Raw genomic sequence first — 126,910 nt, 5'->3', positions numbered from 1 at the left:
CGTTTCAGTCATTGAAAAACAAGTCGCACCATTAAAATGAAATTTTGAACTAAATATTTTATATTCTACAATGGAAATCCCTACTTATCAAATATATCAAATTAGCATATTAAAATAATTTATAAAATATATATATAAAACGTTTCAGTCATTGAAAAACAAGTCGCACCATTAAAATGAAATTTTGAACTAAATATTTTATATTCTACAATGGAAATACCTACTTATCAAATATAAGTTTAGCATATTAATATAATTTATAAAATAGACATAACTAAGTTGCTGAAAAAACTTTCTAAAAAGGTACGTATGACGATTCTATCTATGTTGCAAAATCTACCTTGCTAAAAATATTGACTATAGTTTTCATGGGGTTTATCTATGTATGTACATTAAAATAATAATTAAACTTATAATGGACTGCTTATGTGAGATGTTACTTCTAAAACAAACATTGCTTGATGATCATTGACCAAAGAAAAAGAAGGTTAGGTCACTAGTCAACTACCAGTTTTATCAAAGAAAATACCCGTCCAAGCGAAGTTTGTTTCCAATATTAGAAAACCACTTTCAACAACACACCTAGTTATGCAGAATATGCAGTCCTATGTAAGCATAAACATATTAAATTTTAAATTTGACTCATGAATCTCACGATTCGATAGCTCTAATAAAACACAGGAAAAGTGTCAAACTCGTAATGTGGCCCTGAAATTGAGTACATAGGTAGTATTACTGGCATCAGCTAAGTAACGGCTGAGAGGAAAAAAAAAACAACTAATGGTGGGTTTTACAAACGACTTGATGAGAGTTTTAATGATCCAAAAAGGAGTTTTTAAAAACTCCTCCTTTTTAGATAATTAAAAACTCCTTTTTGGATTATTGAAAACTTCTTTTTGGATGATTAAAAATTCTCCCATTAGTGAAATCTCTCATTAAGTTGGTGAAACCCACCATAAGTATTTTCCTTTTTGACCGCAAAAGGACTTTTATTGGAATTGAGTGAGTAGTTGTTTGTTAGCTTTGGCCATGTTATACGCGCAGGAGCGCACCCGCTCCGCACTACCTTCTAGTTGCGCACATTCTGCCTGCAGGCGCACTGTGGAGGTGTTGAGAGATCTCAGCGCATGCCGGATGAGATCGTTGTTTGTATTCTGCAAATTAAAGAAAATACGCACTTGTTTAAGTATAGAATACTTGATAATGAAAGCAATTAACATCTAACCTAGTAACTTGGAGGGTAGCGCGCCTGCCTTGTAAGCGCTAGATCGCAGGTTCGATTTCCGCCCGGGGCAAGCTTTATCCTAAACAGATAAGGTTCGCTCTCGGAAAGGTTGACTTTCTCTTTAGTCTAATAGGTAGAGGATTTTAACAATGCATTACCTTGCATTAATTAGAACAAGCTATTTTTTTTCATAGGATCGTTAGGTAAGGTGGGGGGAGTGTCATACTAAAATCGAGACCTCGAGAGTTGAGGGGAGAACTTTTGGTGACAGAAAAACCGCCAAAAAACCAATTTTCGGCCATATTTCGGCGGTTTTTTGGCGAAATAAACTAATACGTCAGGATTACCAGCCTGGTATCTTTTATCAAAACCACTTTCAACAACACACCTAGCATCGGAAATAATGATTTGATTTTATCAATATAATGTATTTACCTGAGGAAAGATAGCGCTAAGTTCGGACACAGCTATCCTGATCCGTTCTGCATGAGGTACAAACGAGTGACATTTATCCGAGGATCTCATGTGGGCAGCCAGCTCTTGTATTCGCTTCGTGACTTGGTCCGTACGACGCACCACCTCTTCGGACTGCGGCATCCGCGTAGTTGTACTCTGAAAACATTCCATGTAATTATTTTGATTAGGTATTCCCATTAAAAATAAACGTACTTGTTCAAAGTCACGTCAATTGAAAATCGCTACAAAAAGGAGCTGTCACAAATGAGCAGTGACCAGCTGACTAGTGTTATTATAGGGTTAGGTTAAAAGCAAAAAAAAGAGCTTTCTTTTTCATTGTCGTGGCTTCTGAAAATCCTTGATGTACATCAGGTCCGCCTGTCAGGTCTACCGGATAACTGTTGAGCACACTATCACAGGTAGATTTGACAGGCGGACCTGATCAGGTTTACCTTTATAGTGAGTGGCTGTATCTGTTGTAAACAATGTTATATTTGTTATGTTCAATAAATCAAAAAAAGCCCCACCGGGAATCGAACCCAGTGGTGTTCCAATCAGTCTATCATGGTGTTACCTGAGCATTAACGGTGACGTTATACATGGAGGCAGGTCGCTGAGGGGAGCACCAGGAAGAATCAGACACAGGTTCAGTCTCGGGGGGCTGATGATGGGTCGCTGAATTTCTCGCATTGAGAGCAGCCTTCAGCGTCTCATTCTCGCCTATTACTTGTTGTACCTGTCGGGAATCAATTAATTAAATTCAATTCTTACAGGCATCCACTCGTAAAATTTTGTAGCCAAAACCAAATGACAAACCTAAAAAATAAAAATAAAATCTTCGTGGTATTCTCGTAGAAGTATTGTGTGTCTCTCCTCGCCCATCTTATAAGAGACATACTACGGGATGGGTATGCTAAGACCGCGACACTGACCCCGAGTCGAATATAGCAGTTGAGGCTTAAATCCACACACAAAAAGCTCAATCCGAGACTTGGGTGTAGCAGCAAACAGCCCCAAAAGATTGGTCAAGCTTCTACGAATCTAGCAGTTATATACTTAAGTACCTAGCTTTTAAATTTTACTCACAAGAACAATGACATAATAGTCAATCTAAAGCATTAGATAACAACAAACTTTACTCACGAAAATTACACGTCTAATTCTTTAACTAACTAATCAATACCTGAGTTTTAAGTTTGGCAATCTCGTTATTGAGATGAGTGATATGAGCCTCCGATATCATTTTTTTTTTTTTTTTAATCCTTTTTCTTTAATTTAACTGAGTTCATTGAATTAAAAGAGTTAAAAAATCAATTTCAAAGTAATTTCTCAATGTTTTCTCACCCCCTTTCATTCCATCACTCACCACTCTCCGACACCAAGCTGTCTTTGCTTTTCAAAACTTTTTCAATCCATTCAATAGGTACTACTATTACTTTCTACTTATCACTTGGACCATTACTTAGACCTGATCCAGTTCAATATGGGTGAAAATTGTGAAAAATCGAAAAAATCAGTTCCAAATGTCAGGTAAGTGTAAATAATTATTTATAAGTACATCTGGGTTACTTGTATCTCCACCTTTGTACATGGTAGAATCTTTGTTGGTTTTTGTGGCCCTAATTCTAGATTAATTTGGAAGAGTTATTTTTAGCTAAATCCCTTTTTGGGATGAGCTCTTCATTCCTATTGAAAGTCACAACTTTAGGTTGGGGTTGTGTTCGGGTTATTAGGAAGCTATTTGCTATGAAAACTTTTTTTTTTCAGTGGCTAATTACCTGATAGAAATAGTTGGGATCTGCACCTTGTGATAGAAGCCTCAAGCTTGTATCCAAATTGCTCGTGCGGACACTCGAGTGCAGTTGTTGATTTAATTCTTCCTGAGTGTCATTAGAGCGGATCATAAAAGACAACTGCTCATATTTGGCTTTGATAAACTCTGCTTTTGTAGGACTGAAAAAGGAGATTGAGGGAAAAACAACATTAGGACAAATTAAATAAAGTTACCCATATAAACTTGGATGTTTAACTCTCAGTATCAGTGGGGATAAATGAAGAAAAAAATTGAAGATTAAAAAATAAGAAAGGGAAAAAAAATCCTTTTTATTAGCCATTAAAAAATTAAAATACAAATTCTGGCTTGATTAGTTGAGAGTACATTCCTACATGATGATTAATAAATTAAGATCCTTTGAAAACAATAGAACTTACTGCAAAGGGTCAGATGGAACTGGTTTCTTCTTTGTCTTGGACTCACACAGAGAATGTTCCCAAAGACTCGGAGCACCTCCATTTGTTAAGGTCATTAACATCTGGGAAAAGAAAAGAAAATTTTGATAAATAGTTAGTTAAAGATCAACAGTATTTATACCACTTGAATAGGACCATAGTGTGTTTCACCCCAGCAGCTGGCAAACAAAATGTGAGAAGTAGGTACTTTGGAATCTATCTTGCGGCCCTCGGGTGCCCTAAGGTTGGACAACCCTGTTCTAGGTCTTACCCTATCAAAAAAAAAGAGACCTCGTTTAGACTGCTGGGGGTAAAAGGAAATTCTCGTCTTAATTTTTCAGGCAGGATGAACAAGGTATATTCTATTCTACTTTACTTACTTTCTACATTCCATTCTACTAGAAAAAAAATAGGTATAGGTATCCTTAAAGCCTTAAACACATCTCTATGTAAGAAGTTGTCGGGATAGCATTATGCAAGTACTTGAAGCTTGCTGGTCCATTTTTTTCTTTCAGTGCACCCAGTATGATTCTAGCTGCAGATAGCAGATAGTTACCATGGAGTAAATACACCCCGGGGAGTACTTAGTTTCTCATATGCTTAATGTACAGGGTGAAACCAGCAGCGTCGAAAGCACATCGACTCTATTCGACAGGGTCTGTGCAAAGCACGTAGAATTTATTCGCATCTTTCACGTCCGACCAAGAACATGAAATGAAATTTGCTTAAAGTTGAAGGCAAGGGAGTAAAAGAGGGGAGGAGTTGCGAGGAAAGCGGATTGGACAGGAGGGGGTAGAGAAAGCAGGAGGAGGAGGAGGAGGAATAGAGAGCAAAGGGGAGAGAACAAAAGGTGGGAAGAGAGGAAAACGAAGAGGGTTGAAGAGGGGGAGGGGGTAGAAAGCAATGTGAAGACGTATCCCACTGGTGGCTGACAAACGGATTGCCATATGGATTCGACCTCCCGACGATCTAACTCATCGTACACATCCATGACCAGATCTTCCAGGAGACTGTTGGAGAGCTGGAATGAATTGAACGACCCAAGTGAGATTTCAGAGGGAACTATAGCCGATAAGGTCTTATTGTCCCAAAGCCGAAGACAGAAAGAAGACAGGATAGGGTTTGATAGAGGGAACTGTAATCACCAAGGTCTCATCGTCCCAAAATCGAAAAGAGAAGGAAGACAGGATAGGAGAAAGCCAGCCGTTCCGAGAACGAACATTATCCGTTCAGGATAAAATCCGCCCCGGGCGGGAATCGAAACCGCGGCCTAGCGCTTACAAGGCATACGCGCTGTCAACCAATCTAGCTAGGCTGACATGTACACGGCTTCATTCAGTTGCCATTGGAACACGTATCCCACTGGTGGCTGACAAACGGATTGCCATATGGATTCGACCTCCCGACGATCTAACTCATCGTACACATCCATGACCAGATCCTCCAGGAGACTGTTTGAGAGCTGGAATGAATTGAACGACCCAAGTGAGATTTAAATTTTCATCCTATATAAAACAAGAGGTTTGATACAGGGAATTGTGAACTGCTAAGGTCTTATCGTCCCAAAATCCAAGACAGAAGGAAGACAGCATAGGGTTTGATAGAGGAAATTGGAACTGTCAAGGTCTTATCAAGGTCAAGGTCAAATGAAGAGAGAAGGAAGACAGGAGAGGAGAAAGCTAGCCATTCCGAGAACGAACGTTACAAGTTCAGAATAAAATCCGCCCCAGGCGGTAATCGAACCCGCGGCCTAGCGCTTACAAGGCAGACGCACTACCAACCAATCTAGCTAGGCTGACATGTACACGGCTTCATTCAGTTGCCATTGGAACAGAGATCAATTTTTTAATAGTCAGTTTCCCGAAAGGAAAACACACCTATGCTAGCTTTTTTCCTTACCTTCATGAGTTTATGTCGAGCGTCGGTTTTATTGCACTGAGTGTGGGGCAGAATATAATGCCGATTATTAGCATGGTCTGGAGTGATACCGGTCAGGTAATGTATAAACCTGTCTGTAGCTTCGTACATACAGTGGACTAGACGGTCCCTGATAGCATCCGTGGTACATAGGCTGGGAACAATAGAATATGAGGAATTAATATGTAAATGTAAAAGCAGTTTCTTTGTGTTATTATGTCACAACTTTGGTGCTCACTGCAGCATTGTAGGATTTTCCCAATATCTCAATAATCCTAAAATCCAATGTTTACCTACCATGCTGCTGGCACCGGTCGCTATGCGCATTTATTTCTATGTCATAGCTACTCATTTTCCTCACGAGGCTGAGTGGGCCCGCAACAGCCAGTCACGGAATCAATCATTTGCATGATACAAATTTCTTGACCCCGCCGGGAATCGAACCCGGGTCTCCCGCGTGCAAGGCGAGCGCAGTGACCACACGCCATGGGAGCTGACATGAGGAATTAATATGTTTCGTTTGGATTTATTTTCTATGATATACCTACGAGTACGTGTCAAAAGGTGTGTCCACACATAGTCGACCGGCCGTCGATCGATGTCGAGTACTCGTATGTCGACTGAACAGTCCACACTGCCTTGACAACATAGATTCACCTCATCGGCCAATGGACTATGGTTGGACACACCTTAAAGATGTGTAAAGAGTAAGTTATAAAGAATTACTCTTTTCAGTTGACTAGGTACGCATACTCTCAATGAGTCAGATCCTAATTTCCTGTATGGCCGATGGACTATGGTTGGACACACCTTAAAGATGTGTAAAGAGTAAGTTATAAAGAATTACTCTTTTCAGTTGACTAGGTACGCATGCTCTCAATGAGTCAGATCCTAATTTCCTGTACCCACAAGGAGTTGAAGAGTGAGTTATTAGTTACAACTGCTAAGGTCTTTAGTGACGGGAGCTTTACTTTTACGCCTCCTCATAATATTAACCTTACCCAGTCTGCGTGGGCCGGGAAAAAGTGCATTCAAGGTGCTGTCGCCACTGGCTATTTATAGGTATGTACTTCAAATTTTAAAGTAACTTACTTGAGTACAGTATTGCCTCTACTGTCCAGCAGATGAGCATCAGCACCATATATCATGAGGAGTTCTAATTGGAGTAACTGTCCTGCGCTGGCAGCAACATGGAGCGGGCGATTGCCTTTGTCCTGAAATATGAAGAAAATAACAGGCATGTAAATATGTAGTTACCAATCAGATTACCTTAGCTTACCGCCAGGTTCCAACAGGCCGCGTGGGCCTAGGACCCCCAGAAAACAGCTTTTCAGATTGCTTGCTAATAATAATAGACTCTTGAGTGGAAGGTAACACTCTGTTTACGAGGCGGGAGTTCTAATTGGAGTAACTGTCCTGCGCTGGCAGCAACATGGAGCGGGCGATTGCCTTTGTCCTGAAATATGAAGAAAATAACAGGTGATTAGGTTTAGGCATGAAAATATGTAGCTACCAATCAGATTACCTTACCTTACCGCCAGGTTCCAACAGGCCGCGTGGGCCTAGGACCCCCCCAGAAAACAGCTTTTCAGATAGATTGCTTGCTAATAATAATAATAATAATAAACTCTTGAGTGGAAGGTAACCAATAGGCGAGATTAACACCAGAGGCGTTCTCTACCACTACCAAATGACCCTTAGAAGTCCATTATTTCGTTGTCAAATTCTCGAATAGATGAAGATAAAATTCCATGCCTCGCCTGGGACCGAGCCCACGCCCTTCTGTTTACGAGGCAAGCGTCTTGACCACTGCGCCACCGAGGGAGGTTACTGCCTTATCCAAGGATCAAGTAAATTTACTAGTACGGTATGTCACAAAATGGATGAACCAAAAGTTTACCACTACCATACGCCACTGGTGCGAACAAGGAAAAATTGGTTCTAAAAATTGATTGTGTGGGAAAGTAAAATTTGAAAGTTTCTCAGGCACCCTTGTTAGGTACCTGCTGATTTTGGCTCAAAGGCGTCTACACACGGCATCGGTTGTGAACTTGATAAATTTGAAATTTCGGCAGGTTGTATTTTTTTCTCCTCTTTATTAGTTTTGGTATTTCTCCTTATAAGTTTTGCTATTTTGTACCCAAATGAATTTTGGTAATTTAATCAGAGGCCCTGATTCAAATTGGTTTTTTTTTTTTTTTTTGTAATTTGGAAAGTGATCAGTCGGTTAATGGAAATTGCTTTTCAAAAGTCACCCCTTTTTAAGGTATAGTTGCTAAAATCTTTGGTGATGGGGGTTTTACTCTCTATTCACATTAGCTCAGATTGAGTGGGGGCGATTGCCCAGATGGTCACCCATCCGAGTACCAACCACGCACAACGTTACTTAACTTCAGTGAACCATTTAACAATGCATTTCAAGTGCTATCGCCGCTGGCTAAAGACACCGAAGAACCATCGCACTTGACTGCTCGCGTGTGAAGCCGACCTAGATCACGCCATTTGGTGACAGCCAATCAAAATGGAGGAAAATTTCTACGCAGCAAACTTTTGCTATCTACGCACTTGGAATCAACTCGGAAGTTCCTTTCTCGGTAAGCAGTCGGTAAGGTCAGTCGAATGTTAACCATTTTATTTTATTATTATTTTTTTTTTTTTTTAATCCTTTATTTTTCTTTAATTTAACTGAGTTATTGAATCAAAAGAGTTTAAAAATCAATTTCAAAGTAATTTCTCAATGTTTTCTCACCCCCTTTCATTCCATCACTCACCACTCTCTGACACCAAGCTATCTTTACTTTTCAAAACTTTTTCAATCCATTCAATAGGTACTACTATGTATTACTTTCCACTCATCACTAGCCACTGCCACTGAGCAGTCTATCAGTCAGATGATCATGAAACAGAAGACGACAGTCAATATCGTCTCTGCATGAGCCTAAATACCTAATCCTAAGGCCGAACACTAACCTCAGTGGTGTAGTGGTTAGCGCAGTGGACTTCCGATCTTGAGGTTGGTGGTTCAAGTCCAAGTCAAGTCATAAAATTTAGCGTAGTGCATTAAGCAGGGACCGACATTTGTGACAAGCATTTATGCTTAACGCAATTAAAATTCCCAAGGCCGAATACTCACTTTAAGTTTTGCCTTCAGACACAACTGTTCATGCGAAACTTCGAGTGGCCGACCTAAGTGCGCCGCTACAACGGCGAACATGGACCATTGACCCTCGCCGAGATTATCGACCGACCATCGCAGAAATAATACTCTGATCAATTTCTTGATTTTCTTTCAAGGGTCGGTATACTAAGGTCATTGGTGAAAGCTCCGTTAAGGACGCTTGACGCTTCTGTTCATTAGCATAGTTTGTTTTTCTCTTGGGTCGGGACTAGGCTAGGGTCGAGGGTGGGGACTCCGTTGTGGACGCCTATACCACTGAAGGTTGCGTCTACAGTACAGTCGATCGATATCGAACGATCGGATCGAACCCATAGGTAAATGTTCAACTAGGCAGGTGGAGAGTAAACCGAGAGTACATTTACCAGGAATACCAGGAAGGGGGAGAGCAAGTCGAGAGTAGGTACATTTATTGGGACGGTACGCGAAATTTGCTCAAATTGCAGGTCTAAACGAGTGAAATTTGTAGTTTAAGGGCTGTTGTGGAGTCAACGCTATAGCTCTCAGGTCACGGTTGGTCCGGTTGGCATACAGAAGGTCTGGTTCGATCCCAACCATCGACAGAAAAATTGCACACCTACTTTGATGGACGTTAGCCAATTTCCCCGATATCATTTCACCGATTATTTCCTCTTGTATAGCCCTAAATAGATCCCCTAAATTGAAAACAATAGAACTTACTGCAAAGGGTCAGATGGAACTGGTTTCTTCTTTGTCTTGGACTCACACAGAGAATGTTCCCAAAGACTTGGAGCACCTCCATTTGTTAAGGTCATTAACATCTGGGAAAAGAAAAGAAAATAGTTAGATAGATAGTTACTTAAAGATCAACAGTATTTATACCACTTGAATAGGACCATAGTGTGTTTCACCCCAGCAGCTGGCAAATAAAATGTGAGAAGTAGGTACTTTGGACTCTATTGACACTTGGGTATAGGTAATAGAAAATAATAAATTGAGGCCACTTTTTTTTTTTTTTTTTTTTTTTTTTTTTTTTTTTTTTTCCTCAAGTTGCACTATTCATTAGGATAGTGCTTTCCCCAAGTGAAGAGGTGCAATTCCCAAAAGGAAGATGAATTTTACAATGAGGCTAACTATATTTTTTTTTCTCTTTCACTCACAGAAAGTAATGATGGAGGCCAAGTGGATGGTTCAAGGTATTTGACCTGAGAAATATGTCTGCCGAGGCTCCGATGGATGCTACAGCAAGCATCACATACCAGTACTCCTTTGTTCAGAATGCCCCATTTAGGATCTGGAAATAAAGAAGAGCACAAATTAAAACATAGGTAAGTAAGTTAATAAATGGTGTTTTGTACCCAAGCAACTGTATGATTGTTAAACAAATTTGATCTTTAACTCTAGTAAACGTACTTAAAAGCATGCCACAAGTAATTATAGTGCCAATACAATTTGATAAATTTCCTGACTACTTGGACTTAAACCACCAACCTTCAGATCCAAAATCTAACATGTATAAACAATCAACATAATTATCTACTCGTTTCAATTAGTGATGTGAGCACAGAAATATTTTGTTAGTCATTGTTGTCTGATATAGGCTATCTACATCTTCACTACCTATCATGACTCATCCATAATAATTTTATTTATTTGCAAGTAGTTGCATCTGGTTGTGATTGATTACCTACCTACTAGGTTCAGTTTGATAATATTTATACCTTGTATGGGTAATGGGTACCTGGCTAATACCTGAATTAGGCATTTATAAAGCCAATGCTCTCCTGGACTGAGTTCCTCAGTAATTGTTTTGCTTGTCAAGCAAAGCTCCACATATTTCACACTTTAACTGCAATTCTCCCTCTAGTTCATTTTCCCTTGTACCTTGTAAACATCTACAGAACTTTACCTTTCTGTAAAGGGTCCCTGATCTAACAGACATTTCCAATGAGGAAGTGTTTCATTTATAATTACCTGTTGCTGAGCAGTCTGCACAGATCTTGGTTTTGGAACACATGACTTTCTACCAAACAGCCTGGGAGTGGAGATTATTTATTTTACGTTCACTTTTCATGTGTAGGTCTCTGCCAGACAAATTTGACACACAATGATTGCTCAATATCTCATTTTGGGTAATCAGACTTCAAGCTAGAAGACAGAGTTCCCAAAATAGACTGAAACAAAATGAGAATGTAGAGGATCTTTGGAAATCAAATAGGTAATTTAGAAATCAAGTTATCAAGCAATACTTAGGTATCCACTTGGATTTTATACTAAAACACACACTAAAATTTCGTATGCTACACTTGATAATCCAATAGAATAAATAGAAAATCAGTGAATCACTAGTGTTTTAATTAAATTACAAATTTAAATTAATTAAAAAATATTTTTTCATTCAAAAAATAAATAAAGAAAAATATGAATGAAATAGTTGCTGTGCCTGCCGCATCATGTTTCAGCGCTAGTGAAGTCCACTCTTGAGGCCGTGGTTATGAACAGGGCTGAGTTAGGCCATTCTGAGATGTTCTTGGCAAGTGGAAAATGATGTGGTAACTTAACACAGAGCCTTCATGAGCTTGTAAACTTGTAAAGTTGGCGGGAAATTCGAAATCTTGATTTTTTTTTCCGCAACGCGTACAATCTGAATTCATTTTTTACTTTTTATCTCTAGTTTGCACGTTTATATTATACTTTTCATTTAAATTAGATATTACAAACAAGCGAATTACAAAGCAAACAAAAATAAATATAAAATAAATTTTAAAAATTGCCGCCGGGACAGAGGGTCAGAAAAAAAGCCCAACAATCCCACGTTATCCTTGGTAAGAAAAAAAAAAAAAAAAAAAAAAAAAAAAAAAAAAAAAAAAAAAAAAAAAAAAAAAAATGGAACGTCCCTAATCTATAAGATATCGAGATGAAAAATAGAACACACCAAGTCAAAAAACATACAGGGTGAACAAATTCACTGGTGTGGTAGGTATAATATATAGTAGGGTTAGGTAAAAATCAGAAAGGTATCGTCTTCGATCGTACAATCGTACCCATAGAAGTTTGAAAGAGGGAACTGTAAAAACCATTGTTAAATCTTTTGATAAATATAATTACTTTACTACCTATTCTATTCTATTCTGTAACAATGGAGGTCTTACCGTCGTGAAAGCGGATAGAGAAGGACAGGATAGGAGAAAGCCAGCCGTTCCGAGAACGAACTTCATCAGTTTAGGATAAAATCCATCCCTGATGGGAATCGAATCCCTGACCTGGAGCTTACAAGGCAGGCGTACCTTTCAAGCTAACGAAGGCTGGCGGAAACGTTTCTCACTAGTATACATATAGCTACGTAAGAAAAACCGCAACAAATTGGAACCTAGTGAGATAGAAACGGAATGAGAGAGAGGGGGGGAGAGAGAGAGAACCCGGATTGTTCACAAGCCGGGTTTCATCAGGGCCCCTCTAAGGAACGGACTTTTTTTTTGCCACAAAAGGACAATAAAATACCAACACTTAGTTCCTTTTCTAGAGGGTACCTACCTAGTACCTATTATGTGGACTCTTCTATGTAAAAGGAAAATTGTTGCCAGGAAGGGCCCATTTTTAGAGCCCCGGAGCCCCCGTTGTAAGCGGCCCTTAAAGGTGAACAAATGTAATTTAAAATTCTCCTACTATTTCGGTCGAGTTGAAGGTTGTGGTTACTCGAGATCCTTCAGGAAAACGAAGGCAATTAAAAAGAAAGGTAAGAGAAGTCACTATTGAAGACAAATTGACTCAAGAAGGGTTGAAAAATTGACACGAGAAGAGACTCACCCCTGTTAGAACTTTTTTTTTAAAGTTGTTTGAGAGAGGAGCACAGGGAACTGTAGAGAAGAAAGACAGGATAGGAGAAAGCCAGGCTTTCCGAGAACGAACTTTACATATCTGTTTAGGATGAAATCCGCCCGCAATTGAACCCGCGACCTAGCGCTTACAAGGCAGACGTGCTACCGTCCGAGCTAAGCAAGGCCTTTTAGAATGAATTGTACCCTCAATCATATATTCTAGGATTTCTAGGTCAGGCCTGTCCAACCCGCGGCCCGCGAGCTCATTTTTGCGGCCCGCGAAGGCCAGCCTAAAAAAATTGAACGAAAATGGGAAATAACAGTAAATATACTAAATAAAATAATTAATGCATGAAAATTTTCAAAATTATAAAAATTATTCCTCCTTTTTCTTCTTCTTTTCCTCCTCCTTCTTCTTCATCTCCTCCTCCTCCTCCTTCTTCTTCATCTCCTCCTTCTTCTTCTTCTTCTTTTCCTCCTCCTTCTTCTTTTCCTCCTCCTCCTTCTTCTTCATCTCCTCCTTCTTCTTCTTCTCCTTCTCTTCCTCCTTTTTCTTCTTCTTTTCCTCCTCTTCCTCCTCCTAACCATAGTCTACTTATTTTTCTCTTTTCTTTCTTATTTCCTGTATTTCACCCTTTATTCGTTTTAATGGGATTCGAAAACGTTCTTCATAAATGCTGAGTAGGTATAAGTTCTTCTCTCTTTGCATCGGAGTTATGTGTATCTGAAATATTCATTTCATTTGATCTGATGCGGACAGGGCTGGGTGTACGAGGTATTTTCATAAATTTCGTACATTTTAGGGGCACTGAAAATGTACGAACAAATTACAAATCTCGTATATTTTCAGTGGATCTGGGAATAGAAATCTCGTACATTTTTAGGGCCCTTATTACAAATCTCGTATATTTTCAGTGGATCTGGGAATAGAAATCTCGTACATTTTTAGGGCCCTTGTCCCATAAAACTCGTATATTTTTTGTACTCTTTGAGCCTCTAAATCTAATACATTTTTAGGGGTCTTTAAGCCAATAATTTTCGTACATTTTTAGCGCCCCTGGGCTTATAATTCTTGAACATTTTCAGCGCCCTTGGGCCTGTAAATCTAGTACATTCTCAGTGCCTAGATTAGAATACTTCTGGCTTGTAAATTAAATTGCCTGTATTACAAGTCTTGTAATACAATAGTTTGATGAAACGAGGCCCTGGGCTTATAATTCTTGAACATTTTCAGCGCCCTTGGGCCTGTAAATCTAGTACATTCTCAGTGCCCCTGGACCTATAATTCTCGTACATTTTAAATTTTAACGCCCTTGGGTATTACAAGGGGCCCTTTGGCCTTTGGAGACCATTTTTCGGGCCTTTGGATTCGAGCGCTCCCTAGACCAGGGTCTAGTGGGCCTGAACCTAAATCCGTCCCTGGAAATCTTTCATCTATGCCTTGAGACTTTTGTTCACACGTCATTGCCTTTTTATGTGATTTTCACCAAGGACGTCTTCGCTCATTTTTTGATAGTTCTCTCAGTCTGTTTTTTTTTTTTTCAAGGGGTTTCATAGAGGGAACTATACTATAACAATGGAAGTCTTGATATAATTCCCTCTATAAAAAAAAGATAGAGGAACAGTATTAAAGTTCTGAAATCGAAGAGGGAAGGACAGAATAGGAGGTAGCCAGCCGTTCAGAGAACGAACCTTATCTCTTCATGATAGAGGGAAACACAAGACACTTTGTCCGTGTGGACGTGAAGAGAGAGAGAGAGAGAGAGAGAGAGAGAGAGAGAAGAGAAGAGAAGAGAAGAGAAGAGAAGAGAAGAGAAGAGAAGAGAAGAAAAGGGATAAAGAAATAATAGGTTGAGAAATTTAATGTACTGGTAGACAGAAAAAAAAGAAAGAGAGAGGGGAGGAGAAAGAGAGAGAGAGAAAGAGAGAGAGAGAGAGAGAGAGAGAGAGAGAGAGAAAGAGAGAGAGAGAGAGAGAGAGAGCAAGAAAGAGGCAGAAAGAGATTTTAAGCGTATCGTAGTCACAAATCATTTTAATCGATTGCCATTTGTCTAGAAATACACGTTCTACTCCCTATACGAACTTCATTTTCTATCTCCCTCCCCTTCTGCCTCTCTCTCTCTCATTCTTTCACCCTACCTTTCCCCTCTCTCCCCTTTTTTATCCCTCCCCTTCCCCCTTATTTCCCTTTTCTCCTTCCCTCAGGCCCCTTCTCTCTCTCTCCCTCAATTTCTCTCTTTCTTCTCTCTCCCTCCCATTCTGCCTGCATTTATTTATTAATATTTATTCTCTTTCTTTTTTCCCCCCTCCTCCTTCTCTCTTTCTCTTCTTCTCTCTCCCTTTCTCTCTCTTCCTTTATCTCTCTCCCTCTTCTAGGTATATCTTTTTTTTTTCTCTCTCTCCCTATTTTTCTTCTGAGATATCGAAAAAGTTATGGGAGTAGATCTTCCTAAAGCCATACCTAAAACCTTTAAACCTCACACACGTCCTTTTTTATCAACATCGGAACAACCAACGCAACGTTTAGCGGTATTCTGGCCTCATTTTGGGGAGTTGGCCCTATTTCGACCGCTTTTGAATGAGCTCTCCAAGTTTTCAGTTCACTCGGAACAACCAACGCAACGTTTAGCGGTATTCTGGCTTCATCTTGGGGAGTTGGCCCCATTTCGACCGCTTTTGAATGAGCTCTCCAAGTTCACTGAAAAAGTAGTCACCCACTACTCGAGAGACCAATAAAAGGATAGAGTAATCAGGGTTGTAAAAGGTCGAAGATATAGAGCTGTTTAGTTTTTTTTTTTTGTTCAAATGTCTGGGGCGGTGGCGTAGGGTGAGTTTTTCAAAAGGATTTTTTTATTTATCTATTTTTTTTTTTTTTAATAGAGGTTTGATAGAGGGATCTGTAACTGTTAAGGTCTTATCTTCCCTGAAATCGAATAGAGAAGACAGGATAGGAGAAAGCCAGCCGTTCCGAGAACGAACATTATCCGTTCAGTGTAAACTCCGCTTCGGGCGGGAATCGAACCCGCCACTGGTCGGGAACATTTCGCAAGGGTGGAAAAGATAACGCGAAATGAGGTCAACAGTTTTTTTTTTTTTTTTTTTTTTTTTTTTTTTTTTTACTACGTTTTTTTCCCATCTCATTTTCAACTTGCCGCCCCTCTCCCCAGGTTCTTTATGTAAAAGAGGGAGGGGAGAGAGGGGAAGAGAAAAGAAGAGAGAGAGAGAGAGAGAGAGATAGAGAGATGGTGGGAGAGGGAGGGAGAAAAAAAGAGTGCGTTTGAAAGTTTTTAAATGAATTAAACGATTTTTCGGAAAAATAAAGAGACGGAGAAGGAGGAAATGAAAACGAAGGAGAGAGAGAGCGAGAGAGAGAGAGAGAGGGAGGGAGAAACTTTTTTCATTAATTTAGATAAACTTGAAGTAGAGGGGGGGCAGAAAGGGGGTAATTTGTTTGAGGAACAAACGGTACAAAATATTTTGAAGTTGAGAAAAATCCCCTCCCCTCCTTCCCCCCTCCTCATATCTAGGTAGGTACCTACCTAGATATGATAATTATCAAGAAAAGGTCATAATTACTCTTAGGCCATCAAAAGCACAGACATGCCCTTTTTAAAATAACAAAGGACGGACTAAAAAGAAAAGCATGGAGATAAGTGGGAAGTATTACGGTCTCGTCCATCTGATGAGGGGCACAGGGGCAAACTACGAGATGGGCATGCTACGACACAGACCACACAAGTCTAATGTAGCACACTCATCTTAAAAAAAAAAGAAATTAAAAAAAAAATCTACTCGTAAGGGGAGGTAAATATTTTAAACATTATTTCTGACTGGCTTTTCCTCCTTCTCACTCCCTCTATAGTTTCTAACCATCTCTCTCTCTCTCTCTCTCTCTCACACACACACATATGTACATTCTCACTTCAATCTATTTCATTCATCCTCTCTCTCCCTTTCTATCTATCTCTCTCATCCTCTCATAGTATTCAGCAAGCAAATGAAATTTCCACGTTTCATCCCTCCCCCTCCTCCCATCACTATTTTGTACTTTCTTCTCCTGTTTCTCTGTCTCCTTATTTTTCTTCTCCTCCTCCTTCTTGTTTTCTTCTCCTCCTCCTCCTCCTCCTCCTTTTTTCTTCCCTTACTCTTCCTTCTTCTTCTTCTTCTTCTTCTACTTTTCTTCCTATCCCTCCTCCTGCTCTTTTTTTTCCTTTTGCATCTTTCTTCTTCTCCTCCACATCCTCCTCCTTCTTCTTCTCCTCCTCCTCCACATCCTCCTCCTTGGTACCTACCTAGATATGATAATTATCAAGAAAAGGTCATAATTACTCTTAGGCCATCAAAAGCACAGACATGCCCTTTTTAAAATAATAAAGGACGGACTAAAAAGAAAAGCATGGAGATAAGAGGGAATTATTACGGTCTCATCCATCTGATGAGGGGCACAGGGGCATGCTACGAGATGGGCATGCTACGACACAGACCACACAAGTCTAATATAGCACACTCATCTTTTTTTTTCAATAATAAGGAATTAAAAAAAAATCTACTCGTAAGGGGAGGTATCGTAACTAGATTTCCGAGGGTAAATTCTATACCTCCGTCAGGGTTGAACCCACACTCTCCTGATTACTAGACGAAATATGACAAAAAAAGCAAGGAATCCCTATACTCTCCATTCTATTAAAGAGGAATCTTCCCCTTTAATGCAAAGCTTATGAAAAACACTCGAAACACACAAAGACTTGGACCAAGTCAGTGACGTGTCGTGATAGTAAGTTTTTCAAATGTGATTTCTTTTTCAAGAGTTTTTGTTAGAGTTCCCAGTAACTTAACAACGGAGGTCTTAAGCTGTGTCCACACATAGTCGACGACCATCGATCGATGTCGAGCGACGTCAATGCGATAACATCGTCGATCGACAGCCGTCGACATTGTGTGGACACAGCTTTGTCGTCCCTAAATCTAATAAAGTATGCCAATCTGTTAATGGTCTTAGAATGCAGGTTGAATGACTCACTATTTTCAGTAAGTTAAAAAGTGAAGAAAAAATAACAATAATAATAAAAAATAACAATTTAATAAAAAATAAAAAAAAAAAATAAAAAAAATACCTTAGAGAGGAAGGGTAGGAGTAATTCTTCCATAAAGGGGGAGCCCAAGAATGCAAATTCTTGGAGCCCACCCCACAGTAAAAGGAACAAAACAAGAGCCCCCTAAATACGGCCGTGAGGATACGCCACTGAAATTGGCTGAGAAAATATTAAAGCTTACGTTGTTGTTTTTCATTTTTCTAAACAGCAAGCTTTTTTTTCAAAGCGAATAGGGTAAGTGTACCATCTAAAAAACGTACCATTTATTGGGCCACCTGTGGGTCTACGCCACATAAGTCTCCACCTGTGGGTCTACGCCACATAAGTCTGAACTGGACGAACTTTTTCAAGATCCAATTTCATCAAAAGAAAGGGCTTAAAGAATGCTATCGAACCAGTGGTAATTCCAAAATTGTAGTCATAAAAACAAAAATTAGAAAAATAAATGTTGGCAGGTGGGCCAATAAATGGTACGTTTTTTAGGTGGGCGAATAAATGGTACACTTACCCTACTTCTATCCGCGTAGGTATTGTAATATCTTCCGTGTACCTTCATAAATAAATTCTTCCTTTCCTCCTTAAATGAAATGAATAAAGTAGGTATGCATAATTATGTTCCTTCCTTCCTTCCTTCCTCTTTCTTGTTCTGCTTTCCCTTCTTCTTCTCCTCCTGCATCGAACTCTCTGTTCGCTTGCTCCTCTTTCTTTCTGCTATCTTTTACCTTCCTTCTCTTCCTTCCCTTATTCTTGCTCTCTTATTTCTCGTCCTTTCTTCTCCACTTCCATCGAAATTTCTCTCCTTCTTCTCCTCCCCCTCTTTCTCATATCTCTTATAAAGGGTGTCCCAATAAGAACACAAGATTTGAAAAGGTCATAACTTTATTATGCGTTGTTTTATCTTGCCCAATCTTTGAGAGATAGATTTTAAACATAATTATCAAAATCAGTCACCATGGAGTCTAAAACTGTTCAACAACGCGTTAGAATAATGAAATCGACACATTATCACTTTTGCGCTAGCATTTTCCCCAGTCGTAGGTAATCGTGTCTTTTCCGTTTTTCTGCCGAGAAATGGCCTCCTTCTCCTCTTCCTCCTTCGTCTTCTTCTTCTCCTCCTCCTTTTTCTTCTTCTTTTCCTCCTCCTTCTTCTTCATCTCCTCCTCCTCCTTCTTCTTCATATCCTCCTTCTTCTTCTTCTTTTCCTCCTCCTTCTTCTTTTCCTCCTCCTCCTTCTTCTTCATCATCTCCTCCACCTTCTTCTTCATCTCCTCCTTCTTCTCCTTCTCCTCCTCCTTTTTCTTCTTCTTTTCCTCCTCTTTCTCCTTCTTCTTTTCCTCCTCCTTCGTCTTCTTCTTCTTCTCCTTCTCCTCTTCCTCCTCCTAACCATAGTCTACTTATTTTTCTCTTTTCTTTCTTATTTCCTGTACTTCACCCTTTATTCGTTTTAATGGGATTCGAAAACGTTCTTCATAAATGCTGAGTAGGTATAAGTTCTTCTCTCTTTGCATCGGAGTTATGTGTATCTGAAATATTCATTTCATTTGATCTGATGCGGACAGGGCTGGTTGCACGAGGTATTTTCATAAATTTCGTACATTTTAGGGGCACTGAAAATGTACGAACAAATCACAAATCTCGTACATTTTCAGTGTCACTTGTCCCATTTTTCTCGTATAAATTCAGTGGATCTGGGAATAGAAATCTCGTACATTTTTAGGGCCCTTGTCCCATAAAACTCGTATCAATAAACCCACAAGATTTGAAGCATTGAAAGGTGAAATTGAAAGTTGCATCAATGAGATACAGCCTGATTTCCTCGAATATTTATAAATGTTTACCCATTTGCAACTGCTCCATTTCTTCTTTTCCTCCCCTGTTTACTTTCCTTATTCTGTTTTCTCTTCCCATAAAATGAATTTTAAAAATTGCCGCCGGGACAGCTATCTCACGTCGTCCGAGCTCATCTCAGCCCTGTTCATAAACACACCCTGAGGTTAGTGTTCGGCCTTAGGATTGGGTATTTAGGCTCATGCAGAGACGATATTGACTGTCGTCTTCTGTTTCATGATCATCTGACTGATAGACTGCTCAGTGGCAGTGGCTAATCATTGATAATTGAGCACCGAGGTTAAGATTAATAACTTGTCATTTAACATTTCATGGCGGCTCATTTAACGAATGAAAATGGCTGCTTGGTTCTGTGGCGTATAATATCTCTAGTATCGCTGTCAAAATTTCTTGACTTAGCAGGGGCGGAGAGCTACCGCGCTCCTTAATATTTTTCATGTGAAGTTTAAATTTTATGACTTGACTTGAACTCGAATCACCAACCTCCAGATATAAAGTCCAACGCGTTAACCACTGCACCACTGAGGTTGGTAATGGCTGCTTGGTTCTGTGGCGTATAATATCTCTAGTATCGCTGTCAAAATTTCTTGACTTAGCAGGGGCGGAGAGCTACCGCGCTCTCCTTAATATTTTTCATGTGAAGTTTAAATTTTATGACTTGACTTGAACTCGAATCACCAACCTCCAGATCCAAAGTCCAACGCGTTAACCACTGCACCACTGAGGTTGGTGTCTAAATTTAGGGTACATGTGCATAAGTCACGTCCGTGGAATATTGCTACCAAAGGAACTGGCACAAACGATCAGTGACAAGTACATATAATGTAAAAGCAGTTTCTTTGTGTTATTATGTCACAACTTTGGTGCTCACTGCAGCATTGTAGGATTTTCCCAATATCCCAATAATCTTAAAATCCAATGTTTACCTACCATGCTGGCACCGGTCGCTATGTGCATTCATATCTTATATGTCATAGCTACTCATTTTCCTCACGAGGCTGAGTGGGCCCGCAACAGCCAGTCACGGAATCAATCATTTGCAAGATACAAATTTCTTGACCCCGCCGGGAATCGAAACCGGGTCTCCCGCGTGCAAGGCGAGCGCAGTGACCACTACGCCATGAGAGCTGACATGAGGAATTAATATGTTTCGTTTGGATTTATTTTATATGATATACCTACGAGTACGTGTCTAAAGGTGTGTCCACACATAGTCGACCGGCCGTCGATCGATGTCGAGTATGTCGACTGAACAGTCCGATGGACTGTGGTTGGACACACCTCGGCCGATGGACTATGGTTGGACACACCTCGGCCGTACCACTCCAATGCAAAACTGTAGAAACAATATCCTATCTCACCTCGACCGAGCTCATCTCAGCCCTGTTCATAAACACAGCCTGAAGTCTGGGCCCGGGCTTACCAATCTGCAATCTACCTTGGCCCGGCCCAAGTGATCGTTTCAAGTTTTTACAGACTAACAGACAGTGTCTGACAAATAGTCGGAATTTGGATTTGTCGAGACCATGTAATTTAAAATTTAAATAAGCAATGTAATTTCAATGAGGGTTGAGAGTGCTCCCACTATACGAGTACATGACAAGAACACTGGAGGCTCTGGAGGTAGGTGGGAAAAGTGAGAATGTAGGTTACTTATTTGATGAGTAGGTACCAACCTATACCAGCATACCTATACCTCCAACACCTCTACTTCAGCAGACTTCTGTAAACGAGAAAAATCTAGTAGATAAGTAGAGTAGGTATTCGAGATAGTTCTACTGACCCATTACCTACTCACCTAGATACCTAGTACCCTAGTAGGCAGAGATAATATTCTTCTGACCTAGTGTCAACTGATGGCGACCTTGATTTCAAATTCGTTCAAGAGTCAAATCACCAGATCCATTTTAGGACGAACCGCCCTTGAATTTGAATAGATAAATGCTTACCTTCCTAACCTATCCTATCTTGTCTTTTGCTACTGAGGGGAGGCGTGTGTTTTTCGCACTAAATTTGGTAATTATGCAGAAGTTACGTCCGTGGAAAAGAAAAGCTCCTTTTTTAGTCCGAAAAATATTAAGGAGCGCGGTAGCTCTCCGCCCCTGCTAAGTCAAGAAATTTTGACAGCGATACTAGAGATATTATACGCCACAGAACCAAGCAGCCATTTTCATTCGTTAAATGAGCCGCCATGAAATGTTAAATGACAAGTTATTAATCTTAACCTCGGTGCTCAATTATCAATGATTAGCCACTGCCACTGAGCAGTCTATCAGTCAGATGATCATGAAACAGAAGACGACAGTCAATATCGTCTCTGCATGAACCTAAATACCCAGTCCTAAGGCCGAACACTCTGAGTTTTGCCTTACAGACATAGGTACCTAACTGTTATGCAAAACTTGAAGTGAGTGCTCGGCCTAAGTGTGCGGCTACAAGAGACCATTCATAGACCATGGACCCTCCCGAGACCATCGACTAACTCAGATAAATACTCACACTCAGCTCAATTTCTTCATTTTCAGCGAGGGTCCGAGCTATAGTCAAGGCTCCGTTGAAGCAACTTCTATTCATTAGCATGGAGAAAGAACACAGGATAGGAGAAAGCCAGCCGTTCCGAGAACGAACCTAAGGTGTGTATTGTAGATTTCTCTTGGGTGGGGACTATTGTAGATTTGTAGAGTTTCGGGACTCCGTAGTGGACGTCTACTACTAAACAGTCGATCGATACTACACTACACTCGATCGATATCGGATCGACTGGAACCCATAGGTAAATGTTCGACCAGGCAGGTGGAGCAAGCTGAAAGTACGTTTTACATTTATTGCGACTTTTTGCTCCTCCATAAACGAATGTAACTTTCATCACTGCATTGCTTTACTCGTCGGAATCACGTACGCTAAAGGTAATTGCGACTTTTTGCTCCTCCATAAACGAATGTAACTTTCATCACTGCATTGCTTTACTCGTCGGAATCACGTACGCTAAAGGTATACCTACATAATTATTTGTATGACATCGACATAGGCATAGAAGTATAAAAAACAGATTACTGTACAAGTAGCACTAGATTATTGACAATAGCTTTGGTTTGTACAGGGTCCGACTAAAGATGAAGACCAAGTGAGATTTTGGAGATCTTTCGACGGAATTATAGGTATCTTGTATCTAGCTATCTATACGTACCCTTTTATAAATTATTATTACCCGTCTTATTATTTCATTACGTATTGGGTCAGAACAGCCTGTTTGTACTCGTAAATTAGATAGGTAGATTATTGACAATAGCTTTGGTTTGTATAGGGTCCGACTAAAGATGAAGACCAAGTGAGATTCTGGAGATCTTTCGACGGAATTATAGGTATCTAGGTATCTATACGTACCCTCTTATAAATTATTATTACCTGTCTCCTTATTTCATTACGCATTGGGTCAGAACAGCCTGTTTGTACTCGTAAATTGGATAGGCAGATTATTGACAATAGCTTTGGTTTGTATAGGGTCCGACTAAAGATGAAGACCAAGTGAGATTCTGGAGATCTTTCGACGGAATTATATAGGTATCTATACGTACCCACTTATAAATTATTATTATATGTCTCCTTATTTCATTACGTATTGGGTCAGAACAGCCTGTTTGTACTCGTAAATTGGATAGGCAAGTTTCACAAAACTCAACCTTTGGCGTTGATCATTCTAAAGTTCCAGTCAACACCCTGTTGGAACGATAAAAGTCGACATGACTAAACTTGGACAATACGATATTATTGTAAAGGAGTTGTAAAAGGAATAAGGAGTGCCCTCTCTATGGCGTGATCATGAGTGGTGTAGGGTGTTTGTGGGCCCTGGGATCCTGGGAATAAGGTCTCTCGGACATTGGAAGCTTAGTAGCGTGTAGTGCCCCGAAAAACCAAACCTACGAAAATGATGGACTACGCGTTTCTTAAAGTCGTTCCACTACGATTCTAACGTGCGATGGGTCTTGGTTTTTTTGGTCGTGTGAAGTCGCTCACACCTCACACTAAGGTCACGCAACTAGATCGTCTCCAATGAGTCTAATGTGAAAGGTATGTACCAACCAATTTATATGGTTTGGATTTTCACGCATCTCAACGTCACGCTACACGCTACTCCGCGTGACTACGCTTCTAACCTGCAACATCGAGATTTCAAGAGATACCTTTTTTCATTTTTCATTAACCTCTTTTGGGTTTTCTATTTTTTTGCCGGTATTTCGTAGATTCGCCGAAGCTTAACCCATCTTTTGTGGCTGTATGCCCCTACACCTAAGCCTCAGATTGGGCTTTTTGTGTATGGAGTTAAGCACTTTTTTCAAGAGATACCTTTTTTTCACTTTCCATTGCCCTCTTGGGCTTTCTATTTTGTTGCAGGTATACCTACTCATTGCTCACCAATAATATCCAGTAGGCTTGAAAATGCAAAAGTTCCGTCGCCTTCCAAATAAAGTTCTCCCTCCAGTAGTTCCCAATGCATCCGCCACTATTGGACCAATCTGAATGGTCAGTAATTATAGCAATAATAGATACTAGAAACCTATCTATCTATTTACCTAGTAGTTATGGGCACTAGTTTTTTTTTTTTTTTTCCAATAGTAAGAACTTGATCTGGTTTTGAGTTTGGACTTTTATACTGTCCTGATTGTGACTAGATTTTTCTCGTTTTTCCTTTTTGATTTGAATAGAACGCCAATCTGTAGCTCTTGAATCAATTTTACGAAGTGAAACGTGAAACACGTTTGGCAAACTTTTTGAAAATGAAATTCTCGTGAACACAAGTTTTTTGCTCACGAAAGTGTGTGTCTAGGTCCCCAAAGAAGTGACATTTTCCAGTGAATCATTACATTTTTATCAGAATAATATCCAGTAGGCTTGAAAATGCAAAAGTTCCGTCGCCTTCCAAATAAAGTTCTCCCTCCAGTAGTTCCCAATGCATCCGCCACTATTGGACCAATCTGAATGGTCAGTAATTATAGCAATAATAGATACTAGAAACCTATCTATCTATTTACCTAGTAGTTATGGGCACTAGTTTTTTTTTTTTTTTTCCAATAGTAAGAACTTGATCTGGTTTTGAGTTTGGACTTTTATACTGTCCTGATTGTGACTAGATTTTTCTCGTTTTTCCTTTTTGATTTGAATAGAACGCCAATCTGTAGCTCTTGAATCAATTTTACGAAGTGAAACGTGAAACACATTTGGCAAACTTTTTGAAAATGAAATTCTCGTGAACACAAGTTTTTTTGCTCACGAAAGTGTGTGTCTAGGTCCCCAAAGAAGTGAAATTTTCCAGTGAATCAATACATTTTTATCAGATATACTCGTATATTTTCAAAGGTCTTTTTCGGACTTGCATGATGATGTGCGGACTGTGTATAATGAATAACGACCTAAACGTTTCAGTTTTTTACTCTTCCTAAGACTCAGTACATATCTACCTACTAGTAAAGGATACTCCTAGGTTATCCATCGTCCAATCTCTTTGGTCTCTTTCCTCCAGAATGTCAGGAGATCGTGGCTCCGTGGCGGGAATCGAACTCTTGACTCGGTCCAGTCTGAACTCACTCAAGGACACAAATGACATCGATGCCAGCTCTTTCCTGTGGGAGGCGCAGCCCATGGACGATCGAAATTGGTCTTGCTCCTATCTGAGGGTAAGTGGAAAGAACCATTCATTTTCGTACAGATCGTTTTGTTTTTATTACAAGTTTGTCATCTTCAATAGAACGTAGTATGTAAAAATGCATAGGAGGTAGTCTAGGATCGACTTAATTAGTTTTTATGGTTTTTATTTCAGCCCAAAAATGGATCTACATTAGACTGTAAACCTAGGGGTTAAAACTTTTACCTCATTTTTATGAACAGGATCATCGAAAATTTCCTCTGTTTTACAGCTCCAATTCAAAATTTCATTCGTTTTTTACCTGCCTCGGTGGTGTAGTGGTCAAGGCGCTCGCCTGGTAAACAGGAGGGCGTGGGTTTGATCCCAGCCGAGGCATGGAATTTTATCCTCATTTATTTGATAATTTGACCACATAATAATGGAGCTCTAAGGGTTAGGTGGTAGAGTAGCCCCGGAAGTGATTACGTTCCACTGAAGAGTCTACGAGTATTATTAATAGAGATGGTGGAATTTTCTTTTACATATGTACATTCATTCGTTCATATCAAGGTTGCACCCTATTTCTTATTTTTCTTCGCCTTTTCCCGTGTTCAGACGGGGTCGGCGTTTTTATTCAGCCTCTCAATCAGCCCTAACTAGCATGATAGGTTGCACCCTACTTCTTTTTCGTCAGCCTCTCAATCAGCCTTAACTAGCGTGATTGCTTTGGGGCTAACATTTGGTTTTGGCTACACTGGTCGCTAGCAAGCCTATCAGGGCTGCACCCTACTACTGACAGAAAATGATGTCGTATAAAGTGCTTATTATTCGGTGACTTGGGGTCAAATTCACTAATCAAGCCTCAGTTGTGAATTTGGGATTCGAACCCAGGCCATTGTCCAGTATCTGACTTTGGCAGCCTAAAATAGCCTAGTCTGGGAGCTTATTATCCGGTGACTTGGGGTCAAATTCACTAATCAAGCCTCAGTTGTGAATTTGGGATTCGAACCCAGGCCATTGTCCAGTATGTGACTTTGGCAGCCTAAAATAGCCTAGTCTGGGAAAAATAACTAAACTATAGCTAAGTATAGATTCCTATCCTACTTTTTCAGGACGTGCGGAAAACCCGAGGCCTAGACATTGACATGAGGATAGGCGTTCATTCGGGCTCGGTCCAGTCTGAACTCACTCAAGGACACAAATGACATCGATGCCAGCTCTTTCCTGTGGGAGGCGCAGCCCATGGACGATCGAAACTGGTCTTGCTCCTATCTGAGGGTAAGTGGAAAGAACCATTCATTTTCGTACAGATTGTTTTGCTTCATTCGGGCAAAATATTCAGTGGCATCCTAGGTGTGTGTAAGTGGCAGTACGACATTTGGTCTCAGGATGTGGTCATTGCCAATCACATGGAGCAGACGGGACGACCTGGGTAAGTGAAACCCTCTGGACAGTGAAACCCCTGGATAGTGAAACCCCTGGATAGTGAAACCTCTGGATAGTGAAACCCCTGGTTAGTGAAACCCTGGGTAAATGAAACCTCTGGTTGGTGAAACCCCTGATTAATTAAACCCCTAGTTAGTGAAATCCCTGCATAGAGTGAGTTATAAAAAAAAATTAGGTACTCTTTTCAGAGGACTACTCTTCAGTGTACGACAGACTACGACCCCCCCTCCAAATCCTGGATACGGCCCTGGAAGAGACGGGTAGCTTATCGCCGAATGGAGGGAAAAGCCCCTCAGCCCCCGTCACTACACACTGCACCCCTATTAAAATTAAAACTGATACATTTTCGATGTTTCAGAATGGTACATGTGACTCAGCAAACGTTGAAACTACTGGGCAATGACTACGATTGGGAGCCAAACTGTGGCAACAAGAGTCCCCTCCTGGATAAACTAAACATTAAGACCTTCCTGATCAAGCCAAGAAAACAGGTGACACCATTTTACTTTTTTTATATAAACATTCTTTATTGGAATAATTACAAACAAATTACCTAGGTGGATACAAACAAACAAACAAAGCAAGAAAATGGAAATAAGAAATTACAACCTCTATAATACCTACATACTTATGTATGAAATATTCCAACTAAGGAGCGGTCTTGACGCCTAAAGCATTCTCTTCCATCCAACCCCTGTAAATACCCAGGCATATTGTTGTAACTAGTAGGAAGCTTCTGTAGATAGGACTAAATTTCCATCTATTTTATTGTCTTTCTTCATTTCGTTTACTATCTATGTACATACCTACCAGTTTTCATTTTTATAGCCATTTCTTTTCCAGGCATTTACCAGGGCAGACTGAATGAGGAAGACTTCAATACGCTGGTCACGGATATTATTTATATTGCCGTGCAGAGAGGTAGTCATGGTGAGTTAGACCTTGGTTTACCAATTTTGGACTTAAAAACAATAGACAGTCAAAAGTCCAAAATTGGACTATTGGACTGTAAAAACACCCTGTTTTGCAGATTAATTTTGACCCCGATGTCAGTCCAATTTTAGGGTTTGAACTTTCTATTGCTTGGTTTACAAACGAACAGACAGTAACCTCTTGAATTACAAGTCTTTTTATTAACTGTGACAATCAAACTAGGCATCTCGAAGTGAACGACATGCATAAAAACATCGTTGAAGGTCCTATTAGGGGGCGCGGAGGGAACTAGGTATCTTCAACGTGACAAAGTGCGTTTTGCTGTACCAGTTATGCCCCCATTTTATTAATGTATTATTATTTATTGTTTTCAGATAAACTTCAAAGGAAACTACTGGATGATGAACCTCTCTATGATAGTGTAGCGTCTGATGAAGAACAACAGGTATGGGATTTACTTTGTACGTAGCATAAATGCATAAATTTTGTGATTTTACTTGGACTCGAACCACTAACCTCTGCCTCCATGTCTAACATACTAACCAATACTCTACTGAGGTTGGATGAGTAATTGAGTAAACATTGCACATAAAATAATAATAATAATAAAATAAAAAAAATGGGAGTCGAACCCCTCTGCATATTATATCTCATGCATTGTTTTGTTTCAGGTTACTCCTACTACAAATCTAATCACCACCAAACAGTCCCAGCTAGAGTCTCAGCTTATGATATCGGAGGCTCATATCACTCATCTCAATAACGAGATTGCCAAACTTAAAACTCAGGTATTGATGTTACTTAAAGAATTAGACGTGTAATTTTCGTGAGTAAAATTTGTTGTTATCTAATGCTTTAGATTGACTATTATGTCATTTTTCTTGTGAGTAAAATTTAAAAGCTAGGTAGAAGCTTGACCAATCCTTTGGGGCTGTTTGCTGCTACACCTAAGTCTCGTATTGAGCTGTTTGTGTGTGGATTTAAGCCTCAACTGCTAAATTCCACTCGTGGTCAGTGTCGCGGTCGTAGTATACCCATCCCGTAGTATTTTACGAGTGGATGCCTGTAAGAATTGAATTTAATTTATTGATTCCCGACAGGTACAACAAGTGATAGGAGAGAATGAGACGCTGAAGGCCGCTCTCAATGCGAGAAATTCAGCGACCCACCATCAGCCACCCGAGACTGAACCTGTATCTGATTCCTCTTGGTGCTCCCCTCAGCGACCTGCCTCCATGTATAACGTCACCGTTAATGCTCAGGTAACACCATGATAGAACACCACTGGGTTCGATTCCCGGTGGGGCTTTTTTTTATTTGTTGAACATAACAAATATTTCATTGTTTACAACAGATACAGCCACTCACTATCAGGTAAACCTGATCAGGTCCGCCTGTCAACAGTTATCCGGTAGACCTGACAGGCGGACCTGATGTATATCAAGGATTTTCAGAAGCCACGACAATGAAAAAGAAAGCTCTTTTTTTTGCTTTTAACCTAACCCTATAATAACACTAGTCAGCTGGTCACTGCTCATTTGTGACAGCTCCTTTTTGTAGCGATTTTCAATTGACGTGACTTTGAACAAGTACGTTTATTTTTAATGGGAATACCTAATCAAAATAATTACATGGAATGTTTTCAGAGTACAACTACGCGGATGCCGCAGTCCGAAGAGGTGGTGCGTCGTACGGACCAAGTCACGAAGCGAATACAAGAGCTGGCTGCCCACATGAGATCCTCGGATAAATGTCACTCGTTTGTACCTCATGCAGAACGGATCAGGATAGCTGTGTCCGAACTTAGCGCTATCTTTCCTCAGGTAAATACATTATATTGATAAAATCAAATCATTATTTCCGATGCTAGGTGTGTTGTTGAAAGTGGTTTTGATAAAAGATACCAGGCTGGTAATCCTGACGTATTAGTTTATTTCTTTCTTCCACCGCTTTTGTGCATCGACACGTCCCTTAAGATGGAACGATTGAGGATATATATGTATATCAGAGGGAACTGGAAGTGCCAAGGTCTTATCGTCTCAAATCATTATTTCCGATGCTAGGTGTGTTGTTGAAAGTGGTTTTGATAAAAGATACCAGGCTGGTAATCCTGACGTATTAGTTTATTTCCTCCTTCCACCGCTTTAGTGCATCGACACGTCCCTTAAGATGGAACGATTGAGGATATATATGTATATCAGAAGGAACTGGAAGTGCCAAGGTCTTATCGTCTCGAAATCGAAGGAAGACAGGATAGGAGAAAGCCAGCCGTTCCGAGAACGAACCTTATCCGTTTAGGATAAAATCCGCCCCGGGCGTGAATCGAACCTGCGATCTAGCGCTTACAAGGCAGGCGCGCTACCCTCCAAGTTACTAGGTTAGATGTTAATTGCTTTCATTATCAAGTATTCTATACTTAAACAAGTGCGTATTTTCTTTAATTTGCAGAATACAAACAACGATCTCATCCGGCATGCGCTGAGATCTCTCAACACCTCCACAGTGCGCCTGCAGGCAGAATGTGCGCAACTAGAAGGTAGTGCGGAGCGGGTGCGCTCCTGCGCGTATAACATGGCCAAAGCTAACAAACAACTACTCACTCAATTCCAATAAAAGTCCTTTTGCGGTCAAAAAGGAAAATACTTATGGTGGGTTTCACCAACTTAATGAGAGATTTCACTAATGGGAGAATTTTTAATCATCCAAAAAGAAGTTTTCAATAATCCAAAAAGGAGTTTTTAATTATCTAAAAAGGAGGAGTTTTTAAAAACTCCTTTTTGGATCATTAAAACTCTCATTAAGTCGTTTGTAAAACCCACCATTAGTTGTTTCCCCCTCCCCCCTCTCAGCCGTTACTTAGCTGATGTCAGTAATACTACCTATGTACTCAATTTCAGGGCCACATTACGAGTTTGACACTTTTCCTGTGTTTTATTAGAGCTATCGAATCGTGAGATTCATGAGTCAAGTTTAATATGTTTATGCTTACATAGGACTGCATATTCTGCATAACTAGGTGTGTTGTTGAAAGTGGTTTTGTAATATTGGAAACAAACTTCGCTTGAACGGGTATTTTCTTTGATAAAACTGGTAGTTGACTAGTGACCTAACCTTCTTTTTCTTTGGTCAATGGTCATCAAGCAATGTTTGTTTTAGAAGTAACATCTCACATAAGCAGTCCATAAGTTTTTATGTACTCAATTTCAGGGCCACATTACGAGTTTGACACTTTTCCTGTGTTTTATTAGAGCTATCGAATCGTGAGATTCATGAGTCAAATTTAAAATTTAATATGTTTATGCTTACATAGGACTGCATATTCTGCATAACTAGGTGTGTTGTTGAAAGTGGTTTTCTAATATTGGAAACAAACTTCGCTTGGACGGGTATTTTCTTTGATAAAACTGGTAGTTGACTAGTGACCTAACCTTCTTTTTCTTTGGTCAATGATCATCAAGCAATGTTTGTTTTAGAAGTAACATCTCACATAAGCAGTCCATTATAAGTTTAAATCAAATTGATTGATACCTGGGTGATGATAGACAAAAACTGCCACTAGACATAGGGGTACTCGAAAAGAACGGAAATGTCTTAGATACTTAGATTACCTTGCTATATGTTGAAGATCCCGGGTTCGATTCCCAATTCCCATCATTGACGAAAAGTATCTATGTGCAGTACTAGTATACCTTTCCACTAGTAAGTAGGTACCTTCGAAGGCAAATATTTCTATAGGAGATACATACCTACATACTTTTTTGGCACCATTAGTGGACGGGCATTGAGGATGAGTCCAATAAATTGGCTAAGCAGAAATTGTCAAGGTCTTATTTGGGGGATGAAGGCAAAAGCCTGCAAGTGCCCCTTTCAATCAGCCAACAGGGGTGGATAGGGGGACTAATAAAAAGTCTAGGTGATAATACCCTCAGTTGTCATAATTATGTGAAATGGTAGTCTTCATTATTAGTAAATACTGAGCTGTCATTCAAGAAAACAGACGCGAATCAAAGGCAGAACCTTTGTCTTGATGCCACTGAGATAAGTAGGTATTTCCATTGTAGAATATAAAATATTTAGTTCAAAATTTCATTTTAATGGTGCGACTTGTTTTTCAATGACTGAAACGTTTTATATATTAACTTCTAGGTTTCAATTTTGTTAACATTTGTGTGTTGTTAATTATTGTATGGGATTTAACCTTCATTAGTAATTTGTAGGTCCCCTTAGCTATGTGCTTAGAGGAGGTAAGCATAATGGGCATTAAATTAAAATTAACTTGAAAAGTCCTCAAAGTCCTTTAAATGTGAGAAGCAAACCTTATAAGGTCATAGCAAGATTTTATTACCTTGCCTTTTTCGATAAAATTTCATCCACCTTCTCAATACTGTGAGGCTATATGGCGGGTTTAAAGTCACTGTCAAATACTCAGGACTCATTTCTGAAACATAATATTTTTTGACCCAAATTTTCAAGGACTACAGCCCTGGCCCTCATATGTATATCAAACTTATGTAGAATTGTAGATGTCTGTAAAACCAAAGTTAATCTAGTAGAAAATGTTCATTTAATACTAGAGGTTAGAATTAATCTTATTATACGTATGTCTAGTAGTGTTTTCTTATGTGGACCGGTATTATGTCGACGATCATACTAGGTATGGTGGAAAATCCTGGATTTCCGAATACTATGAGAGATGTGTGTCGAAATTCAAGATCGAAAGCAAAATTCTGCGCCAAAATGTGTACGCGCCTTATTACGCAATCATGTCGACAGTTATCGGTAACTAATTTACTCCTTTAATTTAATCGAATTATATTACTTGTTATTAATTCTATTTTTGTACACTCCTGTCTTCGATATTATATTAATAAACTGAAAGATATATATTTTTATTTTACATAACAGAAAGCTCGCCTCTTTTATTATTATTTTTCCCCTGTCTCTAAATAACAGTTTGGCAAATTGCATCTAAAGTTGGACCAACCAATATTGTGCGAGTTATGGCGGAAAAAATAAAAACTAATTTACGAACAACATAATTTTAAAATCGCTATTTCATAAAATCGGTGGCGGTGGGTGAAAAGTTCTTTTTTTCTACCAGCTTGGTAAAGCGAGAGAGAGAAAGAGTACGATTAGTACGAATAGACATCACATTGTCAAGAGAGAGCGAGTACAGAATAAGAGAGAGAGATAAAGCTCACAAAGATCATATCGCCTGAGGAGAGAGAAAGAGAGCGAGTACTAGAGTATGTCCTCCATACCTCATTCCCATGAATTTAAATTCAAATTCACTGTCATTCCCGCATTTTGTTGAATTTGTAAAATAAATAATGCTAAAATCATCTCCGGATGAGAATTTTCCAGCTTTACCAACTCTAACTGCTGCTACTGCTTTCGCTGTTTTTGCTTTCTGCTGGGGAAATTTTAATTGAAATGTTCATCATTTTAAAAATAATAATTTCATGACGTAGGTACATACTCGGTACGTCGCGTCGTGTTTTATTTTTCCGCTTCTAGCTACAAGCCGGCTCCCACACGGGTTGTATCCAGTAATAGTTAGGGGCAACAGCAAAATACACTCGTCCACTCGTTCCAAACGATCACTGCAACGTTATTATTATTCTATAACACTTTATTAGGATTTTACAATATTTACAAACAGGTACACAAAACTAAATAACAAAATGATAAGAAATTAACAAATAATGAAAACGAAAATTGAATAAAGAAAGAAAAAAAAAATGAAAAATCCTAACTCAGGGGCGGGATTAATGCCTAGGGTATTCTCTTCCATCCAACCCCTTGATCGTGGTTGGTATCTGGACAGGTGACCGTGTGGGGAGTCTCGTTATTTCGCAGTGCACTTAGCTTCTGAGGACAATTGAGCTAGCTATCCCAGAGAAAAGGGCTGCCAAACAATTGAGGAGCTCGTTACTCAGACATGCGAAAAAAATGCAATTGATTTTAATAAACAGAGCATCACAAACAAGATATAAAGGCTGCGAAGAAATGCTGCTTGTACTTGTAGTCTCGTAGCTCGTACCCTCTTCTTTACTACTGCTTTACAAGTCGTCTGGCATTCCATGCTAATTTATTCGCGGAAAACACGTTTCTTATACGAATGGATTACAAATTACAACCCGTATTGCAACTTCCTAGGAAATGAGAGCTTCTACTCTTCTTGAATAAACAACAAACCCTGCGTTTTGACATTTTGTACATTGCAGTTACATCAACAAGGATTTCTTACCCTGGGCATTCATTGCCTGAGACAATGTCTGCCATTTTTAATTTTCACCAAAGCTTCATCGCTGTCTGGCAATTCAGAAAGGGATCAGTTTGGCGGTTTATGATGTATAACTAGATCTAGGTACCTACTCAGAAAATGAAAATAATTACGAGTGTAGGTAGGTATACCCACCTACAAAAATAAATAACGAATTAATCCTGCAATTTCAGAGTTTTTTCCTTGATAAAAATAATAATAATAAATAACAACCTAAGTATATTTCCTTTTTTTCTGGTCCACCTACAGTTTCATCTCAGTCTCTATTCTTACCAGACATTCTGGAACCAAAACCTTTGGTTTCTACACAGATACCTGTACCTATAAACAGGCACTAGACATCTCGGTTCTCTCAGACATATGGGCTAGGGGCTAGTAACAAATGATTTATGCTGTATCACCATCATAATATTATCACAGAGGAAGCTGCTCTGAACTCTTCAACTCAAATCCGATCTCTTGAGTGACTTGAGTGGCACTCAAGTGTTGACTTAAGTTCACTGGAGATCGCATTCTGTAACAAGATACACCGGCTATCGCATCAGATGAGATTTATCTCATGAGATATCTCATGAGTTAAATCTCATGAGATAAAACTCATCGTGTATGGCCGGCCTTACATGTGAGGTATAATACGTTCAGTAGTGCAGTAGTTTAGAGTAGTGTGGACTTCATATTTGGAGGTTTGTGGTTCGAATCAAAAATTGAAACTTAGGGTATAAATTGAGAAGTCAAGCTATCTTGATTAATTTCTTGAGAGGGGGGAGTGACATACATACAGTTTTATTTTAGCCTTTTGTCAATGTATCTATGAGTACCTAAAATCTCATCAATATGGAATATTTTTCCAATCAAATAATACCAATCTTCTTTGTGGTTATAGAAGGTATTCAATAAAATATATTTTTACGCCATAACAGCCAAGTCATTCTTCATTTACTCTCGAGTTCATTCATTGACACATTCTAAATTTCTGAATGAATCATAGTATTCACCACTTCCATAATATTATGCATACCAACCCACAAACACATCTGGACCAAAAGAATTCCTCTGGGGACTCCTCAGTCCTCTCTATTGAAGACGAATTGAATGAAATAGTTTCGAAAATTTCAAGTACCCCTGAAGTGGACACTTGAAATAAAATAAGAACCAAATAAAATATGGAGATCACACAACCCACAAATTTATTGAATAGAAAGAGGAATCATTGGGTTGATCCATTTTATTCCTATTCTGAATTCCTACAGGACAAAAGTCTTGTGTTTTGTCTGTCGAAGGCTAAAATTTATTAATATTCGATCGTCAAATAACTAGCGGAAACATTGCAAAGGGGCACTTGAAATAAAATAAGAACCAAATAAAATATGGAGATCACACAACCCACAAATTTATTGAATAGAAAGAGGAATCATTGGGTTGATATATTTTATTCCTATTCTGAATTCCTACAGGACAAGAGTCTTGTATTTTGTCTGTCGAAGGCTAAAATTTATTAATATTCGATCGTCAAATAACTAGGGGAAACATTGCAAAGGGAAGAGATATCAAATTTATGAAATTTCCGTTTCCCCTTCATTCTGCTGGAAAAGTTGTATGAAAAATAACCAAAATGATTCCCCCACTCTTCCCTGGTAACAACCACCCAAATAATTCGTTAAAAAGCTTTTTACAGCGGGGAAAAAACTTATTGTTTAAGCCAAAAATATAAAATACCCCAGTCAGCGAGGGGAGAAAAAGGGAGAGGGGAGCACCATTTTGTGTATAATATTAAAACTTGAACATTATTTCATAAAAGTTGTTCCATGCTTCCTCAAATAATGAACATGGTGGATGGAAGTTCCCAGTGACGGCAATACAAGAATTGATACTTTTTACTATGTTATAAAGCTATTGTAGAGTATGTAGAGATCCCTAAATCAATCATTTCCATTATAGATTGAACACCTTAGTGCTGCTTCTATAAGTGAATTTGACACATCCACCAATATATGTACCAAAAATCAATTTATATAGCTAGGTTTACCTCAAAGAAAATCCAATAGGTTTTCTTTTTCTAATTTGACTATTTAAATATCTATTTAAAGGCACTTGCACTCAGTCTTAATTCCGATTCTTATACGGGAATTCTGGTACATCCACTAATTCCGTTTTCATATTTTGTTCAGTGTGCTAAAATAATATCGTTCACTCGATCTTCATTCTTTTTTTTCCAATGGATAAAATGAAAGTTATGTGGTGTATTTTTCCTTCTACATGTTGAAAACTGAGACATGCTAACAGAAGAATAAGAGGAGTAGCGTTACGAAACGACAGTGACGTTATCAGTGGTGCAGTTGTAGAAATTATTCTGAGGCAATTCTGCACTCAAGCACTCAAAATTTCTTTGTCAGGCGATTCTCGTTTGAGTGTGCTCAAAATTTCTTTCTTCTTCTAGTGAAACTTTGAGTGCACTAAAAATTTGGTTGTCCTCTTAGAGTCAGTAAGTGATAATAGCCAATGCCCAGATAGTCAGCCATCCGAAGAACACTCATGCAAAATTGTTTAACTGCAATATGATCCATAGGGGACGACTGGTATATTCAACGTGCTATCTTCACAGGCTAAACAGAAATGGTTAGCCCAATGAAAAGACGAAAAAAAAGAGGGAGAGGAAATCTGAAAATTTCCCAGGTGTTAGAAGTTAAAACACGTTGAGATGTATTCTCTGAATTGAGATTTGAGATTAAATATTTTGTACCTTTTTTCAACGTGCTGTTGATTCTCGAGCATTGTCCGTTCGGATGAAGAAATTATATTTTTCAAGAGGTTTGGTAGAGGGAAATGTAACTGCCAAGTTCTGATCGTCCCCAAAGCGAAGAGAGAAGGAAGACAGTATAGGAGAAAGCCACAGCTGCTCCAAGAAGGACCAATTAGATTTGGGATTGATTATTTATTCTTACTTCGGAAAGACTCTCTGACTCTGTCACCCATTTTACTCTATCGCACTGACTCACAATTTCAAAACTCTCACCACTCTTCCAGTCTCTCTCTCTCCTCACCTCATCTATTGAAGTATAGCTCTTAACCCTGGGTTATATTGAACAAGGGAGAGGGCGTGTATCTTAGCGTGTATTGGTGACGGGGCAGGGCTTAGTACATAGGGAATACGCGCACAATGGAGCTAATATACACGAGTGTATCTTCGTATTATGTACTAGATATGTATGTATCTATGTATATAGCTGAGAGAATATCTTCATAGTAGGTATGTACTAGATATGTACAAGTACATATGTAGGTGAGAGGTTACATATCATTCATACTGTGTGCTAGCTAGATAGGGAGAGGTAGATACCATGTGCAAGGAAGAAGATTGGAACTTGGAACTATAGGTATAGGTGATATGGGAACGAAGGAAGGAGAGAGAGAGAGGGGAAAGAGAAGAAGAGAGAGAGAGAGAAAGAGGGAGGGGGAGAGAGAGGGAAAGAGAAAGAGAAGAAGGTATAATAAATGACGAATACTTTGTAATTTGTCTTGAAAATTTTCAAATTAGAAGATTTCATAGGTAGGTCCTAGGTACAATAGTAAAGGTACAGCTTTGAAGCATGGCGGAAGAAACAGAGGTATGATATGTATATAGATTACTCAAGGTAACTATTACCTATATTTTATCGCATGGAATTATTTTACCTAACTAGGTTAGACCTAAAAGAAAAATTCGACCATTTCGAATGCGGAATCTTTCGGTTCTTAAAATGGTAAATGGGTAGGTAGGTAGGTACCTAAAGTAAAAACATTTCACATGAGCTTCAAATTCAAAAGCTTTTCACAGTTAATGAAAATTCACGCATAATAAAATTCCTTTCTGATCAACGCAAATTAAAGATCTAAAGTAAATAGGTTATCTGTTCCTGTTCCTTATACATACGTCTAACTTGAAAATATGATACATCCACTAATCCATATTATGTTGAGAATTTTGGCACATCCACCACCAACAAGATATAAGTTTAGTGATCTTTGGGCTTGACCCAATTTACCTACCTATTGTCTTATTTATTGAGAATTTTGACACATCCACTAATGAACTGAATGACTAACTCCAATTACTCCCAATATTTCCACTAATGAACTGAATGACTAACTCCAATTACTCCCAATATTCTATCTACTTTCCATATGTATTCCATTTGGTTGTGCGATTTATTTTCTACATAAACATGCAACATGCTGAGCGCACTTATATCAAACGCTCAAAGTGATATCACAAATTTGCTCCTAGCGTCTTTCTTCTCAATTTGTTTTCTAAGTAAACAGACGGCAGCAAGCGACTTGATAGACTTCCCTTAGGAAATTGAATTCGAGAGAACAAAATGTATTTGGAGCATGAGGAAAGCCAAAGAAAATCGGGATTTTCCGATAAAAATATTCGAGCTTGCTCCCTTTTCTTCGAGTTAACCCATGGGGTAACTGTGTTATCAGGAGAGAGGGAACAGGGAGGTTGGTGTGGTGTTTGGAAAAGTCTAAATTGGGACTACTGTCATAGAAAGGGTGAAATATTTTCCTACCATGTTTCGTTGCTTTCCAGTCTTCCTTCTCTCTTTCTCTATCCCTTTTTCTCTCACCTTTGTTCTATCTTTCTCCTTTCCTTTCTATCCCTCTCCTCTTTTCCTTCGTCCTTTATTTAATACTCTTCCACACCCTATTGAGAATGATAGGGCTTTAAAAAAAGTAAGAAAGGGTAGCGGATGCATGGCTAAAGTTCTAAAATGAGACTGCCTTGTAAGCGCTAAGTTCCGGGTTCGATTTCCGTCCGGGCCGGGCGGACTTTATCCTAAAAGGAGAGGGTTCGTCCTCGTAACGGCTGGCTTTCTTCTGTCCTGTTCTTCTTGACGAAAGCGAAGAGACTTCAGCATTTACAGTTCCCTCTATCAAACCTTTTAGAGGCTCTATCCAAGATTGTTTTCTTTCCATTACAATTCGGCAACAATCTATTTCTCCCCCCCAACCACTTGATCACGATTTAGGTACGTGAGACGCTACTCGTTGGTGTGACATGCCATTTCACATGTCACAAATCATACTAACATTCCCAAGATCCTCACATTCCTCAAAAGACTCAGATCACATATAAGAGCAGTATAGAAATAGTAATAAAATGTAATAAATAGTATTAGGAGTGGGTGTTGGAAATTTTGGGTGTAAGTGGGTACAGCCAGAACCTCCTGAATAAACAGAGAGAAGATTCATTTTGTTTTCTTTTTTCTCTCATTCGGAAGTTTGAAGGGTAGGTCGTTTATGTACCCTGTGTGATAATTTGAATTCTGATTTCTGAGTACGAGATTATAAAATTTGTTGAAAACACCAGATTTTGTTGAGCCACTCATCATCGTAAAATGAAGGGCACTTTTTTTATGCGTTAATTAATTCCTCAAACGAAAATCATTGCAGTGATTCCATTGAGCCTGCTACTTAAATAATCTTAAATAATCATAAACTTATATAAATAATCATCCTTCCGAGGCTGAGTGCACTCCGACTTGATCAGTTAGGAATAGTCATTGCTCATTGCCTGCCAGAAAATAGCTGCTCTAAAAGTGCTCGCGGCCCACCATTGCACCAGTTGGATGTCCCTGCATTTATTGATTTATAATCCTAGATCCATGGTATTATTTACTGATTTGTAAGATTTTTCACTCCATTTCATGCACATGCACCTCCACAACCTTGCGGCTAAAGTCTGCGTGGGTTTCTAATGTATGCACACCCCAAGCCCTTCCAGCCACCCTCTCTATTAAACTATCTACCCTCCATTTCAATTCAATTATTACCAACGAGCTTAATTTATATTATTTTTTAAAATAACAAAACTATCTACATTGAATTGAGATCAGGGTCGTCTTCAGAGTTAGGATATGATTCAAGAAGGAATTTATTTCAAATTTGTGCTAACCTTCCTTTTCTTTCGTCAGTAAATGGTTTCTTCAAATTCATTTGATACATTGATCCAAGGGCAAGGAAAACCTAGACCCTTATGAAGGGTATATTTTATGTACCTAACTTTGCTCTGAAGGATAGCTTAACAAAAGAGACTTTATAAAGTCTGATATTTATGACCTTTGACCAATCTCAGTCGTGTACCTTAGTTTGACCATCACTTCGAAAGGCCTGCGCTTCAAAAGCCAAAACTTGAAAGTCTTATATGGGTACCTATACGAAGATACCAACTGGAAGGTCCTACCATGGAACCAGGTCCTTTAATACCGATGCCCAATACGAGTAAGAAGTACCTATTGTGAACGGAAAATTCAGGCTAAAAATGGAAGCCCGTACGATAATATTCAAAGCTCAAACCCCGCGTCACGTCAGTCAAAGAAAGCTCATCACTCGGTTGTAGTTACGGATTTATTGATACTCCTTTCTCGTAACCCCTCCTTGTTATAGTTCCCATTTTCAGCCCTGGATTTCCAAAGTGTGGGCTGGTGAGGCTTATAACAATTTCCAAGGCTTGATATTCACCATGTACTTTGTGGCAAGAGGTAAGGGGGACTTAAGTAAACATCGGCTTTGTTGCCGCTCGATTCAACTTTTCTTCATTCTTATCATATCAAAATCAAATTGATTGATACCTGGGTGATGATAGACAAAAACTGCCACTAGACATAGGGGTACTCGAAAAGAACGGAAATGTCTTAGATATTTAGATTACTTGCTATATGTTGAAGATCCCGGGTTTGATTCCCAATTCCCACCATTGACGAAAAGTACCTATGTGCAGTACTAGTGTATACCTTTGCACTAGTAGGTACCTTCGAAGGCAAATATTTCTATAGGAGATACATACCTACATACTTTTTTGGTACCATTAGTGGACGGGCATTGAGGATGAGTCCAATAAGTTGGCTAAGCAGAAATTGTCAAGGTCTTATTTAGGGGATGAAGGCAAAAGCCTGCAGGTGCCCCTTTCATTAACCAACAGGGGTGGATACTGGATAGGGGGACTAATAAAAAGTCAAGGTGATAATTACCCTCAGTTGTTCAGTTGTCATAATTATGTGAAATGGTAGTCTTCATTATTAGTACATACTGAGCTGTCATTCAAGAAAACAGACGCGAATCAAAGGCAGAACCTTTGTCTTGATGTCACTGACGATAATTGGCGTTTCCGGGGTACGGCTCACTATCTGTTGACTTTTCAAAATACTTGAGTACTTGTTTCACAAGATTTTTGATTCCACACTCATGAAATTCAATACTTTCATGCCCCTACTCCTGGGTGTCCATGTCAGTCAGAGGAGATGATGTGTGAAATATTCTTTAAATATCATTATCCCTGAGGTGTGTCCACACAGATTCGACCGGTCGTTGCGTCGATCGACGGCGGTCGACTATGTGTGGACACTCCTTAAGACTAATGGCAAGGACCACATTCAGTGTTTAAACTTGGTTTAAGTTAAAGTGACGTCTGATTAGATGAATTTCAATCCAAAACTAACCAATCAATAGCCCGTTAGCCAGCCTAGTTAGCTTGGAAGGTGCCCTACCTTATAAAGGCTAGGTCGTGGGTTCAGTTTCCTCCCAGAGAGAACTTTATCCTTAACAGAAAAGGTTCGTTCTCGGAACGGCTGGCTTCCTCCTATCCTGGCCTCCTTCTCTCTTCAATTTTGCATCTCTACTTAACTATTTTTCACATAATTTTCCATTGTCCTCATAATTTTCCATTGTCCTCAATAAAATGTGACATTTGTACCTCTATATACCTAACTATTTTTCACATAAATTTTCGGTAGTCCTCAATGACATGTCTCAGTTGTCACTTGGTACCTCGTAAAAACAAAACATTAATCAAGATGAAAGTGAGGATTAAACACGATTCTACAAAATCACACGGGATGAACGGATGTGTTCCTACATCCCGGTATAATCCAGGTCTTTAAATTATATTTAGCATAAAAGAGACCGCCTTTTATTATTTTAGGTGGGTATTATACCTACAGATCCTTCGAATATTCCTTTGCCACAAACCGGAATAAGGAACCGAAAAAAAGTTCTACCTTATGTGTTCCTACATCCCGGTATAATCCAGGTCTTTAAATTATATTTAGCATAAAAGAGACCGCCTTTTATTATTTTAGGTGGGTATTACCTATAGATCCTTCGAATATTCCTTTGCCACAAACCGGAATAAGGAACCAAGAAAAAGTTCTACCTTACATGTGAGGTATAATACGTTCAGTAGTGCAGTAGTTTAGTGTAAGTGTGGACTTCATATTTGGAGGTTTGTGGTTCCAGTCTTCCTTCTCTCTTTCTCTATCCCTTTTTCTCTCACCTTTGTTCTATCTTTCTCCTTTCCTTTCTATCCCTCTCCTCTTTTTCCTTCGTCCTTTATTTAATACTCTTCCACACCCTCTTTCCTCCTCCCTCCTTTCTCTCTCTCTCATTTTCCTCCTCAAATTTCTCGTTCGAATAGCTATGTCACACCTGCCATAGCGAGTATTCCATCAAGTGCCTATAATACCACCTCCCTCATAATAATACCTATACCAAAGCGAACGAGAAAGAGAGAAAGAATAGAGCTGGAAGATATTTTGTTCTGTTTTTTGGGGGCAGGGCAAAGAATAATAACAAAAGAGAGAAGATAGGGTATAGGAGCAGCATAAGAGCGAGAGGAGGAAGGTAGGTGTATTTATTTTTTTAGAAAAAAGATTGTTATTTCATGGGAGTTTAAACTGTTTAGTTGAGACAGAGTTTTGTTTTGACTTCTAATCGCTGTGTAAACTAAATTTTGTTTTTAGAAATAATAAAAAATAAAAAAGATACCTTGCAAAAAATAATAGATCTCTCGTTCGACCGTGTTTTGATTATTTTTTACCTTTGATGAAAAACTCTTTACTCTGTGGAACAATTTTCTCGACTTTTTTTGTTTTTATTGAAAATACAACCCAATCACCTCACACTCTTTTTTTTTTGCTGAATTTTTCTCTCTCGGTTTTAATCGGTTTTTATTGTTTTTTCCCGGATAAAAAAAAATTGTGTTGAACTTTTTTAATGATTGAAAAGTGAAAGATAGCAAGAGAGGATGGAAAAACACCAAGGAGAAGAAGAAAAGAAAAACAATAACAATTCCTACTGATGATTAATTTTTCTTTCCTGAGTTTTTTCTGTTATTTTAAAAAAACAATGTTAATTTGTTTTGTTAACTTAATTTAAGAAACAACATCAAGTTATTTTTGCCCATTTGGATAATTTATTTATTTTCCCAATATTTACAATCAAAACAGTTTAATGATTTGCTAAATAATTTTTCCAGAACTCTTTCAACACTTTTTATCCAATAATAGAGACTTTTTCACCTGTGATATAATTATTTATTCTATCTAATTTTAACTTACCCATTTTTTGATAATTAAGTAACTAATAAAAGTAAACAATTAAATCAATTTTAATGTCATGCCAATAATCATTATTTTAAAACAGTGAGTGTTATTGCAAGATTTTTTATTTGATCTCCAAATGACATTCTAAATAAAAGTTCAAAATTCTTCAAAACTTTCTCTAATTAGAAGAGCTTCTGTAGACAAAGAACTCTTGAATTTTGAAGACAACGCTTCAAAAGAAGAACTTATTTTTGATATTAATGATATTGTGACAGATCAAACAAGTTCCCAAAAACGTTGTTGACAACCAAGAATACAGCATGCATCCCCTATTCACTGATCAACATAGTGCTTACTACAGACATAACCCAGCTCATCACAACTCCAGCTATTCCGTCAATTCCTCCAATCAGATTCCACCATTTAAATCAATGATTGTTGTTGCAAGATTTTTTATTTGATCTCCAAATGACATTCTAAATAAGAGTTCAAAATTCTTCAAAACTTTCTCTAACTATTAGAAGAGCTTTAGTAGACAAAGAACTCTTGAATTTTTAAGACAACGCTTCAAAAGAAGAACTTATTTTTGATATTAAATGATATTGTGACAGATCAAACAAGTTTCCAAAACGTTGTTGACAACCAAGAATCCAGCATGCATCCCCTATTCACTGATCAACATAGTGCTTACTACAGACATAACCCAGCTCATCACAACTCCAGTTATTCCGTCAATTCCTCCAATCAAATTCCACCGAGTTACTATGAACATTATTCCCGATATAGCGCTTACACCAGTAGTCCCTATTCTCAGCAGATGGTGGCAGGGAAGGACATGGTTAAACCACCTTACAGTTACATTGCACTCATAGCAATGGCCATTCAGAATGCACCAGACAAACGTTGTACACTCAATGGAATCTATCAATTCATCATGGAACGCTTTCCATACTATAGAGAGAACAAACAAGGCTGGCAGAATAGTATACGACATAACCTTAGCCTCAATGAATGCTTCGTGAAAATCCCTCGGGATGATAAGAAGCCTGGCAAGGGTAGCTACTGGACACTGGATCCAGATTCCTATAACATGTTTGATAACGGATCCTATCTGAGGAGACGAAGGCGATTCAAAAAGAAAGACGTTATGAAAGAGAAAGAAGAAGCAATCAAAAGACAACACGTCCACCAAGCGCATCTGTTACAACAAGAAAATATTCTGAAGAAAGCAGAAGAGAAACTGATGAGTATAAAAGAGTTGAAACCTTGCAAGCGAGAACCTAGTAATAACCTGAGTAGCTCATGCATGGGGGGAAGTCACCTCGATATCAAACCCAACACTGGAGACCAGATGGACATCCTAGCGACTGACTTGGTCATGGGACAACATAGCAACTATAGACATTACTATCAAAGTTTCGGAGAAGACTCAACAGGCACAACAGGGTCCAATAGACATCACTGGTACAGCTCAGATCACGCTGCAATACCAGGAAGTGGACCTCCAGTAGATATCTTTGAATCAGCAACCATACCCGGTAATGCTAACTGTCAGATAGGATTTAGATCAGCACCTACTGTGGTACATTACTATCAGCATCAACATGATATCAGCAAGTACTGAGAATTTCTAGGTAAACTTGAATGAACTGAAATCTGTGTTGGATTGTTGGATAATATTGACAAGATATAGCATTTAACTAAATAACTACTCGTATTCGTGAGTACATTACTATCAGCATCAACATGATATCAGCAAGTACTGAGAATTTCTAGGTAAACTTGAATGAACTGAAATCTGTGTTGGATTGTTAGATAATATTGACAAGATATAGCATTTAACTACTCGTATTCGTGAGTACCTAGATATTATTTTATTTCGATAGGCTACAAGAACAAGAGTCATTTCATTCTAGATTACCTACATCTGGATCCTTTTTGACTTCTTACTTACGCTCAGTATAATATGTTGTCTGCTTTAAACCAAGAGGAGAAAATAAATAGATATACATTTCCACACCCTCTTTCCTCCTCCCTCCTTTCTCTCTCTCATTTTCCTCCTCAAATTTCTCGTTCGAATAGCTATGTCACACCTGCCATATCGAGTATTCCATCAAGAGCCTATAATACCACCTCCCTCATAATAATACCTATACCAAAGCGAACGAAGAAAGAGAGGATCCTTTTTGACTTCTTACTTACGCTCAGTATAATATGTTGTCTGCTTTAAACCAAGAGGAGAAAATAAATAGATATACATTTTTTTTCCTAAAGTTCATACAGATTTCAGTGAAGCTCAGTTCTACTAATTCGTTTATTCTAGTCATAATTTTGTAAATTAATGTAAACCTATTATTTAATTATAATGTAAATAGGTAGGCTCAATCATTTTTATTATTGAATGATTTATGTCTAATAATTAGAAGCTCAGTTCTACTAATTCGTTTATTCTAGTCATAATTTTGTAAATTAATGTAAACCTATTATTTAATTATAATGTAAATAGGTAGACTCAATCATTTTTATTATTGAATGATTTATGTCTAATAATTCATGAAGGACGGGGAAAATTAAATTAATTATGTATCTACTTAACTATATAAATAAAATATTAAGAAAGGTTAAAATAGTCCTCACACGATTTACGAGTATTTATGGTGATTTGGAAATCTCTTTGTACTCTGAACTTGACCGTTCTGAAATAATGAAAGTGGCACTGAAAAGATTTGGATTGTGTCCTTTTATGTCAGATCACCAATGTTCTTAAAATTTCATGTGTAATATTAGATAATGTATGATATAGGTAAAAATATAATAATCAATAATATTGTAAGATACATAGGTCACACTCTTTCTTTGTATTCATATTTTGTAAATAATAAGAAACCATAATTAATAAATCCAAAACCGATTGTGATGTTCTAAAATTAAAGGTCTTCATGTTATTAATTTTATTTCAGTAGGTATGTATATTTAGGCATTTAAGATTATTCAACACAAATTATGCCAAATGCCAAAATCTTCTTCGTGAGAGTGGAAATCACTTTCAGCACAATTAGTGGATGTGCCAAATCTCCCGGTTTTATAGGTTTCCGATTATTTCACAGTGTGAAAATGAATTTGGATCGTACTTTCCAAATATTTCGAATTATGTTTCGGATTATTATTATTATTATTTAACAAAAAATACCAAAAATGAGAAATTACAAAAAAAAGTACCAAAGTACCTACATAAAAAGCTCTACAAAATACAACTTTTTTATACGTATTCTGTTCATTTCCCCCCAACATTATGTACTTGTACATAGTAAGGAAAATCTCGAATTATTTTGGAATATTTTGTTGGGTAGCTTTTTCTTTTCCTAAGGTGGGTAGAGGGCTATACATGAGGTAGGTAATTCTACCTACCCAGTGCCATATGTTGAAGTTCTCATGAAGTACCCATTTTTTGCTCAAAAAGGGAAAAAAGAAATTTCCAACATGAAGATTGCCTAGGCCTAGGCGATTATTTATATTCTTTGGTATAGGTCTATAGGAGGTACTAATATGTCCATAAGTTATACGCATAGGTATGCGGAATAATAGTTAAGCTATAACCTCCTCCTCTTCTTCTTCCTTGCCTTTTCCCGTATTCAGACGGGGTCGGCGTTTTCCGTCAGCCTCTCTATCAGCCCTGGGGTGATTGATTTAGGCATTTGGTTTTGGCTACAAAATTTTTTCTAGTCGATCTCCTTCGCTCTTAATCTTGACTATTTCTTGAGAAATTATGCTATAACCTACAATGAAAAATGCACTTGCCAGCCTAATAGTTAGCTTGGTTGGTAGTTGGTAGCGCGTCTGCCTTGTAAGCGCTAGGCCGCAATTGTGATTCCCACTCGGGTTGGATTTTATGTTGTACGGATAATGTTCGTTCTTGGAACGATTGGCTTTCTTCTTTCCTCTCTTTCGGGACGCTAAGACCTTAGCAGTTACAGTTCCCTCTGTCAAACCTCTTAAAAATGTACTTCCACTCTGTATAGTATGGACTTCTGGAGCACAAGACCAAAAGAACGCTATCATAAGCGTTGACAAGAAGATGGACCTCTCAATTCACAGTTTATATTAAAATGATTAATTTCTACTTGCCAAAGAAATATTACAGTGTTATCAGCGTAAATATATCCAACCCAGGATTTTTTAATTGAGGTTTTTTACAAGAGAGTTGATAGAGGGAACTGTAACAGCTGAGGTGTTATAGTTCCGAAATCGAAGAGAGAAGGAGGACAGGATAGGAGAAAGCCAGCCGTTCCGAGAACGAACATTATCTGTTTAGGATAAAGTTCGCCCCGGGCGGGAATCGAACCCCCCTAGGATTTCTAATTGGCGTCATTGATGTCTATATTTGGTCGTGTAGCCGGAGTTAGCCTTGAAAACATTAATGGAGGAGACGGACCACGAATACACGGGCTTAGTCGCGGGTTCGATTCCCTTCTGGGTTCTGACCCGAATTTTATCCTAGACAGAGAAGGTTCGTTCTCGGAACGGCTGGCTTTCTTCTATCCTGTCTTCTTTCTCTTTTCGATTTCGGGAAAACCAAGACCTCCGCTGGTACAGATCCCTCTATTAAACTTCTAAAAAATAAATAAAATAAATGACATAATAGGTAATAACAATGTTTTATTACAGTTAGTTAATAATTGCATTATAAATATGTACTTAAGTATGTACTTGTTACATATTGGATCTACTCGTACATATGTATACGTACGTACCTACATACATAGCACAGTGTAATGTATAAAATGTAACATGGTAAATACGCTCTGAGTACCCCGGGCATCGCAATGTTATAGCATTCAGGGGTAATTATCAACACGAAAATAAACATTACTTTTTGTCTAAAAATATTTGTTACCTATCGATGAGAAGGAAGCGAGCGAAGTGTGTTTCAATATTTTCAGATTTGAGCTCTTCAATAGAGGGAACTGTAACTGTTATCGTCCCGAAAGCGAAGAGAGAAGGAAGACAGGTTAGGAGAAAGCCATCTGTTCCGAGAATGAACCTTATTTGTTTGAAATAAAAGCAGCTACGGGCAGGAATCGAACCAGCGTCCAGCGACTTAGCGTTTATAAGCAGACGCGCTACCCTCCAAGCTAACTAGACTGGCAGAGCTCAGGTTTTTTCAAATGGAAAGTATTGGTTCTCTTCTCGCCTATCTGATAAGGAACACACTAGGAGCTACGGGATGGTCATTTGGTCATGCTATGACACAGACCCGTAAAGTCCAATATTGTAGAATGTAGATTACTGTAGATGTTTTATCGGTAGGTATACGAGAAGGTATTCTAAGAACGAAACTTGACCATTCAGGATAAAGTTCACCTTCTTAGATAACTAGACTGGTGCTTTCTTCAGATCTTGTTGCAATACAATAATATTAACAAATTTTGCATTTACATAATAATGTTACTTTAATAAATCTAATAATTATTATATTATTTGAATCTGTACTGATATAAGATACTATCGCCACATTATTTCATTATAATTATCGTTTGAAAGACGGGGCACATTTCAGCCCGCGCCAAAATAACGTTAGCTGCCTCACTGGTTTTACTTTGAGCGTACATTACGGTTTCAACCTTTCGTCGTCTTTTGGGTACTTTAGGGTCCCCAACTAACACAGCCATGACATGAGGTAGGTAGGTAGGTACTGGTCATTGAAGCAAGAATTCAAGAAACCTGCATGATGCTTTTCAGAAAGTTTAGTCAACATTGAAATCTTCAGTAGCAACATAAGCTAGGGAAGATTGGCACATCCACTAACAAAAACTCGGCGATTTCCTTATTTTGGCCTTATTGGCTGATTATAAAACACGATCCCCAATGAAGATTACTTTTGTCGGAAAGATCTACACAGATCCTTTATGCTCTCCACTAAACTGACTAATTTTCCGAGTATACCTGCACATGGAACTAATTGGTATTGCTATGATGTGGGGCCTAACTTATACCTATTAGCTAAAAAATCACAAAATCAGCAATTATTGGTAGATATAAGCCGAATATTCGAAAGGGTTAACTTCCCAATGTTTGTTGAAATGTTCACACAAGTGTGAAGCGTTTCGTTTTGTTTGTTGTGAAGTGGGTAGCGGAGTGAGTAGCCGTTCGTCATGACACATTAGCGCCCGCCTTGCTGGCTGAGTAGTTTGCTGTTGAGTGCCAAATCTGAGGACTTCAGCACTGAACGCGACAAAATTACGCGAGAGTGGGGCAGTGGGGGTTTTAAGGTCACTTAAAACCGAAATTTATCATTTTGTTTCATCAAGTTATTGGTGCCATTGCCGTCAGCATTAATTATGTTTCAAGGGAAAGTTTCATTACAAATGCATTCGTTCTTCTCATCTCAAGGTACCTACATATTATCTGAAACCGATTCTCCAGTAATACGTATATGTATTTAGATTTTTACTTTCCTTATTTAGGGTTGTAGATGGATAATTTTAATAAACTGATTGTTTTAATTTTCGGCCAAACTCGAAGCTGTACCTTACAAATCTTACCATACGGTATACCAAACATATGGAAAGAAAAGACAATTAAAAATCTTGAGCATTTCTTGATTTAAATTTCAGATTAATCTGTAGCATATTTTTCATATTGCTCGATACACCGTTCCTCTGGTGCGGTGGAGTTTGTCGTCACAATCACAATAAAGTGATTAAAGTTGATCCCTTTATCTTGCCGTGACGTCTGCTGAAGCTTAGCACGGTAGTATATTAGCATAAATATTTAGCATATTTTCAATTGAAACGTGTATTATTCCATTAGCTTTCTACTTTCTGCTGACAATGTTATCACGTCACCACAGCTTACGTTCAAAGTGTATGCGCTCCTCCCATTGATTTTAAATATACCTGATGTAGAAAGATACTTATACATACCAATACCTAATACACTATGGTTTATTTTGTATATTACCAGCGTAGTTAGCTTGGAAGGTAGCGCGCCTGCCTTGTAGGCGCTGTTAGGTCGCAGGTGCGATTTTTACCTGGGCGAACTTTCCTAAACAGATATAAGATTCGTTCTCGGACGAGCTAACTTTCTCCTATCCTGTCCTCCTTATTTCTCTGATTTCGGGACTAGACTTCCGTTGATAGGGTTCCCTCAAATCTCTTGGAAACAAAAGCCGCGCCAAGCCTCGCACTTTGTTCCGACGCTATGCGACAATAAACAAAGTTAAGTTAGTTAAGTACAAGCAACAATAGAGAGTTTTTACAACCAAAATTAGTTATTTGAACTTTTTAACGTTAATTGACGAAAACTCATTTCTGCGCATCGGCAGAATGCAATTAACGTTAAAAAGTTCAATGGAGCAGTTGCAGTTGGGTAAAATTTATGAACAAAAGGTCGATTCCTATGTAACAAGTTGTGAAAAATCCAAATCTGAAGTTAAAACTCCGAAAAAGTAACTTTGAAAGGTCGAAAATTCAATTTTCATTTGCCGGTCTAATGAAAAAGTTCGAAGAGTAGTGACGTCAGATTTCAAGAAATGATGCGCAGAAATGTATGCGCAAAAAAACATTAATGTGTTGCCTGCGCTCGGGACAGTTGATGTGACGTTATCGCCTACGGGAGCGTATGCCGTGACGTCAAAGTTCACGATTTACCGGTATTTTTTAAGTGGATTTATCTCGGGCTCTAGAAGTCGACGAAGTCGTAGAAGAAAAAGAAAAATTCCCTAGTTCCTCATTTTTTCAGCTCTTTGACTTTGAAACATCACCCATGTAAGCGCAACTGTTCTATTAACGGGCCTTAATTTTGATTGCAAAAACTCTCTAATGTGTGAACTCCCCAGTATGATGAACACAATGAGTGAACTCCCCTGTATGAACTCAAACCTCTCTGTTTATCTTGGATCCCTGTCAACACTACGATCAGGTCGTAACGATTTAACGCTTCTGCTCCTGTGAATGTTTTATTTTCAAATATTTAGAACAAAAATAATATCTTTTTAATATCTCAATTTATTTTTTATTTATCTTGTAATGGTGACACTCACATAAATTAGATCGCGTTACACACTTAATTCATCTTGCTTGTAATTTATTTCGCTCGAGCGCAAGTTCTGCTTTTACTTTCTTTTTGGAGAGGTTTGATAGAGGAAACTGTAAAGCTGTGTTCACACATACTCGCAGTCGACGGCCGTCGATTGACTTAACTGAAACCATCCACACTGCCTCCACAATATAGATTCACCTAGTCGATCGACGGCTGTCGACTATGTGTGGTGTGGACACAGCTTGACAAGGAGGTCTTATGGTCCCGAATTCGAAGAGGATGTCCTCATTTTTCCTGCTCTATGGCTTTGAAACATCACCCAAGTAAGCGCAACTGATCTATTGGAGAAAGCCAGTCATTCTAAGGAAGAAGTTTGATAGAGGAAAGTGTACCCACGGAGGTGGAGGTCTTATCGTTCCGACATTGAAGAGAGGAGAAAGAGGACAGTACAGGAAAAGGTCAGCGCCTTTCCGAGAAGAACCTTATCTGTTTAGGATAATGTTCGCCGTACACCCCAGGCGGGAATCGACCTAGCGCTCACAAACCAGGGGCGCTACCTTCCAAGCTAACTAGGCTGGCTCGAGAGAAAAGCCTAAATCCTTCGCACAGTGAAAGATGTTTTAAACTATTTTCTTCATAAAGTCCAATGTCCCTCTCATCTTCACCTCTGCTATTAGAAAACTCAATAATTTATTTGCGGTTCCTTTTCAAACAATTTTATTAGCATTACTTGGTTTCACAAATTTCTTCCTCTCAAAGGCCTTTTCAACATCTCGATATGCTCCCCTTTCATGTGTGCAGAAGGATTATTGTAATCTTTATGCAAGCAGAAAATAGGGCGCGGAGCCCTCCCTGAAGTTGCGTTTATTTAAAAATAATTACCCTCGTGTTTATCTTACTTACTTTTATAGCGACGTCGCCTGAGGGATATGTATCGAATTGATAGCTCATCAAGACTTTGTGGCGCGATGAGGCTTCCCTGTGGTTGAACGCATCAGGGATGAGAGTTCAATGTGTAATACATTAATGCTAGAGTACTATTAGTATTAACCGTGCATTATTGTTCTTATTTAGGCGAGTTATGTCCGTGTCTTTGAACTTGATGTGCTTTGACATGACTCAACGATGTCCAAAGGAAAATTGGAACAATGATGTCTATTTCGGCGTGAACCAATGTCTATCTTGGGGTTGTTATTCTACAGTTCTTGAACTTTCTATCTACTACTATTTTTCTACTGGTCTTATACGATGTTCCATCTTGTTTGGACAAACCTACAAAGTCTGAGCGCCAAAAAAAGTCTGAGCGCCAAAAAAACGGTCTTGATTTTTTTTTATTATTATTACAAAAATGTATTTTCCTAAGAAGTGATCTTAAAGTGTACTTCCACCCGGTGATTCGATGATTTCGATTTTAATGTGGAAATTTACAATCAGAATCTGTGACGACGATTCTTCATGAATTTTTCATCCTTGGGAATTTCAAATTCGGGGGTTTGTGTTCGGTACGGTGCGCTGGAAACCCTCTTTTCACCCTTCCCTTTGTTTCAACGTCCCCTTTTGTTTCTTACCCTTGAGTTTTTTTTTTCCTGCGAAGACATGAAGCAGAGAAAAGCGGAAAGAAGGAGATAAAAAGGAATCAAATATGGAAGACTAGCAAAGCGGTAGCTTAGAGGGAAGACATGGGGGATTGAGAGGGTTGGGGAATATTTTTTGTGACTTATTTTCCACTGAGAGCGGTGGATGTGGTTGGCAGTGGTGTAGATAAAGAAGAAGAAATCTGGATCAGGAAAAGGAATAAGTAACAGGTACAAGAATAAGAGTAGATTGGGTTAAGGAAGAAATCAGGAAAAAGAATAAGACAGTAGATTGGTTAAGGGACAGTAGATGTGACGTTATCGCCTACGGGAGCGTATGCCGTGACGTCAAAGTTCACGATTTACCGGTATTTTTTAAGTGGATTTATCTCGGGCTCTAGAAGTCGACGAAGTCGTAGAAGAAAAAGAAAAATTCCCTAGTTCCTCATTTTTTCAGCTCTTTGACTTTGAAACATCACCCATGTAAGCGCAACTGTTCTATTAACGGGCCTTAATTTTGATTGCAAAAACTCTCTAATGTGTGAACTCCCCAGTATGATGAACACAATGAGTGAACTCCCCTGTATGAACTCAAACCTCTCTGTTTATCTTGGATCCCTGTCAACACTACGATCAGGTCGTAACGATTTAACGCTTCTGCTCCTGTGAATGTTTTATTTTCAAATATTTAGAACAAAAATAATATCTTTTTAATATCTCAATTTATTTTTTATTTATCTTGTAATGGTGACACTCACATAAATTAGATCGCGTTACACACTTAATTCATCTTGCTTGTAATTTATTTCGCTCGAGCGCAAGTTCTGCTTTTACTTTCTTTTTGGAGAGGTTTGATAGAGGAAACTGTAAAGCTGTGTTCACACATACTCGCAGTCGACGGCCGTCGATTGACTTAACTGAAACCATCCACACTGCCTCCACAATATAGATTCACCTAGTCGATCGACGGCTGTCGACTATGTGTGGTGTGGACACAGCTTGACAAGGAGGTCTTATGGTCCCGAATTCGAAGAGGATGTCCTCATTTTTCCTGCTCTATGGCTTTGAAACATCACCCAAGTAAGCGCAACTGATCTATTGGAGAAAGCCAGTCATTCTAAGGAAGAAGTTTGATAGAGGAAAGTGTACCCACGGAGGTGGAGGTCTTATCGTTCCGACATTGAAGAGAGGAGAAAGAGGACAGTACAGGAAAAGGTCAGCGCCTTTCCGAGAAGAACCTTATCTGTTTAGGATAATGTTCGCCGTACACCCCAGGCGGGAATCGACCTAGCGCTCACAAACCAGGGGCGCTACCTTCCAAGCTAACTAGGCTGGCTCGAGAGAAAAGCCTAAATCCTTCGCACAGTGAAAGATGTTTTAAACTATTTTCTTCATAAAGTCCAATGTCCCTCTCATCTTCACCTCTGCTATTAGAAAACTCAATAATTTATTTGCGGTTCCTTTTCAAACAATTTTATTAGCATTACTTGGTTTCACAAATTTCTTCCTCTCAAAGGCCTTTTCAACATCTCGATATGCTCCCCTTTCATGTGTGCAGAAGGATTATTGTAATCTTTATGCAAGCAGAAAATAGGGCGCGGAGCCCTCCCTGAAGTTGCGTTTATTTAAAAATAATTACCCTCGTGTTTATCTTACTTACTTTTATAGCGACGTCGCCTGAGGGATATGTATCGAATTGATAGCTCATCAAGACTTTGTGGCGCGATGAGGCTTCCCTGTGGTTGAACGCATCAGGGATGAGAGTTCAATGTGTAATACATTAATGCTAGAGTACTATTAGTATTAACCGTGCATTATTGTTCTTATTTAGGCGAGTTATGTCCGTGTCTTTGAACTTGATGTGCTTTGACATGACTCAACGATGTCCAAAGGAAAATTGGAACAATGATGTCTATTTCGGCGTGAACCAATGTCTATCTTGGGGTTGTTATTCTACAGTTCTTGAACTTTCTATCTACTACTATTTTTCTACTGGTCTTATACGATGTTCCATCTTGTTTGGACAAACCTACAAAGTCTGAGCGCCAAAAAAAGTCTGAGCGCCAAAAAAACGGTCTTGATTTTTTTTTATTATTATTACAAAAATGTATTTTCCTAAGAAGTGATCTTAAAGTGTACTTCCACCCGGTGATTCGATGATTTCGATTTTAATGTGGAAATTTACAATCAGAATCTGTGACGACGATTCTTCATGAATTTTTCATCCTTGGGAATTTCAAATTCGGGGGTTTGTGTTCGGTACGGTGCGCTGGAAACCCTCTTTTCACCCTTCCCTTTGTTTCAACGTCCCCTTTTGTTTCTTACCCTTGAGTTTTTTTTTTCCTGCGAAGACATGAAGCAGAGAAAAGCGGAAAGAAGGAGATAAAAAGGAATCAAATATGGAAGACTAGCAAAGCGGTAGCTTAGAGGGAAGACATGGGGGATTGAGAGGGTTGGGGAATATTTTTTGTGACTTATTTTCCACTGAGAGCGGTGGATGTGGTTGGCAGTGGTGTAGATAAAGAAGAAGAAATCTGGATCAGGAAAAGGAATAAGTAACAGGTACAAGAATAAGAGTAGATTGGGTTAAGGAAGAAATCAGGAAAAAGAATAAGACAGTAGATTGGTTAAGGGACAGTAGAAGAAGAGCAGATTGGTTAAGGGAACAGAATGTCCCCAGGAACAGGCCACCGCCTACATCTGTTGCTTAAAGTATGTTCACCAGCATACAAAGGTGTTTTCTAAAACCAGAGAGGTCTGAGTTTTCATACAGTAATTGCAATTACCTACTGCATCATCCCAGTTTGTATCAGACCAGTGTTTTCAATCATTTTGGTTTGGAGTTTATGGTAAAACAGGAAGAAGTTCCTAAGGAGAGATGCCAAAGGCCTTATAGGGCCCAAAATCAGATCATTTCCTCAATTCCCTGCTATAGCTATTAGAGTTTTCTTTTTCATCAGCCTCTATAGCAGACATTCCACAATTTCCTCATTGTTTTAGCATACGTCACTGGAATTACTCTTACAAATGGGGATGGAAGGGAGATTTCAGTTTCCATAAGAAACACGGCAGATGTTTGCATTTCACATCATCTCCTTTCTCTCTCCCTCCCCATCTCTCTCTCTCTCCCTTCCCATCTCTCTCTATTCTGTGGAGGAAAAATCTTAGCGATTGAAAAAAAAGGAAAAAGAAAGGGTAATGGAAAATTTCTTTCCTAACAGAAATTTTCCTCCGGTCTTGGTCTTGTGATTTGGCCTTGGAAAGTATCTACTTATGTGCATACCTCCAGTTCTATAGTTTCATGATGAAAGGCACTTTGACTTCTGCGCATACGCAGATGCACGGAAAACGTCCAAATTAAGCCCGCACGAGGCTGTAAACTTGGGAGATCATACCTACCAGTAGAACTATAGTCCTCAAATCATTTCTCAAACCATTATATCATCAGTCGACATCGATCGACGGTCGGTCGACTATGTGTGGACACACTTTCATATCAAACTCCAGTTGGGTTCCTATGTGAATTTTTGACCTAAACTGGTGTTTGAAACAAAGGCCTTACAGTCTACAATAGACAACCACCTAAGAAGAAAAATTACTACCAAAATGAAGAAAATCTACGTTCGTTCTCAAGTAATTTGGTCGCTTCATTGAGCAAAAACCAATCAGATTATGGTTTGAGCCAGACTGCAAGGCGAGGGTCCTAGAATTCTACCCCGGTGGTCTACGCGTAGCTATTCTTTACTACTGTTTAGTTTTAATTCCTTCCTTTTGTGCACATTGGAATTCTTCAAGGGATTCTGGCATAGTCAATCAAAGATGGTTTTGAGAGTACACAATAGCGCGTAGCGTAATGTGAACAATAACATGAGACTTATGATTATGAGGTTAATTTAGTAGTAAGAAGTTTCCGTGGAAATGTAGTAAAAAATGTGTAGCTCAGTCGAGAGTTCAGGATGGTTCATATGGATATGTAGAAGACACCTGTAGACCTGAAGACGAATGCTTTAAGTTATGTTCAAAATCTAATTGAATAACGTAGGTAACTATTCAACAGTGCAATTTACAAGACCAAGTTACGGTTTTCCATTAGATGTGCGATGTAAGGACAGAAGAAAAAGAGAAGCCAGGTAAATTTCTACCTGGCTAAAATTTGCCATACACCACCTGGAAATATTTGAATCTTTATCTAATGAGACTTGTAACCAAGACGACCTGACGCAGGCTGCACAGGCAAATGACAGATTAACCGTTCAATCGTTTCAATTTTCAAGTCGAAACTTGAAAATACTATTTTTTGGGAATAATTCAGCTAATTGCACATCTTCACTTGAGAGATTTTCTTTGCAACTTTTTCTAAATCCACCCAGTAGCTATTTCTGATAAAATTCTCAATTTAATAAATCATGTGTGGAATGTTGCAATATATCTATTTGATAAAATATTTTGATACCTATAAGTCGCGATCCTACAACCTGTACAATATGATTTCATAGTAAGTGATACCCATGTGGATTGACGGATACCAGATACAGACAATAGTATAGATTGATTTGATTTGCTATTGATTTATTGAGATCAAGAAATTGAGATGGGACCAACAATTTTTAAAATTTCATGTTGTTCAAATCCAAGAATGATTTCTTATACCTTTAATCTATGCTTATCACTTGTATCTATCTTTATAGGTAAGAAGGTAAGTATGATCTGTGTGTGGCGATAAGAATGAACATCGAATGAACTACAATACTTTCCTTCCTACAGGTAGGTAAGGAAAGTAAAAATGACAGTATCTAATTCCAAGCTACACATAACTTTAATTTCAAGTAAGTATAGTTAAGGAGTAATGTTGGCTCCCCCTATTTATCGGCACTGAACAGCTCAAGTTTTAGGCCAAGAAAAGGTTATTGTCTAGTTGGAAAAGCTAAATGAATAAAACAAACTTTTCAATTTTCATAAAACAACGCCGACCAGGGGGAAGAATGAGACTCAAAAGTGATAAGTGCTTTCGAAAAGTTTGAATGTCGGGGTTTTAATTAATGTTTGCTTTCACTTTGGCAGGGGGACAAATTGTGGGAGGGGCCAAAAAAGTGTCGAGCACGCGTGCAGAATTTCCCCCTCTGAGATGAAAATTTCCCTCTGAAAATTCTCCCCGAAATACTCTTTTCTAGGGAAGAAATTGTTCACACTTAAATGGAGGGGGGAAGTTACGTGGCATGTGCGGATGTTATGTGGCGTAGGCTGCAAGGAGGGCTTTTAATATTGTTTGAACTGAATATTCAAACAAGAAGTTAACTTTGACGTCTTTGACGGTTTACCAGAGGAGAGAGGATTCATGATGAGGCAAAAAAGAATCTAGACACTGAGTTTACGTTAGGTAGGCTGTAAGGTATTAGGGAATCGCCCCCTGAAACTAATAGGTAACAATCAAGAGTTTCAGTGAAATGGCAAGATGATTCAGCCACTCATCAGAGTGATCAGCTTTAACTTACCACAGAGAGTTTTCAGTTAATCCAGAGTAAAAAAAAAAAAAATACAAAACCCTTGACACTGTGTTAATTCTAAGTGGTAAAAGATCGGCCATTAGTGATTGCCCTTAACTGTCTGTATATTAGGTTCTTCATAAAATGAACCATCTACATTGGTATGAAGGAATCTTGTTATAATGAGTATTTGGCGTGCCATGAATCATGAGTTTCTTCGAAAAGAAATTGCGGAAACCAGCAATTTCACCGGTCTCCATATTATGGGAACCTGAGAAAACTTCCCAAACCTCCCATTTTTGAACAAGTTCTCAATTCACGCATAATAATGTTGAGTGAGTGACATAAGTTTTGTTCACACCGGACATGGGGAGATATTTACAGTTCTTACTAAAAACTACTTAGATCCATTATGGTTTCCAGAACACCTACTTTTCCTAATATGAAAAAACTGAATTCCAATTTGGGAAGGTAAACATAAAATTCACAGCAGTGAAAACGCAGATTCACTGAGCAGTCTGAGCACCTCTAATGAAAAATGGACACACCACAGACATTTCTAGTCAAAAATTTGATTTAGTGTCATCAAAAAATTCAAAAATGCTTTTTAATTACACTATTCTCTTCTTTTTTCCGGACAAAATTTTCAAACAGATAATAAAAAACCGGAAATGACAAATTAAAAACACCCCGGACCTATTCAAATTTGGAAATAAATTAGAATAAGAATAAAGGACGACAGAGGTCATGAGCAAGTGTGTTTCTCATGTTTGGACATTTGTTTTTGGTAATAAATTTACCAAAAGGTTCCTTTTTTATCTGAGATCAAAACAGAGGAAAATGCGGTACTACTAAAGGGAAATAAATTGTTAATTTATGCGTTGAACAATTAACTGCATATCAAATTTTCAATCCTACTTTCAAAGGGTTGGATATTTTTGTACATGTTAGTAAACATTTGTGGATTTTGTATTTCCCATCCTTGGATGGGTTCAGAGTAGGTACTTATATCCAACAACAATTTAATTTTCCATCAGAGGTTTGCATGTAACTTTTCAAGTTTATAAGAGAAAAGGAGTTTTCTTTCACTCTTTGCATGGACGGACGGCCAAATAGATGTAATTTATGTAGGTTTTATACCTTCTAACACGTAACACACGGCTTTCACCCTTCCATTCCCAGAAAAAAATTTCGACAGAATTTTCTTTGATGTAGGTACCTACTCGATACGCTTTGATGTTTTAAAACAAAAATATAAGTGAGGTGCTATCCGAATGAAAGGCACGTAAATATCTTGGACAGATGGGTCCGACTTAGCTACTCCAGTTGTGGTTGCCAACAAAATGTTAATGTGGATAGTCTTTTGAAAGATCACCATTCATCATCTGGTATAATAAAGTGCGTTTGTTTGCCCAATTTGTTACTCCTATGAATTAAAATTAATTTATTATCACATAATTATTATCGCTCTTTTACAACATCTCACTCTGGCCGATTGTATCTTCAATTGGAATAAAAAACGGGCGTAAAGCAGGCAACTATGTTTGCGCCGATTGTGTGTTGTATTCTGCTGCAGAAGTGATGACAGATTTATGCACGCAGTTTTTGCTTCTTTCGTCAGTACTTCTTCCTTTTCGGTGGGGATTTCTTTGTACTTTTTCCGGTTCGGACGGATATCCGGAATGAGATCATAGACGTTGTGGCGTTTGCGGATTTCGGCGGGTGTGAAACTTCTCTGATCTCTTGCTTAAGTGCTCACACCACTTTTACCACTCATGTATCAAAACTCTACAAGCCGTCAAGCCGTACATTTTTCAGAATTAAATTTATAAGGATGCTTGGATTTATGTCTTTTTATTAACCTATTTAATCCCACATAACGCCTCGGTTTTCCTGATAGGTAATAGTTGGAAGTGGATTTATGATGGTGGAATTGGAGAAGTTGTTTTGAGTCAGAGTGTATTGGAATAACACTGTTTTCAAAATGTGATAGTGACGTTTGATCTAATGGTCACTCGTTCTGTCCAAGTCCAATCCATCCTGGACGATGCTCAACTTCAAAGCACAGAAAACCGTGCGATATGGACGTAACATGAGTGTTAGCTTATAGTACCTGTTCAATATAGGACTGGCGATGTCGATTCTAATATACGAGTATTGTTTACATATTAGTGGATGTGCCAAATTTCCATCTGCCCCTGGAATGATTCTGTCCGTTTGGCAGGCTTCAAAAGACCTACAAAAGAAATATTTCAGGAAATTTAATATCTCGTACATACATCATTGATTCAGTTATAAGTTTCAACACTTGACGGTTACTCAAGGTATAGTAAATAATTGAATAGATTAGTGGATGTACCAAATTTTCATCTGCCCCTGGAATGATTCTGTCCGTTTGGCAGGCTTCAACAGACCTACATACGAACTACGAACATAATATTTCAACAAATTCAATACCTGGACCTGGTATACATGATTGATTCAGTTATAAGTTTAAACACTTGAACTTGAAGGTTACTCAAGGTATTGTGAATATTAAATTTAATAGAAATATAGGGAGGAGCTTAGTAGTCATTGTTGTTAAAGTGAAGCCCCCCTCGAATACGAGAAATAATGGGGGCTATGAATTTCACAATATTAACTTATAGGGGGTTTTGGAAATTTTATTTCTGTGGTGAACAAAAGGGAAAATGTTATGAAACTAGAAACCCTCATCGAATTGAACAGTACTTTGTTGGAAGTTCTCTGATTCCAATAGGAAAAAAGGTATAAGGGACGGGCTATTGTATTCGCTTCGGTGTCGTCTGTCTGTCTGTCGGTCGGTCTGTCTGTCCCCATAGAAGGACTTGTCCAAACCTGGTCGACCTATATATCAAATTAAAGGTCTTTTTACCAAGAACACGAAAGTGGTGGTGCAAATTTTGTCCAGAAAACCATAAAGCCAAAAACCAGTTTTTGGGGGATTTTTTTTTACTAATGAGACAAGCATTTAGACCACTTAGCTTCTAGGTTAAGATAACACTTTTCAAATAATTTTGGACTAAACACGTGAAAGGGTACTCTAAATACAGATAAGGTATGATCGCTTTTATCAAAATAGATAATTTCGAGAGTAAGAAGACCAGGGCTGGCATACCTACACTTCAAAAAGCAAAATCAAAATTATGTAGATTTTCAATAAAAGTAGGCACTTAGAAGGTTGATATTCTGTGATATCACTGATATCCACAAATATTGTACAAATGCTCTTATATTTACAACACACAAAATGAAATTTTCCGCACATTTACTTTTTTATGTGAGTATCGGGGGTATATCACATCTTTCTTTTCATTTCCATTAGGCGCTTTTATGGTGTGTCCAAACACAGTCGTCGATCGCCGAGCTGAATCGAGGCAGTGTGGACGGTTCAGTCGACACCGGTCAACTATGTGTGGACACACCCTAACAATGCCCAAATCCTCAATAGTAAAGAAATTAATAATTCGATACCTCTTAGGAAAATAATAGTATCTATCTATTAAAGGTAGGAACACACTACTGTCACGTCCCGTGGTCATGGGGAGTCAGAAAGATGTAGTTCAAAGTTTTTCCATAATATTGTAGGTAATTTCATTCATGATAGTCACACTGCAATGATAGCCACACTGCAATCACGTCACGTGAGCTCAAGTGGCGTGATAGTAGTGTGTTCCTACCCCACTCTAATCCTCCCATCTCCAACCCTGATCACCCGGACATCATCTTCACACATCATCGTGTAGAAATGACTCGGGAATATTCATTCTTCTTCCTCCGTTCCTTTATGTTAATTCTGACGGACAGAAATGTGTCACATCCTAGAAGAAAGGGTTTTGAATAGGAAGTTAAGGGAATAATAGGCCCCATAATGAACCGTGATGAATATTGTGACAGCCTGTCTGATGGAAATTATGGTGAAACCACCCGGTAGTCAGAGCGAAACCACACACTGAGAATATATGAAATAGGTGAAGAGGGAGAGGGAAAGGAAGAGAAGGAGAGAGAGAAAGAGAGAGAGGGAGAGAGAGAAGGAGAGAGAAAGGTAATGGAGAGAGGGAGAAAAGGAGGGAGATAGGAAAAAAAGAAAGGGAAGAAGGGAGAGATCAGAAAAAGGGAAAGCGATAAATATAATGTAAAATGGTAGGAGAGGGACGGAAACATAGAAAGGGAAAGAGAGAGAGGGAGAGAAAGAGAAAAATAGGTTAGTTAGGAGAAGGAGAAAAAAAATAGGGAAAGAAAGATGAGAGGGTACAATAAAGGGAGAGAAAGATAACGAAGATGTATATTAGCACGAGGGAAAGGGAGAGACGGAGATAGATAAATATGGGTTGAAATCGCAAGGAGGGAGAAATATGAGTTAACTTTGAAAGAGAGGACGGGAGAAGAAGAGGTAGGTGTGTTAGTGGAACGTAGGAGTGAATTAAGTGAGAGAATCTCTCAAAGAGAAACCATGAAGTAGATACTAATACTAAAATACGCCTTACAATAAGGCGTATTTTTAAGAACGCAATATGTTTCACATTCAAAATTTCAGACATTTAATTTTTATGAACGCCTAGAAATAATCTATTTATGCAATGTGTGGCAAAAAAGCGTTTCGTTGACCAAGTAAAAATGTTAATTTTATTTTATTGGTATGTAGGTATTAATTAGGTGATAAAAAACAATAAACAAATAATTATTCCTATTTTTCTGTACAATACTACAGTGAGACCTTCCTTCTCTCTTCGGATAATGAAATTTAATTTCTCTCTTCAGAAAATGGAATAAGAGAGAGAGAGAGAGAGAGAGAGAGAGAGAGAGAGAGAGAGAGAGAGAAGGAAGAGGGTCAGACAAAAGCTGATGGTTTGATAATAAAATTGTTAAGTACCAATACCAACCTTTAAGGCCTTGGCATTTTGATGAATCTCATATTAGATCTATGAAAAAGTTGATACAATCCACGACAAATGAGTACGTACAGTACTCGGACCTATTTAGTACTCGGATTTGTGGAAAATTTGACACATCCACTAAACTTAAATAATTTAATTTTGAAATTGTGCGATGTTTATGACATGACGTCAGTAAAACATGTTATTGACGGGGGCGAATGGCGGCCATTTTGAAAAGAACTTCAAGACTCGTTGAAATTAGACACAAGAGCAGGGGGTTGTGATATGTCAAGTTTTGATAATAACAGGGGCAAACACCTAATCGTATAAGCTTGAACTTCCAGAAACCATATATGTACCCTTGTTCAACAGCTGCGTGCTATTTCATATAGGCCCTCTATATTTTGCCTTTGTATATATGTATTCCCTTTGAATAACATGGAAGCGGCCTGAGAAGAAGAATATCATCAGAAACTGCCAAATCCTGGGCTGAAGCTAAAAGTCTGACCCAAAATCGTGTGATCCTTGGTTTTGGCCCAACCTGTACCTCTAAGAATGTCATTCTCTTTGGGCCTGGCAATGACACCATGTCCCCTTTTGGATCAACAAAAGGGTCCGCCCTAATTAGTTTGAATTTATAAATCATAACCTCTGACCTCTGGGTGGCCTTTCATGTTTGTATTAATGATCTGTTTTACAAATAAAACAATGTAAACACTTGCGAACCATCTTCGATTTACGACTGCCATTCTTATTTCTCAGTTTACGAAGGATCTGATGCTATGCTCACTCTAAACTTCTTCAAAGGCTTTGTTATCCATGCCTTCACATGTTCTCTTCTGAACTCAATTTTTTGTGTCTGAAATCTAATTTTTTATGTCCCAATTCTGAGAACATTATTTAAATTTCAAGGAATTGGACTTTTTGTTTCGTTATTTCAAACAATTAAATAGTAAACAATTACTAAACTCTTCTTTGTTACATCATAGGCATAAGCCTGCAAACATGATAAACATTAAATAAATATTTTGAAATGGTCTTTACTCTCCAATTTACAATACCTATGTACACAAAGTATCAGTAGTCGAATGAGTATGTTCAATCAATATGTTGTGAGAAATCTGATCGATTTCTCGATACCTTCATTTAATTAAACATCAATAAGTACTACTTAGAAGTCAATGGAATTAATATCAGTATCCAACTATGGTGAATGGTTTGTCATTATACAAAAATGTGCCATAATATATCAGTAGGTATAAGCTATAAGCTTCTTTTTCCCTAAAACCTTTTTTCCCCAAAAATTCTCTGATTGAAAAAAGCTCCCTGGAAAAAGCGGTTTTCATGCTTTTCTACTTTCATAATAATACCGACATGGGAATGCCAGCAGATGAACGCCCTCCAGGCTCTCCACAATTAGCACATAAATTGTTTTTCCTGCGTTCCATATCGTTTTGAAGTGCATGGAATATACTGAGCAATAGAGAGAGAGAGAGCTCGAAACCCCCAAAACTTGAAAGATAAAATTATTCGGGAAGCGTGCCCGAAATGTAGGACCTTTGTGGAACTTTTGTCAAATGTTTTTACTACGAGTAGGTCAAAAAAGGCAATTTTACTGCAACCTTAATCTTTAGTTGCAAGAAAGCTCAGAAGTGCAATATTTTACGGTTTAACTATTGAGAATAGTGAACGGCTTGAATGACCTAATAAGGTGTTTTGCCAAGGGTGCATGTAGTTGAAATTACTCAATTACAGTAATATTGTCCCTACATTTGATTATTTAATATTTTTGCGTTTTCCAAGATCGTTTGCATACGGTTTTCTTTCTCGCATAACATAAATTATATTCATACATAGGTACGCTTTCCCTTGAGTATCCTACATTTCGGACGATGACCATACCTCCAACATACTCGAAATTATTATTACTGACCAAAATGTTATCCTGCATTGCCCGCGGCTAGAGACCCTTGTCAGACTGATGGAGTTTGGGTGGACTTAGCCTAGCTGAAGTAATAGGCACACCACTCATTGAGCCTTTCTAATTCAACACCTTATGGACGGGATTTAGGGAAGAATTATTCAAATTGGAGGACGAAATAACCGGACGTGTTCAGCTTGAAGATGAGAGGGTTCTGAGCGTGAACTTTTCAACACCTATGGAATTTAATTTTGAAAACTTACGAGTAGGTGCCCTTCATGAACCCATTATTGAAGACTCGGTAACTTTATCAGGTAAGTAGTTATTACATACACTAATAAAAATAATATGCCACATTATGTAGATGATAAGTGAGAATCTGAAGGGATGGGTGTTAAAATAAAATGCTGTTTGTCCGAAAATTGCCAATTTACCCAATATTATCTTTTGTTTGTCATTGTAGCATTTGGGAAAGATTAATAAAGCTCCATTCCTTATAATAATACACTCGGGGTGGTCACGGTCCATTTTGGTCACCAAGATTTCTATTCATGCCAATTGAGAAAACATCCTCTAATTCGAATCCACCAGTTCTGTGTGTGTGGCCGTCGTCAAATTGGAGATGTCAAAAAATTATGAAAAATATAATTACCCCAAACCCTAAAAACAACATCGTGGATAATAGGGAGAGAATGGATTGAAAAGATCATCGCTCTTACAAAATAATCTTAAAATAATTTTAAAAGGGTCTGGGGATTTTGGGAGTGCCCCTGGTAGAGCCAGACTGCATGTCTCCTCATATCCACACATCCGGAAGTAATTCAGGTGACCCTTGTCCCTTTGTCTCCATCATGAGTCTACCTGTGTTGATTTCGGGTACCGTTAAATACCAAACGTGTCGTGTCATCACGATTTTGTGATTCTAGGAGGATAATAGGTCACGTCATTGTGCATGGATGGAGAAATACAAAGTACAAAGTGAGTTCAGCTGATGAACTAATGCTTGATGGATGAGTTGGGTGAATAATCCATGGTACACTACAAGGAGTATAAGGAGGTTTATGAGAGATGTTGCGAATGCAGGTATTTAAATAGCATCTACCAACGTTTTATGATGGTGATCTTGACATCTCCACCAATTTAATAGCTAATATCAACATTCTAGTGATGGTCATTTTGATTTCCACTAATTTCAAACGTTGAAAGACAATTATGCTGATCTTGGCATCTCTACTAATTTTACTTATTATCTGGAATGGTAATGATAATTATTATTAGTTTGGAACTTCAGTGGATTACTACAAGTATTTCGTGGATTTTTCCCAAATTCAAGACATGTTCCTCTTCCTGTTGCCACCAAAACACTCTACGCTATCATCTCCTCCTCCTCCCGAAATCTGGAAAATCTACATCATGTGTGTCGGCTCCAATTTACATCGTGTTTGACTTTTTGTTCCAAGTAACATCCAACATCATGTTCACTACGTCAATTATTCCAAACACTCCGCGCGAGAAATTAGTTCACACATTATTTATCTTGTAACTCATAGTATTCTAATGTACAGTCGAGTGCAAAAAATTAGGGGCATTTTGAATGCCCATTCCTTTACTCCTACAGCCGACAGCCTTTTTGAAAGTTGTGAATGTACAGTCGAGTGCAAAAAATTAGGGGCATTTTGAATGCCCATTCCTTTACTCCTACAGCCGACAGCCTTTTTGAAAGTTGTGATGTATCACCTTGAATGATGAATCGTAGGAATGAGTATGATTGTGGAGCCAGAGAATATTTGGATCAATCTTTGTTCAATTTTACAATTTGCTACATGGTAAGAAAATTAGGACATAGGACATTTCAAAAGTTTTTAGGTATTACCTAATGCCTGCCACTTATACTCAGTCGGAACGTGTGTGGCGGTAAAACCTCGAGATTTAGGTCTGCCTCTGAGACTTAGGTGTAGGGGCAACAGCCCTAAAATATGGGTTAAGCTTCCATGAATCTAGATCTGTCAGACCGTCTGAGAGACTGCGGCCTGAAACTTGTATAGCCACACTCGTTGTGACAGTCTGACGGACCCCGGCCTGGGCGTGAGTGGCGACTTGGCGAGCATTAGAGCTAATGTTGTTGTCTTCGAGATTTCGAGATACCGTCTTTGATTTTCTCGTTGGCTCTGTTTTCAATGGAAATATTGTTGATATTGAAATTCCCTTATGCTATATCCATTGCAAAGGTTGAGTGCGAAGGGCATCCACTCGTAAAAACCAAATGTCAGCTCAAAGCAATCACCCTAGTTAGGGCTGATTGAGAGGATGACGAAAAACGCCGACCCTGTCTGTACACGGGAAAAGGCGAAGAAAAAGAAGATTGAAAAAGTTCCACAGTGAATCTGTTCCGAATTTTTCGAACTCGAGTGTATTTCTAGCGTGGCGTATGGGATATCTCAATAATGTTCACCCATTGAGTGACATCGAACAAACAGGGGTTCGACTCACGGCACTGAAACCCTCCTGAAAAATGATTGATGTAACACGATTATAACAAATTGAGTGAGGGCTTCGGAGCGGGGCCTAAAAATAGAAAACAAATTATCATATTGTAATCTATCTCTGGTTGTACTTAGCTCCGTGATGGACTGATAGTACTTTGATACGAGAGACATATGAGTTATGTCTTTGGGAAGACATTCGTTGATTTTGATGACAAGTGTGAGGCGATTTCGATGCTTTCAAATAGACGAGTTTTGTACTTTTCGGGTGTAATTAGATGTTTAGAAATTCCAATAGCGTTCTTTATTATGTTGGGAACATATCCGATCCTTTCTTGACTTTTCTGTGACGGAATCTAGTGACTTAGAAGTTTGCATATTGCCCTTTTACATTTTGGTTCTACCTGTGGGTGTATTTCGACACTTTCAATTTTTTCTCACGAAAATATTAGGTAGGTATTATCTACTTTGGAATTCTACTTTCACTCACCAGATAGTAATTTGTATAGGTAATATCGGAATTCGGAAGTGACATTCACTGAACCTGTGACTTTCACTAGGAAGGTGCATTTTCTTTTAGCCAAACTTAATTTAATTTCCGGGGTCAGACAGAAGATCCGGTAAAACCGGATAGGTAAAAGACGTCCGACATTTGATGACTATTGACAGAAGGCAACTTCTTTGATGTCATTTTTCCTCTCAACAATACCTTCAATGTCTTTATAATAATGTTCAACCACCCATTCTCCAAAGAGACATGTTGGATTATGTTGAAATTTCCTCTCCTAAGCTTCCTGTTGACCATTTGAATTCTCATTTGGTATTCAAAATTTTTCACAAACCTGAAAAGGATTGTTGGTTTTAGGTTTGAGAGGAGGCCCCCGGAAATAAACCCTTATCATACCAAGATTGGTGTTGGTTTTAGTCTCTTCAGACCCGAATGGTTTTCTGTGGGCAACTCTCTAGTTGTCCTCTTGTGTCTTCTGTTCCCTTGACTAATAACTGATAAGTTATGTATATAAGTGAAGACTTATAAGTTAATGGTTGGATGAGATTCTTTTGTTCTTCTAAAGGATCTCGTCCTTTAAATAAGGTGAAAAAAGACACTAATACCTACTTGGGAGAAAATTTCGTCTTCAGCCTGCCTTTTCGCGTAGCTTTTATGTGCTGATTATACTTGTTTAAAGTTGGACTTGAGACAAGATTGAATTCAGACTTAACAAACTTTGTCTATGGCTATTCGTTGCTTGTGTGCATTAAATTTGCCGAGAGTTTATTTATCATTTCACACTAAAGCAATCCTTTACTACCTTATCCTACAGCAATATAGCCTACCCTTTTGTACATATTTGGATAATTGCCGTAAAAAAAGTTGCATTTGTTTGTTTATTTTGTACTTAAAAAATAGATACTCTGATTTTGTTTTGATATTCTCATACAAAACTTTGTACTTAGATGTGTACTCTTATAAATTTGTACTTTATAGATATCTACATTGTCTACTCTTATTTAGATCGCACGAAATCTCAATCCTTGGATTACAGTGCATATTTTGACAAATAGATAACTTAGTTCCTTAGACAAATAGATTATTTGATTGACCACATTCGTGAGGTTTTCAACTGAGAGTGGAATGTCATATGCGCTATGCTTGAGCATAATAAAATAGGATTAAAATGTTCTGGACGCTTCAATCGTCAGGTGTAAGGACTAATGATTTGAATAATCTGTGTGGCACTTGCTCTCTCGAGAAAAGGTAAACAAACACAGCTCGGGACACGATCTAGGAACCTTTAAGTTCCTATCCTTGATACAAACTTACTAGTTTAGTTTATATGCTTGATACCAACTTCCTAATGTTACCTCCTATCCTTAGGTGTATTTCAATTAATTTATAGCAGTTTATAGAATAGTCAATATAGTCCTTAGATCTGTTAAACATCCGATCCTTTGTACCAACTCACTAATGATACCTAAGTTCAAGATATTTTCTACTATTAGGTGTCAATATTGTACTATACCAACAGGTCTAGTACGCAAAAGGTATAGATAGGGTTCAATTATTAGCTAGGTTAAAAAGTTAAAAGCTCAACACAATTTTTCAGTTCTGTTCTAATAATACTTATGGTAGGGCTGAATTGGTTACAAGTTCGAATATTCCAAAACTTTGTGGACAGAATAGTTTATAATATACATATACAAATATGTATACATATAGCATAAAAGCCTACACATAAGTTTCTTTTTAGCCCAAACGATCAACAAATTTAAAATGATCAACATAGAAGTTGGTTTTCATACATTTCAGATCAACAAATTATGGGTGGATAAAACTATGTTTATGTAGCCTAACTTAAAGATGACCTTCTCATGGCCGGTACCATAATCGGTATAAACCAATATCTAATTGGCTAAATTTTTACATAAAAGTTAAAATCAACCAATCAGATTGCTTAATCTAATGAGTTTTCATTGTAGTCCCGGTCATTTATGAATCAACCCGGCTGTAAAATATGTTGCCAACATTCTTCAATACCCCCCCCCCCCTAGAAAAAAAAAAAAAAAAAAACATGTTTATGTAGCCTAACTTAAAGATGACCTTCTCATGGCCGGTACCATAATCGGTATAAACGAATATCTAATTGGCTAAATTTTTACCTAAAATTTAAAATCAACCAATCAGATTGCTTAATCTAATGAGTTTTCATTGTAATCCCGGTCATTTATGAATCAACCCGGCTGTAAAATATGTTGCCAACTTTCTTCAATAACATTTACCTATGAGAGGGTCACGAAAGTATGCGATATATGGGTAGTTATATCATTAAGCTAATGAGAATCAAGCTATTGAATATACATATTATACATAGGTAGAATCCAGCTATTGCATATTTATAGGTAAAGTTTAAAAAGTATGTGCATTTCTGCAGATGCCACAGCCCAGAGCAAATTCCTCCCCGGTCGCAGGGTGTTCTACATGTAGGGGACATTCATCTCCCTCTAACTGAACTGCCTTCGGTCCTAGAAACAAATAATGCGTTCAATGTCCATTATATTCATCAAAATAAATATCTACTAAATAAATAGCATTTTTTGCCCGAAAGATTGGTCTGGCCATCCAGAGAGGAAACGCTATATGCATCCTAGGGTCTCTACCTGAGGGCAGAAATTTTAGTGATTTCTTTTTCTTTTTATATATACTTAAATAAATTGTACCAAAGTATTTAATATCTACTTGCGCATTCTCTTGGAAGAGGATGTGGTAGAAAGAGGACACCATGGATATTGGATAAGTTTTATATCAAATGGTGCAGAATAGGGTGCAGAGTAATTGGCCAATTTGATTGACAACGTTCAGTAATGGACAAGGCACTTTAAGAAAAAGTACTTAAAAGTGACAAAAGGAGACTAAACTACTAAAGGCAGCTGAAATGTGGATGTGGAGAAAAATGACCGAAACAAAATTGATAGAAAGCAAGAGCAACGAGAGAGTACTTGGAGAAATACAAGAAAAGAGAGAATTGATGAAGTAGAAGAAAAAAATAAAGGTATGACACATCATCCGACATTATGAGAAGACCAAGGAAAAGATAGCCAGAGCAAAACCTAGGAAAGAGATAGGTTTGGCTGGCAAAGATTGCCTAAGGCAAGAATTTCGCCTTTTGTAAAATTTAAACTTGTATGAGTTGTATGAGTTTATTATTATAATTAAATCTTACAAACACTCGGCCCAGATTTTTTGGCCTTTAGTGTGGATAGTATACTCGACTATTATTGCATTTTTTCTCTTATCTTGACGAAAATTATGATTCTATAATTGATTTTTGGATAAAATATAAAAAAATAAGAGAATGGCTCATCCCAAAAGTGACTTTAGCCCAAAATAGTTAAAATAGAATTTAGCCCAAAATAGTTACAATAGAATTTATCCAATATAGAATTTAGCCCAAAATAGTTAAAATAGAATTTATCCAATATAGAATTTAGCCCAAAATAGTTAACATTCAAATTGTGAAAACTTACCTGCAGGACAGTACGGGAGCTGCGTGGTAACAATATTGGTGACCCGTTGGAAATCCTCGTGGCAAGCATTGCAGAAGTGAGTCGTGCCAAAGCAGAAGAACACAGCCACGGAACAACAATAGCGACATTTGTACTCGAGGAAGTCTTGTCCATGTTTGGGACACATTTGTGCGCGCGACACATCACTACACGCGCCGCATACTAGTTCAGCGGGATTATAATCACTAGCACCTAGCTCAGCGTCACAACGAGCTTCCCCACCATAGTACGCCTGGAAAAAATTCCACATTGTAGTCCCCGTAGCTCAGACGTAGAAAGTTGGACTCGTAATCCCGAACCTGCGGTTCAAGTCCTTATGGTGTCACGAAATTTAGTAATGTTACGTCATTTTGAATTGGACATAACACATTATTAACTTTTTATAGTTAAAACTGAATGTAAAATCCAGATATTCAAAGCGTATTTATCGCCACATGGCAGAGACAAATAGATAGTTAATGTTCTGGGGGTGGTCCATGCATTAACTAGAGTGTCGCAGAGCTTTTATATTTATATTCCCATCAACACACACAAGGCCTAATTTCGGATTTTTCAGTCCTAAACAGGGAGGATGGAACAAAAGGTGAAATTACCTTGTTACATAGGAAGCACGGCCTTATTTCTGATTTTTCAGTCCTATTGAGGATAAATCAAAAGTAGAAATTACCTTATTGCATCGGAAGCACACATAGTAGGCATACTTCTCCATGGCATACTGGGCCAGGTTACCCCCTACTTTATCCAGTCCTTCATATTCCAGTCTCATGAGAGCTTTCCGTTTGACATCTTCCATGAGAGAGCGCACCGGTTTGAGAACATCAGCCAGGGCTTTGTGCTGGATGGGGGACTTGCAGATTGGACACTGGGGGAATGACAAATCGAAGGGTTTAAGGTTTAAGTTAAGCGTAAATAAATAGAAAGGAAAAAAATAGCCAAGTTGAAATTGAGAGAAGGTTAAAGGAATGAGGTTTGATAGAGGGAACCGATGACATCTTCCATGAGAGAGCGCACCGGTTTGAGAACATCAGCCAGGGCTTTGTGCTGGATGGGGGACTTGCAGATTGGACACTGGGGAAATAACAAATCGAAGGGTTCAAGGTTTAAGTTAAGCGCAAATATATAAAAAGGAAAAACATAGCCAAGTTGAAATTGAGAGAAGGTTAAAGGAATGAGGTTTGATAGAGGGAACCGGGCGGGGATCGAACCCGCGGCCTAGCGCTTACAAGGCAGACGCGCTACCAACCAATAAAGTAGGCTGGCCAAATTTAAATTAGTTACCTGTTGGAATGAGAAGGATATACGGGGTCCTGCCCATTTCTGCACGAGTACAGAGCGAGTACAATGATAATGAAATACATGGCCACACTCTAACTGTATGGCCGGCGCACAGGCCAGGGCTTCAGTGAAACAGATCATACACATATCATCCGCGTCTTGCTTGAGGGGCCGTGTGTCTGGATTACTATGGGAGCCCTGGTCACAGCCGTACAGACATGGGAGACACGACTCTTCCCCTGGGAAAATGTCAGAAATTTATAATAGAAGAGAATGTACCTTTTTTTAAACTGCCAGCATATGTCACTTCAAAAACTTAACAGAGAGATTCGTTTAAGGATGTAAATCAAATGTGGTCTCTGGGCCTAGATTCGAGAAAGGTACGGTAAAATAGGTATGTAGTGCTTTACTCTTACCTATACCAAAAATCCCTCTTGGGAAATGCAAGTAAAAAAGGAAATGTTAACTTTTGCCTTAGCTCGCTCCAACTATGCAGAGAGGTTCGATTAATTATAAAGATCAAAAGTGTCCCTTGACTGAGCTTCGAGAAATGTACGGTTCGGCCGCTATTTGGACAAAAACCGGGAATTACAACGGAAGCGATTGCATCCCTCTTGGGAAATGCAAGTAAAAAAGGAAATGTTAACTTTTGCCTTAGCTCGCTCCAACTATGCAGAGAGGTTCGATTAATTATATAGATCGAAAGTGTCCCTTCACTGAGCTTCGAGAAATGTACGGTTCGGCCGCTATTTGGACAAAAACCGGGAATTACAACGGAAGCGATTGGGAGCTTTCTTATGACAGTTTTAAGAAAGTAGAATGGAAATGATGGAATTCAAGTTGACAGAAAGTGTCCTCTATTTACCTCTTATGCCATGGCAGGGGTGTCCACAGGGATGGAAACGGGTGCACGCATTCTTGCTATGTTCTTGACAGTCAGGGTCGGCGCATACATTCCCAATAGCTAGGAGACCTGAGGTGCCTGTGAGGCCGCAGAATCTGCACACACCTATAAGAGAAGAGGAGGAATTTCTCAATAGTAGGTCATAAATGTAATAATAATAGTCTTGGTATAAAACAGAAAAAAGCTAGCTGCCCTTTGAATATTTATTTATACTTGCGCCTTTTACCTAGTAAACTACCTTAGTCTTACCCTATGTAGATGAAATAATTATGTAGTAAGTACCACCTATATAATGGTACTCATTTCTGAAAACTGAGGACAAAATATCGAATAAAATTTCAAATAGTAATCTAATTGAGGATAAAAATCTTGCTTTGACTGGAACTTGAACCCGTGACCCGATCATCAATCAAGCGTTTCACTGATGCTGATGATAAGGTATCACTTACCCGATGTAACTCCACATATTCTTTGCGATGACTTGGCTCCCTCTCTGAACTCTACCATAGCTTTCAGCGTAGATGAATCTGCCAGTACCAACACCCAGAACAACTTGGTTCTACCACAACCTTCATGAAGGTCAACTTTGATGGCTTCCTCCTCTTCCTTGCATACCTGGAATACAATGAAAGTTAGATTCTGCCAGTACTAACACCCAGAACAACTTAGTTCTGCCACAAGCTTCATGAAGGTCAACTTTGATGGCTTCCTCCTCTTCCTTGCATACCTGGAATACAATGAAAGTTAGATTCTGCCAGTACTAACACCCAGAACAGCTTGGTTCTGCCACAACCTTCATGAAGGTCAACCTTGATAGCTTCTTCTTCCTTGCATACATGTAATATAGGGAATGTTAAGGCTACGGTTAAATCATCAGATTTCTAATCGTATGACTTTGCGTGATGACTTTCTACTGGCGAATATTCCATTACCGCAGACCCCAGCATTTAGGGCCCCCGAAGGAATATATTCAGGGGAGTGGGGGCGAAAAAGCACATATTATTGCTTCTTCACTACCTGGGCTTGTCCTTCCATCGAACCCAGGACCCTCAACTGTCGAATCCGCAGAGAGTGGTCCGGACCTTTCAGCCTGGAATACAATGAAAGTTAGATTCTGCCAGTACTAACACCCAGAACAGCTTGGTTCTGCCACAACCTTCATGAAGGTCAACCTTGACAGCTTCTTCTTCCTCTTCTTCCTTGCATACCTGTAATATAGGGAATGTTAAGGCTATGGTTAAATCATCAGATTTCTAATCGTATGACTTTGCGTGATGACTTTCTACTGGCGAATATTCCATTCCCGCAGACCCCAGCATTTAGGGCCCCCGAAGGAATATATTCAGGGGAGTGGGGGCGAAAAAGCACATACGCCACAGTGGCTTTCATTTGCTTTTGGGTATAACATAAAAGATAACTAATAACTACACAATAGTCACAATACAAAGATAGATGGGAAGATGGACAATAATAAATATTATCATACCTGGCGTTGATGGTTTCTCGCTTTCCTCGGCATATGTAGATATCTATCACAATCCCCACACAGGTTCCCACATTGGTTACAGTGGATGATAGCATTGGTCTCCCCATCATCATGGTTAGCACAGGTAGGTCTAGGCGGTAGAGACCCCTCAGTATGATTCCATTGGGCAGACGAGAGTCGTTCTGCATGCGCCAAGTCCAACACACACAGTGATGCCAGGGCTAACCATAGGGTGGGGCACTTGAGACATTCATTAGGCAATCGCCTATCCTCACTGAGACGCGTTAGGTTTATAATGTTCTCCGCGATAGCTGCTTTTGTCACTTGAGACCAGGTGTCTCCTAACTTCCCACTCGTCATGTCTTTGATTAAACTGATAATATCCTCGGCTAGCTTCCTGTTGATAGTGCCCTTCAGATACCAGCGTTGTCCCGTATGCTCCTTCATAGTGAAGAAGTTGGCAATGGACACAGGACTCACTTTGTTATCCTTGGCACTGGATTTGATCTTCACTTGAACAGTGAGAGATTTGGCAATACAGCTGAGTAATGGATCTAGAATAGCTTCCGTGTGAGGATTGAATAGTCCATCATTCCTCAGTGCAGCTACACTATTGAGATCTTAGAATAGCTTCCGTGTGAGGATTGAATAGTCCATCATTCCTTAGTGCAGCTACACTATTGAGATCCTGTAGTGGCATGGTGGAGATGTTGAGAATAGAGGCTAGCTTACTAGGAGATACTTCTGGTAATATTCTCCTTAACAATAAGGTGACTTGTCTCTGAACTCTAGGAGATCCTGTGTGTAGTAAGATGAACAAATCATTGACGAGATCATGTTGTTGAGACAGATAGCAACGTCCTACTGGACTACCACTCAATGCTAGTACCATAGATAGCATTTCAAAACAGTAAGTATCCTGGAAGTCAGAACTAGTTGTGTTACTTGAGGCTGAGGCAGCATGTAGTCTGACCTCCCAATCCTCCTTACATGCAGCAGCTTCCTTCCTGATAGCATCCACGATATGACAACACACTTGCTTCTGTAGATGTGTTAGCTTACTACGGCTGAATAGTATCCCCACCATATGTTCCTTGAGATCATTACTCTCCTGATCTTCCTGGTCACTCTGGAATCCTTGCAAATGTTTCCCAAACACTTGCGATACAATCAGACGGAACACTTTCAATGTTTCCACCTCACATAGTCTATGCTGAATAGCAGCCGCACTGTATTGCTTCTTCACTACCTGGGCTTGTCCTTCCATCGAACCCAGGACCCTCAACTGTCGAATCCGCAGAGAGTGGTCCGGACCTTTCAGTTCTAAACGTATGACTCGTCGACATTCCTCAGGTAGGCTGGTATTCACCCACCCCGTCCAGCGTGGTTCTATCTCTAGATGAGATATTTTGTGTAGATCATCTATACTAGTTCCTGCCTTGATCACCAGGAGTGTCACTTTATTCGCCAAGTCTCTACAGTTGTCAATATGTACGTAAATCATATTCGGACATAGTTCCGCAACATAGTTGAGTGTTAGGATCTTGGGTCGGTTTCTATCTTCTTCACCAGACTCCCAGAAGGTTTCTGTAGAGCTGTCGGTTAGACTTCCCACCATTGCTTGTCGGGAGGATGCTATGATCTCAATATTGGCAGTCAGATCTTGCAAACATTCCACCTTGGCTGTGGTGATGGAGTAGTGACTCTCTGCAATACTGTAGATCTCTTCTGTCTCTTCCTCACTACGGGAGAGAATCTTGCTGATATTACTGAACACTTTGCTCCTGCAAACAATAAGGAAATAAATCATTATTGTTAGTTCTGTGCGTCAGGTGGCACTATTCTCATATAAAACAAAGTTCTGAACAGGGATCTGACTCTCTGCAATACTGTAGATCTCTTCTGTCTCTTCCTCACTACGGGAGAGAATCTTGCTGATATTACTGAACACTTTGCTCCTGCGAACAATAAGGAAATAAATCATTATTGTTAGTTCTGTGCGTCAGGTGGCACTCTTCTCATATAAAACAAAGTTCTGAACAGGGATGTACTTAATCTGGTGGGAAAAATCAAATAGTTACCTGTAATGAGTAGCGACTAAGTACAATATAAGAAAAATAAATAGGTAATTAGAAAGACCATTTGGAAAAGTTCCATATACATAGGTACATACCTGTGTAGGAAGGAATGATCAGCCTGAGTGAATCGTATACCCCAGCACCTCATGGCCATACGTTGCAATGCAGATCCCATAGGAAACAGTAGCATCATATCCGCTATCGTCTGTAGGAACTGATGGAATGCACCAGACAGTGGATGCACAGAACTCGCCATGCCTAGGTCACTCATAGGATGTTCACATATAGTACACAACTCGAGATCATCTTTCTTCTCGGCTTTATTCGGCTCCTCTCGTTTCTCATCGGAATCTATCGGAGTCAACGCGTCCACAAACCACCAGAAGATATCATGCAGACATACAGGCTGGGTGACATTGTGGCATAACCAGTTGAATGCTTGGAGAGCAAACACCTTGCATGTGGCTTTACGGAATGATTGCTTCATACTCTGGTGTAGACTAGGGAGATGATGTTGCTGCATGATAAACATGATGGCAGGTCTGCTACTCAGATCAGACTTGCCATCCTCAGACACCAGGTTCTGTAGTGTGGAGGATGGATAGACAAGGACAGAGGACTCTGACATTCCCTCACTGGTAGAGTTGAGTCTCTTGCGTAGAATAACAGAGCGGTCTAACTCTTGCTCATTGAAATTCTCAACCTTGCTCCATTGTGAATTGTTCATCCCCATGGATACAGACCTATGGAAAGGATGTAGTACATTGTCCCCCTCTATTAGGATATCAGACACAGGTCTTCCACTCCTAGGCTTGTCATAGCGACGTACTACTTCCAAATCATCAGGTCTCATCTGATCTGCATTGACACCAAGTGCTGAGAAGCACAGAAAGGGTTTGGCACAGATAAACTGGTTGGTATGATCTGGTGGGGTTTGGTTCACATTGGTTACCTTAGACATAGCGTTGAGCTCCAATAGGAACAGAGCATTACTTCGCATGATATGGTGCGTTTCAAACAAGGCGTTGGATTTGTCTGTGCCAAAGCTAAGGCGCTTGTCGAATTTCTTGGACTTTTCCGGTTTCTTGTGAGTGGATTGCTTCTTGGATTTGATGTACTTCTCCCTGCAGTTATCACAGATTAGATACCAAGAGGATCCCCCCACCCCGCCATCTCCACATTGACCTGAAATACCAATGACTTAGTATTAGCACATGAAACATTCTAAAGCCTGATAAAAAAAGACTGCTGAATTACCCTCGGTTTAGCTTCCGGTTTCCCTAGAAAACGTTTGATTTTGAACATCCTTGGAATTCATACAATTAGGGCAGGCACAAATAACGCCTAGTCATAGGAACCTAGCTTTGGTCTCAAGTCACAAGTATGAGCATACGAGTACTTGAGCAAAGTAAACAAGATACCTACATATATTCTAATTCTAAAGTTCCAATTACCTGCCCATCCCACACAATAGCTCCCGCCGCTATTATAGCCCTTGCCACCCGCATGACTTCCGCACCCCGGATGCGTTTGCCGCATATGATAGGTCACCGGATGCGGAAAACTATCGCCGCATAGCTCGCAAGTGGTTTCCTTGAGGTTCTTCCATTCCTTTTTCCGGCGCGCGGACTTGCGTATTTTACCCGTATCTGCGGAAGGTCGCAGGGAGTATTGAGAAGAAGGGTTGATTGTGTTGGTTGAGAACATCTGGAAGAAAAAAAAAATCAGTGATTATTTAATTTGTTTGATTAAAAAAAAGTAGGTACTTTATAAAGGTAAAGGTACTTTATAAAGTACCTACTTTTTTTAGTCTTCCTGGGATCGCAAACAATATCCTCAGGGACAAAGTATGTACCTAATACCTGCTTCAACTTCTCTAATTCCGACTTCTTACCTGCAGACAGTTATTAGTCAGTTCTTCCCACAGATGGACCAAACATTTGAGAGCAGGTGGTAGTATGGAAATAGTCTGAGTGTTGGCATTGTCCGTTCTACTCGACAGTTTCTCATCAAATCTTTTGGCCCTCTCTTGGGATACTTTGGATGGGGCTACTCCATCATCCAGATCACTTACATCTCCAAACATAAGACGGTCACTGCTGCTTCCTGAAACAAAAAAGAGGAATTGATTTGTTTGGATGTAATCTTAGGTTGGGTGGAAGAGAATCCTGCCATTAAAGCCTTTTTTTTAGTTTTAAAAGATGAGTGTTTCACCGCCGTTTAATTTCGTAGCGATGAAACAACTGCAACATTGGACGCTTGTGGTCTGTGTCGTAGCATGCCCATCCCGTAGTATGCCTCTCATCAGATGGGCGAGAAGAGACACAATACTTCCCATTTAGGTGCTGGCTCAACACGAGAACACCAGAAAGTAACCCGTTGAAATATTTGCAATCGAAAAACGAGTACAAACTTTTGTCGATGGACGCTTGATGTGGCCTGTGGCGTGGCATGCCCATCCCGTAGTTTGCCTTTCGTCAGATGGGCGAGAAGGGGCACAATACTTCCCATTTAGGTGCTGGGTCAACACGAGAACACCAGAAAGTAACCCGTTGAAATATTTGCAATCGAAAAACGAGTACAAATTTTTGTCGATGGTGGGATTCGAACCCGGGACCTTCTGCATGGCAAGCAAGCGCGTTACCACTGGACCAACCGTGCCTTAAAATCTAATATATAAAAATGAATATTTGTATGTTTGTTCGAACTTTATGCCTGGCCAAACCGCTCATCTGATTGCTATGAAACTTTGTCAACTTATTGATTGCACTCCCGGCTATTTTCCGGTTCGTTTTTGTTAAGCTACGCCGAGCAAGACCACTAAATGGATGAGTGACATGAACGGCCATGCCTTAGGGATTTCGGCTAGTAATAATAATAATAATAAAAAAAAATCTTACACATGGTCTTTCGCTCTTTCTTACTGAAATATTTTATTACACTGCTGGAACTCAAACCCATGTCCTCGGTTAGGAATCCGGTCACTGCATTACAACTACACTAGTCATGAATATAAATTACTAGTGTCCTAAGAACTGTAGACCTCAAGCAGAATTTCGAAAGCTTCATAGGATCCACAGCAGCTGATTTTTTTTTTTTTTCTTACCAGAAGTATCATCTGTGGACGATGAAGAACTGAAGTCGATGGGTGAATAACTGGCGACTAGGGGGTTCGAATCCCGGAGCTTGTCAATACTCTTGCTTGGTGAACTCTCCGCCATTTCCTGCAATGTGACAGAAGTGTTATTTTAATGCTTTTTATTATTATTATTTAGGAAAGGGGGGGGGCTTGAGTTAAACACTTACGGGAATCTCTTAAGGTGTGTCCACAGCCACACATACTTGACAAGGCCATCGATCGATGTCGACTGACTCGTCCACACTGCTTCGATAACATAGATTCACCTCGACGGCCAGTCGACCATGTTTACACACACCTTTACAGGGGGGATTGATAAAATTTGCTTTATTTTAATAATTTTACAATATAGGTACATTAGTGTTCTTCCCCTCAGCTAATGTCTAACTTTTTGTGGCACTTAGAGGGAAGGGAGGGTTACTTCTCATTACTTTTTCACATGTCATAGTTTTTTTCCCCTCCAGAACATTCGTAATGCAAAGGCATACGTGTTTTTACGTTTCCTCCCGATTCAGGCTGGTTCAAAAAAAAAAAAAAACTTGGAAATTCTGGGACACCCTGTATACTTACCTCTCGTATAGGTGAGGAGCGTCGTTTGGCCACACTGTTAGTTTCCTCAGGATACAGGAATCGTCTGCTGGTACCTGAAGACATCCCCTGGCTATCAGACCGGGCTGGTAACGTTTCCAGAGTGGAGGGCTTGATGTAGGAACTCACCTCCACGGAGTGTCTTTGAGATGCCCGCCTGTAAAGCAAGAAGTACCAGGAAATTTCAAAGTTCGAATTTTAGTTTTTTAGGTCCCCATGTACCTATTAGAAAGTCGTGTGATGTCACACCAGATTTCCCCCCCCCCAAGCTGGGCACTCAATATTAGGTAGACCTGACAGGCGGACCTGTTCAGGCGTACCTGTCAGGTCTACCTGATAATGTGTGTGCTCATAAGGTATCAGGTATACCTGATAGGCGGACTTATTCAAACGTAAATGATACTGAGTGGCCGGCCTGATGGTGTTCATAAGGTATCAGGTATACCTGATAGGCGGACTTATTCAAACGTAAATGATACTGAGTGGCCGGCCTGATGGTGTGTGTGTGTGTGTTCATCAGGTGTTAGGTAGTGAGTAGACGGCCTTAGAAATTATACAGTGACGTTAAACCCTCTTACCTCTGAATATGCCGCGTTACCACCAGAGCTCCCTGTTTGGGCAGTGTCGGATGGAACTTGAGGAAGGAGGCACATGCCATGGCATCGTGTACTATGCCCTCATGCCAGATGAACGCCGCGAATATAGCGCGTAGACTTTCCGCCACTGATGGGGACATGGCTATCTTGGTACCATCCCTGTTGAGACAAGTATTGATGTAAAAATTATGCTAAAAATACAGGCTCTTTTTTTTGAAAGAGTTCGCGAATATAGCGCGTAGACTTTCCGCCACTGATGGGGACATGGCTATCTTGGTACCATCCCTGTTGAGACAAGTATTGATGTAAAAATGATGCTAAAAATACAGGCTCTTTTTCTTTTGAAAGAGTTTAGAACCAAGTGATGCCAGATGAACGCCGCGAATATAGCGCGTAGACTTTCCGCCACTGATGGGGACATGGCTATCTTGGTACCATCCCTGTTGAGACAAATATTGATGTAAAAATGATGCTAAAAATACAGGCTCTTTTTCTTTTGAAAGAGTTTAGAACCAAGTACATTTCTACCAATTTTTGTTGTAAGATTTGCTTTTTCCAAGTGGATTGTATGTTGATGTCGGGTGGTTTGCTCGTAGATGGCTGGGAAGGATTCCCGAAAAGAATTTTTCGTACAAAACGATTCATGGTTATTTCGAATAGGTAAATAAATTTGAAATTTCCAGTGAATTTGTTTGTGGAAGGGGAAGGTTAAAAATCAGAGTAGTAATACTGACTTTTTAGTGCAGAAGATTTACCTATATGGCCAAAAATATTTTAATCGAGAAATCGGGGCCGTAGTTAGGAAATTTGAAATTTCCAGTGAATTTGTTTGAGGAAGGGGAAGGTTAAAAATCAGAGTAGTAATACTGACTTTTTAGTGCAGAAGATTTATCTATATGGCCAAAAATATTTTAATCGAGAAATCGGGGCCGTATTTAGGGTACCTATGTATGACTAGGAAGAAGATTAAGCGCCTTTAAACAGAAAAGGCTCGGAAGAAGATTACTTACTTGACAGCCGCGTCCACAAGGGAGCTTCTCTTCTGCGAGTTCACGCTGGATGAGGCGTTGGGACATCGCTTGGACTTATCCTTCTTCGAGTTACATCTCATTGGTACGCTGGATGTGTAGTTGCCATTCAGAGCTTCGATGTTGTCTGATGTAGAGGAGGTGCGGGGTTCGGAGCCCTGGGTGTCATTATTCTGCAAAAAAATGGTAATGTCTCGGTGGTGCAGTGTTTAAGACGCTCGCCTGGTAAACAGGAGGGCGTGGGTTCAATCCCAGCCGAGGTATGGAATTTTATCAATATAATTTGATAATTTGACCACAGTAATAGTAGTAGCCTACTGCTGGAGTAAAGGGACTTTTCAGTCCTATTCGAGCAGTATAAATAGGTAAGTACTATTATTATTATTAATATGTAGGCATAAAGTCAACAACTAGTCAAATTACTAATGCCAAACCCAATTTGCGGTGTCTCGGAATGGTCGGCTTTCTCCTATTCTGTTTGCCTTCTCTCTTTCATGACGGGACTGCAGTTACAGTTCCCTCCATCAAAAATTGAAATAACAATATTTGCGGACCACTTGATATTATAAGATAATTTATTGACAAAGATTGTCTTGCAAAGATTATCCCAGGCCATGAAAAGGGGGATTAGTCTGAGCATCAGGAGTACTCTCCCTCCGCCCCAAGAAGTATACCTACGTATTTATTGACATATTGAAATGAGTTCAATACGTATACCTATGGAATTGGATATGTCATATAAAGTACTTACATGATATCGTTTCCTGGCTGACTCAGGACTGGATATTTTCTTGTTGAATGAAGACTGCTGATACATTTCATTGTCCGTGCCTGAAAATATTAATAATAAATTAGCTCTTCAATAAATTTATCAACGAATGGCCAGGGCCACAAATGCCACAATGTGAGAGCTTGCTAAACTTGGTTCAAGTTCAACTCTTGAATCAAGGTGGCTAAAAGGTTTTAAATCGACGCCAAACTGTCTGTTGTCCCGTTCTGGAAGCTAGCACTGAAATAAGCTAAAAACCACATTTCAATGTATTTATTTATTCATTTATGATCTAGATGTAGACTCTAGACTAAACCAGACGTGATGAAATAATAATCGGAACCATGTATTTGGTGCCACAGTAAAATACGCTCAAATAATTTCGGTGTAAAGGCCCGTTCTCACTTGCTGTTCGAAAAAAATATCGTCCGTAGTGGGAACACTCTCATTTAAATTACATTGCCTACAGGACATTCGGAAAAAATCTGATGAAACTCACGACAAGTGGGCACGGGCCTTAAGTTGGGTACTCACCAGAGCTACTCGAGGACAGTTTACACCTCACATTCTGATTGCTTTGACTAGAAGATGACGCCGCGAGGAGATTATCGTGTATTTTCTGCGCCTGTTGAGGGCTGTAGATTCTGCCTGACCGTCTCTTAGGAGTGTCAGGAGGGGTAACGCCGTTCCCATTTACCCGGTTTTCCCCTATGGCCGTCACGATGTCTTTGACGGAGATGTTTTTTAGGTCTGCCGATATGTCGCTGGAAGAGGGAGAACCACACGAAGTGAATTAGATAAATATCTACTAAAATTAGAAGAAAATAGGTCTTCACTTGACTAAATACTTTTCTTTCACTACAATTTTCCAATTTAGTCCTGAGGATGGCATCATGAGATGCTGAAACATGTTGACTCTTTTCCACCAATAAAGTTGTGCATTTAGTCAAGGCCATCGATCGATGTCGACTGAACCGTCCACACTGCCTCGACAACATAGTTTCAACTCGTCGATCGACATCGATTGATGTCAATCTATGTTTGCATTGATTGATGTCAATCTATGTTTGCACGCACCTTTAGAGTGCCTAGGGTTACACGGGGTAGGGTTAACTCTATCTAATCAACTGTACCAACTTACATGGACTGTCCGGAAATATGCTGTGAGCTGTTATCCTTGGACCAAATCCACTCATGAAGGGCCGACAGTTTCTTCAGACCTCCCTCACTGGCGGAGGTTTCAGCTATTAGATGTTCTTCAGGATTGAGTTGCGCCTCAGTGGGAGGGGGGACGTTAAGCTTTCGCTGTCGTACGGGGGTGCCAGGGGGGTTGGTAGGGAGGAGAGAGGGGTGCAGGGGGGAGGAGTGACGGGATGATGAGTCCTGCAGTAAATCTGAAATGAGAGGGAGAAGAGATTGATATTTCGTTCGATAATTTTTGCGAGGTAAGGAAGTGTATTTTTCCAATTTCTTTTGGATACTAGGCCTTCAATAGTTAATCTATCTATCATCAGTATCATCTATTATATTTATGTGGTGCTCGTCAACTTCTTGGTCATCTGCACCGAATCAATAGTTAATAATGCACCATCTAATTTTCTATTTTCCTTTTAAAAGAAGGGGGAAATAATCAAATTACATAGCCAAGGTATTTATTGAAGGATGGAAATTAATTGCAAAGGAAGCACTTAGTAAAGCTGTCAAAACCACGAAAGTTGTGAAAAGGCTCTGCTTTAACACGAATAAATTTACGAGTTATTTGTTATTTCCTTTTTTCAAGCTACCTAACCCTGTGCTACCTGACAAGGGATCTTGTCCACTACTGGAACCTCTGTCTGCTCGTAGATACATCACGTGGCTAAGGACCAGGCTTCGTCCACATCAGTCACGCCTCATCAGGTAACTACTTTTTGCATGCTACCTAACCCTGTTTAGACAAATAGTCACCTGACAAGGGATCCTGTCCACTACTGGAGCCTCTGTCTGCTCGTAGATACATCACGTGACTCTTATCCATGGCTAGGGACCAGGCCTCGTCCACATCAGGACCACAGCAGTACTTTTCCACAGAAGCCTCATCCAGCTGTACCCAGGTACCTTCGTTGTTTACCATCTGGAATGCGATTAAATCGACAGGCGTTTAGCAACCGGACTTCTCAAAATAATTAAAACAATATTACACTACTTACCTAGTACTAGTACATATATCATTATTATTTTTTATTTATTTAAATTGGACCTACAAAGTGGGTCCTTATTGTGTGAGGGGGAAAACGCGTTCTTCCCTGGTAAGCGCGGAATCGAATACCAACTGGAGTATGATATTTCATCCTTTACGCCTTTACGGGTTCTAAAATGTGAGAACTAAATGGGCACTACAGGTTAAAATTTAACAACCACATGTGTCGGGATCAACTATTCTTGACGGAAGAATCCTAATTGAACTAATTTTCCTAATGAATGTTGAAAAGTTGGGTAGGGATATGCGCGTACGCAATCCCCGCTATTTCTTCCTAGTTGGTACCTTCTACACAGAGTGCTAATACTCGTACCTTCTTTACAAAGTGTCATTACCTTCATACAGTTGATGGAATGGAAACACCCCTTGGTGACTTGGGCGCCCTCGATGAAATCCTGAATAACCCCCTCGTAGGGGATGTCAAGCTTGGGGGACGGGTGCCCCCCATAGGTCAAATCCTCCGCGTAACCATTGCCCCCGTTACTGGAGCGTCTGTAGTCCGCTGAACACTCTTTCTTGCTGATGGGGACCGCTTTCATTTGGACCTGTGGGTGCAGAGGAGTTTATGAAGAAACAATCTACACATTGGGCATTCCTTGCCCTGTACCTGCAAATATTTGTACAAGCTTGATGGGTAGCGATCTACCTTGTAAGCGTTAGGCCGCGGGTTTGATTCCCACCCAGGGCGGATTTTATTCCGAACGGATAATGTTCGTTCTCGGAACGGCTGGCTTTCTCCTATCTTGTCTTCTCTCTTCAATTTCGGGACAATAAGACCTTGGCAGTTCCCTCTATCAAGCCTAATGTACATACTTTGTACCTATCCTTGGAACCATTGCACACCAGTGTTGGTTGAAAAGCTGAACCCTTGAGGTCATACAGGAGGACCTGTGGAACCGACAACTATTGCAGATCCCTCTTGAAATTCTAAATAGTACTCATTATCAGGTAGACTACACAGGTACAATTGCACACCAGTGTTGGTTGAAAAGCTGAACCCTTGAGGTCATACAGGAGGACCTGTGGAACCGACAACTATTGCAGATCCCTCTTGTAATTCTAAATAGTACTCATTATCAGGTAGACTACACAGGTACACCTAATCAGGTCCGCCTTTATACGGGATCACCGCGGAATACTTTGAAGCACCCCCATTTTGAATCAGGATGGAATGTGACAAATTTAAATAGCCTATGTTACCCGTAGTACTCTTCTCTACAACAACAAAAAAATTCATCGTTTCTCGTGAAAAGAGGAGATAAGGGGAAACTCACATCATTGCACTGACACAGTCAACAGCTTATCAGAAACAGACCTTTGTCAGATAAGTTATTTTTGTAACTTTTGTAGGTAGGTACCTATGATAAAACGTAAAAAAAAAAAAAAAATACATAATGGATTTCTTCAGAATCAGAATTAACTTGAACAAACATGTTAGTAAAGACATTTAGCCAATGAGATAAGATGTATATTCCAAGGGCTTAAAAATGTATAATGGCACCCATATGACTAAAGGCAAACCCATATCTTTTTATGGTGATTTTGGGACTGTTCTGTGTTTTGATGATGCATAATATTTATGTTCCTTGTGTATCTTTCTTGTTTATTTATTTTTCAAACAGATATACTGGGTTGCCTGGGTTGATGATGGAGGAAAATGAACTTGTGGTCTTTTGAGATCCTACTCAAAATTCCATCTTTCCAAGCAGTAGTCATTGAACGCAGAAATTCTTGGTAAAATATTCAAAGAGGGACAACGTTTAGTCACATACGCTGATCCTGTAACAAAAGGATTCACTTTGAGCAAGAAACAATAGCCCAAAAGCTAAAAAAAAGCCCAAGTGCTAAAAAAAAACCTATAAGAAATAGGTATGTGTGAACCACCCTGTCTTTTGTCAAATAATGGTTGACATAAACTCACTGATAATCTTGAAGACCTTTTGTGTTTTTTATCCCAGCTCAACCTTTCTCAAGAGAAACAGACCCTAGCCAGGTGTAAAGCATATTTTTTGGGTGGGTTATGAGAAAATTACTTTATCACAATGAAAAGCATGATGTTTCAATAATAATTGCTGTTAAGGGTGGGGTGAAATGAAACTGAAAGGAAATAGGTATGTGTGAACCACCCTGTCTTTTGTCAAATAATGGTTGACATAAACTCACTGATAATCTTGAAGACCTTTTGTGTTTTTATCCCAACTCAGCCTTTCCTTTCTCAACAGACCCTTGCCAGGTGTAAAGCATATTTTTTTTGGGGTGGGTTATGAGAAAATTACTTTATCACAATTAAAAAGCATGATGTTTCAATAATAATTGCTGTTAAGGGTGGGGTGAAACTGAAAACACAGGTACACCTGTCAGGTCTCCCTGATAGTGAGTGGCTGGCCTTACCTTAATATTGGGCGAGTACACAGTGTTGCCATACTGATCCTTGGTAATCAACGTGACAACACTGGGGCAGCCTCGTCTCAACTCGTCCGCATTGTAGAGCACCTCCGTTTTGTTCACGTCCACATAGGATTCAGGTTGAAGCCATCGGGATAGACGACCCCCGGATGTGTCGGGCAAAGCGTGAACGAAATCCTTGAGGAACGACCGTTCGTTGGAGCTGCAACTGAACCGCTGACTCTTTTTGAGTTTTCCAAAATTTTGGCCTTAATTAACGGCCGAACGGTACCATATTTTGGAAACCTACAAATATTACTTCGACCACATATGTATGTACATGTCCAGCCACTTACTATCAGGTAGATCTGACACCTGATAGTGAATGGCTGGCCTAATATATCGTTATCTACATAATCGACTCACATGATTTCAACACTAGGTGGTTTTTTCACAATGTTTGTGGGTTGTATACATGTCCAGCCACTTACTATCAGGTAGATCTGACAGATGGACCTTTTCAGCCGTACCTGTCAGGTCTACCTGATAGTGTGTGTGTTCATCAATTAGACCTGCCAGATGGACCTGATCAGGTGTACCTGATAGTGAATGGCTGGCCTAATATATCGTCATCTACATAATCGACTCACATGATTTCAACACTAGGTGGTTTCTTCACAATGTTTGTGGGTGGTGTAGGTTGGTCAGGAGGTACAGTAGGTTCAGGCGGAGGTTTGGTTTGGTTCATAGGCAGAAGGAGAGTCTTGTTCAGATGCTGATTGTATTGGAGACACCACGCCTCCTGATAGAAAGCACCGCAGTACTCTTTCATCGTTTCTGAGTGGAGTCGAACCCATACACCGTCCTCATTGTGAATCTGAAACCAGAACCATGGGCCGTCAAACTTACTCTCCAAAAAAACATTTCGTGAACCCAAAAAACACATATTTTATCAACATCGTTAAAAATTGTTTCAAATTACTAGCAGAAGATTTACCTATATGGCCAAAAATATTTTAATCGAGAAATCGGGGCCGTAGTTAGGGTACCTATGTATGACTAGGAAGAAGATTAAGCGCCTTTAAACAGAAAAGGCTCGGAAGAACATTACTTACTTGACAGCCGCGTCCACAAGGGAACTTCTCTTCTGCGAGTTCACGCTGGATGAGGCGTTAGTTTCTAATTACTTGACGTTTGAGCGCTTTTCGGCAAGACAGACTGGCAGAAAACTCAAGCAGAGTAGGTAAGGATGTAAGGAATTTTCATCGTGCTAAGGTCAGTCACTCACTATCAGGTACGCCTGATCAGGTCTACGTGATAGCGAGGGGCTGGTCTTAGTAGACGATCAGACCGAGATTGCTCTTAGTTATGAGGTGGTGGGTGATGGTTATGCACAGGCAGCACAGGGCTAGACTAGGTTTTAAAGGCTTTTTTTCAGCCAGTATATAACGTATAACCACCACCTGTATCTAATCTATTCTATCCTTACTTCGTCCAGGAAGGCCACAGTTCCATTAACAGGCACCACGCCTAACTGTTCTGATTTGAGGGTAGGATGGGACCGGATACGAAGACCAGCACTGTTCCTGGCTATGAATCTTCGGAGTTTGTTGGAGGGGTGCGAGATTTTCTTCGTTCCCTGGGAGGGCGTGATGACACCTTGGGGAGGTTCTTTTACTTCTAACTTGTGCTTCTGGAACAGAATGAAAAGGGGATGGAAAAAGATAATTCATTTGAAGGGCAGAACAAAGTGCAACTTCAGAACAGGACTGAAAAGGTGTGTGTCTAAACATAGTCGATCGAGGAGGTGAATCTATGTTGTCGAGGCAGTGTGGACGGTTCAGTCGACTATGTGTGAACCTGTGAACACACCTTAAGAAGTCCTTATTGTGTGAGGGGGAAAACGCGTTCTTCCCTGGTAAGCGCGGAATCGAATACCAACTGGAGTATGATATTTCATCCTTTACGGGTTCTAAAATGTGAAAACTAAATGGGCACTATAGGTTAAAATTTAACAACCACATGTGTCGGGATCAACTATTCTTGACGGAAGAATCCTAATTGAACTAGTTTTCCTGATGAATGTTGAAAAGTCAGGTAGGGATGTGCGCGTACGCAATCCCCGCTGCCAAAAATTACGCGCCCGAGGTATTCACATTTGGAATACTCGCAGGGGTCAACCCAACCTAAGTGCAATGGAAGTTATGGAAACAGGGTCTCCACTCCAAATTTTAAAAAATCACTAGATTCGAGGAAAAAAAATCACTAGATTTGACTTGAAAATCACTAGATTTCTAAATTCTCCCAAATGATAGTTTACTCGTGGTTTTTGAGGGTAGAAGTCTCATATACTCATTTTTACAGTAAAAAATCCTCTATAAACAATGGAAAAACTGGTTAACTTTACTTTCTATGACTCCAAAAACTTTTTTTTTTAAGCTAGCAGCTAGCAGCACGCTATTGGCCAGATGGTCACCCATCCAGGTACTAACCATGCGCAACCGTGCTCAACTTCAGTGATCCATGCGGAACTGGTGCTTTCAAGGCACTATTGCCGCGCCGCTGGTTTATAGTTTATGCAAACTATAGCGCTTTCACTGGTTCGAGTAAAATTGGCTGAATTTTTTTTTACAATCTAAATCCATTTATTTTCAAGATTTTTCACCAAAATGAGATTTCCAAATCAGCTGATCGAAAAAAATTTAGGACCCTTTTTTTTTTTTTTAAGTTTTCCTTCACGAACGGATTTGGCGAAAAATCGCGAATTTTTGGTGAAAAATTCACTTTTTTTACATACTCCAACCGGGCCTATATTTAAAGCAGTGCAAATTGCATACGTGACTAATTTGAAGGGGCAAAAATTGTAGGTTTTTGAGAAAAAATGGTTCATTTTTTCAGCTTTAGGGACAATTTTGCAATGAACTTACATTTCTTTCAAAAATCACTAGATTTTGACCTCAAATCACTAAATCACTAGATTTGCCAAGAATTCACTAAATTTAGTGAAAAATCACCAAGAGTGGAGACACTGTATGGAAGGGCCTCACCCTGGAGGAACCTCCTTATTGATCAAGGTTAACCTCCACGCCAGGTAAGTAGAAGTTAAGAAGGGTTAAAATGAGTATTTCAATAGAACTCGAAATGTAAACTAGTGAGAAGTTTTGTAGAGTATTTTAGTGTTGAGAAATAAAACTGCTCACTCACATCGGAGTCGAACTCGTGGTACGGAGATTAAAAGAGGGGCGCATGATACACAATGCTTGCACCAATATACTCGAGACCCGACCCGACGTCACGTCATGTAGAGGTAGGGGTCAACAGTATCAAACGAACCCGTACTTTAATGTGTTAAGTTTTGACGTATGGTATTGTCATGCTAAATTAGGTGTACGGTCTTGTTACTAACTTTTGGGTTGATTCTTTTTGAGCGTTTGATATTGTCATTATGAAATGATAATATTTGGTGCCGAGCTGCTGAGGCTTACAGTGCAATAGATCAGGTTTCTATCTTGTTCTTAGACCAAATTCTTACCTGAGGTACAGGATAGCCGTCAATACAGGCAATGATAGAGTACCAGGTGGCTCTGGCGGGGGTCCAGGAAGCAGGATACATCCCGTCACTGTTGCATTTGACCTGGATTTCTTCGGATTTGCGCTTGTTGGTTTGAGATGCAAACCGAAGCTCCTCGTATGAATAGTTTTCGTACGCCTGGAAATTAATTTGTAAAGTTGAGATTGATGAGGGCTTGAAAATACAGTCGAACCTGTCTAATTGGGATTTCAAGAGACCGGTAATTTTTTCCGCTTATCCAGGTGAAAACTATTTAGATTTTAGACGGGTCCCACTAACACAGGTTCGACTATCACACAAAAACACTGGTGAATGGTGAATTGGTGAATATGATATTGAGCAGGATACATCCCGTCACTGTTGCATTTGACCTGGATTTCTTCGGATTTGCGCTTGTTGGTTTGAGATGCAAACCGAAGCTCCTCGTAGGAATAGTTCTCGTACGCCTGAAAAATAATTTGTAAAGTTGAGATTGATGAGGGCTTGAAGAATACAGACAAACTTGTCTGATCGGGATTCCAAGAGACCGGTAATTTTTTCCGCTTATCCAGGTGAAAACTATTTAGATTTTAGACGAGTCCCACTAACACAGGTTCGACTATCACACAAAAACACTGGTGAATATGATATTCACGAATTCAAAGGAACGTTAATTTGAACCTGTGGGTGAAGAGGAGCACTCCAAAATTATGGAGCATCGGCCTTGGTAAATATTATTACCTTCTTTACACAGTATTAGCACCTTCTTTACACAGTATTAGTACTTTCCTTACACAGTATTAGTACTTTCCTTACACAGTATTAGTACTTTCTTTACACAGTATTGGTACTTTCTTTACACAGTATTAGTACTTTCTTTACACAGTATTAGTACCTTCTTTACACAGTATTAGTACCTTCTTTACACAGTATTGGTACCTTCTACACAGAGTACTAATACTCGTACCTTCTTTACAAAGTGTCAAACCAGAACCATGGGCCGTCAAACTTACTCTCCAAAAAAACATTTCGTGAACCCAAAAAACACATATTTTATCAACATCGTTAAAAATGGTTTCTAATTGTAAATTTTCAATATCATCATTGTAGATATGATATATGTAATAATGATATCTATGTAATCAATATTATATATTAACAAAAATAAAAAAAATAAAATAAACAATATGCTTGACTTTCCCAAAATTCCATGTTTCCTAGTCCTTCTTCCTAGATTTGAAGGGCAGAACAAAGTGCAACTTCAGAACAGGACTGAAAAGGTGTGTGTCTAAACATAGTCGATCGAGGAGGTGAATCTATGTATGTTGTCGAGGCAGTGTAGACGGTTCAGTCGACTATGTGTGAACCTGTGAACACACCTTAAGAAGTCCTTGTCCTTATTGTACAGTAAAAAATCCTCTATAAACAATGGAAAAACTGGTTAACTTTACTTTCTATGACTCCAAAAACTTTTTTACAGTAAAAAATCCTCTATAAACAATGGAAAAACTGGTTAACTTTACTTTCTATGACTCCAAAAACTTTTTTTTTTAAGCTAGCAGCTAGCAGCACGCTATTGGCCAGATGGTCACCCATCCAGGTACTAACCATGCGCAACCGTGCTCAACTTCAGTGATCCATGCGGAACTGGTGCTTTCAAGGCACTATTGCCGCGCCGCTGGTTTATAGTTTATGCAAACTATAGCGCTTTCACTGGTTCGAGTAAAATTGGCTGAATTTTTTTTTACAATCTAAATCCATTTATTTTCAAGATTTTTCAGCAAAATGAGATTTCCAAATCAGCTGATCGAAAAAAATTTAGGACCCATTTTTTTTTTTTTTAAGTTTTCCTTCACGAACGGATTTGGCGAAAAATCGCGAATTTTTGGTGAAAAATTCACTTTTTTTACATACTCCAGAATTTCGAAAGCTTCATAGGATCCACAGCAGCTGATTTTTTTTTTTTTTTTTTTACTTACCAGAAGTATCATCTGTGGACGATGAAGAACTGAAGTCGATGGGTGAATAACTGGCGACTAGGGGGTTCGAATCCCGGAGCTTGTCAATACTCTTGCTTGGTGAACTCTCCGCCATTTCCTGCGATGTGACAGAAGTGTTATTTTAATGTTTATTATTATTATTATTATTTAGAAAAGGGGGGGGGCGGCAGAAGGGGGGGGGGGGGCTTGAGTTAAACACTTACGGGAATCTCTTAAGGTGTGTCCACAGCCACACATACTTGACAAGGCCATCGATCGATGTCGACTGACTCGTCCACACTGCTTCGATAACATAGATTCACCTCGACGGCCAGTCGACCATGTTTACACACACCTTTACAGGGGGGATTGATAAAATTTGCTTTATTTTAATAATTTTACAATATAGGTACATTAGTGTTCTTCCCCTCAGCTAATGTCTAACTTTTTGTGGCACTTAGAGGGAAGGGAGGGTTACTTCTCATTACTTTTTCACATGTCATAGTACAAAGTGGCTCAAAAGTTAGTTAAGAGAGTTACAAGAATTGACCAAAACATACAACTATTAAGGATTTCAAGCCAGGACCAAAAAAAAGAAGAAGAAGAAAAAGCCTTCCTCTGAGTCATTATTTCATGTCACTACTCACTATCAGAATTTTAATATTAGTCTTGATTCGTTGATTATTAATCCAATGCTTTAGCTACTACACATATGAGACTGTTTTAAAAATCCTATTTACAATTCCATGATTAGTAGGTAACTAGGTATCAGGTATCACAATTATCACACAAATACTTACCAAATTAGAGGAGGTGATATCATTCCCCAGGACTACCATACCAATGGGAGCTGCCTTGAAGCTGGGTCTGGTACGAATATTATGACCAGAAGCACCACATTTGACCACCTTATACTTGACTGTACCCTTATGCTTGCTGAAACAGAGACAACATTGATATTTTATAGTGGAAATTTGGCTCTAAATAACTCCTTTTTTGCCTTTTCCTAATTTAGACGGCATCGGCATAGCGGAACCGTGCTTTTCTGGGCACCCGGCTCAGGGACATTTTTGATCTATATAAATTATTGAACCTCTCTCTGAAGTTTGAGTGCCTTGAGCCGAAATTTGAAGTCCGGAGAACCGCTGACTCTTTTTGAGTTTTCCAAAATTTTGGCCTTAATTAACGGCCGAACGGTACCATATTTTGGAACCCTACAAATATTACTTCGACCACATATGTATGTACATGTCCACCATCGGGATAGACGACCCCCGGATGTGTCGGGCAAAGCGTGAACGAAATCCTTGAGGAACGACCGTTCGTTGGAGCTGCAACTGAAATCAGAAAACGAAACCGAAGGTTAAAGGTGTGTCCAAAACTCCAAACATAGTCGACCGGATACCTTAGGAAGGGTTAGAAATTAGAAATAATGGGAAAAGACAACATAGACCATAATAAATATTATCCCTGCATTTGTATATATATATAAATAAAAATCTCATTCTGTAAAGCTGTGTCCACACAACCACACATAGATGACGCCGTCGATCGACGAGGTGAATCTATGTTGTCCAGGCAGTTTACGGTTTCAGTCGAAATTAATCAACGGCGTCGACTTTATGATGCCACAGCTCAAGGTAGAATGATCCCAACGACAGGAAGATCTTTACATGTCCACCTGTGATTGTCAGGCAGCACACAGGATTGGATTCAAGAGTTGCATCCTGTTTACATATCCAGTATTTGAATTGAAATAGTTGAGGTTTAAAGTTTTTTGGTCGCATAAGAACCACTTTGAAAGTTTTGCACCCCAATCGACCTTACTTCTAGATGCCAACACAAGCCACCTTCCTACATCAGTCTTTATTTTAATGAATGAAAAGTAGGGATTACCCCGTCTTTCTCTATCTCGCTCTAACAATAGAACGCCTATGCGTTACGTTCTCTCTCACATTATCCCTTCTTAACAAGTGCCCTATTGATCATCTTCAGGCCCTGTGTCCACGTCTACATAAAGAGTCCTAGGCTATACAAGTGGACACTATACAAGATGTCATGCGTTATAATTATGAAGAGTAGGGAGGTTATGGTATTGGTATCGGATAAATTACACTACAGTGAAGTTTGAAGCTATTTCTGATGACAAAAGTTCTCCCATCAGAGGTAAAAAGTGGATTTCTGGCCTGAAAACAAAAGTTATGTGTTTCCATGAGATCTATTCTCAGAATTTTATAGAGCTCAGTTCACTGAAAATTTCTTTGAATGATTTAGTGTTCAGGTCATAACTCAATGGTCACTCTTGTTAATCCATCATCTCTCGACCTATGTAAAACTGAACTCTACAAACTCTTTATCGTACTATACGAGGTCCTAGTTTAGACAAAGAAATTGGAGGGAGCGGAGTTGACACAGAAGAGGTTTCAATGTTCCGTGCAGAGCCAACATCAAACATCAACCGATCCACTCATTTCTTCCCGAGTCTCAATCTGAATCGAGTGTTCGAGCAGTCATGATCGCCAGCGCTTTGAAGCGATCCACGGGCCGAATTCAAAACGTGAACAGTAAAAGAAAATGATCCGAAAACGACGACTACTATGTCGAATCCAGTGTTTTTTCTAGTGTTAATCATAGTGCAAGTGTCTCTTCTGGAATCGGTGGAAACCGATCTGTGTTCGAACCCGTTCTGTGCCTGTGGGAAGGATATTGAGACGAGATTGTCAACGCTCAACTGTACCTTTGACTTTCAACAGGTTTGTAATCAAATAACGTCAGTTGACTTTATTTTACTTTCTGAGGGTTTCCCTCGACAACTTTTCCTTTCTTCTTTCAACAGTAAATAAGTAAAACATATATTTATAAATTTAGTTAATTTATTTTTAAAAATAATTAAGTTTTTCACCTTACCACAGGGATGTACAAATATAAAATATGGATGTTTATTTTTTGATGTGGTTATTTTGGGACCAGGATTTTCCAAAGCCAGGTTCTCCAATGTACCCAGTCTTTATTCCTCTCAAATCCTGTCTTGTAAACGCTCGTTCAATCGTTCATTAAACTAACCTAACTAACAAAGAACATCAAGGTATTTTAGCTACTTTATTGTTGAATAAAGCAGTGGTCTTTCTTCTGTGCCCTTGTCTCGAGTTGACCAACCAGACCAACCAAATTTGTCACTGTGAAAGTAAGATTAGCTCTATTTTAGATTATTAGCTCCTGAAGCAAAATAGACAAGGTATTGTTTAATAATCTTTTTCTTTTGACATTATATGAGACAATAGAAAGTGGTTTTATCATAATCTGTAATACCTACCTACTTACTAGGTAGGTAGATACTTAAATTAATAATGACAGGCAGCATTTGTAACAACAAATGGGTATTTCTCATATTCAAATGAGAAAGTCCGACGCTTTTTAACAGGACCAGACAAAGTCCTGACATTAGGGCCGATATGTGTGTTAGACCACCAGATAAAAGGACATCGGAAGTTCGATCCAGTTTGCTCAGGGTTCAGAGAACTGGCAAAGAGTCCTTCAAAATTACTCGAACTGAATCAATCACAAAGGATGCTTTTGATTTTCTCTAATAACTACTCGAGATGACAGAGTTTGTCCAGTATCTCAGTGAGCTCTGGAGCTGAAAATGCATCCGTAACAAGTTCAGTACTGTATCAAGTGTTCTACTGTTCTCTGCGTAGCGTGATTGTTTATCATTATCCAAGGACAAACGCCCTGCAGCATCCTGTTTATACTACTATTACTTCTGCTGCTACTATGATGTTGTTATTGTAGGTAGCCTGGTCATCGTGATATAGAGTTTGTGGAGCAAGAGGATCCAGCATTGAATTGTGTGGACCCATTTTATAACATTTTAATCGTGAACCTCAGGGAACGGTAAGTAGAAGATAGTTGGGAGTCCTGGTGCAGGATTGAAAATAGATATTCCGCTTTCTGGACTTCTTGTAGAATTTTATGGTAGAGAAAATCCAGCATTGAATTGTGTGGACCCATTTTATAACATTTTAATCGTGAACCTCAGGGAACGGTAAGTAGAAGATAGTTGGGAGTCCTGGTCCTGGTGCAGGATTGAAAATAGATATTCCGCTTTCTGGACTTCTTGTAGAATTTTATGGTAGAGAAAACCATTTTCGAAGTTCTTTTCTGGTTATTCAGTGGATTCCATCGCATCTTTGATGTGGACCCCATTCCGTTGTAACATGAAGCAGATTGTCGATCTACTAGTAACACAATACTATCAGACAATGGCTATACAACCAACAACGTTCTCGAAGGGTAAACCCATAACACATGCACTGCCGAAGTCAACTGGGGAGCATTAGCACAAGACGTAGGGTCTGCCTCTAAATAAACACAATGCAAAATTAACCCGAGAGGTCAAACAGTGTGAGCTTATTTATAGCAAACATTACAGCGACGTTACTTATGCATGATGTGAATATAACACATGCACTGCCGAAGTCAACTGGGGAGCATTAGCACAAGACGTAGGGTCTGCCTCTAAATAAACACAATGCAAAATTAACCCAAGAGGTCAAACAGTGTGAGCTTATTTATAGCAAACATTACAGCGACGTTACTTATGCATGATGTGAAAACTACTCGAGATGACAGAGTTTGTCCAGTATCTCAGTGAGCTCTGGAGCTGAAAATGCATCCGTAACAAGTTCAGTACTGTATCAAGTAGTGTTCTCTGCGTAGCGTGATTGTTTATCATTATCATTGACCAAGGACAAACGCCCTGCAGCATCCTGTTTATACTACTATTACTTCTGCTGCTACTATTCTCTAATAATTCAAGGAACATAATTTTATTATCCCTATGAGTTATCGGCCAAAATGTCCATATGCACATCATTTAATGATGACTCAATGGCCAATGCAATACTTCGCAATAACTGCTTAACCTCAACATCAACAGTCCAATTAGAACATCGTTATCGATGTTGCAGTTTCATTAGTGCGTTTCCAGAAATTAAATCAAGTGCAGAATTCACTGATAGAATCGTTCAGAATTTGCAAGATTACCTACGGCCATGAAGATTCTGGAGTCAGGTGTTGAGCACGTGTAAACACATGTCTATTAATTTCAGCATCTTTCAAAGAATCTGACTTACAACATTGACTCGTATGTCTCTCTCAATGTTATTTTGCAACAACACATACGACATTCCCTGAAGTTAGGTACAATGCAGCTGAAGCTGTTTTGGGTATAACAGGCTAAACGGGTGTGGTTCACCACTTCTTGTTTTCTTGTTTATCCTGTATTCCTTGACTACCTTTAAAGGTACATAGTAAAGGAATACAGGCAAATGGCGAGGAACTTTGATACCATAGTATCTATAGCTATCTTCTAGATAGAAGATAGAAATATTCAACTCGTCCCATCACTACCACAGTAGTAAAGTTAATAGCGGATCTTCTTATTCGTTAGGTTTATGGTTCCAGTTCAAAAATAAGATGAAGAGACGCCATGGCCAGCGGGTTCAAATAAATTAAGGAAGAATGAATGACCTCAATAATCGCCTTAGGCTTGAAATGTTTATACCGCTTCTGAATAGGAATTGTTACAGGCAACAGGTAAGTATGGGCACTCTAACTAATTTGCCTATAGACGCGCTATCTTTGTTATGAGGCGTAGAGAATATGTGAATCAATGTATTAATGCCCACAAAGATAGATATGTACCTTCAGAATGACCGGCGGGCAAAAGTAGGACCTGTACAACTCTGAGGAGGCAGAGATAGTCAAATAATTATTTGAATGCGTCCGGCGTCCTTAGGGAATGTGGATTGTGGAAAAATTGGATGATGATTGAATGATGCAATAGAAGATCATAATAATTATGAACATATTATGTTCATGACTAGGTATTGGAGAGTCTTGAAAGAAATTTTAATAGTTTCTCGAAGAACTCCTCAAAAGATCGCACCTAGCATGAGAGTACGTGACTTTACCCTGAAGACAATGAATAATTCTCATGTTGATAACGCACAAATATGTGAGACTAGTGGTTGACCACGTCCTTTATACGGCTGCTACTATAATGTTGTTATTGTAGGTAGCCTGGTCATCGTGATATAGAGTTTGTGGAGCAAGAGGATCCAGCATTGAATTGTGTGCACCCATTTTATAACATTTTAATTTTATAACCCATTTTATAACAACCCATTTTATAACAACCCATTTTATAACCTCAGGGAACTGTAAGTAGGAGATAGTTGAAGTCCTGGTGCAGGATTGAAAATAGATATTCCGATTTCTGGACTTCTTGTAGAATTTTATGGTAGAGAACCATTTTCGTAGTTCTTTTCTGGTTATTCAGTGGATTCCATCGCATCTTTGATGTGGATCCTTTATACGGGATCACCGCGGAATACTTTGAAGCACCCCCATTTTGAATCAGGATGGAATGTGACAAATTTAAATAGCCTATGTTACTCATAGTACTCTTCTCTACAAGAACAAAAAAAAATCATCGAAATCGGTCTGTCCGTTTTCTCTTGAAAAGAGGAGATAAGGGGAAACTCACATCATTGCATTGACACAGTCAACAGCTTATCAGAAACAGACCTTTGTCAGATAAGTTATTTTTGTAACTTTTTTAGGTATCAATTCTCAATGATTAACCTATTGACTCTCGGAAACACGTTGTGAGGGCTGCGATGCCGAAATTGAGAATGCATGAGAAATCAGCCAGAGATGCTATTTTGGAAACTAAAGCTTACCTATCTCAACATTGTTTCAGTCCAACAACATACGAACATACAGATACAGCATACGGATACAGCTAAGAATAAGGTTGTCATAGTTCAAAGGATTCTCAACTATACTGATGTGAATACTACTGTTGATATAATTCATACATCCATGCAACATGTGACGGTTATTAAATGAGTGTGAAGTCTATGGTAAAAATAGCAAAGTGGAAAACAGATTGTTTCATGCTTCATTGGATATTCTAATGAGGCGAATGACATTTGTAACTCTATTCGCACATGCTTGTGCGGTAGGTTTGTTGTATTTGATGTGGAACTTTGTTTGTCCCTGTTGATGTGTTGACACGTATGTCATAAGCCGCACTCTTGTCTGGATTGTCAAATTTGTCAGTAAGCCTCAGTACCCAAGTATTGTATGGTGTAGTGGGCTCTCTATTATGATCTCCATTTAATTATCCAATCAATACTGGTTAGATCCCTATAGTTACGAAGCTAATATTCACTCAATCTTCTGAATAACAACCCTCATGTCTTTCTCAGTTTATTTCTAAATAAATGTTTAAATCGAGCTCCCCAAGTCTATCTAAACTAGCTTATCTGCAAATGTCTTCGCATGTTTCAAGTTACACATAATGAAGCTCTTGTCAAAATTATTAGGGAAACAGACATGTCAGGGAAAAAGGATTTGTATTGCATTTCACTGGTTGAATTTCAATTTTTTTACGCTCCGTTTTTTGAGGCTTCACTCCCGCTGTGATTTGTCTGAGAAATGGTTTTTTTCATTTCCCAACACCAGATACGGATAAAGATAAGGTTTAGCTTAGATTTTGTACTGTAAACAGTTTTATTGAACGTGGTTAATAATACAGTGCTGGATATCTTAAGAGGATTTGTTTGACTGCCAATAACAAAGTTCATGTATTTGTGTTTGAAATGTAGATGGTTGTTGCTTTAGTTTTGTTGTAATGTCAGGTTTTAGTATCTTTCTTATGATTTTAATATTTTAAAGCCTGTCACCGACAGTAACGTGTGTTTCAAACCTCTAACCAGCCAGGGGCAGAGCCCTTCTGCCAACAAAAATTATCTCCGGTGTCCAATTTTCCACTGAAATAGATATACGAAAACTTTATTGAACTGCATACATACTGGGGGCTTTTTCATCTTAGCTAGGTAGGACCTTCAAGACTGCAATCCACGTTACCTGCAGCTCGTTCTTCACTCCATCACTGCAACGCCTACTTTCTTGTATCGTAGACATTTTCATTTCCCAACACCAGATACGGATAAAGATAAGGTTTAGCTTAGATTTTGTACTGTAAACAGTTTTATTGAACGTGGTTAATAATGCAGTGCTGGATATCTTAAGAGGATTTGTTTGACTGCCAATAACAAAGTTCATGTATTTGTTATTGAAATCTAGATGGTTTTTGCTTTAGTTTTGTTGTAATGTCAGGTTTTAGTATCTTTCTTATGATTTTAATATTTTAAAGCCTGTCATCGACAGTAACGTGTGTTTCAAACCTCTAACCAGCCAGGGGCAGAGCCCTTCTGCTAATAAGAATTATCTCTAGTGTCCAATTTTCCACTGAAATAGATATACGAAAACTTTATTGAACTGCATACATACTATGAGCTTTTTCGTCTTAGCTAGGTAGGACCTTCAAGACTGTAATCCACGTTACCTGCAGCTCGTTCTTAACTCCATCACTGCAACGCCTACTTTCTTGTATCGTAGACACAAAAACTATTAAAAACCGAGTTTCTAGCGATCCCTCACTCCCTGTGTAGTGAGAAACACGGAACCCCTCTTAGCATGAGAATAGATTGGAAATAAGGGGTCCCCAGCCCTCGTCAGAAACCCTGTTCTACTATTACTCTTCAATTCTCAACCCAGGGTATCACGTACCCGTTATTTTCTGTGGACCCTAATATCATGGAAACCCTAACCCCTATGCCCATGCCCAATTACGAATTTCCTATTTTCAACAACCTGTGACAAATTGATTAGTATGGAATTGAGTTTCCAAAAGTCTATTTCCCAATATTTCCAGTGGTAACACAACTCTCACAATACATTGGATAATCATGATGCTCATTGCTCATGCTCAGTCTACTCAACCTATTCTGAAAATTTGCAAAGTCTTGAATCAACTCTGAGTTGCACGATAGAATCTGATAATCTCACACCAAACGTAAACTTACACCTCACTAGTTCTCATTTAAACCATTTAGAAGAGACAAGATTTATCCTTCTTAAACGTTTTATCATTTTCAACCACAATTAAACAAAAGGGCCCTCATTTGAAGTCTGTAAACGTTGCATCTCGCCCAATTTACAGGAACAAAATAAAACAAACATGCCAAATAAATCACAACCATATCCCTGTAAAACGAGTACAACCTACTATTAAACCTACATAAACTTGGTTGTTCCATGAATCATTTAACTATGTTGACAAACGAAATCATATGGTCTGGAACTATCTTCTTACAAACACAAAGGTACGATGGAATTTTAGAACCTAGACTAGACTAGACATAGTGGAGCTCATGGTATGAATGATGACAAGTGTTTGGTAACCTGTATCGGATTACCCACACTCATCATTTTTCGTCAAGGATGCCTGTTTGTCTGCAGGGGCAACAGGATTGTTATTGTCCCTTTTGCTTGAACTCCTTCTTAACAAGTGCCCTATTGATCATCTTCAGGCCCTGTGTCCACGTCTACATAAAGAGTCCTAGGCTATACAAGTGGACACTATAGGTACAAGACGTCATGCGTTATATGAAGAGTAGGGTAGGGAGGTTATGGTATCGGAATATCGGTATCGGATAAGTTAGCTGTGATTGTCAGGCAGCACACAGGATTGGATTCAAGAGTTGCATCCTGTTTACATATCCAGTATTTGAATTGAAATAGTTGAGGCTGTGATTGTCAGGCAGCACACAGGATTGGATTCAAGAGTTGCATCCTGTTTACATATCCAGTATTTGAATTGAAATAGTTGAGGTTTAAAGTAAATTTTTGAGAGATTATATGTTGCCCCTTCATGGTTGCATACTTTTTTTATTGAAATCTTTCTTTGTCTTTTTTTAGGCTTTGAAAAGTGCTTGAACTCGGTGCTTTAATAAATCTTCAAACATTGTGTATATCGTTTACTTAGGGCAGTGTAGGCCTGTTTGAGTCTTGGATCCTTATGAATATTTGATCTTTGATGCACCATTGATCAAACATTCATGTCCCTCAAATGAATCAATGGAGACAATATCATCTATCTTTGTGCGATGGAGAACATCTAACATTTTAACAAATATTGACTTTTAGGTCGTATCCTGCCCTGACTTTTCCAGTCCCCATGAAATTCCCTGACTTTTCCCGGTTTTCCCGGTTTTCCAGTCTGGTAGACACCCTGGACTTTTAGGTCGTATCCTGATCAAAGATAACTAGGGATTAGAATATTTGACTACAACTAGAACGAGTTTGGATTGCTTGGAATACACTTTGATTGTCATGAAAAGGAAGTCTACGGAAAAGGTAATTAATCCAAACCATCGAACAAAATCATCAAGTGTGACTTTTAGGTCGTATCCTGATCAAAGATAACTAGGGATTAGAATATTTGACTACAACTAGAACGAGTTTGGATTGCTTGGAATACACCACTTTGATTGTCATGAAAAGGAAGTCTACGGAAAAGGTAATAAATTATTCCAAACCATCGAACAATATCACCAAGTGTGATAAACACTATCAATAATTCTATTGAACACGGGTCACTTGATTTCAGTTCAACTGAAACAAACCTAGAGGCATCAAGTGTGATAAACACTATCAATTCTATTGAACACGGGTCACTTGATTTCAGTTCAACTGAAACAAACCTAGAGATTTAGGTAGGGTAACATCATTAGTATCATTACCGTGGCAGATACACGAATTCATCAAGTGTGATAAACACTATCAATTCTATTGAACACGGGTCACTTGATTTCAGTTCAACTGAAACAAACCTAGAGATTTAGGTAGGTTAACATCATTAGTATCATTACCGTGGCAGATACACGAATGCCTTTTGAGCGTTGATATCACGGGTCCATCAAGGTAATGAACTTGTTGTAAACCCTTTAAATGCAGAATTTGTGAGGGATCCTTGTGGACACTCTACGGCAAGCGACTGTACCTTCTAACTTCCAATATATGTACATGTGGACTTCTAGGTTCTAATACAGATAGACTGAGCCGTATTTCTCCAAACTATTCTGCAAAACCATTCACATTGCATACCCATGATACCCAGGGGCCCAGGGCATCGGCACTGACTATGCACTAGTCACTTGGCGAGTGCCAACGTCTGATATATTCAAATAGAAATATACATACTGGGACAATCTAATAATATTGTCATGTGAGACCTGTATCTACTATTACTTGCCTTGGTTATCTGAACTCAACATGGCTCCTATACTCTTGCTTTGCTAGTAATGTAATACACATTTGCATGTATTTATATGCGTCATGATGTATACTGGGTTAGAAGAAGAGTCACTTCTCCCTATGTTCAAGATCTACTAGAAACTTTAAGGCATAACTATAGTGGTAGTAATTGGTTGTGTGAAGCACAGGATCGAATTCAATGGAGGAATGAAGAAGTCTAAACTAGCTTATCTCCAAATGTCTTCGCATGTTTCAAGTTACACATAATGAAGCTCTTGTCAAAATTATCAGGGAAACAGACATGTCAGGGAAAAAGGATTTGTATTGCATTTCACTGGTTGAATTTCGATTTTTTTTACGCTCCGTTTTTTGAGGCTTCACTCCCGCTGTGATTTGTCTAAGAAATGGTTTTCTAACTTCCAATATATGTACATGTGGACATCTAGGTTCTAATACAGATAGACTGAGCCGTATTTCTCCAAACTATTCTGCAAAACCATTCACATTGCGTACCCATGATACCCAGGGCATCGGCACTGACTATGCACTAGTCACTTGGTGAGTGCCAACGTCTGATATATTCAAATAGAAATATACATACTGGAACAATCTAATAATATTGTCATGTGAGACCTGTATCTACTATTACTTGCCTTGGTTATCTGAACTCAACATAGCTCCTATACTCTTGCTTTGCTAGTAATGTAATACACATTTGTATGTATTTATATGCGTCATGATGTATACTGGGTTAGAAGAAGAGTCACTTCTCCCTCTGTCCAAGATACATTAGAAATTTGAAGGTATAAATAAATGTAGTGGTAGTACTTACTGGATCTTTCAAGCACAGGATAGAATTCAATGGAGGAATGATGAAAAAAGCTTTGTCCAGCAGTGGACAGACAACGGTTGCCCTGATTGGCATATTAATAATGTTGATTTCCTCCTAATCTCCACCAAAATCTGAACAATCGAACATATTTCCCAGAATTTGTTTTATTCTTTATGTCTTGCTTCATGACGTAATGGTTGATAACTCCTGTATAGACCTGTTGAGGGATGATGACCTTTGGAATGGGTGCAATAGAACCACTAGATAAATGCAGAGTTGTAGACCTATCTCTATTCTCTACAAACCAGAATCCAGGTAAGAATATAGAAGTAGTCTGTGCTGCGCCAGCAGTGGGGTAAATAGACTCGGTAGCCAATAGTAAACAAGTTGCATCGAGTGCATAATCGACATATTAAAGAACAGAGCAAGATTAGCATCTCGCTTCTTTTGCTGAATATAGGTAGGCATACACATGGTAGCTATCATCATAGTATTTAGCGAACTTTATGTAGGTCTGCATAATGATCCTTGTATTTAGCGAACTTTTAAATTTCCTAGGTAAGAATGTTAAAACTCGAGCAATGCAAGCGAAAGTAACAACTGTAATATCATTTAACAAATAACAGACAAAACATCCTCGGTAGCTATCTTAGTTTCATTCCAGACCTTTTTGATCGAAAGTTGAACGACTAGAAATATCCGGATCAAAGCATCCAGTGTGAAAGTGAAATGACAAAGTTAGTGCAAGGTCTATCAAACAATATAAATAGGAGGATTTCAGCGTGCACTATCTATCATCTATTATATTCAAGTGGTGCTCGCACTTTTCATTTCTTCCCTATATCCAACAAAAGTGAATCATTTTTTGATTCACCGTATAAAATTTACGGGTACTATAAGGCACTCTTGGCTAAACTATACCTAGACTAGATGCTTTAACTGAATTGAAATTTTAATTGCGCTAAACCTTTAAGGAACTTAATCTCTGGTAGCATAGACAAGTGATTTGAGCAGGTGTAGCGACACTCCCTCTGAGAATGCATGAGAAATCAGCCAGAGATGCTATTTTGGAAACTAAAGCTTACCTATCTCAACATTGTTTCAGTCCAACAACATACGAACGCAGGATACAGCAAAGAATAAGGTTGTCATAGTTCAAAGGATTTTCAACTACATATACTTACTTTCCGTGTCCGGTACAATGTCACCATTTATATCTGTCGCTCCCAGATGCGTGCGACTCTCTCACTCTCATTTGCACTGAGCAGGCCATCCTGGGTGCAGGTCTGGTCTAATTGGACGCTAAAATGACGTAATCCGCCGGTTAGTAGACGAACATAAAAATATACGCACATATGACGATAACCTAATCCCAATATATGTAGATAGAATTAAGTGATTCCAAGGGTTAATTCCGTACCTACTCGATATTAGACCAGCGGGTCGGAAACACTATCGTATAATTGTATAATAGTGGGAGAGTGGGACAACAATTCAGTATTGTTGAATGACACAACCGTCTGTAAAAGTATTGGACTACCCAATGTAATGATTTGAAGTTTCTAGTCATAAAATCAATGGCCATATCAATAAAAGACCTATTGTTTGTAGAAAACGAAGTACTCAAGTCATTACGACCAGTACATTAGAGTGATTAGAGCTTTTGATCATTAGATTTGAAGGGTCGAATACTTTGTCAACTACAATGGATTCAAGGCTAACCCTGGAATACAACCCAATATCCGGCCCGTTGAAAAGTCAAGAACAATACGAAGTAAATCGAAAAGCGCCTACCAAACAAAACTTTATTTCAGCATTTTAAACTTTATAACGTATCAGTTTACTACTTCTGGCTTTCAGATAAGCATTTTATTAGGAATTGATTAACACAATAGGCATCCAGTCTGTTGGGATTAGGAAAGTTTTAGCCTTATCAGCTATCATAAAATCCGATCCCTACTTATCAGTAGATAAGTGATGAGTTGATGAGTCGGTACTTGTCTTATCAATCTTGACTCATTAGAATAACAAGGAACACTCATAATAGAATCCTATGTAAGCTTTACTTTGTGTTCTTCCTACGCAACTCGTCAGATATTAGATATAAATTGTTAACCCGTACTGATCTTCGCATCCTGGAAGAGGAAAATAACAAAAACAATGGATGGAAGATAGGTTGATGTCAACAATATTGATAGCAAAAGTAATTAAGTATTTAAGGAGAAAACCCCCCCTAGGACATGTAGATGCTATTGGAAAGGTTTTATTCAGAAGTACAGTTGAAAACATTGGTTATTTGTTTGTACAGGGGTATCTAACAGAGGTATTCAAGAGGTTACAACTTACAACACATTGGTTATTTATTTGTACAGGGGTATCTAACAGAGGTATCCAAGAGGTTACAACTTACAACAAGATAGGTTGATGTCAACAATATTGATAGCAAAAGTAATTAAGTATTTAAGGAGAAAACCCCCCTAGGACATGTAGATGCTATTGGAAAGGTTTTATTCAGAAGTACAGTTGAAAACATTAGTTATTTATTTGTACAGGGGTATCTAACAGAGGTATCCAAGAGGTTACAACTTACAACACCAATATATGGGTTAATGCTTTAATTTTAATCATCATCTCCATCATCGTATTTTTCACAGAATTTCATCGTAAAACGCCTTACATTGTTAATTACTCGACTAAACCACATTACCTTATCACTCCGTCTGTATTTTACTACGCAGTTTGCTCTTGCAGCTCATCTGTATGGGATTTAAAATAAAGAAGATTCGCAGAGTATTATCAAAGTTAATTAAGTCCCAACAAAGAACACTAGGACAGGCTTGAGTCACGATTTTCACATTAGTAATATTGAGATTTAATTGTTATAATGGTCAAAAATATCGTAACAAATTGATCTCTTTCAACACGGCGCTTTTGCAGTGTGCAGTTTCGTGATTGTAGGTTGGTCGGTCTGATTTGGATGAACTTAGGTCCACAATGTACTAGTAGGTATTAGCCACAAAGGAAATTTGATTAGTTTTTGAGCCCTGTGGACCCATATAGGGCGCGGTACTTCTCGTTAAGAGGCCCTTTTTTAATGCCTTCCACAGTTCACAGAACTGCTAATAGTTAGTCGACCTTTTTGGGATAAGCAAATCATCAATGATCGTAGGTTTTGTCCTCACATAAATCTAACCATGGATTGCTCCAACTCGAATCTTGGAAATGAAATTTGTTCTGCAAAACGTGCTTCGATTGAAGTAAAAGATGCAAGTTCTATGTTTTATGCAAAACTTGCTCGACCAGTAGGATAAGAGTATTGGGTGTCAACAAAATGGATGGCCGCAGGTCACAGTTTAGCTGAGTTACGTTGCATAATGTGTATAACTAGACTTGAGGATTCTATTACTCACGAGTAGAGTCGTAGTTGAGAAACTATCAGTATGTTAGCACTTGTTAATCTAGAAGTCATAGAACTAGAAATATTTGGATTATTTTGAGATGGAATCAATGCGACCAGCAACAACGGAGCTACCTTTTGAGCGTTGATATCACGGGTCCATCAAGGTAATGAACTTGTTGTAAACCCTTTAAATGCAGAATTTGTGAGGGATCCTTGTGGCTAGCGGCTGGACCTTCTAATACACATGGACTTCTAGGATCTAATAGAGATGGACTGGGTCCCAATCCCAATCCTCCAAACTATTCTGCAAAACCACTTTGCATAAATGCATACTGCATACTCATAGCCATGATACCCAAGGCACTGGCTATAGTGGCTATGCACTAGTCACTTGGCGAGTGCCAACGTCTGATATATTCAAATAGAAATATACATACTGGGACAATCTAATAATATTGTCATGTGAGACCTGTATGTACTATTACTTGCCTTGGACTCAACATGACTCCTATACTCTTGCTTTGCTAGTAATATAATACACATTTGCATGTATTTATATGCGTCATGATGTATACTGTATACTGGGTTAGAAGAAGAGTCACTTTTCCCTATGTTCAAGATCTACTAGAAACTTTAAGGCATAACTTTAGTGGTAGTAATTGGTTGTGTGAAGCACAGGATCGAATTCAATGGAAGAATGAAGAAAAGATCTTTGTCCATGAGATCTTTTTCCTCCCCAACTCCCTCGAAATCCGAACTATTCTCTCAAACAATCGAACTATTTTCCCGAGTTTGTTTCATTCCTTATTTCCAGCCTCATGACTCGTGAGGTAATGGTTGTTAACTCCTATACAGACTTGTTGAGGGATGACCTAAATGACCTTTGTTGGAATGAGTGCACTAGATAAATGACCTGTCTCTACAATCCAGATAATAATATATAAGTATAATCTGCGCCAGCAGTGGAGTAAATAGACTCGGTAGCCACTAGTAAACAAGTTGCATTGAGTGCATAACCGACATTTGAAAGAACAGGGCAAAAGATTTGCATCTTGCTTCTTGGGCTGAATATATTAAAGCAGTGAACGTCTATTGAATAAATAGGTAGGTATACACATGTAATAATGATCCTTGTATTTAGCGAACTTTAAAATTTCCTAGCTAAGGTTGCTTAAACTCGAGCAATTCAAGCGAAAGTAACAACCATCATTTAACATTTAGACAAAAGAATCTTCAGTAGACTACTTATTTTAGTTTCATCAAGACCTTTCGGATTGAAAGTTGAGCAACTAGAAATATCTGGACCAAATCATCCAGTGTGAAAGTGAACTGACAAAGTGACAAAGACAAATAGACTGTCAAACAATCTAAGCAGGAGAATTCCAGCGTATGCTAACTTTTAATTTCTTCCCTATATCCAACAAGATTCACCGTATACAATGTACAAGGCACTCTTGACAAAACTAGACCTAGACTAGATGCTATAACTGAATTGAAACTACTTTAATTGCGCTAAATCTTTAAGAAACTTAATCTCTGGTAGCATAAATAAGTGATTTGAGCAGGTGTAACGACACTCCCTCTCAACCCCTCTTAGCATGAGAATAGATTGGAAATAAGGGGTCCCCAGCCCTCGTCAGAAACCCTGTTCTACTATTACTCTTCAATTCTCACTGATTAACCTATTGACTCTCGGAAACACGTTGTGAGGGCTGCGATGCCGAAATTGAGAATGCATGAGAAATGTACAGCCAGAGATGCTATTTTGGAAACTAAAGCTTAACTATCTCAACATTGTTTCAGTTCAACAACATACGAACGTAGGATACAGCAAAGAATAAGGTTGTCATAGTTCAAAGGATTCTCAACTATAGGTACTTACTTTCCGTGTCCGGTACAATGTCACCATTTATATCTGTCGCTCCCAGATGCGTGCGACTAGGGTTTCCAGACGTCCGGGTTTTCCCGAACATTTCACTCCCTCTCTTCTGTTCTCGAGAAACTTTGTTCCACAAAACATCGGGGGTAGAAAGTAGAACCGTGAGAGCCTGCATTGAGGAAAAGGGTTGTGGCTTGTTGAACATGGAAGAGAAAAAGAATTCTAAACGATATATCCGGTAGACCCATTTCACCTCGTCCCCTATTTCAATAGGTCTTCCGTTATGCAGATTTCATGTGTTTGAACCATGGCGAGTTTATGTCCTGTTTTGTTTTCGTCTCGGGTGTCGAACCCCAGGGTCATGATGTGAAAACTTGCGTGGAACATCAAACGGAGATTACCCACATGTTTTAGACATTTTAGAGAAATCTGGTATTCAGACCGTGGTATCCCCGAGGAAGACACCTCCTATTGAGACCTCTCTGGCTCCTTTCATCAATGAGTGCTATCCTGTTATTTTACTCAACATTAAATTTTCTCACGAAAGAATTTCTTCCCAGAAATTCTGGGCCTTTGTGAGCAGCATCCAAGTAATTCAGATAAGAAGTACACTCATTTGACTTGTAAGAGAAAAGATGTGCACATTTGTTATTCTTTGTATTATTAATCGCTTTTCAAGTGGCTAGAGGGAATATGTTAATATTAGACGAAAAGTCGTGGGTAGTGTAAGGAAATAAGCGACAAATACAAGGATGCATCTGAATAGTCTGTTCTAATATGCAGAGTCTTGTAAGAACTTCATAGACCATAGTCAATTTAATAGACATGTGCTTCAAATGATTCTGAAAGTCAAGTTCATTTTAGGTACTAATATTATGATTCGAACTGATCCAGCGAGTAAAAGAAACGGTTCTAGTTCTATTCCAACAAACACGAATTGGAATGAAGTCGAGGCTAAAGAACTCTTTACGTCGCGTTGATTGCTTCTGAGAAGAATTCTAAACGATATATCCGGTAGACCCATTTCACCTCGTCCCCTATTTCAATAGGTCTTCCGTTATGCAGATTTCATGTGTTTGGAACCATGGCGAGTTAATGTCCTGTTTTGTTTTCGTCTCGGGTGTCGAACCCCGGGGTCATGATGTGAAAATCCGCGTGGAACATCAAACGGAGATTATCCACATGTTTTTGAGAAATCTGGTATTCAGAATTTCAGACCGTGGTGTCCCTGAGGAAGACACCTCCTTTCGAGACCTCTCTGGCTCCTTTCATCAATGAGTGTTATCTTCCTCAACCTTAAATTTTCTCACGACAGAATTTCTTCTGAGAAATTTTGGGCTTTTTTGAGCAGCATTCAAGTCATTAAGATAAGAAGTAAACTCGTTTGACTTTTTACGAGAAAAGATGTGCACATTTGTTATTCTTTGTGTCGCGTTATTAATCGTTTTTCAAGAGGCCAGGAAATCTGTTGATATTAGAGGAAAAGTCGTGGGTAGTGTAAGCAAATGAGCGACAAATACAAGGATACATCTGAATAGTCTGTTCTAATATGCAGAGTCTTGTAAGAACTTCATAGACCATAGTCAATTTAATAGACATGTGCTTCAAATGATTCTGAAAGTCAAGTTCATTTTAGGTACTAATATTTAATATTATGATTCGAACTGATCTAGCGAGTAAAAGAAACGGTTCTAGTTCTATTCCAACAAATACGAATTGGAATGAAGTCGAGGCTAAAGAACTCTTTACGTTGCGTTGATTGCTTCTGAGTATCTATATCTACCGGTGTTACATGCGGTTCTTTCTCCCAACAATATTCCCACAATCACCATAATTGTTGTAAATATGGAAGTCATAAAAATCTTAACCGCAGACAATATAAATACTTTGAATTATATTTCTTTATTTCTGATATACTTCTCAGGGTTAACATGTTAAACCAAGAATGAATCATTTGGGGTACTGAAATTACAAAACATTGTAACCACATGAAACTCTCATATTGGGACGTTTGGGCACTGTTTTATCAACCACCACCAACCCCCGTTTCGAATAAAATTCGACTACAGGGTAGACCGGTAGAGAGAAGTTTCCATCTCGTCCTATCTGGGCACACGTAACTTGAGAACATCTATCCACGCCTTTTAGTGTCCCTATAATGACTATAATCAAGAATCCTGCCATTAAATTGCCACTATTGAAGGAATAAAAAATGCCTGAAGTTACTTTTTGCTTATAACGAGCAGACTTTGCAGACGTTGTGTCAATTATTTTATCATTATTTGTCAGTTATCATTTCACGTTATAGCTACCATATGCAATTGAAGTTATTAGAGAACGTGCTAGACCAAAGCAACTTGAACAAAGACCTCAAGTACGTGACAGTGCTACCGATAAATTGCCTTGGAATGCACCTGAAGCATATCTGCCACTGGCAATGTCAATTTTAATCACTCCGTCAAATCCATTTCAATGTTGGTTGATTAAGAAGAATCTCAATGGTTCTGTTCTGAATTGTCTAATTATTTGTTGATCTGTTGGAGTTTTGGCGATCTTGATTACGATTTACAGTTCTAATTTCAGCTCATACTATCTACGTCTAATTATTTGTTGATCTGTTGGAGTTTTGGCGATCTTGATTACGATTTACAGTTCTAATTTCAGCTCATACTATCTACTGTACATCTTCAGGTGACATTTCAAAACTTCATTCGACAACTTGGTCAATGATCCCTTGATAACCTTGACTCAAACTTGATTTTCCTTCTTCGTCACAAGTCAAATTCAAGTGACAACTGTGACAAGTTCTGTCATTTTGTGCCGAGAATTCAAAGTTTCAATTCACTCTTTCTTTATCATAATATCAGTTGGTTTCTTCTTTTTCTTTTTCTTCTTCTTCTTCTTCTTCTTCTCAGTCTTCAAGAGAGTAGAAAGAACAGCACACAAAAATCGAAATGAAACAATAACAACCTCAGCAGCTACGCAGCAGGCTGTTCACAATCTTGCTCGACTCTAACGTAACCAAAACCAGAAACCGGTTTCAGTTTATTTTGCTTTTCTTGTAAACAACTGAGTCAGAGCACAGTAAAAGCACTTCTCTTCTACAGATGATTTCTAGAAAGATAATTGCTTAGTGAGGAAGTTGTATAAAAGCAATAAAAGTTCTATAGGTAAGATGGAGTGCCCAATTCGATGTTATGACTTAGCACCTCAAATAAAATTAGGTGATTTGAAAGTAGACACTCAATAAAATTGGTCATTTAAGAAGACTATTCAATCTTAAAAACTATGACCATTCCGATAGCATCAGTGCAGGGATTGATCTTTCTCTGTTGTTGTAAACCCAGATAGTTTTTAATCCAAGTTCCTGGTAATTGTATTTTTGGTTGTGCTGACCATTAATACTTCCTCTGGACACAGAACTATCACAAGTAATGGAGAATCATATGGATATACCCGATATACACAACAAATGAAACATGTACATATATCTTACCCAGCAAGAAACGAGTTCTGGTTCTCCGAAGTTCAGAAGTAGGGTTACATGCTGCCGGCTGAACTTGTAACTTGAACACTCATTTCTCAAATGACGACTTAGAAAATTATCCGTGCAGAATTTCTTGGAAATAAAGACACGAATAGGAAATCGACTTTGAGTAATCATATGGTTGTGTTGATCACTCAATTTACTTTATAATTCCAATTAATTCTTGCTTAGCATGATGCGAGGGATTGAAATAGAATAAATAGATTGTAGTTCCTAGTATTTAAATTTTAAAATGGGTTCTCTGTAAGTGAAGGTATTGGTTCGAGCTATACATACATACGAACTCTCTGCTTACCTACCACTACCAACCTACCCATTGATTTAATAATTTTAGTTTTGTATCTTGCTGATGACTTGGTAATCCCTTTTAAGATAAGTACGTATGTTTCGTGACAAGTCCTTTTGAAACATGGTTTATCAAAATAGTTGTGTCCGCTGATGACTTGGTAATCCCTTTTAAGATAAGTATGTATGTTTCGTGACAAGTCCTTTTGAAACATGGTTTATCAAAATAGTTGTGTCTTACAAGTATAAGCACTTAAAATTCTCAACTGAGGTAGGAGAAAATTCTTATAGGTATCAAATTATCTGTTGCAGGACCTTGTTCTATCGGAAAAATCGTTACCATTTGAAGACTACATTGCAATCGAGCTCAACAATATTAACGAACTGAAGATTTCGCCCCTGACTTTCAACAAGAAGAACTGGGGACATTTGAAGAAGATCAAATTTAGGAATATCAACAAGCTCAACGTTCTAACTCAATACTACGGCATTTCTAGTTTGGTACGTACTTATCTAAGTTTCGATTTTTATTTTGAACTGGGGACATTTGAAGAAGATCAAATTTAGGAATATCAACAAGCTCAACGTTCTAACTCAATACTACGGCATTTCTAGTTTGGTAAGTACTTATCTAAGTTTCGATTTTTATTTGAAAGATTCTTGAGTGTTTTATTGCTGAAGTTCACTTTTTACCACCTCTTGTATTGTACATCTTAATAAAGTACAAATGAATAGATAGGTACGTCACTTAACTTGATATGTTCAGGGACTTTTCCCTGTGTGGGGAAGTTAATGAATTTTTTACGAGTACGTAGTCACATGGAGAACAGAAAATGCACTGTACTCTCCGATATAAATTATGTTCATAACTTGATATGTTCAGGGACTTTTCCCTGTGTGGGGAAGTTAATGAATTTTTTACGAGTACGTAGTCACATGGAGAACAGAAAATGCGCTGTACTCTCCGATATAAATGTTCTTTTTTGTTGACTACAGAGTACAGGGCAAGTTCAAAACGACAAAGAATTTAATTGTACGTAAAGGAAGTGTCAAGGAGACTTTCTTAATGGATAGAATATTCAGTGACACGATTGTTGTATTAGGCAACCGGAAAATTCCATTTAAGTGAACAAGAGACAATTATATTAATATTTCCGAGCTGATATGTCGTTTCTGTCATCAGACGGGACTTCGAGAGGATGTGGGGGGATTGAACAGTATTGTCACTGAGATATTTTCGGAGATAACACTTCGTACTGATAAGCTGGATAGAGATGAAACCCTAACCTTGGTAGAACAGAAATCGACGTGGTAGATAAAAAGAATTCTTTGACCTGTAAAATTTGCTGAGGTACACTGACGACAACAAAGAACAATTAGATTCATTTCATCAAAAACTTTCGAGGTAGTTTCTGAAAACATGGATGAGCAATGACAGTGAGGTTAGGATTTTGTCCCAAATAAACATGGGTTTATGGGTTGTCTCAGTCCTGGAAGCAGAGATAGGGTAGTCCGAATAGGGCTAGGCTGATGAAACCCTAACCTTGGTAGAACAGAAATCGACGTGGTAGATAAAAAGAATTCTTTGACCTGTAAAATTTGCTGAGGTACACTGACAACAAAGAGATTCATTTCATCAAAAACTTTCGAGGTAGTTTCTGAAAACGTGGATGAGCAGTGACAGTTAGGATTTTGTCCCAAACAAACATGAGTTTATGGGTTGTCTCAGTCCTGGAAGCAGAGATAGGGTAGTCCGAATAGGGCTAGGCCGACACTTATATGTGTAGATTATACAATATACATACTAGTGGGAACAAAAGTTACAATACAGGTACTTACTAGCAGACGTTTATACGTTATGAGTTCATGAGCTAACTGTTAGACCAGTTCCAAGTACCTACCGTATTTCACTTGAATACATACTTACTAACTTACTTTGGTCAAAATGTGACTATGGTTATGAATCGAAAAGTTGAACCTGTTTTTGGTCAGTTGGTCACGCAGTCACGCTCTTTTGTTCCCGTCCTAATCTGTTTCTTTCTCTTTCTGTCCAGGTACATTTCGAGAATGTGACCATTCCAGAGATCTCCAGCAACGCTTTTCCAATACTCTCCGAGCTACGTATTGTTTCCTGCAACATTCGAGTCATCAGAAGCAAGGCCTTCGGTGCTCTCGACATTTCTTCCATCAGCATTGAGAACACTTCCATTCAGCATGTGGAAAATGGAGCCTTCAGAGAACAATCCTTGTTGAAAAACTTGCGACTAGACCATGTCTACCTGAAAACTCTGGACTCGAACGCCATTTTGTCGGGCATCAACAATTTATCAATACAACATTCCAAGTAAGAATCCAAGGGGGTTTTTCAATGCCATTCTAAAATAGATTAGTAGTCAGAGAGGAACAAAAGAATTAAAATCAGATGCAATTTTACTTGGCGGGAATTCAAACTCACAAGTTTAAGGAACATAAAATAAATTAATAATAATAATAATAATAATAATAATAATAATAATAATAATAATAATAATAATAATAATAATAATAATAATAATAATAATAATAATAATAATAATAATAATAATAATAATAATAATAATAATAATAATAATAATAATAATAATAATAATAATAATAATAATAATAATAATAATAATAATAATAATAATAATAATAATAATAATAATAATAATAATAATAATAATAATAATAATAATAATAATAATAATAATAATAATAATAATAATAATAATAATAATAATAATAATAATAATAATAATAATAATAATAATAATAATAATAATAATAATAATAATAATAATAATAATAATAATAATAATAAACTCGGTTAAGTCTTTCAATTTTAGGGTTTCAAATGGTTTTGCCATGAAATTTTGGGTTTCATGCTTTCATGTTTATTTTTCCAATTTCCAATAATAGAAAACAATTATTTCACTCATCTCAGTCTACTTGTTCAAAAAGTACTGCTACAAAAACAAGTTGCAAATACATAAAAGTAGAAATTTACTTTCACATGATTATCCTGGAATAATACTTTTTAGACAGGTTGACACTAGTGGCAGTACAGTAGAACTTGGGCCAGCAGGAAGGAAGTCATTATAGTGTATATTTTCGTATAAAAAATTGAATGTATTTCTTACACAATACGATACTGAAATTCAAATATGGAGGAAATGTCTACAACGAGTGAATAGTGTCACGTTTAATAAATTCATGAATGATATTATGAAGTGTAAGGTATTGGGCATGTTGTGTACCTACGTACAAGGCACGAAGATATCTGATATGTTATTTAATTTTATTGATAACCATGTTTTACTTTGAAGTATGAAGAGCAGCAGATAAATTTATTACTTACTTTACATAGGATTATTTATTCCAATATTGAAGTGATAAGTTATGCCACCAGATATTCTATATTAATTCTTTTTTTTTTTTTTTTTGTTTCAGTATCACTGATATCTACCATGGGGGCATCAACAACACTGTGGCTACAGTTCAGCTGTCCAATAATATCATCAGCAATGTAGAACAAAATGGTATCATTATCAACGGCTGGAACTATATTGTCATGGAAAATAATACTTTCAAGACATTGCAAACCAATGCCATTTCTATCTATTGCACACATCTTTCAAAAGACATGCTGTTTGAATTTGTTGGAAATGCACTGGGAGAAATTAAGTCAAATTCCTTAAACTTTGATTTTAATCTTGAAGAAATCAACACAAAAGACAACAATACAAAGGGTCTGAAGCGAACCGTTAGGATAGACGAAAATTACTTTGTTAAGACTTGCGATTGTGATTTCTTCAATTTCCTCAAAAATGCTGTAAATAGTGATATCGTTCAATTGTTATATGAGACAAGTTTTTGCAACATTAATCATGCATTAAGCCAGTGTTTCAATAAACCAGAAGGCTTGCTGAATATCAAAAACTTTACTGACACCATATGTGTTCAACATGTAATTTGTAATACAAAGACAAACATCGAAACAACCAAGACTCGGATGTTCCCTGGCTTAACGAGTACGTTTGATTTGGTATTCGATGGAAACGAAAATGAAGATCTTTTAGTCAGATATGCTTGTGCAGCACTTGTGATATTAATGTTAGTCATTCTACTGTGTATAGCTTGTTTGTACATAAGACAAAACCGCGTTCTCAGTAAAGTAAAAAGTAACGTTTTCATGAATATCTATTCGAAAATGTTTACGAGGAATTCAAGTGATAAATGTCAATCCAAGACTAAAATGTTTACCAATGACTATTCGGAACTGAACAAAAATCTAAAAATAGAAATGAGTGATATTACATTGGACAGTCAAATACACGGTGAACACATTTATGTGAATAAAGCGACCCAGACCTTACCAGAGGAACTAACACAAGAACTTTTACAAAACTTGAGATTCAAGTTGGAAGATCCCAATGAATATTGTCTGGCTAGGGATATGATTGAACATCTTTATGATCTCATTAAAATAGAGGAGAGCTGCAATAATAATGTTTACAGTACGAGGCCGGATAACCATTACATGGCTTCAGTTATAGCAGAATGTATTTGGAAAAATCCTACAATGCTGCAGTGAGCACCAAAGTTGTGATATAGTAACACAAAGAAAAGACATTTATTTATTTATCATAATATCAGTTGGTTTCTTCTTTTTCTTCTTCTTCTTCTTCTTCTTCTTCTTCTTCTTCTTCTTCTTCTTCTTCTTCTTCTCAGTCTTCAAAAGAGTAGAAAGAACAGCACACAAAAATCAAAATGAAACAATAACAACCTCAGCAGCTACGCAGCAGGCTGTTCACAATCTTGCTCGACTATAACGTAACCAAAACCAGAAACCGGTTTCAGTTTATTTTGGTTTTCTTGTAAACAACTGAGTCAGAGCACAGTAAAAGCACTTCTCTTCTACAGATGATTTTTAGAAAGAATTGCTTAGTGAGGAAGTTGTATAAAAGCAATAAAAGTTCTATAGGTAAGATATTATAGCAGATCCAACAGACAACATCTATGACGAAATAGAAATACGTCCAAATAGAGCAGACACTAGTACTTCCAGTTCCAAACATCCGAAATATCGGTCTCAATTTGATTTTGGTCAGTCAAGAAGTTTATAGCAGATCCAACAGACAACATCTATGACGAAATAGAAATACGTCCAAATAGAGCAGACACTAGTACTTCCAGTTCCAAACATCCTAAATATCGGTCTCAATTTGATTTTGGTCAGTCAAGAAGCAATGTATTGTCAACGTTTCAACGAAACATGTCCTCTCCAGATAGGACGCTAAGTCCATCAATAATTAAAAATAAGAAAAAGTTTGTGAGTGTGGGTACCCGAGTGCCATCGCCTGACAAACTCTTGCCATATGATTTTCCTAATATTAGAACTGTTACGTTGTTAGATGAATATCAAATGCCACGAGATAACAAGAGCTCGTACATCTACAGTGAACTGATTTCATCTAGCCCAGGTAAACCACAAGAACCCAGAGACCAGTTGAAACTATTAGATGATGCTATCAATATTTACATAGACACTTCTTTGCGTCGCTCAAGACAAAATGATCTCTATCATAATAGACCATTACCGAGCAAACCAGAACCACCTGACTGCAGTGCATAGTCGTAAAATAACAGAATAATACAATATGCTTCTCTCATAGTCATATTGGTTCATTATAATTATTTATTAAAATTATTTAGTATGAGTAAGGCTGGTTTGTAGGCACATCCAATTGATGAAATAATAATGCAAATTAAACATGATGGCAGTGCATAGTCGTAAAATAACAGAATAATACAATATGCTTCTCTCATAGTCATATTGGTTCATTATAATTATTTATTAAAATTATTATTTAGTATGAGTAAGGCTGGTTTGTAGGCACATCCAATTGATGAAATAATAATGCAAATTAAACATGATATTTCGTTATTCAAATTCACTTGGGCACGCAGATGGTTCCTGCATTACAGCCTAAATTTGACTTGACATTGTAAATGAATTTACAATTTTTTGGCTGTGATTTAATTTTTCCTCCTCCCTTAATGTACTGATTTCAATTTTCATTTATGTATACTACTTTCGATTTTCAATTATTAGATAGGTATACGCGCTCTGTTTTGTTAAATTATAGATGTTTTTTTTTTTTTTTCTTAAAATTATCAGAACTCACTAACATCATAATGTTAATGTATCAGCAAAACCTTATAAAATAATTACTTTCAGCATTCTTGTTTGAAAAAAAATCTAGTAAAATGTAGGTCTAAATTTTTACTAGGTTGTGCTTTTTTTTACTGTATGAATTCAGTAATTATACTATGAAATAAAGATCTTAAATCTTTAGTAAAAGGCGAAAGATGAGGAAAAAAAAAAAGATCTTAACCATTCTAATCTTACCTGGTTTACTTCATTTGTTCATAAAAAAAAATTCCCAAGCGTTCAAAAATTATGAGGGGTCAGGAAAGACTTCTGGGACATACTGTATTTTAATATGTAAAGGAGTACACACACCTATTATTTATTGTTAAGTGAGTTCTGCAAGTTGTATGTTTGTTTGTTTATTATTATGTACCATAATATTATAATAAAGTAGATTAATAATAAATTTTATATTGTTAAATCTGTTGTTTTACTAATTCTGCAGTCTATCAACAAACTCTCAAAGCATTTTTTCCAACCAAGGTCAGGAGTGTCTGGGACATACTGTATTTTAATATGTAAAGGAGTACACACACCTATTATTTATTGTTAAGTGAGTTCTGCAAGTTGTATGTTTGTTTATTATTATGTACCATAATATTATAATAAAGTAGATTAATAATAAATTTTATACTGTTAAATCTGTTGTTTTACTAATTCTGCAGTCTATCAACAAACTCTCAAAGCATTTTTTCCAAGGTCAGGAGTATTCTGCCAATTAAATTTTTGAAGAAGTTTATTACTACCGAAAGTTCGTTCTCATGGCTAAGCTGATGGATTCTTAACCGGGGGACTGCGGAATCCAGTTCGAATCCTAGAACTGACATTAAAGTTTCTACTTTACACCAAACAAATTACCTACTATTGAATCTACATACAAATTGGTGTCCAAGGCTTTAAAGGGCAGTAGCAACTTCAGCTAGGTATTGCTAAGCTGATGGATTCTTAACCGGGGGACTGCGGAATCCAGTTCGAATCCTAGAACTGACATTAAAGTTTCTACTTTACACCAAACAACCTACTATTGAATCTACATACAAATCGGTGTCCAAGGCTTTAAAGGGCAGTAGCAACTTCAGCTATTTGTTATATTCCAACAAAGGGTACAACCTCGGCATCAGAATGTATTTCGTGTAAGAAGCCAGGCATGAAAATGAGTTCATTAATTCCGAGATGAATTTCCTTGGTGTAAAAATAAATAATTAAAATGATTAAAAACAAGAGGACATATCAGAGCGACAGGAAATATTATTCAGAGATGCGTGCTACCGTACAATGATGTAGGTATTTCGATTTGGAAAACATGAATCATGTAATTTTCAAAATTAATGTTTTGTTTTCTGTATTCGAAATTGAAATTCAAATAGAAGTTGGCTCCATTTATTCAGAGAATTTAGAATGCGGTAGTACTCCACACAATGTTTTGTTTTCTGTATTCGAAATTGAAATTCAAATAGAAGTTGGCTCCATTTATTCAGAGAATTTAGAATGCGGTAGTACTCCACTCAGGCCGGGATGTACGAGTATCACCTATTCACCTCATGTTACAAGCGCTTGTAATCTAGGAGCATTCTCAGAAACTATACCCAAACGGTCTCCAAGTTCGATCAGAGGTAACATCCGCTTGTAACATTAGATGGTAATGAATAAATGAATCTAGAATAATAACCTCTGTATAATGCATTGATCTGCATTTGCCGTATGGAGATATGTGTGAGAAACTATACCCAAACGGTCTCCAAGTTCGATCAGAGGTAACATCCGCTTGTAACATTAGATGGTAATGAATAAATGAATCTAGAATTTACGAATAATAACCTCTGTATAATGCATTGATCTGCATTTGCCGTATGGAGATATGTGTACATGTATCCCATGTTAAGCTGTACAGAGCACTAATGTAACTAGTAATATCTGTAATATGCTCTACAGCTTTATTCCTATTGTTTACAAATTGAAAATTTCCCATCAACATGCTATGCAGTTGAGTAGTGGCGAATGTGTAATATGCTCTACAGCTTTATTCCTATTGTTTACAAATTGAAAATTTCCCATCAACATGCTATGCAGTTGAGTAGTGGCGAATGTTTGCTGTTTTCAAGCGATTAGGTAAATGGGACTGCTAAATACGTAGGTGAACTTTTTTCTCCAAAAAAATATCGACCTGCACGAGAATTGCCATCACAGGAGCATCAGCATCAGAGTATCTACCTAACTAAGTAAATATTAAATTCTCACCTCTTCCAGAGTTACTAAAAACAACACTCAAACTTCAGTCTAAAAAGCCAATTGTTCAAATGTTTACCCCAATAACAGATCTAGAAATATGTATGTACCACCAAACAAACCCCAGAATAAATTCAACATCCAAATCATTAATATGTATTGCACTCCAGTATTGATGAGGAACTTGGCTCGAAGGATGCACCATTTCCAAGCTGAACGGCAATTCGAGATCCGTTGTTACAAATGATTTTTTGCTCTTAGTAGAACTTGGCTCGAAGGATGCACCATTTCCAAGCTGAACGGCAATTCGAGATCCGTTGTTACAAATGATTTTTTGCTCTTAGTAAAAAAGAACTCATCAGATTCGACACTGCATCTTGCGAAGTTAGTGAAGTTCACAACTGCAGTGATGCATGGGTGACATGCTAACAGATTGATGGACTGATAGTAGCTACAATCAAATCTAGAAAAGAGAACAAATTTTTATTTTACATTTCGCTGGAAACTCACAGCAAGACTGACCGAATCTGACTCCAAATAACTGGCTACATTACATAGACTGTATGTAAACCGTGTTCTGATTGTATCTGTTGTGTTAATTGTAATAAGAATTAATTTATTTAAACTGGACTTTTTTGTAGACTAGGTACACAGTAACACAGTACAGTCTGTACACAGTTTAGTGTTCAAAGCAGTTTGACGAAAACTTAGTGAAGTTCACAACTGCAGTGATGCATGGGTGACATGCTAACAGATTGATGGACTGATAGTAGCTACAATCAAATCTAGACTGTATGTAAACCGTGTTCTGATTGTATCTGTTGTGTTAATTGTAATAAGAATTAATTTATTTAAACTGGACTTTTTTGTAGACTAGGTACACAGTAACACAGTACACACTGTACAGTCTGTACACAGTTTAGTATTCAAAGCAGTTTGACGAAAATAGATTCCAACGTTTTTCCTGTTTGATTTTCTTCTTGTTAGGGAACTGACAAGAATTACATCCTTCTGAGATCTAAATCTTACAATTCTCATAGGTAAAACAAGCTTGTGTGGTCGAACCCTGAGAAAGAGGAACTTCATCAGATCTCGATCATCAGCATTTACCGTTTTCTTAGCTGGATTTTGGGCTGATTTTTTATTTTATTTTATTTTATTTTTTTATCTTTGATATGAGTAGGAAATACAGCTTATATAAATTTTACTTCTGGATTTCCAACTTGTCCTTACTACTTTCTACCTATCTTCTCTGAATTAAAACAGCAATTCTTTCAAGGAGGTGATACACATGTGTAGGTATCTACATGAGATATGTAACAAACGAAAGATTGAATTTTAATAATAACAATAAGATGTTATAAAATATAATTTTATTCTTAGAACATTAGAAAGGAGGAACTATGGTTTTGAGTTATGCTTTGGCATTGGCGCTCATGATGTTATTTAGGAAATTAGGCCCGATTTATTGTGCTTCCACTTCTTCTGCTGTCTCCTTTTGTTATATCTTCTTTTCTCATAAACACAATTATAAGATCTCGGTGTCATGGTTTTTACCACCTAACATTGGAAAAACATTTTTGGACGACCATGATTTATTCCTAAGGACACAAGTATTGATCTCTTGCGGCTAGAACCATCATAAAAAGAAGGCATGTATGTTTTAGGCGAAAGAGAAAATGGCATTCTGCAGTTGCAGCTGCTCATACCAGGGGGTAACTGAAGTAATTAAAGTTAAATCATGCCTTAAAGTGCACCAGAACTTTGAATTAGGGCGCGTGGCGAGGCGAGACCGGTGTTAAGTTTTGGTTAATTATTGCATTTCGGCTCCTAACTCGTTAAGTCATCAGGGACGAACCTGGGAAAAGGCCCTTCGGAGAGCTGTGAGAAATAGGAATTGGATTGTGGCAGATTTTCGACAGATTCTCCAAACAGGAAAAGCTAAAAGTTGTCCAACTTATCGTACATAAAAGGTTTGCCCTGCCCAAAGGATCTGCCCTAACCAAAAGAAACTATAGAACTCGTCTTACAAACTAGAACTCGACTTACAGTTTGGCCTTCAGCTTATTTTGTTTGTTTACAGACAGACACACAGATACACACACGGACCAATGGCTGAAACTTTGGATTTAGGCTCTAGGGACCTCAAAACGTGTTTTGGCACTAAAATCTGACCATCGAAAATTTGACCCGATTACATTACTTTCCTTCCTATAGGATAAGGAAAGTAAAAGGAGAAGAAGGAAGATGGACATTCCTCATGTTCTTACTTTCCTTCTTTCTTCTTCTTACCTGCCTCGGTTGTGTAGTGGTCAAGGCGCTCGCCTGGTAAACAGGAGGGCGTGGGTTCAATCCCAGCCGAGGTATGGAATTTTATCCTGAAAATTTGACCCGATTACATTACTTTCCTTCCTATAGGATAAGGAAAGTAAAAAATCTGGTGTGAACATCACACGACTTTCCTTATCCTATTGAATGGTGCTTATTTGGGTGTTCTGTTGTAACATTTACAATATCTCTAACCGTTTAGTCGATATAGCTGAAAACCGCCAAAAAGCGGTCAAAATACCGCCAACCGCAGCACCTATTGTAACCAAACGTTTTCTGTTGCATCCTTGTCACATTTGTGAACTACATACCAAATTTCAAGTCTCTAGCTTATACCGTTCCCGAGTACAGGTACTTACTAGCAGACGTTTATACGTTATGAGTTCATGAGCTAACTGTTAGACCAGTTCCAAGTACCTACCGTATTTCACTTGGATACATACTTACTAACTTACTTTGGTCAAAATGTGACTATGGTTATGAATCAAAAAGTTGAACCTGTTTTTGGTCAGTTGATAATAATAATAATAATAATAATAATAATAATAATAATAATAAACTCGGTTAAGTCTTTCAATTTTAGGGTTTCAAATGGTTTTGCCATGAAATTTTGGGTTTCATGCTTTCATGTTTATTTTTCCAATTTCCAATAATAGAAAACAATTATTTCACTCATCTCAGTCTACTTGTTCAAAAAGTACTGCTACAAAAACAAGTTGCAAATACATAAAAGTAGAAATTTACTTTCACATGATTATCCTGGAATAATACTTTTTAGACAGGTTGACACTAGTGGCAGTACAGTAGAACTTGGGCCAGCAGGAAGGAAGTCATTATAGTGTATATTTTCGTATAAAAAATTGAATGTATTTCTTACACAATACGATACTGAAATTCAAATATGGAGGAAATGTCTACAACGAGTGAATAGTGTCACGTTTAATAAATTCATGAATGATATTATGAAGTGTAAGGTATTGGGCATGTTGTGTACCTACGTACAAGGCACGAAGATATCTGATATGTTATTTAATTTTATTGATAACCATGTTTTACTTTGAAGTATGAAGAGCAGCAGATAAATTTATTACTTACTTTACATAGGATTATTTATTCCAATATTGAAGTGATAAGTTATGCCACCAGATATTCTATATTAATTCTTT

The 126,910-nt window shown here is 38.4% G+C and overlaps 5 protein-coding genes, 1 long non-coding RNA gene and 1 pseudogene across 6 annotated transcripts; 4 read left to right on the top strand and 3 right to left on the bottom strand.

The window, feature by feature from the left end:
* Positions 1 to 164: 164 nt before the first annotated feature.
* LOC103512716 (ARF GTPase-activating protein GIT2) lies at positions 165 to 11,350 on the bottom strand. The gene is made up of 14 exons (XM_026826114.1): positions 10,938 to 11,350; positions 10,124 to 10,257; positions 9,684 to 9,784; positions 6,920 to 7,072; positions 5,810 to 5,981; positions 5,238 to 5,372; positions 4,869 to 4,931; positions 3,893 to 3,993; positions 3,460 to 3,634; positions 3,263 to 3,300; positions 2,865 to 2,943; positions 2,256 to 2,417; positions 1,661 to 1,837; positions 165 to 1,154 (listed from the first exon to the last, which is right to left on the bottom strand). Exons 1-14 carry the CDS (start codon positions 10,978 to 10,980, stop codon positions 990 to 992), a joined length of 1,698 nt encoding a protein of 565 aa, XP_026681915.1. The 5' UTR covers positions 10,981 to 11,350; the 3' UTR covers positions 165 to 989.
* Positions 11,351 to 24,587: 13,237 nt separating this feature from the next.
* Positions 24,588 to 25,648, top strand: LOC103512711. The gene is made up of 3 exons (XR_541556.3): positions 24,588 to 24,702; positions 25,241 to 25,394; positions 25,635 to 25,648. It is a non-coding gene; the product is annotated as an uncharacterized LOC103512711 (long non-coding RNA).
* Positions 25,649 to 26,452: 804 nt separating this feature from the next.
* On the top strand, positions 26,453 to 30,623 carry LOC103512715. Its single transcript, XM_026826113.1, has 9 exons — positions 26,453 to 26,500; positions 26,663 to 26,774; positions 27,147 to 27,279; positions 27,643 to 27,718; positions 28,096 to 28,166; positions 28,393 to 28,509; positions 28,822 to 28,983; positions 29,368 to 29,544; positions 30,170 to 30,623. Exons 1-9 carry the CDS (start codon positions 26,488 to 26,490, stop codon positions 30,332 to 30,334), a joined length of 1,026 nt encoding a protein of 341 aa, XP_026681914.1. The 5' UTR covers positions 26,453 to 26,487; the 3' UTR covers positions 30,335 to 30,623.
* A 13,225-nt stretch (positions 30,624 to 43,848) lies between these two features.
* LOC103512714 (fork head domain-containing protein crocodile-like) lies at positions 43,849 to 45,348 on the top strand. Its single transcript, XM_008477491.3, has 2 exons — positions 43,849 to 44,952; positions 45,095 to 45,348. Exons 1-2 carry the CDS (start codon positions 44,022 to 44,024, stop codon positions 45,130 to 45,132), a joined length of 969 nt encoding a protein of 322 aa, XP_008475713.3. The 5' UTR covers positions 43,849 to 44,021; the 3' UTR covers positions 45,133 to 45,348.
* A 24,991-nt stretch (positions 45,349 to 70,339) lies between these two features.
* Positions 70,340 to 96,001, bottom strand: LOC103512713 (E3 ubiquitin-protein ligase MYCBP2-like). The gene is made up of 30 exons (XM_026826111.1): positions 95,955 to 96,001; positions 95,097 to 95,177; positions 94,641 to 94,776; positions 93,841 to 93,958; positions 92,471 to 92,496; positions 92,179 to 92,328; positions 91,844 to 92,020; positions 89,801 to 90,004; positions 88,962 to 89,188; positions 88,318 to 88,540; positions 86,262 to 86,471; positions 85,635 to 85,800; positions 84,829 to 85,081; positions 84,222 to 84,451; positions 83,670 to 83,749; positions 82,901 to 83,091; positions 81,873 to 82,049; positions 81,277 to 81,451; positions 80,674 to 80,791; positions 79,462 to 79,673; positions 79,022 to 79,274; positions 77,663 to 78,752; positions 76,177 to 77,273; positions 75,490 to 76,109; positions 74,453 to 74,618; positions 73,965 to 74,108; positions 73,103 to 73,338; positions 72,492 to 72,686; positions 71,786 to 72,056; positions 70,340 to 70,783 (listed from the first exon to the last, which is right to left on the bottom strand). The coding sequence occupies exons 1-30, from the start codon at positions 95,999 to 96,001 to the stop codon at positions 70,668 to 70,670; spliced, it is 7,389 nt and encodes a 2,462-aa protein (XP_026681912.1). The 3' UTR covers positions 70,340 to 70,667.
* Positions 90,410 to 90,544, bottom strand: LOC113468863 (annotated as a pseudogene).
* Positions 96,002 to 96,304: 303 nt separating the features above from the next.
* LOC103512710 lies at positions 96,305 to 121,611 on the top strand. The gene is given in 7 exon segments (XM_026826115.1): positions 96,305 to 96,593; positions 115,268 to 115,456; positions 117,010 to 117,299; positions 118,427 to 119,536; positions 119,979 to 120,096; positions 120,099 to 120,659; positions 120,816 to 121,611. Coding segments are annotated over 6 exon segments (2,376 nt in total). The 5' UTR covers positions 96,305 to 96,437; the 3' UTR covers positions 120,612 to 120,659; positions 120,816 to 121,611.
* The last annotated feature ends 5,299 nt before the right edge of the window (positions 121,612 to 126,910 follow it).

The sequence above is a fragment of the Diaphorina citri genome, unplaced genomic scaffold (assembly GCF_000475195.1).
Source record: "Diaphorina citri unplaced genomic scaffold, Diaci psyllid genome assembly version 1.1 scaffold876, whole genome shotgun sequence".
Classification (NCBI taxonomy): Eukaryota; Metazoa; Arthropoda; class Insecta; order Hemiptera; family Psyllidae; genus Diaphorina; species Diaphorina citri.
Note: the sequence above shows the minus strand (reverse complement) of the source record. Positions and strands in the feature narration are given on the sequence as shown.

Bases quoted from the DNA above. Each gene is read 5' to 3' on its own strand.
- LOC103512716 (XM_026826114.1), bottom strand. From the start codon at position 10,980: ATGTGTTCCAAAACCAAGATCTGTGCAGACTGCTCAGCAACAG. The intron at 10,258-10,937 runs GTAATTATAAAT...CTTTATTTCCAG, and splicing joins TGCAGACTGCTCAGCAACAG to ATCCTAAATGGGGCATTCTG. The intron at 2,944-3,262 runs GTGGAGATACAA...TTAAAGAAAAAG, and splicing joins AGATTCTACCATGTACAAAG to GATTAAAAAAAAAAAAAAAA.
- LOC103512715 (XM_026826113.1), top strand. The intron at 28,510-28,821 runs GTATTGATGTTA...GATTCCCGACAG, and splicing joins TTGCCAAACTTAAAACTCAG to GTACAACAAGTGATAGGAGA. The intron at 29,545-30,169 runs GTAAATACATTA...TTTAATTTGCAG, and splicing joins TTAGCGCTATCTTTCCTCAG to AATACAAACAACGATCTCAT.
- LOC103512714 (XM_008477491.3), top strand. From the start codon at position 44,022: ATGCATCCCCTATTCACTGATCAACATAGTGCTTACTACAGACATAAC. The intron at 44,953-45,094 runs ATTACTATCAGC...ATTCGTGAGTAC, and splicing joins ATCAGCACCTACTGTGGTAC to ATTACTATCAGCATCAACAT.
- LOC103512713 (XM_026826111.1), bottom strand. From the start codon at position 96,001: ATGGGAGAACTTTTGTCATCAGAAATAGCTTCAAACTTCACTGTAGT. The intron at 93,959-94,640 runs GTAAGTATTTGT...GTCACATCGCAG, and splicing joins ATATCACCTCCTCTAATTTG to GAAATGGCGGAGAGTTCACC. The intron at 70,784-71,785 runs GTAAGTTTTCAC...ATTTGTTTCTAG, and splicing joins GCTCCCGTACTGTCCTGCAG to GACCGAAGGCAGTTCAGTTA.